At 45.1% G+C, this 144,179-nt stretch overlaps 3 protein-coding genes across 4 annotated transcripts in view; 2 read left to right on the forward strand and 1 right to left on the reverse strand.

The window, feature by feature from the left end:
* The first annotated feature begins 14,606 nt into the window (after nt 1–14,606).
* PSMD11 (proteasome 26S subunit, non-ATPase 11) lies at nt 14,607–65,109 on the forward strand. The gene is made up of 14 exons (XM_069751365.1): nt 14,607–14,746; nt 19,028–19,129; nt 21,096–21,220; nt 22,753–22,824; nt 23,013–23,070; nt 25,007–25,201; nt 26,197–26,341; nt 26,523–26,583; nt 31,848–31,910; nt 32,774–32,899; nt 33,920–33,955; nt 43,113–43,164; nt 54,194–54,336; nt 64,413–65,109. Exons 1-13 carry the CDS (start codon nt 14,656–14,658, stop codon nt 54,334–54,336), a joined length of 1,269 nt encoding a protein of 422 aa, XP_069607466.1. The 5' UTR covers nt 14,607–14,655; the 3' UTR covers nt 64,413–65,109.
* Nucleotides 65,110–75,817: 10,708 nt separating this feature from the next.
* On the forward strand, nt 75,818–92,011 carry CDK5R1 (cyclin dependent kinase 5 regulatory subunit 1). The gene is made up of 2 exons (XM_069751366.1): nt 75,818–76,197; nt 87,503–92,011. Exon 2 carries the CDS (start codon nt 87,607–87,609, stop codon nt 88,483–88,485), a length of 879 nt encoding a protein of 292 aa, XP_069607467.1. The 5' UTR covers nt 75,818–76,197; nt 87,503–87,606; the 3' UTR covers nt 88,486–92,011.
* A 2,741-nt stretch (nt 92,012–94,752) lies between these two features.
* Nucleotides 94,753–144,179, reverse strand: part of MYO1D (myosin ID) — a 121,349-nt gene continuing 71,922 nt past the window's right edge. Inside the window, exons 12-22 of one of the 2 annotated variants that reach the window (XM_069751367.1) lie at nt 140,701–140,771; nt 140,513–140,587; nt 139,272–139,404; nt 137,819–137,985; nt 137,442–137,649; nt 137,130–137,353; nt 136,902–137,046; nt 135,748–135,852; nt 132,509–132,622; nt 112,452–112,609; nt 94,753–95,374 (exon numbers count right to left, since the gene is read on the reverse strand). In XM_069751367.1, coding sequence (XP_069607468.1) covers nt 95,218–95,374; nt 112,452–112,609; nt 132,509–132,622; nt 135,748–135,852; nt 136,902–137,046; nt 137,130–137,353; nt 137,442–137,649; nt 137,819–137,985; nt 139,272–139,404; nt 140,513–140,587; nt 140,701–140,771 — 1,557 coding nt within the window. In that variant the 3' untranslated portion in view covers nt 94,753–95,217. Of the gene's footprint in view, nt 95,375–101,481; nt 101,616–112,451; nt 112,610–132,508; nt 132,623–135,747; nt 135,853–136,901; nt 137,047–137,129; nt 137,354–137,441; nt 137,650–137,818; nt 137,986–139,271; nt 139,405–140,512; nt 140,588–140,700; nt 140,772–144,179 lie in introns of those variants that run through there. The other variant, XM_069751369.1, reaches the window with a different exon arrangement.

Genomic DNA, 144,179 nt, shown 5'->3' on the forward strand with positions numbered 1-144,179 from the left:
TGCTACACCCTTGGCCAAGGATAAACCTCAGTACTGGACACAGATGACTATGTACATGGCTCCTGCACATCAGGAAGATTGCCGTTTTCTGGTGTTGCATAACCTGCATGATGTTGTTGTGCTGGGATTTCCATGGTTACAGGAACATAATCCGGTGCTGGATTGGAAAACTATGTCTGTGACTAGTTGGGGTTGTCATGGGGTACATAGTGACGTTCCTTTGATGTCAATTTCCTCTTCCCCCGCTTCTGAGGTCCCTGAGTTTTTGTCGGATTTCCAGGATGTATTTGATGAGCCCAAGTCCAGTTCCCTTCCTCCACATAGGGACTGTGATTGTGCTATTAACTTGATTCCTGGTTGTAAGTTCCCTAAGGGCCGACTTTTCAATCTGTCTGTGCCAGAGCATGCCGCCATGCGGAGCTATGTTAAGGAATCTTTGGAGAAAGGGCATATTCGGCCCTCTTCGTCACCATTGGGAGCGGGTTTCTTTTTTGTTGCTAAGAAGGATGGCTCCTTGAGACCCTGTATTGATTATCGTCTTCTTAATAAGATCACGGTCAAATTCCAATACCCCTTGCCTTTGCTTACTGATTTGTTTGCTCAGATTAAGGGGGCTAGTTGGTTTACTAAGATTGACCTCCGAGGGGCATATAATCTTGTTCGTATTAAACAGGGTGACGAATGGAAAACTGCATTTAATACACCCGAAGGCCATTTTGAATACCTTGTGATGCCATTTGGGCTCTCTAATGCTCCATTTGTGTTCCAGTCTTTCATGCATGATATTTTCCGCAATTATCTTGATAAATTCATGGTCGTATATTTGGATGATATTTTGATTTTTTCCAATGATTGGGAGTCTCATGTGAAGCAGGTCAGGATGGTGTTCCAGATCCTTCGTGATAATGCTTTATTTGTGAAGGGGTCTAAGTGCCTATTCGGAGTTCAGAAGGTCTCTTTTTTGGGTTTTGTTTTTTCTCCCTCATCTATAGAAATGGATCCTGTTAAGGTCCAAGCTATTCATGACTGGATCCAACCCACATCTGTGAAGGGTCTTCAAAAATTTTTGGGCTTTGCTAATTTCTATCGCCGTTTCATTGCCAACTTTTCCAGTGTGGTTAAGCCCCTTACTGATTTGACGAAGAAAGGCGCTGATGTGACGAATTGGTCTTCTGAGGCTGTTGAGGCCTTTCAGGAGCTTAAACGCCGATTTACTTCTGCCCCTGTGTTGCGTCAACCGGATGTTTCTCTTCCTTTTCAGGTTGAGGTCGACGCTTCTGAGATTGGGGCAGGGGCCGTCTTGTCTCAGAGGGAGTCTGATGGTTCTTTGATGAAACCGTGTGCTTTTTTTTCCAGAAAGTTTTCGCCTGCGGAACGCAATTATGATGTCGGCAATCGGGAGTTGTTGGCTATGAAGTGGGCGTTTGAGGAGTGGCGACATTGGCTTGAGGGAGCTAAACACTGTGTTGTGGTCCTGACCGATCATAAGAATCTGATTTACCTCGAGTCGGCCAAGCGGCTGAATCCTAGACAGGCTCGATGGTCCCTGTTTTTCTCCCGTTTTGATTTTGTGGTCTCGTATCTTCCGGGATCTAAGAATGTTAAGGCTGATGCTCTCTCTAGGAGTTTTTTGCCTGATTCTCCTGGAGTCCTTGAGCCGGTTGGCATTCTTAAGGAGGGGGTGATTCTTTCTGCTATCTCCCCTGATTTGCGCCGGGTGCTTCAGGAATTTCAGGCTGATAGGCCTGACCGCTGTCCAGTGGGGAAGCTGTTCCTGATAGATGGACAAGTAAGGTAATTTCTGAGGTTCATTGTTCAGTGTTGGCTGGTCATCCTGGGATTTTTGGTACCAGAGATTTGGTTGCTAGGTCCTTTTGGTGGCCTTCCTTGTCTCGCGATGTGCGTGCTTTTGTGCAGTCCTGTAGGACTTGCGCCCGGGCCAAGCCTTGCTGTTCCCGCGCTAGTGGGTTGCTTTTGCCTTTGCCGGTCCCTGAGAGGCCCTGGACGCATATTTCCATGGATTTTATTTCGGATCTTCCTGTTTCCCAGAAGATGTCTGTTATCTGGGTTATTTGTGACCGGTTCTCTAAAATGGTCCATTTGGTACCTTTGCCTAAGTTGCCTTCCTCCTCAGATCTGGTTCCATTGTTTTTTTCAGCATGTGGTTCGTTTGCATGGCATTCCGGAGAATATTGTGTCTGACAGAGGTTCTCAGTTTGTCTCTAGATTTTGGCGGGCCTTTTGTGCTAGGATGGGCATTGATTTGTCTTTTTCTTCGGCGTTTCATCCTCAGACTAATGGCCAAACTGAGCGAACTAATCAGACCTTGGAGACCTATTTGAGATGCTTTGTGTCTGCTGATCAGGATGATTGGGTGTCTTTCTTGCTGTTGGCCGATTTTGCCCTTAATAATCGGGCTAGTTCGGCTACTTTGGTTTCACCTTTCTTTTGTAATTTTGGTTTTCATCCTCGTTTTTCTTCTGGGCAGGTTGAGCCTTCTGATTGTCCTGGTGTTGATTCTGTGGTGGACAGGCTGCAGCAGATTTGGACTCATGTGGTGGACAATTTGACGTTGTCTCAGGAAAGGGCTCAACGTTTTGCTAACCGCCGTCGGCGTGTTGGTCCCCGGCTTCGTGTGGGGGATTTGGTTTGGTTGTCTTCTCATCATGTTCCTATGAAGGTTTCTTCTCCTAAGTTTAAGCCTCGGTTTATTGGTCCTTATAAAATTTCTGAAATTATTAATCCGGTCTCTTTTCGTTTGGCTCTTCCAGCCGCTTTTGCCATTCATAATGTTTTCCATAGATCTTTGTTGCGGAGATATGTGGTGCCCGTTGTTCCCTCGGTTGACCCTCCTGCCCCGGTGTTGGTTGAGGGAGAGTTGGAATATGAGGTTGAGAAGATTTTGGATTCTCGTTTTTCGAGGCGGAGGCTCCAGTATCTTGTCAAGTGGAAGGGTTATGGCCAGGAGGATAATTCTTGGGTTGTTGCCTCCGATGTCCATGCTACCAATTTGGTTCGTGCTTTTCACTTGGCTCGTCCTGATCGGCCTGGGGGCTCTGGTGAGGGTTCGGTGACCCCTCCTCAAGGGGGGGATACTGTTGTGAAATCCGTTCTTGGGCTCCCTCCGGTGGTTGCAAATGGCACTTTTGTGAATTCTGCCCTTGGGCTCCCTCTGGTGGTTTTGAGTGGAACTGCTGCTCCTTGGGTTTAGCTTTGCAGCTGCTTTCACTAATCGTCTCTCCTGGCTCTGCTATTTAACCTGGCTCTAGTCTTCAGCCTATGCCACTTGTCAATGTTCTCTGGCTGGATTCACATCTCTGCTTGGATTCTCCTGGTTTCCTGATCAGTTCTGCAAAGATAAGTTCTGGCTTTGCTCATTTCAGTCCACATGTTGTGGACTTATTGTTCTGTGCATTCTATTTTTGTCCAGCTTGTCATTATGAATTTTTTCTGTTAGCTGGAAGCTCTGGGAAGCAGATTTACCCTCCACACCTTTAGTCAGGTGTGGAGATTTTGTAAACTCTGTGTGGATTGTTTTGTAGTTTTTATACTGACCGCACAGTATCCTTTCCTGTCCTATCTATCAAGCTAGACTGGCCTCCTATGCTAAAATCTGATTTCATCTCTGCGTGTTATTTTCCCCTCCTCTCACCGTCAATATTTGTGGGGGGCTATCTTTCCTTTGGGGATTTTCTCTGAGGCAAGATAGGTTTCCTGTTTCCATCTGTAGGGGAAGTTAGATCTTAGGCTGTGCCGAGGGGTCTAGGCAGCGTCAGGTACCCCCCCCCCCCCCGGCTATTTCTAGTTGCGCTGCTAGGTTCAGGGTTTGCGGTCAGTACAGATACCACCTCCTTCAGAGCTTGTCTCATGTTGTTCCTAAACCACCAGATCATAACAGGCTCCCATGTAGGATAGGGACCATGTATATCGGTCCTGCGAGCACCCCGAGCCACAGAGTGTACACGGAGGGATTCAATCTCTTGGTCAGAGAACCATGGATTGCGGTCAGTGACGAAGTCCACGGAGGGGACTAGGTACTCTGGGATAAGCTGGGGTCGGCGGCGGAGGGCTCCTCGGATTGAACATGTGCCCTTAAGACCAGGGAATACTAATCATGCGCCTTTAAGACCAGGGAATACTGGTCATTCGCCTTTAAGACTAAGGAATACTGGTCATGCGCCTTTAAGACCAGGGAATACTGGTCATGCGCCTTTAACCCCTTTCTGTCATTGGACGTACTATTCCGTCCATGTGGGGTGGGCCTAAATTCCCAAGGACGGAATAGTACGTCCAGGGCGATCGGACGCGCTCACGGGGGGAGCGCGGCCGATCGCGGCTGGGTGTCAGCTGCCTATTGCAGCTGACATCCGGCGCTATGTGCCAGGAGCGGTCATGGACCGCCCCCGGCACATTAACCCCTGGCACACCGCGATCAAACATGATCGCGGTGTGCCGGCGGTGCAGGGAAGCATCGCGCAGGGAGGGGGCTCCCTGAGACCCCCGCAGCAACGCGATGTGATCGCGTTGCTGCGAGGGTCTCCTTACCTCCCTCCCTGTAGCAGGCCCGGATCCAAGATAGCCGCGGCATCCGGGTCCAGCAGGGAGGGAGGTGGCTTACCAAGTGCCTGCTCAGAGCAGGGGCTTGCTAAGACTGCAGTGCTCTCAGACAGATCGGTGATCTGTAAGAGTGCTGTGCAAACTGTCAGATCAGCGATCTGTGATGTCCCCCCCTGGGACAAAGTAAAAAAGTTAAAAAAAAAATTTTCACATGTGTAAAAAAAAAAAAAAAATTCCTAAATAAAGAAAAAAAAAATTATTCCCATAAATACATTTCTTTATGTAAATAAAAAAAAAAACAATAAAAGTACACATATTTAGTATCGCCGCGTCCGTAACGACCCAACCTATAAAACTGTCCCACTAGTTAACCCCTTCATTAAACACCGTAAGGAAAAAAAAACGAGGCAAAAACAACGCTTTATTATCATACCACCGAACAAAAAGTGGAATAACACGCGATCAAAAAGACAGATATAAATAACCATGGTACCGCTGAAAGTGTCATCTTGTCCCGCAAAAACGAGCCGCCATACAGCATCATTAGCAAAAAAATTAAAAAGTTATAGTCCTCAGAATAAAGCGATGCAAAAATAATTATTTTTTCTATAAAATAGTTTTTATTGTATAAAAGCGCCAAAACATAAAAAAATGATATAAATGAGGCATCGCTGTAATCGTACTGACCCGAATAATAAAACTGCTTTATCAATTTTACCAAACGCGGAACGGTATAAACGCCTCCCCAAAAGAAATTCATGAATAGCTGGTTTTTGGTTATTCTGCCTCACAAAAATCGGAATAAAAAGCGATCAAAAAATGTCACGTGCCCGAAAATGTTACCAATAAAAACGTCAACTCATCCCGCAAAAAACAAGACCTCACATGACTCTGTGGACTCAAATATGGAAAAATTATAGCTCTCAAAATGTGGTAACGCAAAAAATATTTTTTGCAATAAAAAGCGTCTTTCAGTGTGTGATGGCTGCCAATCATAAAAATCAGCTTAAAAAACCCGCTATAAAAGTAAATCAAACCCCCCTTCATCACCCCCTTAGTTAGCGAAAAATTTAAAAATGAAAAAAATGTATTTATTTCCTTTTTCCCATTAGGGTTAGGGTTAGGGCTAGGGTTAGGGATGAGGCTAGGGTTAAGGCTACAGTTAGGGTTGGGGCTAAAGTTAGGGTTTGGATTACATTTACGGTTGGGAATAGGGTTGGGATTAGGGTTAGGGGTGTGTCTGGGTTAGAAGTGTGGTTAGGGTTACCATTGGGATTAGGGTTAGGGGTGTGTTTGGATTAGGGTTTCAGTTATAATTGGGGTGTTTCCACTGTTTAGGCACATCAGGGGCTCTCCAAATGCGACATGGTGTCCGATCTCAATTCCAGCCAATTCTGCGTTGAAAAGTAAACAGTGCTCCTTCCCTTCCAAGCTCTCCCATGTGCTCAAACAGGAGTTTACCCCAACATATGGGGTATCAGTGTACTCAGGACAAATTGTACAACAACTTTTGGGGTCCAATTTCTCCTGTTACCCTTGGTAAAATACAAAACTGGGGGCTAAAAAATAATTTTTGTGGGAATTTTTTATTTTCACTGCTCTGCGTTATAAACTGTAGTGAAACACTTGGGGGTTCAAATTTCTCACAACACATCTAGATAAGTTCCTTGGGGGGTCTAGTTTCCAATATGGGGTCACTTGTGGGGGGTTTCTACTGTTTATGTACATTAGGGGCTCTGCAAACGCAATGTGACGCCTGCAGACCATTCCATCTAAGTCTGCATTCCAAATGGCGCTCCTTCCCTTCCGAGCCCTCCCATGCGCGCAAACGGTGGTTCCCCCCACATATGGGGTATCAGCGCACTCAGGACAAATTGGACAACAACTTTTGGGGTCCAATTTCTCCTGTTACCCTCGGGAAAATAGAAAACTGGGGGCTAAAAAATAATTTTGGGGGGAAATTTTTTTTTTATTTTCACGGCTCTGCGTTATAAACTGTAGTGAAACACTTGGGGGCTCAAAGTTCTCACAACACATCTAGATAAGTTCCTTGGGGGGTCTAGCTTCCAATATGGGGTAACTTGTGGGGGGTTTCTACTGTTTAGGTACATTAGGGGCTCTGCAAACACAATGTGACGCCTGCAGACCATTCCATCTAAGTCTGCATTCCAAATGGTGCTCCTTCCCTTCCGAGCTCTCCTATGCGCCCAAACAGTGGTTCCTTCCCACATATGGAGTATCAGCGCACTCAGGACAAATAGGACAACAACTTTTGGGGTCCAATTTCTCCTGTTACCCTCTGGAAAATACAAAACTGGGGGCTAAAAAATAATTTTTGTGGGAAAAAATTTTTGTTTTATTTTTACGGCTCTGCATTATAAACTTCTGTGAAGCCCTTGGTGGGTCAAAGTGCTCACCACACATCTAGATAAGTTCCTTAGGGGGTCTACTTTCCAAAATGGTGTCACTTGTGGGGGGTTTCAATGTTTAGGCACATCAGTGGCTCTCCAAACGCAACATGGCGTCCCATCTCAATTCCTGTCAATTTTGCATTGAAAAGTCAAACGGCGCTCCTTCCCTTCCGAGCTCTCCCATGTGCCCAAACAGTGGTTTACTCCCGCATATGGGGTATCAGCATACTCAGGACAAATTGTACAACAACTTTTGTGGTCCAATTTCTTCTCTTACCATTGGGAAAGTAAAAAATTGGGGGCGAAAATATAATTTTTTGAAAAAAAAATGATTTTTTATTTTTACGGTTCTGCATTATAAACTTCTGTAAAGCACTTGGTGGGTCAAAGTGCTCACCACACCTCTAGATAAGTTCCTTAGGGGGTCTACTTTCCAAAATGGTGTCACTTGTGGGGGGTTTCAATGTTTAGGCACATCAGTGGCTCTCCAAACGCAACATGGCGTCCCATCTCAATTCCAGTCAATTTTGCATTGAAAAGTCAAATGGCGCTCCTTCCCTTCCAGCTCTGTTATGCACCCAAACAGAGGTTTACCTCCACATATGGGGTATCGGCGTACTCAGCACAAATTGTACAACAACGTTTGGGGTCCATTTTCTCCTGTTACCCTTGGTAAAATAAAACAAATTGGAGCTGAAGTAAATTTTTTGTGAAAAAAAGTTAAATGTTAATTTTTATTTAAACATTCCAAAAATTCCTGTGAAACACCTGAAGGGTTAATAAACTTCTTGAATGTGGTTTTGAGCACCTTGAGGGGTGCAGTTTTTAGAATGGTGTCACACTTGGGTATTTTCTATCATATAGACCCCTCAAAATGACTTCAAATGAGATGTGGTCCCTAAAATAAAATGGTGTTGGAAAAATGAGAAATTGCTGGTCAACTTTTAACCCTTATAACTCCCTAATGAAAAAAAAAAATTTGTTCCAAAATTGTGCTGATGTAAAGTAGACATGTGGGAAATGTTACGTATTAAGTATTTTGTGTGACATATCTCTGTGATTTAATTGCCTAAAAATTCAAATTTGGAAAATTGCGAAATTTTTGCCAAATTTTCGTTTTTTTCACAAATAAACACAGGTAATATCAAAGAAATTTTACCACTATCATGAAGTACAATATGTCACGAGAAAACAATGTCAGAATCACTGGGATCCGTTGAAGCGTTCCAGAGTTATAACCTCATAAAGGGACAGTGGCCAGAATTGTAAAAATTGGCCCATAACGTGCAAACCACCCTTGGGGGTTAAGAACAGAGAATACTGGTCATGCGCCTTTAAGACCAGGGAATACTGGTCATGCACCTTTAAGAACAGAGACTACTGGTCATGCGCCTTGAAGACCAGGGAATACTGGTCATGCCTCTTTAAGACAGTGTAGGCGTGTACTACGGAGGACATAGAATGAACTTCAATCCAATATTGCGGCCAGCATGCAGCCAGCGGGTAAGGAAAGGGTGAATCAAACACCCGAAAACTCCGCCCATATGACCGAAAACCGGTTCCGCCAAATTCAGGTGACAGGTTCCCTTTAAGACCAAGGAATACTGGTCATACGCCTTTAAGACCAGAGAATACTGGTCATGCGCCTTTAAGACCAGAGAATACTGGACATGCACCTTTAAGACCAAGGCCTTTATACTTGTCGAGGGACTGGTCAGGTACTGATGTAGAGTCGATGTGCCCCTTTAATGCAGAAACTGTCGTCCCAGCATGGGCTGGCCGGGTGGACCAAGATGGCCACCGGGAGTTGCAGAGTTGATAAAAATCTCGCAGAGAGCGAGAAGCGCCAATTCGGGTGCGGAGCCACGGACACGATGTTCAATAGGCCCAAGCCGGGGCCTAAATTTCTGTAGCCGGCAGGCGACACCAGCGGTAGAAGTGGCCCCTCACTTCTCCAGGCGAGAAGCGCCAGAAAAGCGGGCAAGGCCGCCATAGTGTAGGCAAGGCTTCCGGGATGCGACCTACACATCGGCCGAAGCCGGGGGCTAAATTTTTGCAGCCGGCCGCAGCGTTACCTCAGAGAGGTGGGTCACAGGGAAGTGGCTGAGGCTGCCTGTCAGAATGTGAATATCCCACTGAAGATGGATCCACTCCACGGTGCGTGTCCCGGCATGGAGCCGCCGCAGATGTGGGTTTCAGCGCTGTTCTGTGGAGCGTGGACGGTGCAGGGATAAACCTCAATCCATCAATCCCTTTGTTAGGGAAGTGGAGAGGAACCATCCGCCTCCTTGTGCCGTCCGCTTTCATAGTGGTGGGACAGCAGGGGCTGCTCGGACGCCATAGAGAGGGGCCACTGTACAACCACGGAGTTCAGTCCGGGTGGACAGGGCCAGTTGCCCGGCACTAGGCCTGGCTCCAGGAGAGGATACATGGGGGCAAAACTCCATGAGGTCGCCTGCTGTTGGTGTGGGGAGATCGGGACCATGAAAGGAACCGTCGCCCCTGGAAGTGAGCTCAGGCATGGCTTCCCACGTCGCAGGAAAGGGTACGGGGAGGTATACTTGCCGTGCTCGCCTGTTGATGGTTCGGGGGAGATCGGAACCTTGAAAGGATCCGTCGCCCCCTTCACTCCGTTAATTAAAAAAATAAAAATTTACAGAAAAGTAAAAAGCACACGTTCAGGTTTTTACGCGGTAAAAACGCTATAAAAACTAATTAAAAACGCATACATTATGCATCCTATCATTTAGAATGCATTCTGCATGTTTTGTGCACATGATGTGTTTTATTCTACGAAAAAAACACATCACGGTAAAAAAAAGCAGCATGTTCATTAATTTTGCAGATTTTCTGCGTTTTTCCCGCTATTCTATGCATTTGGGAAAAAACGCACTAAAAAAGGCGTCAAAAACGCATGAAAAAACGCGAAAAAAACGCATGCGGATTTCTGGCAGAAATGTCCGGTTTTTGTCAGGAAAATTTCTGCAAGAAATCCTGACGTGTGCACATACCCTAAGGCTGTGTGTCCACGTTCAGGAAACGCTGCGTGTTTGATGCTGTAGAGACGCAGCGTCAAACACGCAGCGTCCAGATGTTACAGCATAGTGGAGGTGATTGAATGAAATCCCGTCTCCACTATGCGTGGTAACACGCACCCGGCGGCCCTGCGACTCCGGACATGCGGCGCGTCTTTTAAGATCGCAGCATGTCCGTATACCTTGCGGCGACGCTGTGCCGCCGCAAGGTATAACAAAGGGCCCTACGGTGGGGTGCGATAATCCCGGATGTGTGCTATGAACACATCCGGCATCATCATGTCACAGAACACCCACGGTCTGTGTCCCCCGATGAGGCAAAGGAGAAAAGATTAGCCCTGAGAAGAGGTATTGGTATGAGTTGCAGGCTGCAGCATAAAGGTCGTACAATTCACCCTATCCTGTCCTACATGTTTCCTTCAGCACAACCTCTAAGGCCGGCTTCACACTCAGCGTATGAAAATACGGTCCGTATATTACGGCCGTAATACGCTGAAATGTCCCGAAAATAGTGGTCCGTAGCTCCTCCGTAGGCAGGGTGTGTCAGCGTTTTTTGCGCATGGCATCCTCCGTATGTAATCCGTATGGCATCCGTACTGCGTGGTTTTCTCGCAGGCTTGCCAAACCGACATACCGCTATAGAAATGATCCATGTGTCCCAAAAAGAAAAAAATATATATATATACTGTCTATATATATATATATATATATATGTCATTAGACACATATATGTATATATATTAATATTTTTTCCAGCGCTATACAGCTTGAAAGCCGGTAATTCAATTACCGGCTTTTTCTTTCTCCTTCCTAAAACCCGACATGATTTGAGACATGGTTTACATACAGTAAACCATGTCTCCTCTCAATTTTTTTTGCAGATTTCACACTACTAATGTCAGTAGAGTGTATCTGCAAAATTTGGCCATTCTAGCTCTTAAAATAAAGGGTTAAATGGCGGAAAAAATTGGCGTGGGCTCCCGCGCAATTTTCTCCGCCAGAGTAGTAAAGCCAGTGACTGAGGGCAGATATTAATAGCCTGGAGAGGGTCCATGGTTATTGGCCCCCCCCTGGCTACAAATATCTGCCCCCAGCCACCCCAGAAAAGGCACATCTGGAAGATGCGCCTATTCTGGCACTTGGCCACTCTCTTCCCATTCCCGTGTAGCGGTGGGATATGGGGTAATGAAGGGTTAATGCCACCTTGCTATTGTAAGGTGACATTAAGCCTAATTAATAATGGAGAGGCGTCAATTATGACACCTATCCATTATTAATCCAATTGTAGTAAAGGGTTAAATAAAACACAAACACATTATTTAAAATTATTTTAATGAAATAAAAACAATGGTTGTTGGAGTATTTTATTCTACGCCCAATCCAGTCACTGAAGACCCTCGTTCTGTGAAAGAAAAAACATAATAAACCAACAATATACTTACCTTCCGCAGATCTGTAACGTCCAACGATGTAAATCCTTCTGAAGGGGTTAAAACATTTTGCAGCAAGGAGCTTTGCTAATGCAATGCTACTCCTCGCTGCCTGGGAGCTTTCTAGGTAAGTTCCCACAATCTATGAACAGCCAGGGAGCTTTCTAGGTAAGTTCCCACGATCTATGAACAGCCAGCAGAGGGCGCCTCACCGCAAATGAAGCTAAATATAGCTCATTGATCTATATTTAGACTCATTCCCCGGGGTTTGGCAGCGAGGAGCAGCCTGCATTAGCAAAGCTCCTTGCTGCAAAATGTTTTAACCCCTTCAGAAGGATTTACATCGTTGGACGTTACAGATCTGCGGAGGGTAAGTATATTGTTGGTTTATTATGTTTTTTCTTTCACAGAACGAGGGTCTTCAGTGACTGGATTGGGCGTAGAATAAAATACTCCAACAACCATTGTTTTTATTTCATTAAAATAATTTTAAATAATGTGTTTGTGTTTTATTTAACCCTTTACTACAATTGAAATAATATATATGAATGATAAAACAATTTCCCTTTTTCTTCCCCCTATGTGGTAAGGGGGTAACTTGCTGCTGTTTATGCTGCACCACCAGCGCTGCTACACTATTATATATACTACTTTACTACAATTGGATTAATAATGGATAGGTGTCATAATTGACGCCTCTCCATTATTAATTAGGCTTAATGTCACCTTACAATAGCAAGGTGGCATTAACCCTTCATTACTCCATATCCCACCGCTACACGGGAATGGGAAGAGAGTGGCCAAGTGCCAGAATAGGCGCATCTTCCAGATGTGCCTTTTCTGGGGTGGCTGGGGGCAGATATTTGTAGCCAGGGGGGGGCCAATAACCATGGACCCTCTCCAGGCTATTAATATCTGCCCTCAGTCACTGGCTTTACTACTCTGGCGGAGAAAATTGCGCGGGAGCCCACGCCAATTTTTTCCGCCATTTAACCCTTTATTTTAAGAGCTAGAATGGCCAAATTTTGCAGATACACACTACTGACATTAGTAGTGTGGAATCTGAAAAAAAAATGGAGAGAAGACATGGTTTACTGTATGTAAACCATGTCTCAAATCATGTCGGGTTTTAGGAAGGAGAAAGAAAAAGCCGGTAATTGAATTACCGGCTTTCAAGCTGTATAGCGCTGGAATAAATATATATACATATATGTGTCTCACTGACATATATATATATATATACCTATTCTATGTGTACACATTTATTCTACCTATTCTACTGTAAGCTGTCAGTGTGATTTTACTGTACACCGCACTGAATTACCGGCTTTTCTCTCTAACAGCGCTGCGTATTTCTCGCAAGTCACACTGCTTGTCCGTGTGTAATCCGTATTTTTCACGCTTCCATAGACTTTCATTGGCGTATTTCTTGCGCAGTACGGTGACAAACGCAGCATGCTGCGATTTTGTACGGCCGTAGAAAGTCGTATAATACTGATCAATAAAATACGGCAGATAGGAGCAGGGGCATAGAGAATAATTGTGCCGTATTTTTTGCGAGTTTTACGGACGTAGTTTCTGCGCTCTTACGTCCGTAAAACTCGCAAGTGTGAAGCCGGCCTAAGGCTACGTTCACACTAGCGTTGCGTCGGGCGCAGCCGCGGCGACGCATGCATCATGCGCCCCTATATTTAACATGGGGGCGCATGGACATGCGTTGCACTTGCGTTTTGTGACGCATGCGTCACTGTGGCGCATGCGTCAGGGCGCAGAGGACGCTGCATGATGCAGTTTTTTCTGCGCCAAAAACCATGGAAAAGTGGACGCATGCGTCACAAAACACTGCGTTGTGCATGCATTTACATTTGCGTTGTGCGTTGCGTCGCCGACGCTGCACCGCACAACGCAAATGTGAACGTAGCTTAAGTGCTGCTAACAGCCTTATTACTATTATCATTGGCTCTAGGAAGGGCTGCTGTACTTCACAGTAATATAAATGTGGTTGTATCCCTGGCTAATATGCAATTCCAATTCTGTCCCTCTCTCACCAGCACCTCTCCCTACGCTGCCTGTGCCTCGGGTACAGTGTGCCGAGCACGGCGGCACTGGTCTTATATAGCCCTGATGATGCTATGCGGCCAGCCAATCACAGTAATGCCACAAGCAAGATGGCGACGGCATTACAGTGACTGTCAGGCAATCCCCACATGTTCATTGGCTGTCTACTAAGCACCAAACATGCAGGGCGGGGGACTCGAGCTCCCACTCAAACATTTAAAAAAATACTCGTCGAGTAAGGCTGTGTGCACACGTTGCGTTTTTTTCCGATAAAAACGCTATAAAACCGCAAACAAACGCATACAATAAGCATCCCATCATTTAGAATGAATTCCGCATGTTTTGTGCACATGATGCGTTTTTTTCCGCGAAAAAAACGCATTGCGGTAAAAACCGCAGCATGTTCATTAATTTTGCTGGTTTTTTTGCGGATTTCCCACTACAAAATGCATTGGGAAATGTCCGGAAAAAAACGCGGCTAAAACGCATGCGGATTTCTTGCAGAAAATGTCCGTTTTTTCTCAGGAATTTTCTGTGAAAAATCCTGAACGTGTGCACATAGCCTAACGAGCATCCCGAGCACACTGATGTTCGAGCGAGTGACGAGATGTGACAAGTACGCTCGCTCATCACTAGTGAAGATACGAAAATCTGAAAATGACGCCAAGCATCTTCTTCTGGGCTCATTTTCACCTCACCATTCACTTCTCTCATAAAGTGTGAGGCGGCTTCGCAGTGGAAAGTGCCACAAGAAAAGAATAGACGTCACTTATTCTAACCACTTGGCGTTTCTAGAAATCTGAAAAAGTTATACAAGATGTGTGAAACGCTGAAGAGAAATGACTAGGAGGATTTTTCCAAGCACTTTTTCAGAACTCAAAACCAGATAACTAAAACGTGTGAACAAACCCCAACTAGTCTGCCCCCTCCTGTACAACCAGTGATCACTATTTCCCGGCAGCCCCTGCACTGCTCTGCGGCCTGCACTGACCCCGAGCCTCGTGGAGCCTCCACTCCCTCACAGGCCTTCACTTTTACTGAAAACTACACTTCCCAGAAGGCCCTGCGGAGTCCCCCGGAACTACTCTCTCGGAGGGGGGTGAACTTCCGGTACCGCTACTTCCGGCCCGGAAGAGCTGTGTCAGGGTGCAGGAATAGGGCAAGATGGCGACAGCGGCTGTGATCGAGTTCCAGAGAGCCCAAGAAATGCTGGTGTCGGACCGGGCGGCGAGTATAGACATCCTGCAGTCTATAGGTGAGCGGGGCCGGCCGCCGGTGCCGGCTGTGTGTGTGGGGAGCATGGTGCCCACAGTGCTGACAGTCTGCCATTGTTATAGATGGGGGCAGCTCGTGTATGGGAAGGAGAGGAGCCGGGGCACAGGGCGTCACTGGGGCACTGCACGTGTACATGTGGTGGGCTGGGCAGTGGTTATGTGTGTATATACACCTCTGTGTCTGTGTGTATATATATATATATATATATATATATATATATATATGTGTGTATATATATACTGGTCCCAGGGTCTAGTGGTATCCGTCCCCAGGAGAGCTGGGTGACCCCTATCCCTATATGTGTGTGTCACTAGGGAGATTAGCTGGGTGACAGCCCACCAGGGCACTGCATGTGTACATGTGGTGGGCTGGGCAGTGGTTATGTGTGTATATACACCTCTGTGTCTGTATATATATATATATATATGTGTGTGTGTATACACTGGTCCCAGGGTCTAGTGGTATCTGTCCCCAGGAGAGCTGGGTGACCCCTATCCCTATATGTGTGTGTCACTAGGGAGATTAGCTGGGTGACAGCCTACCAGGGCACTGCATGTGTACATGTGGTGGGCTGGGCAGTGGTTACGTGTATATATACACCTCTGTGTCTGTATATATGTGTATATATATATATATATACATACTGGTCCCAGGGTCTAGTGGTATCCGTCCCCAGGAGAGCTGGGTGACCCCTATCCCTATATGTGTGTGTCACTAGGGAGATCGGCCCACCCGGGCGCTGTAATAGTGGTTGTCATCAGCTGTAGCTGAGCAGTGTGAATGGATGCCTCTACACCAGTGTGAGTTCCTGTAATCACTGTGTAATCAGGAATTGTCTTCATTTTGTGTTTCAGTTCCATGCCAAGATCTCTGCTTGCTGTCAGGAAATAATTACTTTCCTGTTTACATCCAGAGGTTAAAAAACTGCTCCAGGGTGAATAAGTCTCATAGTTACAAGGGTTTCCTGGGCACGGGATCCTGAGGCCCTCTCATCAGTAGGTCCTGGATTTCAGATCGGTGCGGTCCGGCACCCTCAGTATTAGCTGTTCGCTCCTCCCGCAGCGCGGTGTAAACATTGAGGCGGAACACATCACTCCTTATAGAGCAGCCCTCCTGTGAACATTTTTTTCTTAAATGTGTGTATATGTGCATGTAATGTAGTGTGAGTGGTGTGTTAATATACTCACCTACTGCCGCGCCTCTTGGTGACCTCACTCATCCGGATCACTCTATGCCTGAGCCATGAGTCTCGTTTACAATGTAAGTCCATAGGGCCCCATTCTGATGCTCCATAGATTTCCATTGTAAAGCCACTTCCAGGTTAAACAGCTTCACCCGGAGAGTCAGCAGAGCAGTGAGGTCACTCAGACACCGGAGAGAGCGGCCCTAGGGGAGTATATTAACACACTCTACAGTGCCGGCAAAACAAAATAGTTCCAAGTTCAGCGAAACCACAAAATCTTAACATACAAGTGTTTTACTGTGGTTATTTTGTTACAATTACTATTGAGAAGTGATGGATGAGTGGTTGCTATGGGCAACTAAGCCGGTTTTGCTATTAGACAGTTTTTCTTATCTTCCCCCATTGTGTGCACTTTTAAGAACTGAAATCATGACATGGATTTTACATGTAAAGATTTTTTTTTGTCGACACTGTACATTACATGTAAACAGTTCATAGAAAAAAAAATAAAAATCTTCACAGGAGTGTTTCTTTAAGGTCGGTGGTTTCAGAGGAGCGTATACAAAATCAACTAATTTTCATCCAGAAAAACCAGGTGATTATTTTTCCTCGGGAGGTCTCTATTTCTGTATTGTACATCAGTACAACACCCCAACCAATTTAATTAATAAATAATAGAAGTCCAAATGCAGATTTCTTAATAATTGTAATGGATCCATGAAAAACACATGACATATGGCTGTTAACCTTTTATGTGATCGTTTTTCCCGAACCCTTTGTCTTACATTGGGGGAGTCTGATCTGAAATGCCAAGCAAGGTAGTGCATACTGCAATATTTTTCGCATAGACAACCGCTCCATGTGTTACAGCATTCATATTGACTTGCATTGGTCCAGCACACAGCCTGATTGTTCGCCAGTCTGAATGCTGTGTAGTGGCAGCTGCCAGGTACCGCAGACAATGGGATAGGAGCCGTTCTCTGCAGTGTTATCATCCAGCCAGAGCTAATGGCGGCAGAAAACCGCCTGAGAGACCCTGGAACAGCATGGGGGTAGGAGTATAAGCTTTATTATTCTTTTGGGGCCAAACATTTTGATAGTGGACAACCCCCCCCTGTAACTAAAGCTCCTGTTGTCTGTCACTTTACTGGAAAATAACTTTCTGGTTTTCTCCAAATATTTTTTTTTTCTCTGCAACAAATATAATTGTGACTGTGGCCCAAAAAAGTTTTCCATCTGTGCTGGTTTTCTGCCTCTAAATAAGCGATAATGTTTCATTTTATTGACGGCAAGCAGAGTTCTTAGCAATGACAAGCAACTGAAAGATTCATTTATAAATCACATATATCTCGGTGCCGTGTTAGCCAGTAGATAATAGCTACTCTCAATTCTAAATATTTTTATAAATCACATAACTTTTATTATATTCTGGGTTAACATAAAACATTTTAATGCAATAATTATATTAATATGAGAATCTACTTAGTTTTTTTTTTCTTTTACTACATATAAAGAGTGATCCTGGCCTCATAACCACAGGTATCACAATCTGGACCCTGTTATAGGGACAATCCCCAAGGAAGAAGCCTGCCTGTTACCTATAGCAACCAATCACTTCCTCTGTTATTGAAATGTATCATTGTTGTTGCTTTGGGTGATAAGTGTCACATTCTCTTGGCTTTGGTTCTGAAAACTTTCACCCAGAGCAACCTATCAGCTGCAGACCATTTTTTTTTTTTGCAGTCGTGTCATTGGTTGTTATCTGCATAAAGGATCCAGTTGGTCGTTACTATGTTGTCTACCTTGTGAGCTCATGTTGGAGATGATAGCAGGGGTCGCTGGTTTGGGACCCTCTGTGAGGCCCCATTTACTTGTCCGTAAACACAACAAATCCTGGACCAGGTTAAGTGTTGTCCAAGTGCATATAGTTATTTTACGATTGAAAATTTGTTGAACTTACTAATACACTTTGATTCTGAAATCGGCAGTGAGATCACAAGTTTATACCTCCTTTTGCGGTTCGGGCAGTCCCTGTTGCATGTTTGATCCATTGCACTTCCATGTTAGTGATGTCTGGGTCTGGCTTTCAGGCTCACTTCATTATCGAAAGCTCTGTCATGGCTGCTGCAGATACAAAGAAGGGGGCTGGAGGTCAGGTTCAAGTTCCTTAATGAAGCCGAACCCTACCCTGTATCCACAGCAGCCATGACAGACAAGGGAGCTAACTTGGATAATATACTGTGCCTTATGGGAAGGAGGCTGGCTGACCTAGGACTTTAGCTGAGCCAGCCCCCTTCTGCCATATCTGATGCTGAGTATTATAGCTTAGGGTACGTTCACACTAGCGTTGCGCCGCCCTGCGTCGGCGACGCAACGCACGACGCATCGAAAAACGCGCGCAAACGCGCGCAAAAACGCGCGCGTTTTGCGACGCGTGCGTCGTTTTTGACCAAAATCGGACGCACAGAAAATGCAACTTGTAGCGTTTTCGTGCGTCCGACGCCAGCGTCGGAAACGACGCACGTGGCGAAAAACGCAACCAAAAAGACGCACGCGTCCCCTATGTTAAACATAGGGGCGCGTCGCCGCTGCGTCGCCGCTGCGTCGCCGACGCAACAGCGGCGCAACGCTAATGTGAACTTAGACTTAGCTAATTAACTGAGCCTGACAGCCAGACCCCTTCCAGCAGATTACTGTTGGAAATAGCCCCTTTGTGTGTCAGAGCTGAAGCTTCCGGGACCATTAGCGGACATCAGGACCCTAGTGCAGATTTAATTATTGCAATACAATAAAACGTTCTATTATTTCTGTCTGAACAAGATCCAGATTTATGATGTTTGACTACCTATTTAATTTGCAGCGACTCCTCTTCCGCACATGCTGAATTGTGGGGGGATAGATGGTGAATGGAAAATTGAAGCTTCCAACCAATCAAATTACAGCATTCATTTAAGAAAAGGCCTAAAAAAGTCAGAAGCTGTCTGTCTGTTTTGGTTTCCTTGCCCCAGTTATCTGTATCCCCATGTATCACTAGTCATGTGCATGACGCTGAGTCCTTCACACTGTCTTTGTTTGCAGTGAAGCGTGACATTCAGGAAAGCGATGAGGAAGCCGTACGCGTCAAGGAGCAGAGCATCTTGGAGTTGGGTGGGCTCCTGGCCAAGACCGGACAGGCGGCAGGTGAGTTCAGATGAAGGCGATGCGGTCGCTTTCTAGCATTTCTTGCATATATTCTCATTTGCAGACCCCTGATGCTCTCCATGTTTAGAATTTTAGGGGCTCATTTATGGAATCAGTCTCAAATAAACACTTTGTTGCCCATATGAACCAATTACAGCACGGCTTTCATTTCACCAAAGTGGTTTTATACAAGAAAGCTGGGCTCTGGTTGCTGTGAGTAACAAAGACAATTGTTGGATGAGGACTAATGTGTTCTTGGAGGACATGGCCACTGCCCCTCTACTCTACAACATGGAAGTCCAGAAGGAAATTAAGGGGGTTATGCCTGGTTTCACCTAACCAAAGATCTAAATCACAGTAACGGCAGTCTTATGAATGGATTGATAGTGTGTGTGCATCACCACTTCTATGGGGCTGTGGAGGGTAGTGCACATGTGGGACTGTGGCTGAACGCACACTAGCCCTCCACTCACACGGGAGACACAGGACCTCTGCCAGTCATACATTTACCTATTCTGGGGGTCAGTGACTGATTTTGTTATTGGCATACGTCTTTAAGGAAAGGCTGAGTCCACACGGACATGCTTTCAGACCAATGGTGGCCTATGTGCTGCTGCATACAGGCTATTTTTCATACATGGAAGACAGTCACATGATACACCAGATTTTTGGCACACCATAGTGCAGGTAAACAGTTGGCATCTCAACAATGGGGTGCAGGGCAGTGACAGAGGGATGGTGATGGCTAGACTTGTTGATGATTTCTTAGGCTCTGTAACTTCTATGATGTTATGGGTACAAACTCATCCTCTCTAGTGTCATTATTCCCATCATCCACATATAAATAGCAGTGGGTGGTGGTTCTCCTGGCTCCTCCAGAGATGGCTTCACAGCCTGGCAGTCTTCTGCATGGAATCACAAAGCGAGTCATTGTCATGCCTGTCAGTGTAGATCTCATGAGGCTGTCCTGAAGTGAATGGAAAGACAGGGACCTGCTGCCGGATTGTGAAATGCTCTGGATTATTGGACATTCCTAACACAACATAGAATGAAGTACGTGTCACATTAGTGGCTCATATAATAAACCTCAGACATTCATGGCATAGTGGGTTTATGTGAATCCCATGGAAGTGACTGGAGAGCGTTGCACATGTCCAGACACCTCTGCCGTGACAGCAGTAACAGAACCAGCCTGGACGCTCCTCCGTTCTGGAAGTAGGGTATGCATAAATGTTTTGTGATGAGACCACCTCTTCTTAAAGGTGTGTTCTCCTATTATAAAGTAATGCGTCATATGTTATATTAGCCATCACTTTACTATAATAATAATAATTTTTATTTATATAGCGCCAACATATTCCGCAGCACTTTACAATTAAGCGGGGACATGTCCAGACATTGCTGGTGTCCAGCCTCTGGGACCCTCCTGATTCTGATAATGTTGGGAACATAGTGCAGGTTTCCCTTTTTTTTTTTTTTTTTCCTTTCACTGCAGCGCTCCCTTCAGTTGGCCCTATTTATGTAAATGGGGGCTATGCTGGGCATCACTGTGCAGGGAATGCAGCATTACATAGGTAGCTCCTTATTCTCAGAATCAGTGGGGGTCCTATGATATGCTGTTTCTTTGGAATCCCATGTTGCTATAATTTAGGCAGGATGGATGGAGCACAGAGCTCCGGAGACATAGCTTAGTTATTGCTGCCTGGACTTCCATGTAACCCTGAATCCAGTGTCTGTTGATAGCTTTCTTAGCATACAGTGCGTTATTGGAAAGTTGTCAGTCAGTTTGGACCTGTGAGAACTGGGGATGTTACATCTTGTTTATTGTATTAAATCACAGGAAACCTTTTGTCCTTCCGAGCTTCCACAAAACTCGAGAGGCTCAGATGCCTGACACTATACAACTGTCTGTAAGAAGGATGGATAAAACCCATCTTCTAACCTTCATTGTCTCATTTTGTTTCAGAGCTCGGTGGTCTTCTGAAATACGTGCGCCCCTTCCTGAACTCCATTAGTAAGGCCAAAGCAGCCCGTCTTGTGAGATCCCTCCTGGACCTGTTCTTGGACATGGAAGCTGCAACTGGACAGGAGGTGAGGGCGCAGGGTGATTTAGGATTTCCTGAAAACGTTATAGCAAGCTGTGGGCATATAATGTTGCATGTGATGGCCAAATGTACTAGTTCAATGCCACAGAGACCAGATCTAAGCGGCCACCAAGTACAACAGGATCTGCCTAATTCTCTGTTGAAAAAAGGCTCATGCATGTTAGATTTTAGGCGGACATTCTGCCACCATACTTCTCATAACCAGTCTTGATCATAAAGAACAAGTCCAGTTCCAAAAACTCCCTACACCAAGAGCAAAAGCCTGCTGGCTATATGTCTGTTTCTGTAAGAGAAAATTAGTATCACATGTTTGCCATCAAAAGAAGTGACCACCATCATTTAGGGTATGTTCACACGTTCAGGATTTCCATCCTTTTTTTTTCCTGACTGTTTTTTAAAAAACTGCAGCTCTTGGCAGAAAACGCAGGTCCTTTTTTTGGTCCTTTTTTGGTCCGTTTTTGATGCGTTTTTTGATGCGTTTTTTGATGCGTTTTTTTGATGCAGTTTTCTAGCCAGAGTCTGTGTGTTTTCTAGGAATTTTTTTAGGGTTAAAATGGCTGAAAATACCCTAACCCTACCCCTAACCCTAACCCTACCCCTAACCCTAACCCTACCCCTACCCCTATTCTAACCTTAGTGAAAAAAAAAAAAAAAAAAAAATTCTTTATTTTTTTATTGTCCCTACCTATGGGGGTGACAAAGGGGGGGGGGTGTCATTTACTATTTTTTTATTTTGATCACTGAGATAGGTTATATCTCAGTGATCAAAATGCACTTTGGAACGAATCTGCCGGCCGGCAGATTCGGCGGGCGCACTGCGCATGCGCCCGCCATATCTGCCGGCCGGCAGATTCGGCGGGCGCACTGCGCATGCGCCCGCCATTTTGCAAGATGGCGGCGCCCAGGGAGAAGACGGCCGGACGGACACCGGGACGCCGGGTGAGTATAAGGGGGGGAGATTAGGGCACGGGGGGGGCATCAGAGCACTGGGGGGGGGCATCGGAGCACTGGGGGGGGGCATCGGAGCACGGGGGGGCGGGATCGGAGCACGGGGGGGGCAGCCACACTCCGCCCACGCACTTCCGCCCGCTCCCCGCACTTCCTGCTGCAGCGGTTCTGCACATCAAACCGCAGTAAAACCCGCAGATATATTTTTGATCTGCGGGTTTTACTGCGGTTTGGACCTCACAATGGAGGTCTATGGGTGCAGAACCGCTGCGGCTCCGGAAAAAGAATTGACATGCTCCTTCTTTTTTCCGGGAGCTATTCAGCGCGTCTTTTTTTTTACAATTTCCGGACCATGTGCACAGTGTGTCCTGTTTTCCATAGGGTACAGTGTACTGTACCCTGCATGGAAAACAGCCGCGGAACCGCAGCGGCAAAACCGCCGCGGTTCCGCGGTAAAAAACGCACTGTGTGAACATGGCCTTATTCTACTATCATATGCTGGCGATAGATTGTAATGGGAACCATGACCCTCGTTCTTCTAGCTTTTCATCTGGTTGTCATGTCCTTCAGGTGGAGCTGTGCTTGGAATGCATTGAGTGGGCCAAGGCTGAGAAAAGAACTTTTCTGCGCCAGGCACTGGAGGTAAGTGGAAAATGGGTCTGATCCCTTTATATGGTATGTGACTATATAAATGTAGATGTGCTTAGTCTACAAACCTGAAGTGTCTGCAGCTTATCACCAATTCTCACATTGGGCTCACTCAGTATCTTGAATAATACCACCCTCTTCCATTCTTGCGATCACTCACTATGTCTGGTGTTTTCTCCTAGGCTCGGCTCGTGTCCCTCTACTTTGACACTAAACGTTACCAAGAGGCATTGCAATTGGGTACGTTCGCCAGCAGGTGGCAGCATTTCTCCTCTTATTGGGTTACAATGCGTTTTTCAGGCTCTGAAGCCTTCAGTGAATGTGGTTAGAAATGAGGATGCAATGGGACATTTACATTGTGTGTGTAAATGACAATTTTGTCTGTTAGTCATTTTATCAAAATAATTCTAATGTGCCATGGCTTTGGAGTGAAGTTCCAGGATTTTGGCAATTGCCTGCGCCAGATATTTGATTTCTTTTCCACCATAGAAAATACTATAAATGTCTGATACCTGCATGTCCTTCCTAGGTACATGATGGGCTCTGTTCTTAAGATGTGTTTGGGACCTACATGTATGCATCCTTTATGGAATATCCTGAGATAGGAAAACTCCTTTATATAAATCTTCAGTTTTTACGTACAGTAGCCTGGAGGATTTGATAGGTTGTCACTTACGCAACAAATCTTACTCCAGTCTCTGACCAGAGTAAGATTTCTGATGAGATGCATATGGAGGAGCACTCCACTTTGCACCTTGCCTGATCATTTAAGAGGCGTGCATTTCTCTCCACCCCACCCCCTCATCATGATTGGCATGATGAACCAGGCCCTGTGGGTTCTGTATTATTACACATCCCTAATGATCACCTATTAGTTGTTTTTTTTTTTCGTTTTTTTTTAAATTCTTTATAATTTTAACAAGAAACATATAACACTCATCACAACATGTCTGAACAAATGTTTGAGAGAACGTAATAGCAACAATGGAGTTAAATATATATAAAATAATATAATAAATGATAAAAGGTATGTATAAGAAACTATTCACCAGTTGCTCATAAGTAAAAAGGTAGGTGGCTGACCACCCGGATTTGGTATAAAAATTTCAAAAAACTAACAAAAGGACTCCCAATACTAGTAAACAAAATATATATGTATATACATAAAACAAGACCAAAAAAAAATAATAAAATATATATATATATATATATATATATATATATATATATATATATATATATATATATATATATATATATATATCCACAAAAGGATAAATAAGATAATATGCTTTTATTTATAATAGTATGGCAACATTAGCACAAAAGTGCGTGTGCTTGGGGGATAAATACACACAGGTGTACAGGTAAAATATACGATAAAAATATATATATAGAAACAGTCCCACAATCTGATTATAAGCGCATGTATATAAAAAAATGCATATACATTTTTTTTATTATTATGTGCATACAAGGGAGATAGTGTTGCACGTGCAAAAAAGTGCTGAATCTTAGTATAATAAAAAATAAATAAATAAATGATGTGCAAATGTGTCCTCAATAAAACAGTGTACAAGTAAGTGTAACCATAAGTTTATGTGCAAAATTGCGTATGAAAAGAGACAAAGTCTAATATGTGCCGTATGTCCTCCGCTGCACAATAATAACAAACACATGCGCGCCAATATCCGCTATAAGATATGTGGGAATAGAAAATATGCTAAACGTATATATACCTGTCAGTCCTGCGGGCCCAAGCACAGAGCACCCCGACGCGCGTTTCGATGATTTCTTCGTCAGAACCTGGACCCGTGGAAGCACATTTGTGCGAAACGGCCGTCGTTTGTTCTCGTGTCCCCGCACCCCTCACTTTTACCTGCCACCTCTCCACAGATGTCTAATGCCGCATAAAGCGAATTAAAGGACATTGTTTTTCAGCAATCTTGGGGGGAGTGCCACATCTTTTATGCTTACATAGTGTGTAACTCTATTGTTCTGCTATATGTAGAGCACCGCCCATGGATGCATCAATTGTTGTGTTTTTATGTCTGATGGAAAGCCGGTCCCATATATTCTATAGCCTGTGAAGATTACTAGTTACCTGGTGCTGCTCAGTTCGGAATCTTGTTTGTTTGGTGTAATCATAACTTAATCCAACTTTCTTTTCTGGTAGGTTCACAGCTTCTACGAGAACTGAAAAAGATGGATGACAAAGCCCTACTGGTGGAGGTTCAACTCCTGGAGAGCAAAACCTACCATGCCCTTAGCAACTTACCCAAAGCCAGAGCCGCCCTTACGTCTGCCCGAACTACAGCCAATGCCATCTATTGCCCACCCAAGCTCCAAGCTGCACTGGACATGCAGTCAGGTATGTCATTACTTTTTATTAAAGGGAATCTTGTCAGAATTCTGTAATGCTGTAGATAAGCCCCCAATGTAATCTGAAAGATAAGAAAAACAAGGTACCTTCACACTCAGCAACTTTACAACGAGAACAACAACGATCCGTGACGTTGCAGTGTCCTGGATAGCGATCTCGTTGTGTTTGACACGTCCTGGATCCCGCTGTGCCATCGCTGGTCGGAGCTAGAAGTCCAGAACTTAATTTCGTCGTCAGGTCGGCGTGTATCGTCATGTTTGACAGCAAAAGCAACGATGCCAGCAATGTTTTACATGGAGCTAACAACCAGCTACAACGATAAGTGAGTCGCCGTTACGTCACAGGATCGCTCCTGCATCGTTCTGGAGCTGCTGTTTGACGTCTCTACAGCGACCTAAACAGCGACGCTGCACCGATCGGCTCGTTGTCTATATCGCTGCAGCGTCGCTGAGTGTGACGGTACCTTTTAGATTACACTCACGCAGGGGCGGTCCGGTCCGATGGGCGTCGTGGTCCGGGTCCAGCGCCTCCCATCTTCATACGTTGTCGTCCTCTTCTTGTCTTCTTGCCGCGGCTCTGGCACAGGTTTACTTTGTCTGCCCTGTTGAGGCAGAGCAAAGTACTGCTGTGCACAGGTGCTGGGAAAGGTCAGAGAGGCCCAGCGCCTGCGCACTGGAGTACTTTGCTCTGCCCTCAACAGGGCAAATAAAGTGCGGCCGAGCCGCAGCGTGAAGGCAAGAAGAGGACGTCATCGTAATAGGATGGGAGGCCCCTGACCGCGACACCCATTGGACCGGACCCAGTTTATAGGCCCAAAATTAGATGACAGATTCCCTTTAACAGTAGTGATTTTGGTGCTATGTACAAATTTTCTTATACTTTACCTACTAGCAGACATTTAGAAGCATTGACACGACTAATACTAAAGCCTATTACTCTTGTGTACTTAACAAACAGTTTACTGCACCTTGCATCAATTTCAGGTATAATCCATGCAGCGGAGGAGAAGGACTGGAAAACGGCCTACTCCTATTTCTATGAGGCATTTGAGGGCTATGATTCCATTGACAGTCCCAGAGCTATTACAGCCCTGAAGTACATGCTGCTCTGCAAAATCATGTTAAACACGTAAGTATCACTTAAAAAAACCAAACTTCGATTTGGAGATCATTCCCGTAATATTTATCATAATTTGGGGATGATTAGGTAATTATCCATTTGAAATTATTAGTGCAGTATGCGTTAGAAATCATGTTTTTCTGCCTAGAAAGTGTTATTAGATTTTTTATTTTCTTTCTTCTGCTTACAGACCAGAAGACGTGCAGGCTTTGGTTAGCGGGAAGCTGGCACTCCGTTACGCTGGTCGACAGGTTAGTAATCTGACACTTTACCATGTGTTTGTACTGTGGAGGACCCTTCAATCATTCACTGTTATTGATGATGTGACCACTCCACACAACCACGGTCCAAATCCGTGCTCCCCGGCCATGGACAGAAGCTGCACAAATTTCCTTAACCATAGGGATTCCAGTCTAATAATGTGGATGAGCGAGTGAGACTTCACTTGTTTGCCGCACAGATAATATCTCTTCAGGCTGACGAATCATATGCTGCTCCAGGGAATCCAGAAGCAATGGAAATTCATGGCCAGAGAGTAGCGATGAGCAAACGTGTGCTAACATAGTGGCTTTGGCGTGCTTGAGAAGTATCTTTGATTCCTTGCAGCTGCATGTCTCACGGCTGCACGACAGCTACAACAAATGTAAGGATTTCCTGTTTGTTAGGCAATCCCCACGTGTGTTGTGGCTGTTGAACAGCAGCGGGACATGCAGGCTTGGGGACTCGAACATATTATTCGATCACGCCAAAGACCCTGTCAGCACCTGACCATGCTCAGATAACACCTTATCCAAGCACGTTTGCTCGTCACTACCAGAGCACACGGACCGTGGACCAGAAGCAATCCACTCATCTCTATTACTCTAAGGCAGTGCTCCCCAACTCCGGCCCTCAAGAGCCACCAACAGGTCATGTTTTCAGGATTTCCTTGGTATTGCACAGGTGATGGAATTATTGTCTGTGCACTTACTGCAAATATCACCTGGGCCATACTAAAGAAATCCTGAAAACATGACCTGTTGGTGGCTCTTGAGGACCGGAGTTGGGGAACACTGCTCTAAGGGGTAATATGAAGCATTTGTGTTTGAGTGTCCAGATTGGTAGTATAGACAGTGGTGATAACACATTCACGCTATCCATTCACGCAAGGAACTTTGGGGCAGAGTGATCAGTAAGGGTCTCCACAGTCAGACCTCCAAGCCCCCCCCCCGTGATCATACATTTATCCTCTATTCTGTAGATGTTGTGCTTGAGGTAACACTTAAACCAATATAAGCTAATAACACTTACAAAAGTTACAATTTCATGCTACACCCTCTGTATTAACTACAGTCTACCTAATGCACAGCATTATGTTGTGTTTCTTGGACCACTGAAACAATAGTGGCACATTAATTTCAATAGCTCCCTATAGTGCAAGGAAATTTATACTTGGAGGATCCCTGAAACTGAGAGCTGAATGTGAATGCTCCCTGCAGAATAAGCATCTTGTGCTTAAGAGACCGTATGAAACGGGGCCCTTCAAACTAAACCCCATAAAGAGCTAGTCAGATGAATGACGTTGCATGGGCACTACTGGTCCCGCTCTACACTCACATTAGGGGGATCCCATGCTGGAGAACATCCTTAATGATGTCCCATCGCCCTAGTAAGGCAGGTGTTGACCTGGTAGGATACCTCCTCTAAAGGTACCATCACACATAACGATTTCTTTAACGATATCGTTGCTTTTTGTGACGTAGCAACGATATCGTTAACGAAATCGTTATGTGTGACAGCGACCAAAGATCAGGCCCTCTGCTGGGAGATCGTTGGTCGCTGGGAGTGATCAGGACCTTTTTTTTTGGTCGCTGATCACCCGCTGTCATCGCTGAATCGGCGTGTGTGACGCCGATCCAGCGATGTGTTCACTGGTAACCAGGGTAAATATCGGGTTACTGACTGTGAGCGCCGGCCGTAAAGCACAGCGGTGATATCACCGCTGTGCTCTGCTTTACGGCCGGCCGGCGCTCAGTCAGTGCGGGAAGCTGACGGCGAGGGACGTGACAGACACCGGAATGTGAGTATGTAGTGTTTTGTTTTGTTTTTTACATTTACAATGGTAACCAGGGTAAATATCGGGTTACTAAGCGCTGCCCTGCGCTTAGTAACCCGATGTTTACCCGGGGACTTTGGCATCGTTGGTCGCTGGAAGGCTGTCTGTGTGACAGCTCCCCAGCGTCCACACAACGACTTTCCAACGATCACGGCCAGGTCGTATCGCTGGTCGTGATCGTTGGTAAATCGTTTAGTGTAACGGTACCTTTACTCTGCTTTAACACTAGAAGTCCCAGAAATTTCGAGCTCCAAAGGTAGAAATGTTAAATGACCCCTCTGGGGTGTTAAAGAATAGCAGATCTATGGGATATCTCCCCATCCATTATATATTTGACTCATCAAAGACTATGCCATAGTGTGCACCTTTAGGGACACAACCTGCTGTACTACCAATCTGCTCGAGTCTCAATAGTAATATCACAATGTACATGGCAAAAATGACATCTGTCATCTACAACCCCTGGCAAAAATTATGGAATCACCGGCCTTGGAGGATGTTCATTCAGTTGTTTAATTTTGTAGAAAAAAAGCAGATCACAGACATGGTACAAAACTAAAGTCATTTTAAATGGCAACTTTCTGGCGTTAAGAAACACTAAAAGAAATCAAGAACAAAAAATGTGGTAGTCAGTAATGGTTACTTTTTTTCACCAAGCATAGGGAAAAATTATGGAGTCACTCAATTCTGAGGAACAAATTATGGAATCATTAAAAACAAACAAATAATAAAAAAAACACTCCAAAACATCACTAGTATTTTGCTGCACCACCTCTGTTTTTTTTATAGCAGCTTGCAGTCTCTGAGGCATGGCCTTAATGAGTGTCAGACAGTGCTCTTCATCAATCTGGCTCCAACTTTCTCTGATTGCTGTTGCCAGATCAGCTTTGCAGGTTGGAGCCTTGTCATGGACCATTTTCTTCAACTTCCACCAAAGATTTTCAATTGGATTGAGATCCGGACTATTTGCAGGCCATGACATTGACCTTATGTGTCTTTTTTTCAAGGAATGTTTTCAGAGTTTTTGCTCCATGGCAGGATGCATTATCATCTTGAAAAATGATTTCATCATCCCCAAACATCCTTTCAAATGATGGGATAAGAAAAGTGTCCAAAATATCAACATAAACTTGTGCATTTATTGAAGATGTATGATTATAGAGAAACCAAGCGCACCACTATATACAAAGATGCCAGAGGAAAAGGAAAACTAGGGGTGCAAGCTCAGTGGTAAACAATAATGGCCAAAAAAGAGAAAGCACCACTGCAATAAATGCACACCACAAAATTGTACAGAAAATTATTTTACAGTATATTTTATTTCCACGCCACACAAAATATTAAAACATAATTAAAACCAGACAAGAATCAATCCACTCAGAAAAAAAAGTACATGTTATAGTGCCCAATATACACACATGCATATAAACCAATCTCAGACCTACTGGCTTATGGGGCTATGTGGTGCAACTCTACAAACCTAACGTGGGCAATAACATGCCCATCAAGGAAAAGGACCCCCCCAAGGTAGGGAAGGATCCTGAGTGGAATGAAGACAGCGGCCCCACGCGTATCGCCCTAGTGGAAAGGGCTTTGTCAGGGGTTTATTGAAGATGTAATGACAGCCATCTCCCCAGTGCCTTTACCTGACATGCAGCCCCATATCATCAATGACTGTGGAAATTTGCATGTTCTCTTCAGGCAGTCATCTTTATAAATCTCATTGGAACAGCACCAAACAAAAGTTCCAGCATCATCACCTTGCCCAATGCAAATTCATGATTCATCACTGATTATGACTTTCATCCAGTCATCCACAGTCCACAATTGTTTTTCCTTAGCCCATTGTAACCTTGTTTTTTTTTTGTTTAGGTGTTAATGATGGTTTTCGTTTAGCTTTTCTGTATGTAAATCCCATTTCCTTTAGGCAGTTTCTTACAGTTCGGTCACAGACGTTGACTCCAGTTTCCACCTATTCGTTCCTCATTTGTTTTGTTGTGCATTCCCTGTTTTGGAGACATTGCTTTAAAGGTACCTTCACACATAACGATATAATTAACGATATCGTTGCTTTTTGTGACGTAGCAATGATATCGTTAAGGAAATCGTTATGTGTGACAGCAACCAATGATCAGGCCCCTGCTGGGAGATCGTTGGTCGCTGAGGAAAGTTCAGAACTTTATTTTGTCGCTGGATCTCCCGCTGACATCGCTGAATCGGCGTGTGTGACGCCGATCCAGCGATGTCTTTACTGGTAACCAGGGTAAACATCGGGTTACTAAGCGCAGGGCCGCGCTTAGTAACTCGATGTTTACCCTGGTTACCAGCGTAAACGTTAAAAAAACAAACACTACATACTTACCTTCAGCTGTCTGTCCCCGGCGCTCTGCTTCTCTGCACTCCTCCTGCATCCTGTGTCAGCTCCGGCCAGCCGGAAAGCACATCGGTGACGTCACCGCTGTGCTTTCCGGCTGACCGGCGCTGACAGTGCAGACGAAAGCAGAGCGCTGGAGGACAGACAGCGGAAGGTAAGTATGTAATGTTCGTTTTTTTAACGTTTACGCTGGTAACCATGGTAAACATCGGGTTACTAAGCGCGGCGCTGCGCTTAGTAACCCGATGTTTACCCTGGTTACCGGGGACCTCGGGATCGTTGGTCGCTGGAGAGCTGTCTGTGTGACAGCTCTCCAGCGACCAAACAGCGACGCTGCAGCGATCGGCATCGTTGTCGGTATCGCTGCAGCGTCGCAGAGTGTGAACGTACCTTAAGTTTTCCGGTCTTGACGCTTTGATGTCTTCTTGGTATGTTTGCCTTTAACAACCTTCTCATATTGTTTGTATTTGGTCCAGATTTTAGACACAGCTGACTGTGAACAACCAACATCTTTTGCAACGTTGCGTGATTTGCCCTCTTTTAAGAGTTTAATAATCCTCTCCTTTGTTTCAATTGACATCTCCCATGTTGGAGCCATGATTCATATCAGTCCATTTGGTGCAACAGCTCTCCCCAAGGTGTGATCACTTTTTTTTAGATGCAGACTAACGAGCAGATCTAATTTGATGCAGGTGTTAGTTTGGGGTATGAAAATTTACTGGGTGATTCCATAATTTTTTCCTCAGAATTGAGTGATTCTATAATTTTTCCCCTATGCTTGGTTAAAAAAGTAACCATTAATGACTACCACATTTTTTGTTCTTGATTTCTTTTAGTGTTTCTTAAGGCCAGAAAGTTGCCATTTGAAATGACTTTAGTTTTGTGCTATGTCTGTAATCTGCTTTTTTTATTTCTACAAAATTAAACATCTGAATGAACATTCTCAAAGGCCGTTGATTACATAATTTTTGCCAGGGTTTGTATATACCACTATGCTCCATCGCTGTCTTGAAACTAAGGAATAATGATATGTATTTGCTTTTCAGACAGAAGCACTGAAGTGTGTGGCGCAGGCCAGCAAGAACCGCTCCCTTGCCAATTTTGAGAAGGTAAAAGCAGCTATTGTGTGTAGAGCCGGGTTTAAGATTGTGTCATCTGTAATGTTCTCTCTAAAGGTACCGTCACACTTAGCGACGCTGCAGCGATACCAACAACGATCCGGATCGCTGCAGCGTCGCTGTTTGGTTGCTGGAGAGCTGTCACACAGACAGCTCTCCAGCGACCAACGATGCTGGTAACCAGGGTAAACATCGGGTAACTAAGCGCAGGGCCGCGCTTAGTAACCCGATGTTTACCCTGGTTACCATCCTAAAAGTAAAAAAAAACAAACACTACATACTTACCTACAGCCGTCTGTCCTCCAGCGCTGTGCTCTGCACTCCTCCTGTACTGGCTGTGAGCACAGCGGCCGGAAAGCAGAGCGGTGACGTCACCGCTCTGCTTTCCGGCTGACCGACTCTCACAGCCAGAGCAGGAGGAGTGCAGAGCACAGCGCTGGAGGACAGACAGCGGTAGGTAAGTATGTAGTGTTTGTTTTTTTTTACTTTTAGGATGGTAACCAGGGTAAACATCGGGTTACTAAGCGCGGCCCTGCGCTTAGTAACCTGATGTTTACCCTGGTTACCAGTGAAGACATCGCTGAATCGGTGTCACACACGCCAATTCAGCGATGTCTGCGGGGGAGTCCAGCGACGAAATAAAGTTCTGGACTTTCTTCCCCGACCAGCAACAGCACAGCAGGGGCCTGATCGCTGCTGCCTGTCACACTGGACGATATCGCTAGCGAGGACGCTGCAACGTCACGGATCGCTAGCGATATCGTCTAGTGTGACGGTACCTTAAGATCTCCTTTCTCTGTGACAATAGTGACTGCAGAATTCCGATAATCAGATACATGTTATAAATCCTACAGGCACTGACAGACTACAAGGCAGAGTTGCGGGAGGACCCCATTATTACCACTCACCTGGCTAAACTCTATGACAACCTGTTGGAACAGAACCTTATTCGAGTCATTGAGCCTTTCTCTAGGGTACAGGTAAGTTCTGGGACGGTAAAGTTGCATATGTTTACCGAAGTAGTCTTCCATGATATTGGAGTGAACATATATGTGCATCATACAAATGGAATTAACATCCGTATTATGGACACAAGACCCAGACCACACGTGGTTTACTCAGTTGACACCGTATACTTCTATAGAGATGTTGCTTCAGTTCTGGGTTCTGCAATAGTAATGTGTGTATAACAGGGGGTCTAAAGCCAGCCATATTATGCCTTCTGTTTAGACTTCTAGTATATGGACATTTTGCATGTATCAGTTACTTTTTAACTTGCGGGTTATACTGTGACTATTTTCTTGCTACTTAGCATCATTAGTGATGAGCGAGTATACTCGTTGCTCGGGTTTTCCTGAGCACGCTCGGGTGACCACCGAGTATTTATGACTGCTCGGAGATTTAGTTTACATCGCAGCAGCTGAATCATTTACAGCTATTAGCCAGGCTGAGTACATGTGCGGGTTGCCTGGTTGCTAAGGAATCCCCACATGTACGCAGTCTGGCTAGTAGCTGTAAATCATTCAGCTGCCGCGATGAAAACTAAATCTCCGAGCAGTCATAAATACTCGGTGGTCACCCGAGCGTGCTCAGGAAAACCCGAGCAACGAGTACACTCGCTCATCACTAAGCATCATTATCACTATTTGTCCCTTCTTTAACCAAGTGCCCATAGCCAGGTGTGATGGCGTGGGCACAGTGCCCATAGCCGGTTCTGATGGCGCGGGCACAGTGCCCATAGCCGGGTCTGATGGCGCGGGCACTGTTCCCATAGCCGGGTCTGATGGTGCGTGGCAATTTACACACAAGTTCAAAATAAAGATAAAAAAAAAAAGTCACTGCACCAGCACGGCGATCACGGAAGGGGCATCTCATGCAATCGGCTTATTTTCAGGTTGCCCTTCTAACAAAAAGGGATGGTTTCTTCATAGAGCAACACTATATGATTTGTTGCTACCTTAGCTATTCGATGTAATTTTTTTCTCTACTTTTCCTTGCAGATTGATCACATATCCAGTCTCATCAAACTGTCAAAGGTAAGAAATATTTGCAGAATCCTTATCCACTGCTTGTCTCCTCTATCTCTTGATCATCCTGCCCAAACAAGAAGACATGTGTAATCTAGACCATCTCCTTCATTAAGGTACCATCACACATAACGATATCGTTAACGATATCGTTGCTTTTTGTGACGTAGCAACGATATTGTTAAGGAAATCGTTGTGTGACAGCGACCAACGATCAGGCCCCTGCTGGGAGATCGTTGGTCGCTGAGGAAAGTTCAGAACTTTATTTCGTCGCTGGATCTCCCGCTGACATCGCTGGATCGGCGTGTGTGACGCCGAGCCAGCGATGTCTTCACTGGTAACCAGGGTAAACATCGGATTACTAAGCGCAGGGCTGATCTTAGTAACCCGATGTTTACCCTGGTTACCAGCGTAAACGTTAAAAAAACAAACACTACATACTTACCTTCAGCTGTCTGTCCCCGGCGCTCTGCTTCTCTGCACTCCTCCTGCATCCTGTGTCAGCTCCGGACAGCCGGAAAGCACAGCGGTGACGTCACCGCTCTGCTTTCCGGCTGACCGGCGCTGATGGTGCAGAGGAAAGCAGAGCGCCGGGGGACAGACAGCTGAAGGTAAGTATGTAGTGTTTGTTTTTTTAACGTTTACGCTGGTAACCATGGTAAACATCGGGTTACTAAGCGCGGCCCTGCGCTTAGTAACCCGATGTTTACCCTGGTTACCGGGGACCTCGGGATCCTTGGTCGCTGGAGAGCTGTCTGTGTGAGAGCTCTCCAGCGACCAAACAGTGACGCTGCAGCGATCGACATCGTTGTCGGTATCGCTGCAGCGTCGCTGAGTGTGAAGGTACCTTTACCGAAGGCTATAAACGACCCAGGCACAGGAGGAGAAGCGTTCTTCAGCTATCTTGGCTTGATTGACAGGTTTTTCCCTATTTTCGCCAAGTAGCATGGGGACAATCCGAATGGTGACGCTTATCGGACTCCTTTTCCTTTTGTCTAGCTCATTATGCCCCACAGTGTCTGAGTAAAAGCTTGCTTTATGTAGTGACAGAGCCTGACTGTATTCATGCTGCCCAGGCATGCAACATTTGACAGATTTTAATGTAATTTGTTGGGCAAGTGCGATGGCTAGTCATCGGCTAGAAACCAGCAGCTTCACAGTCCATAAACTGTAATGGGAGATTACATTTGCCCGTGCCTCCTTATAGATGCATCCAGATGCCGTATCAATGGGAGTCCAAAGGATCCAGTTCACTCTGAGAGCAGATTTGTGATAAGTAGTGAGCAGGACATGCAGAGAACTGGTGGATGCCCCTTTGTTTCTCCCATACACAGTAATGGAAGCGGAATAGGTTCTGTTCAGATGGAGGTGAGGGCAGCGTATGATGCCTCCGTGCAGGAGGTGAAATACCACAGAAGTGGCCAAAATTCAGGCTTCAACTAAGGCTTCTTTCACACTTCCGCCGGTAGTCGCCCGTCACAAAGCGTCGGCACGACGTACCAACGGCAGTGTTTCCTTTCACATTTCCGTCTGCGCTGCCGGGCAGGAAAGAGTCAGAGACATTTCCTGTTGGGCATGTGCAGAACGGAAAACTGGATGCGACGTACAGAAAAACGTTCCCTTGAACGTTTTTCCGATACGACGAGCCGCCAAAACTCGATGCATCCAGTGCACGACGGACACAACGTGTGGCCATACGTCGTGATCCGTCAGCAGTACAAGTCTATGGGAAAAAAACCGCATCCTGCGGGCAAATTTGCAGGATGCTTTTTTTCTCCTTCGCCTCATTGGGGGACACAGACCGTGGGGTGTATGCTGCTGCCAATAGGAGGCTGACACTAAGTGATACAAAAAAAGTTAGCTCCTCCCCTGCAGTATATACCCTCCTGCTGGCTCTCAGCTAACCAGTTCTTGCTTAGTGTCTGTAGGAGGCACATGGGTCTGTTTCAGACCCCAACGTTTTTATTTTATTGTTTACTTTTCTGTAAATTTTTATTTTTTAATTAACGGAGTGAAGGGGGCGACGGTTCCTTTCAAGGTTCCGATCTCCCCCGAACCATCAACAGGCGAGCACGGCGAGTATACCTCCCCGTACCCTCTCCTGCGACGTGGGAAGCCATGCCTGAGCTCACTTCAGGGGCGACTGGTCCTTCACGGTTCCGATCTCCCCACACCAGCAGCAGGCGACCACATGGAGTGTCGCCTCCATGTATCCTCTCCTGGAGCCAGGCCTAATGCCGGACAACTGGCCCTGTCCACCCGGACTGAACTCCGTGGATGTACAGAGGCCCCTCTCTATGGTGTCCGAGCAGCCCCCACTGTCCCACCACTGTGAAAGCGGATGGCACAAGGAGGCGGACGGTTCCTCTCCACCTCCCTAACAAACGGATGATAGATTGAGGCTTATCCCTGCACCGTCCACGCTGCACAGAACAGCGCTGAAACCCACATCCGTGGTGGCTCCATGCCGGGACGCGCATCAATGGTGAGTGATCCATCTTCAGTGGGATATCCACATGCTGACAGGCATCCTCAGCCACTTCCCTGTGGCCCACCTCTCTGAGGTAACGCTCTGGATGGCTGCAAAAATTTAGTCCCCGGCTTCGGCCGATTAGTAGGCCGCATCCTGGAAGTCATGCCTGGAACGCCCCGCTGGTGTCGCCCGCCGGCTACAGAAATTTAGGCCCCGGCTTGGGCCTATTCAACATCGTGTCTGTGGCTCCACCCCCCAAATTGGCGCTTCTTTCTCTCTGCGAGATTTTATCAACTCTGCAGCTCCCGGTGGCCATCTTGGTCCACCCGGCCAGCTCACACTGGGGTGACAGTATTTTTGCATTAAAGGGGCACATCGACTCCACATCAGTACCCGGGTAAGGAAGTACCTGGTCTTAAAGGCATAAAAACAAAAGATGCAGCGGCGCTAGTGAAAAAAGCATAAAAAAGCAGCGGGTACAGCCCTTAACCACACAGGGCAAAGATAAGACTCAATGAATGGCATTAATTAATATATACCTGCGCTAAAAAATGCATAGAAGTAGATAACCATTTACCTGAAGCGAAGGATGGTACTGGGAATAATATTCATATATGCATAGAGCAATAATAATCGGACTAAAGAGAGAAAAAGAAGAAAATAAAAAATAAATCTATATACAATATAATCCTCAGAAAAAACAAAACATGAATAGTGTTGTATGCTCAACACATAGCCAAGCAGATAAATATACCGTAGATAGTATTAGAGAAATATATATGCGTAATATAAAAGAGCAATCAATGATATAAAGGAGCAATCAATGATATGAAAGCTCACATACTAATAACTTCCTTCAAGCAGCATACAATGGTAATCGAGGAGCAATTATACGTACTATCCACTGCAGCGGCACATAGGTCCGGAGGATATCAGCAGGAGCAACACACGTGGAGCGATGAAACAAACCTTGAAACTTGATATTTACTTCCCTTAGGTCCTTGTAGTGGAGTTTAGAGGTAATAATCCCTCGGCGTGCTGTCCCGGCCGGTGACAGCCGCCCTTACAGCAGGAAGTAGATCGGCTAAGCGCTTCAGTTCGTTGCAGCTGACAGGACCTGTGGAGACTTCGGGTCACGTGTCCTGTATCTCACGTGGTGCCCCTGTTGAAAGTACGGAGCACCGTGGGAGCCAAGGTTATTCTTGGCTCCCACGGTGCTCCGTACTTTCAACAGGGGCACCACGTGACATACAGGACACGTGACCCGAAGTCTCCGCAGGTCCTGTCAGCTGCAACGAACTGAAGCGCTTAGCCGATCTACTTCCTGCTGTAAGGGCGGCTGTCACCGGCCGGGACAGCACGCCGAGGGATTATTACCTCTAAACTCCACTACAAGGACCTAAGGGAAGTAAATATCAAGTTTCAAGGTTTGTTTCATCGCTCCACGTGTGTTGCTCCTGCTGATATCCTCCGGACCTATGTGCCGCTGCAGTGGATAGTACGTATAATTGCTCCTCGATTTACCATTGTATGCTGCTTGAAGGAAGTTATTAGTGTGTGAGCTTTCATATCATTGATTGCTCCTTTATATCATTGATTGCTCTTTTATATTACGCATATATATTTCTCTAATACTATCTATATTTATCTGCTTGGCTATGTGTTGAGCATACAACACTATTCATGTTTTGTTTTTTCTGAGGATTATATTGTATATAGATTTATTTTTTATTTTCTTCTTTTTCTCTCTTTAGTCCGATTATTATTGCTCTATGCATATATGAATATTATTCCCAGTACCATCCTTTGCTTCAGGTAAATGGTTATCTACTTCTATGCATTTTTTAGCGCAGGTATATATTAATTATTGGTCTTAAAGGCACATGTCCAGTATTCCCAGTCTTAAAGGCGCATGACCAGTATTCTCTGGTCTTAAAGGCGCATGACCAGTATTCCCTGGTCTTAAAGGTGCACAACCAGTATTCTCTGGTCTTAATAGTGCACGACCAGTATTCTCTGGTCTTAAAGGTGCATGACCAGTATTCTCTGGTCTTAAAGGTGCATGACCAGTATTCTCTGGTCTTAAAGGTGCATGACCAGTATTTCCTGGTCTTGAAGGCGCATGACCAGTATTCTCTGTTCTTAAAGGCGCATGACCAGTATTCCCTGGTCTTAAAGGCGTATGACCAATATTTCCTGGTCTTAAAGGCGCTTGATCAGTCCGAGGAGCCCTCCGCCGCCGACCCCAGCTTTATCCTCTAGTTCCCCTCAGTGGACTTCTTCACTGACCAATCCATGGTTCTCTGACCAAGAGATTGAATCCCTCTGTGTACCCTCTGTGTTTGGAGTGCTCGCAGGACCAATATACATGGTCCCTATCCTACATGGGAGCCGTCGGCTAGCAGGGGCCGCAAGTATTCTAGAAACGTGCAGGCGTCTAGAAACATACAGGCATCTAGAAAACGGAAGTTTTTCGTTTCCTGCTCCCTCACCAATGATTTGATGACAACAAGGCTCTGAATATGGATTGGATATTGCCTGAGCTTGCCAGAGCTTCAGAGACTAAACTCCCTCGAGAGCATTTGCCATTCAATTCGGATAAGCGATTCACTGGACAGAAGCCTCTACGTGGGATGCCATGCCTGGCCTGTTTTTTAAGGGCGATGGGTCCTTTAAAGGGCACCGATCTCCCCACACCATCAACAGACGAGCACATGGAGTGTCGTCTCCATGTTTCCTCTTCTGCATCCAGGCCTAACGCCAGACAACCTGTCCTGTCCACCTGGAGACCTGTACTCTGTGGACATATAGAGGCACCCTTTTTGGCGTACGAGCTCCCCCCTCTGCATCACCACTATTTAGTGGATGATGCAAGAAGGCGGACAATTCCTCTCCACTTCCCTGTTAAGAGGTTGATGGATCGAGGGTTCCTAATTTTTATCTCTGCACCGTGAAAAGAGGAGATGGCAAGAGACTATGAACTGCTGGATGCAGCCGCACATTCTGCCATGGGGCAGATTAACCGGGTAGAATCTCCTGTGGTATTCCTACCAATATCCCTACCTGATGGGTCATCAATTAAAAATACCACGGACTGTCAGATAGCAAATCTGGTTCGTTGCGGCTTCGAGTCCAGCGCTCTATCCTCCCTAGCGGCCGCATGGATTGCTAGAGCAATGGTCTCCTGGCTGGAGACCTTAACTACCTTGATTCACACCAGCAACAACTGGCCATTCAAATCCTTTTGAGCGAGAGTCTGACAAAGGATTGTATAAGGATTGTCCAGCACAGTCTAGATCTAAGGGATCTTGGTTCCAAACAGGGGAACGAAAAGGAAGATCGACCCTGGACCTCAAACTTCTAACAACCTTTGACATGGTCCTCCTTCTTTGGATGGAGTTCCTCCGCTCAGCCATTACTTAAACAGAAAAAGGTGCAGTTTCTGGCATCCATCGACATTCGGGTTGCTTGCCCTCTGCAAAAATTCCTTCGCCTTTCCATTCGTCAACAGCATTTTCATGTCACAACCTTGTCCTTTGGCCTTGCTTCCGCACCCAGTGTGTTCGCTCGGGTCATGGCGGATGTCATGTTTCTCTTGCACTCTAGAGGCGTACTCGTCCTGCCCTGTTTGGTCTGTCTAGCCGCCCTTCCAGGACTAGGCTGAGTCGTCTATATCTCTTGCGATACCTTCTCTCCTGGGCTGGCAGCTACACTTAGACAAGTTCTCCTCATCTCCAGCCCAGCAGATATCCTTTTTGAGGATGATCCTGCACACTTCTAGAAGGATGGTAATTCTTCCTCGAGACAAGGTCATGGCCCTTCAACAGGAGAGTTCTGAGGACTTGATTACTCACCCCTCATTTCATTCGATTTGCTAAGAGAGTTCTGAGGAAAAATGGTGACGATAATGGAAGCGGTTTCCTTCGCTCCGCTCGTTTTCAGCAAGTCAAATAGACTTTCAGACAATAGTCTCTGAGCTCCTTCTTCATCCAGGGCCTTTCTCCCGGTTCAATGGTTATTAGTAACTACCAATGCCAGTCTTCTTCTCCCCATCATTGTTCTGGCGATCCGAACGGTAGTCTTGCATCAGGTCCACTGCCTTCTGGCGGGTCACCCTATCCGAATTCAATTGGATAATGCCACGGCGGTGCCTTACGTCAGTCATCTAGCAGGTACCCACGATCAGGCGCCATGACCGAGGTACCTCACTTTCTCTGATGGGCCAAAGTCTATTATTCGGTGATCTCGGCAGTATATATCCCAGAAGTAGAACTCTGAACGGCAAACAAATTCAGCCGTCAGGGTTCCGCCTCAAGTCAGTGGGAACTTCACCCCGAAGTCTTCCATCAGATCTGTCCTTACTGGAGCTCTCCAGTTGTAGGTGGGATGACATCCAGACTGAAGGCCAATGTACTCGAGTTCGTGGTTCGGCCTCGAGATCCAAGAGCCATCGCTCTCCATGCTCTGGTTCTGCCGTGGTACCAGTTTCCATAACTCCCCTTCCACTGCTTTCGAAAGCCTTTCGGAAGCAGAAAGGGGCCCCAGTGATCCTCAGAGATCCGCTCTGACCACGTCCGTTTTTTGTTTGTGGAGCTAGTGTCTTCACGCCTTATCGCAGCACAACTGCAAGTAGGGACTTTCTCACAGGGAGTTTTCACACGTAGTTCTTCCCTATCGCATACTGTTAGATCATTGGGACCTTATTATTCCTAGGAGCCTTACAGTAGGCTCCATTTTCATCCGGGCAGACTTTACTATCAGGGAAAGTCGTCCCGTTCTCCTCTGCGATATTCTCACTCTGACGAGTCTTCGGAGCTAGCTTCTCTGCTCTTTCAGACTTTTTTTCCCTTACCTTCGAGGCAAGGTTGTCCTCAGGCCATCTCCATCCCTTGTTACCAAGGTGGTACTGTATTACCACTGTTAGGGCATAGTTCTTCCCTCATCTCTTTTGGCTCCAGTCCACAAAATGGAATAAGATCCCCCATATTCTGGACGAAGTGAGTGCTCTGAGTAGGTACGTCTTGAGGACAGCGTCCTTCTGAAGGTTGGACATTTTATTTGGGCTTCCTGACGGTAGAGGAAGGCTTCCTGACATTTTCAGGAAGGGTTTAGCCGTTTCATCGACCATGATAACATGGTGAATTCTTTTCACCATCCAGGAGTCCTTCCGTGCTAGATGTCAGCCTATCTCCCTGTCTATCAAGGGTTCTAGGCACCAGGCGTCAGCAAGGCATGCCTGCAAGCTTGCGGATTCGTCCAGTCCGCATGCATTCTTGAAGCACTATAATTCCCACACTTCCACAGATGTGAGTCTGGGCAGGCGGACTCTGCAGGCCACGGTGTCGCACTTGTAAGTAGTGGTTACACAGGGCCTGATCTGATGTTGTCCCCACCCAGGGACTGCTTTGGGACGTCCCACGGTCTGTGTCCCCCAATGAGGCGAAGGAGAAATAGGGATTTTTGTGTACTCACCGTAAAATCCTTTTCTCCGAGCCATTCATTGGGGGACACAGCTCCCACCCTGTTATTAGCTTATGCTTGTTTTTTTAGAATATGACATGCTATACGCTCATATATTGTTATTGATCTCCTACTGCTTTTGCACCGAACTGGTTAGCTGAGAGCCAGCAGGAGGGTATATACTGCAGGGGAGGAGCTAACTTTTTTTTTGTATTACTTAGTGTCAGCTTCCTATTGGCAGCAGCATACACCCCACGGTCTGTGTCCCCCGATGAATGGCTCGGAGAAAAGGATTTTACGGTGAGTACACAAAAATCCCTATTTTTCCCAAAAGGACGCGTTGTGACGGATATAAATAAACGGAAGTGTGAAAGGTAGCCTTAATCCGTCATGAGAATTTACACTATAAAAAAACCAGCAAAGTTCATTAATAGTAGTTGTAGATATGAAGTATGAGGCTTTTTCTGGTTGCAAAATTGATGACCTCTCCCTGCCACCTCCTATGGAATGTAGCTGTAAAAGGGCAGTGCTCCTCTCCTGTGACCCGGCCTTCCAGCCAGAATTTGCCCCTAACATCCCCTAAAGTATGTCATTCAATAGGAAAACATGGAGAGTTGAGGACGCTGTTTAGTGCATGCACACAATAGTACACTGAACACGCAGGGATGGGATATGATCTGTAGTGTGCAGGGGCCGGCGGTGCATTGGGTGAGCGTAGGTGCCATTCCCATGTAAAGTGCCGGACTCCTCTAATGATACATGTCCAGTGGACTCCTCTGTACTAAGATACATGATAAGATGTTTGGGGACAGCTTGGAAGGGTACAGTGTCTCCTTTTCACACAATATGGGACTGGGGCACATGATTTTTTTTCCAGATTTTAAGACTAAATACTCTTTAGTAGCTGAAAGCATGCCCCCGTGTGTGCACTTCCAGTTGCTCCATAACCAGGAACTCGTAGGTCACCCTGAAATCTTGGATTCACAGATCTAAATCCAAATCTGTCATTTACCTATATATATATATATATATATATATATATATATATATATATATATATATATATATATATATATATATATATATATATATATATATATATATATATATATATATATACATATACATACAGGTTCACTCTTTATTTAGGAGCCCATCCTAGGTTATTCACCCTCCTCTTTGTCAAAACGTCACAGGTCACACCTGTAAACCCCTTCTCTTTTCTCCCTGTAGCCGGAGGTAGAACGAAAACTCTCCCAGATGATCCTAGACAAGAAATTTCACGGTGAGCCTCCGCTATACGCCCAGAATCCTTGTACATGACTTCCAGCTGTACGTATGACTTTCACTTGTTTTCCCGAGTACCAGGCCGTGCCTGCCAAGGGAAGAGTTTAATATGTTGGTACATTTAGTCTAAATAAGATGTTCACAGCCATCTGGGCAGAATTTATTAGCACATCCGTGGGGAGGATTAGTGGAGGCTGAGTGCAGCCTGCAGTCTACAGATAAGGGATCAAGGAGATGAGCGCTCTCTGGAGGCCATATAAATACGTGTTATGTAAGGAGCTTAGCCATTTCCTAATTGTTGGGTTACTCTTCTGGTAAAGAAGAAAAAGTAGTTTAACTGCAGTATATTTTACAGTGTCAGAGTGGAATTTACAGCATGTCTGTGGTTATCTGATCCTCAGTCATCAAAACTCACATGACTTGAGCAATGTCACTTATGTCCTTATTGTATACACTGTGTGCAGAATTATTAGGCAAGTTGTATTTTGATCACATGATACTTTTTATACATGTTGTCCTACTCCAAGCTGTTCAGGCTTGAGAGCCAACTACCAATTATGTAAATCAGGTGATGTGCATCTCTGTAATGAGGAGGGGTGTTGTCTAATGACATCAAACCCCTATATAAGGTGTGCTTAATTATTAGGCAACTTCCTTTCTTTTGGCAAAATGGGTCAGAAGAGAGATTTGACGGGCTCTGAAAAGTCCAAAATTGTGAGATGTCTTGCAGAGGGATGCAGTAGTCTGAAATTGCCAAAGTTTTGAAGCGTGATCACCGAACAATCAAGCATTTCATGGCAAATAGCCAACAGGGTCGCAAGAAGCGTGTTGGGCAAAAAAGGCACAAAATAACTGCCCATGAATTGAGGAAAATCAAGTGTGAAGCTGCCAAGATGCCATTTGCCACCAGTTTTGCCAAATTTCAGAGCTGCAACGTTACTGGAGTAACAAAAAGCACAAGGTGTGCGATACTCACGGACACGGTCAAGGTAAGGAAGGCTGAAAAACGACCACCTTTGAACAAGAAGCATAAGATAAAACGTCAAGACTGGGCCAAGAAATATCATAAGACTGACTTTTCAAAGGTTTTATGGACTGATGAAATGAGAGTGACTCTTGATGGGCCAGATGGATGGGCCAAAGGCTGGATCAGTAAAGGGCAGAGAGCTCCACTCCGACTCAGACGCCAGCAAGGTGGAGGTGGGGTACTGGTATGGGCTGGTATCATCAAAGATAAACTTGTGGGACCTTTTCGGGTTGAGGATGGAGTGAAGCTCAACTCCCAGACCTACTGCCAGTTTCTGAAAGACAACTTCTTCAAGCAGTGGTACAGGAAGAAGTCAATATCGTTCAAGAAAAACATGATTTTCATGTAGGACAATGCTCCATCACATGCCTCCACAACGTGGCTGGCCAGTAAAGGTCTCAAAGAAGAAAAAATTACATGGCCCCCTTGTTCACTTGATCTGATCCCCATAGAGAACCTGTGGTTGCTCATAAAATGTGAGATCTACAGGGAGGGAAAACAGTACACCTCTCGGAACAGTGTCTCTGAGACTGTGGTGGCTGCTGCACGCAATGTTGATCGTAAACAGATCAAGCAACTGACAGAATCAATGGATGGAAGGCTGTTGAGTGTCATCATAAAGAAAGGTGACTATATTGGTCACTAATTTTGGTGGGGTTTTGTTTTTGCATGTCAGAAATGTTTATTACTAAATTTCTCCTTCGTCACATTGGGGGACACAGGACCATGGGTGTTATGCTGCTGTCACTAGGAGGCTGACACTAAGTTGAGACAAAGAGTTAGCTCCTCCCCTGCAGTATACACCCTCATGCTGGCTTCCAGAGACCCAGTTCAAGCTTAGTGTCCGTAGGAGGAACACTGGATTTAAACCTTTTCTGGACGACCAATTTTGAACTGCATTTAGCCTACTTTTTTATTTTAGGCCTACTCAGTCTGTCTGAGCCACTTATTACAGTTGTCCTCCACTGAACAAAGCAATGCCGCCTGTGTACTCCTCTTACCAATTTTAAACTGCATTTAGCCTACTTACTTATTTGGGCCTAGTAACTGTCAGCCTCTCATAAGTTGTCCTCCTCCGCTGAACAAAGCTATGCCACCTGTGTACTCCTCTTACCAATTTTGAACTGCATTTAGCCTACCGTATATACTCGAGTATAAGCCGACCCCCCCCCCCCCCCCCCCCCTTTCCACAAAAAACTGGGAAAACACGTTAGTGGGGACTTTTTTTTTTTTAATTAAGTTGAAGCTTTTGTCAGGAACATTTTACATAATGTTTTAGATCACATTTAACCGGCACTCTATGCTGACCACTTACCCGTATATACTCGAGTATAAGCCGACCCCCCTAATTTTGCAACAAAAAACTGGGAAAACTAATTGACTCAAGTATAAGCCTAGGGTGGGAAATGCAGCAGCTACCGGTAAATGTCAAAAGTAAAAATAGATACCAATAAAAGTAAAATTAATTGAGACATCAGTAGGTTGTGTTTTTGAATATCCCTATTGAATCAGGAGCCCCATATAATGCTCCATAAAGGTTATGATGGCCCCATAAGATTCTCCATATTAAAATATGCCCCATATAATCCTGCATAAAGGTTAATAAAGGACCCATAAGATGCTCCATAGACACATTTGCCCCATATAATGCTGCACAAATGCTGATTATGGCCCCATAAGATGCTCTATAAAGATATTTGCCCCATATAGTGCTGCACAAACCTTGATTATGGCCCTATAAGATGCTCCATACAGACACTTGCCCCATATACCGTAATGCTCCACAAACGTTAATCATGGCCCCATACTGACACTTGCCCCATATAGTGCTGCACAAACGTTATGGCCCCATATAGTGCTGCACAAACGTTATGGCCCCATAGATGCTCCATACAAAACAGTTGCCCCATATAGTGCTGCACAAACATTATGGCCCCATATAGTGCTGCACAAACATTATGGCCCCATATAGTGCTGCACAAACATTATGGCCCCATACAGTGCTGCACAAGCATTATGGCCCCATACAGTGCTGCACAAGCATTATGGCCCCATACAGTGCTGCACAAGCATTATGGCCCCATACAGTGCTGCACAAGCATTATGGCCCCATACAGTGCTGCACAAGCATTATGGCCCCATACAGTGCTGCACAAGCATTATGGCCCCATACAGTGCTGCACAAGCATTATGGCCCCATACAGTGCTGCACAAGCATTATGGCCCCATACAGTGCTGCACAAGCATTATGGCCCCATATAGTGCTGCACAAGCATTATGGCCCCATATAGTGCTGCACAAGCATTATGGCCCCATATAGTGCTGCACAAGCATTATGGCCCCATATAGTGCTGCACAAGCATTATGGCCCCATATAGTGCTGCACAAGCATTATGGCCCCATATAGTGCTGCACAAGCATTATGGCCCCATATAGTGCTGCACAAGCATTATGGCCCCATATAGTGCTGCACAAGCATTATGGCCCCATATAGTGCTGCACAAGCATTATGGCCCCATATAGTGCTGCACAAGCATTATGGCCCCATATAGTGCTGCACAAGCATTATGGCCCCATATAGTGCTGCACAAGCATTATGGCCCCATATAGTGCTGCACAAGCATTATGGCCCCATATAGTGCTGCACAAGCATTATGGCCCCATATAGTGCTGCACAAGCATTATGGCCCCATATAGTGCTGCACAAGCATTATGGCCCCATATAGTGCTGCACAAGCATTATGGCCCCATATAGTGCTGCACAAGCATTATGGCCCCATATAGTGCTGCACAAGCATTATGGCCCCATATAGTGCTGCACAAGCATTATGGCCCCATATAGTGCTGCACAAGCATTATGGCCCCATATAGTGCTGCACAAGCATTATGGCCCCATATAGTGCTGCACAAGCATTATGGCCCCATATAGTGCTGCACAAGCATTATGGCCCCATATAGTGCTGCACAAGCATTATGGCCCCATATAGTGCTGCACAAGCATTATGGCCCCATATAGTGCTGCACAAGCATTATGGCCCCATATAGTGCTGCACAAGCATTATGGCCCCATATAGTGCTGCACAAGCATTATGGCCCCATATAGTGCTGCACAAGCATTATGGCCCCATATAGTGCTGCACAAGCATTATGGCCCCATATAGTGCTGCACAAGCATTATGGCCCCATAGATGCTCCATACAGACACTTGCCCCATTTGCTGTTGCTGCGATAAAAAAAATAAATCACATACTCACCTATCCGTCGCTCAGGCCCCCAGCACTTTCAATATTCACGTGCTGATCGTTCTGGCGCCACTCCATGTTCAGCACTGACTTTCAGCAAAGGGCGGGCACTAACCACGTCACCGCGCCCTCTGAACTGAGCGTCACTGCAGAAGACAAAGCGGTTCCCGGAACGAGGAAAGGTGACTATCACGCAGCGCTGCGCTCCCCTCCCCGTTATACTCACCTGGTCCTGGCGCTGTGCAGTCCCTGCTTCCCCGATGCCGCTGCTTCATCCTGTACTGAGCGGTCACCGTTACCGCTCATTACAGTAATGAATATGCGGCTCCACCCCCATGGGAGGTGGAGCCGCATATTCATTACTGTAATGAGCAGTACTGTGTGACCGCTCAGTACAGGAAGAAGCTGCTGCTGGCAGCGCCGGGGAAGCCAGGGACCTGCAGGGACCGTGCCTGGAGTAGGTGAGTATTATTAGACAGCCCCCTCCCCTGCCGACCCCTGGGTATGACTGGAGTATAAGCCGAGAGGGGGACTTTCAGCCCAAAAAAGTGGGCTGAAAATATCGGCTTATACTCGAGTATATACGGTACTTTTTTATTTTAGGCCTACTAAGTCTGTGTGAGCCTCTCATTACAGTTGTCCTCCGCTGAACAAAGCTTTCATGTTCCGATCTCCCCGAACCAACAACTGGCGAGCACGGGAGTTTTACCTCTCCGTATCCTCTCCTGCGACGTGGGATGCCACTGCCTGAGCTGGCACCAATCTCCCCCCTGTTTTATAGACCAGCACTGGAGTGTCACCTCCAGTATCCTCTTCTGCAGCCAGGCCTTATTGCTGGACATCTGCCCTGCCCACGAGGTCTCACCCTCGGCTGTTCAGAGGCACTCTTCCCCTGTGGCGCTCGTGCAGCCTCCCACTGCATCACCACTGAAAAAGCGGATGATGGAAGGAGGCGGGCGGTTCCTCTCCACCCCCCTTTTAACGGGATGGTGGATGGAGGCTCCCCTAACCCTGCACCGTCCTATCTACCTTGAATCCTACATCAGGCTGATACAGGAGATCCGAGGTTTTCAGGCCCCACCCTCCATAGGGGTAAGTGCAGGTAAGGGGTCGTGCTTTCCGGCGTTTTGAGAGGGCTCCATGGCGGTAAGGTCTCCGCGGTGTCTTTCTGGCGGTCCGCGGGTGCGCACCGGCCGAAGCCGGAAATTTAGTGCAGGCCGCATCCCGGTAAGCCCCGCCCACGCTAGCGACATTCTTGCGGCTCCGCCTCCGGTCCTGGCGCTTCTCGCTCCTTGCGCGACTACCCCACAAACTCTCGGCAGCTATCTTCCCTCTGCACAGCAGCGCCAGCCGGCTTCTTCCACACGCCAGCAGCTCTGGAGGTGCTTTTCCACGCCACCTATCCGACTTGCGGGGCACAGGACCTGGGTAAGGAGACGGCACTAAGTGCTTCCCTGCAGCGTTACCCCTCTACTTCCACTAGCAGCCTCTTTTTTTTTTTTTTTCTCATATTGGGGTACAACATGTCGCAGTCAAGGGTGAAAAACACCACTAAGGTACATACCACCTTTTTTACTGCGTGTACCACCTGCCAGGCTCCTCTCCCTCGGCCTCAAAGCTCCCCTCTCTGCCCTGCCTGTGATGCCCAATGTGCCCAAGAGCCCTCCGCCGCTACCGACCCCAGTGTATCTAGCCCCCCTTAGTGGGCCACGTCACTGTCACAATCCATGGCTTCGCTAGCCAAAGCGCTTGAATCCCTTCATGACCCCTCTGGGGAGCAGGGCGTTCGTTTTCCTGGGTTAAGAGACCCCTCTACGGGAATCATCGGCCAGCAGGGGCCGCTCTCACCCGAAAGAGGTACGACCATCCAAAATATGGATCCGCACTACCTCTCCTGAGCATTCACCATGCCGTTCAGCCTCTGGTAGCTCCACTTCTCGCTCACCCTCTCCAGGGGCTCGAAGCGATCATGACTCTGAGTATGAGTCTGAGGCGTCCCTGGACCCGGATTCTCCGGAGTTCCGATCAACTGTTGACTCCCTCATTGAGGCTGTCAATCATGCGCTAAAGGTTAATGATGACCCTAATTCAGCTCCGGATCACGCAGTTTCCTTTACGAGAACCAAGCGATCCCATAAGGTGTTCACCTCCCATCCAGACTTCTTAGAGAGAGTTCGGTGGCACAGGGAGCGACTGGATAAACGCTTTACGGGTAAAAAGGCCCTGGAATCAAAGTATTCCTTTTCCGCAGATCTGGTCAAAGATTGGACGGAACCACCGCTGGTTGATCCACCGGTATCGCGTTTGGCTACCAAAATGCCTTTATCAGTACCTGACGGTGCTTCAATCAAAAATCCCACAGAACGCCAGTTAGATTCTCTGGCGCGCTCAGTGTATGAAGCCTCGGGTTCCTCCCTATCTCCCTCCTTCGCTGCGGCATGGGTCGCCAAAGCAATGGTTTTCTGGCCAGATGCCCTTGCCAAATCCATTCAGGACCTCGCCAAACAAATTGCTATGACTGCAGATTATGTGATGTACGCGTCATTAGACGCAGCGGACTGTGCAGCAACCGCAGCTTCAAACGCCATCACCATCAGGAGAGCTATTTGGCTTAGAGAGTGGCGTGCGGTTTCCTCCTCAAAAAAAAGTCTCTGATTTCCCTTTCAGAGCGGACGTCTGTTTGGAGAAAAATTGGACCAGCTTATTTCCGATACTACAGGAGGGAAAAGCAAGTTCCTCCCTCCCTCAACAACATTTTCGTTTTCACCCCTTTCGCAGTAGCCCTTTCTGGTCCAACTCCACAGCATCGTCAAGATCTGATCGATCTACACAACTCTCGGCCTTCTTACAGACCGAATCAGTCCTGGCGAGGAAAACCTAGACAACCCAGAACCAGAGGTTCCAGACTTTCCAGATTTCCTTCACAATGACTCGGGGGGGCATTCCAGTCGACATCACCGAGGTAGGCGGATGCCTGCTTCTTTTTCGACACGTCTGGCTTTCCGTCATCCACGACGAATGGGTCAGAGACCTGGTGTCTTCTGGTTACAAAATAGAATTCTCCGCCTCCCCTCCAGCACGGTTTTTTCCCTCTAGCCTCCCAGGTTCGGGAGCTCAGTTTGGCGCTCTTCACTGCGCCATCGAATTCCTCCGCCAAAACGGGGTCATCGTTCCGGTTCCGGAACACGAGAGATTCAGAGGTTTTTACTCAAACCTCTTCGTCGTGCCAAAAAAGGACGGGACGGTGTGCGCCATTTTGGACCTGAAGCTCCTAAACAAGTACGTAAAAGTACGGCACTTCAGGATGGAATCCCTCCGGTCGGTCATCTCCTCGATGGAGAGAGGCGAGTTCCTAGCATCAATAGACATCAAAGATGCTTATCTTCATATCCCAATCTTTCCGCCACATCAAATGTTCCTCCGTTTCGCCATCCTAGAGGACCATTTTCAATTCACGGTCTTGCCACTGCGCCCAGGGTATTCACAAAGGTCATGGCGGCTGTCATGGCCATTCTACACTCCCGGGGAGTGGTTGTGTTGCCATACTTAGACGACCTCCTGATCACAGGTCCGTCTTATGCCTGCGAAGCAAACGTCCGCATTACGTTGGATTCCCTTTCGCGCCTGGGCTGGTTAATCAACTTGGACAAGTCCTCATCTGTTCCAGCTCAACGGATCTCTTTCCTAGGCATGATCCTGGACACGTCAAAGGGGCTGGTTTTACTTCCTCGGTCCAAGGCCCAAGCGCTTCAGCAGGGAGCCCGGACACTGTGGCCCTTGTCCGCAGTCCATTCGGTTTGCCATGAAGATCCTGGGGAAGATGGTGGCCGCAATGGAAGCGGTCCCCATCGCTCAACTGCATCTCCATCCCCTCCAACAGGCCCTGCTAGACAATTGGGACAGGAGACCCCTCACTCTCGACCGGCCATGTCCTCTGCCCCCGCGGATCAGTCAAGCGCTCAAATGGTGGACTTTGGAATCCTCTCTCAACCAGGGGAGGTCTTTTCTCCCGATCCATTGGCTGGTGGTGACTACCGATGCCAGTCTCCTCAGTTGGGGAGCGGTGTTTCGCCACCACACTACCCAGGGGCGTTGGACGATTCTGGAGTCGAAACTTCCCATAAACATCTTGGAGTTCCGAGCTATCAGATTTGCCCTGAGACTCCTTCATTTCCTGCTCATGGGTCACCCAATCCAAATTCAATCGGACAACGTCACAGCGGTGGCATACATAAACCATCAGGGGGGTACCCGCAGCAAGGCGGCGATGCAGGAAGTCTCCCACATTCTCCGTTGGGCCGAGACCAACCACTCCACCATTTCTGCAGTGCACATTCCAGGCGTCGAACTGGGCGGCAGACTTTCTCAGCCGTCAGGGTCTCGCCTCAAGGGAGTGGGAACTCCATCCAGAGGTTTTTCAACAAATCTGCCTTCGCTGGGGAACTCCGGACGTGGACCTGATGGAGTCCAGACTGAACGCCAAGGTCCCCAACTTAATAGGACGTTCTCGGGATCCCCGGGCCGTTGGGGTGGATGCACTGATATCACCATCGTACCAGTTTCAATTCCTGTATGTTCCCTCCACTTCCTTTGTTGCTGAAAGTGATCCGAAAAATCAAGATGGGGGGGTTCCGTTGATTCTTATCGCCCCGGATTGGCCACGTCGCGCAAGGTATGCGGAGCTCGTTCATCTCGTATCCGACGTCCCCTGGCGGTTACTAGACCTCCCAGATCTGCTTCACCAAGAACCGATCTACCACCAGAGCTCAGGGGCCCTACGTTTAACGGCGTGGCTGTTTAAACCTGGATTCTAACTCGAGCAGGTTTCTCCTAGCAGGTCATCGCCACCATGATCAGCGCTCGTCTTCCGCTCGCATCTATCACCGCACCTGGAAAGCCTTCTTTTCATGGTGCAGGCTCCGCGGTCGCCCTCCTCTTGTTTTCTCCATTACCTCCATTCTGGAATTTCTCCAGTCTGGCTTGGATTCCGGCCTGGCGCTCAGTTCCCTCAAGGGTCAGATCTCGGCGTTATCGGTGTTGTCCCAGCGTAAGATTGCTGCTAACTTGCAAGTCAGGACCTTTATTCAAGGGGTTTCCCATGTGGTACCCCCCTACAGAATGCTGTTAGAGACCTGGGATCTCAATTTGGTCCTGAGCGTCCTTCAGGAATCTCCGTTTGAACCTCTGCAGGATGTCTCGCTGACCATCTTCTCCTGGAAGGTTGCCTTCCTTGTGGCAGTAACATCTATCAGGCGCGTCTCGGAGTTGGCCGCACTATCCTGCCGGGCGCCCTTCCTTTCCTTCCACCAGGACAAAGTAGTCCTACACCCATCTCCGGCTTTTCTCCCTAAGGTGGTTTCATCCTTCCTCCTTAATAAAGATATCATTCTTCCCTCCTTCTGCCCACAGCCGAGACATAGGGTTGAAAAGGCCCTTCACACCTTGGACGTGGTACGGGCCCTCAGGAGGTACGTTTCTAGGACTGCTCCCTTCCGCAAGTCGGACTCCCTCTTTGTCCTCCCGGAGGGTCACAGAAAGGGTTCAGCCGCGTGTAAGGCCACGATAGCCAGATGGATGCGATCGGCTATCCAAGAATCTTATCGGGTCAGGGGCAGACCTATCCCGGCGGGGGTTAGGGCACACTCTACTCGGTCGATGGGTGCTTCCTTGGCCATTCGGCACCAGGCAACGGCAGAGCAGGTTTGCAAGGCGGCAACATGGTCTAGCCTGCATACTTTCACAAAGCACTACAATGTCCACACTCAATCTTCCGCGGATGCGGCTCTTGGCAGACGTATTCGGCAGGCGGCTGTTGTGCATTTATAGTTAGATGGTACACAGAGTTATTTGGTTGTATTGTTCCCCACCCAGGGACTGCTCTTTTTGTCTCAACTTAGTGTCAGCCTCCTAGTGACAGCAGCATAACACCCATGGTCCTGTGTCCCCCAATGAGTGGCTCGGAGAAAAGGATTTTACGGTGAGTATACGAAAACCCCTATTTTGTGCAGTTATATTGGTTTACCTGGTGAAAATAAACAAGTGAGATGGGAATATATTTGATTTTTATTAAGTTGCCTAATAATTCTGCACAGTAATAGTTACCTGCACAAACGGATATCCTCCTAAGATATCCAAATCTTTAAAAAAAAAAAAAAAAAAAAAAAAAAAAAAATCACTCCAACTTCCAAAAATATTAGGCTTTGATATTTGAGTCTTTTGGGTTGATTGAGAACATGGTTGTTGATCAATAATAAAAATAATCCTCTAAAATACAACTTGCCTAATAAATCTGCACACAGTGTAGTAAAATATCCTCTGGACAGGTAGATCAGTCATCAATGGCTATGACAGGAGTGGTAGAATCACACAAGATGCCCTTAAATGGGGTGCACAGGTATAGAAAAACATGGCTGCTTCCTTCCATGAACATCACCACACCTGTCTTGGTATTGCAACGCTGTAAAACTGAAGTGGCTGATCTGCAATATCACAAGCAACCTGTGTTCTGGTATGGCACTGTTCCTGGAAGTAAGCAGCCATGTCTAATCCTGTACAATCCTTGTACAGGTTTTTCTAAATCCTGGTAAGACCATGTGGTGTCCGTAGCTGAGCTCAAGAAGGCCATGGAGCAGAAAGTCAAAAGCTCTATTGAGCTTCGGTACAAATGAAGCAAACTCCCAGCGGTGAAAAGTAATTGGTCAATTTACCTAGATGGAGGTGTAATCTTTTTTTTTTTTTCTCTTTTTTTTCCTGCACAGGTATCCTAGATCAGGGAGAGGGAGTCTTGATCATATTCGATGAACCGCCTGTAGATAAGACGTACGAAGCTGCTCTGGAAACCATTCAGAATATGAGCAAAGTGGTGGATTCTCTGTATAACAAGGCCAAGAAGCTCACATAGGTGAGTAGTAGTGGTGGCAAGTGATGGCTGTCTCTGAGATCTGACCACAAGGTGGGAGAGATGACGACAAAGGGCAGAGAAAACTGTAGGATCAGCAGAGCAGCGACCTACTACATGGCTCTTGGTCCTACCCCTTTGCAGACTTAATGAGGTCACTTTGGTACTAAGCAAAGCTGAATTGGAGAATAAATGACCAATGCGCACAGAAGTCAGTGTCTTGTTGGTAATCATTTGCCCTTTATCACCCTTTCAATGCCATTCTGTCCAGTTATTTAGTTCTCAATTGCCATGATAGGGTAACTGCCTGTGTATACATGCATCAGGCACTCTGATTGATGTCAGCCATGTATGTTTGACTCTAAAACACTGCGACGTTCCAGAGGAAGATATGCTTTCCCTATCGCCTCTCATTGGGTACACAGGAACCATGGGTGTATGCTGTTGCCACTAGGAGGCTGACACTATGCGCAAAAAAAGTTAGCTCCTCCTCTGCAGTGTACACCACACCGACTGCCATTATGAACCTCAGTTTAGCTTAGTGTCAGTAGGAGGTGGACACGGGTCTTTAATTAGACCCTTATCTACCTCAATGTGCGTCGTTTTTTTTCTACAGGTTTTCCGGAGGGATACAGGGTGAACAGCCACACCTGTAGTCCCACAATACGGACTATGAGTACGGCATGTACTGCCACCCCGTATCCTCATAGATCCGACAGCAGGACCATGACCCTAGCACACATGCGTGTTTTAGAAGTTCGGTCCTAGCTCCGTCCCCCACCCACTCGCCCACCAGAGCCTGTCAGTTGGAGGAGATGAGGACGTCCATCACAGCTCCCTGGACGTCTGATACCTTCCCCAGTATGAGGTTAGTAATTGACGGCGTGGGATGTTTAGGTCAGTATCCCACTTTCCCCTTACCTCGTCATGGGGGGTCACTAGGATCTCCTTTAATATCATTTTCAACTGGCGGGGAAATATGGTGCGAGTGTCTTCTCTTCGTTCGGGCCCTTGTGGGCGTCCACGTTGCTTTCCCTGGCGGCCTTATTGTTCCAGGCGGCCGCACTGTTCCAGGCAGCCACGCACTGCCTTTCTCGTGGCCGCACCTTGCTCTGAGCGGCGTGGCAGCCCTACAGGTAGCCACGCTGTTTTTGCTGCGGCCGCATTTTTCTCTACCATTTCCCGTCGCCCCACCCTTCCGGTACCGCAGCCCTCTTCGGCGGTCACCGGCTTCTAATTTAGGCCCCGGCTTCTCCCGGGGCCTACTTCCGGCGATGCAACTCCGCCCACTTCCTGTTTCCATTGGGCGGGCTTTTCTCCCGCCCTTCTTCCACTGTGCACTGCTGAGTTGCATTTCAGCGCCACGCTCGCCCCCTTCTCAAAGCACAGGTCGGGCGTCCTTCTGCCTTCCGGATGACATCTTGACTGTATCGCTGCAGGAATCTTCCCTGGGGGATCATCTACAAGCTGGGCAGCTTATTCCGTCTGGAACCACTTCATCTGCCGTGAGTAGCTCTGCTCTGCAGACTGACACTCTCCCCTGCCCTCCTGTCCCCCAACCTTCTGGCATTACTCAGGGTTTCGTTCACCATGTCTAATCCTAAGGGAGGTCGCTCTCACCCTCTTACTTCTTCCTCTACTTCCTCTGCCTTAGGCCGGGATCACACATAGCGAGATACGGCCGAGTCTCGCAAGTTAAAACCAAGCTCTGGCCCCGGCACTCCAGAGCGGAGCGTGCGGCCGCACAGCAATACATGGAGCTGCACGCTCGCTCCAGAGTGCTGGTGCCAGAGCTTGGTTTTAACTTGCGAGACTCGGCCGTATCTCGCTGTAGTGTGACTCCGGCCTTAGTCAAACACTTCGCGTGTTCATCTTGTAACTGCAAACTTCCCTCAGGTCAGTCCTCCCCCCTCTGTCAGGCATGCAGCAACCCCTTTATGCCCACTGGCCAGGTTCCCCCTATTGCTCCGCTTGAGAGCAAAGCCTCCACCCCAGGCTGGGTTTCCTCGTTGTCACAATCGGTAGCGGATTTAACACGGGTGTCCCAGACCCGTGTGCCCGTACTTGATAGGTTGCCCCTGCAGACCCCCGCAGTAGCCAGCGGGTCGCAGGAACCTCCGTCTGAGCCTCCCATTATAAGCCGCAAACGATCCAGACAGGAACAACGGTCTGAGTCCTCTTCTCGCTCCATCTCGCCACACGGTCCTTCTCTGCGGTCGACTTCCTCCCGGTCCTCCTCACCTGAGTCAGGCGAAGCTCTCTGATGCGCCTTCAGAGGATAATTTGGAGCTGGATTCGAACCAAAGTGTTACCATGAGGGATATGGTTCAGTCTCATTGGAGCAATCAACCAGACTTGTGGCATCAAAGATCCCTCTACGGAACCCGCAGATTAGGCGGTTTCGTTTAGACGGTCAAAAGCACCTTCCAAGGTTTTCGCTCCTCATCCTGAGTTCGATCAGCTTCTGACCAGAGAAAGGGAGAACCCGACCAGACGTTTTCAAAGAGGAAAGCGTCTTGGCGTCTTATATCCGTTTTCCCCAGATCTCATCGACAACTGGACTTCTTCTCCCTCGGTAGATCCGCCAGTTTCCAGACTTTACACCAACACAGTCCTTCCCCTGTCTGGCGGAGCGTCTCTGAAAGATTCCAACGATAAATTCATAGTCCTTTGCTAAGTTGGCCTTCAAAGCAGCCACGTCTGCCCTATGCCCGGCCTTTGCGTCCACCTGGGTTTCCAAGTCTATATCCAAATGGGCCAAACAAGTACGTCGGGGCATTCTGGCCGGAGCTCCTCCAGAACAGCTGACGGAACTTGCCACCCAGCTTTCTCACTCTGGGGAATACTTTGTCTCTGCTTCCCTGGACGCCGCGTCTTGTGCCGCTCAGGCGTCTAGTAATGTTGTTGCCATCCGTCGTACCGTTTGGCTCAAGGCCTGGCAGACGGATTTGTCATCAAAGTCGTCCCTTACCAGTCTGCCTTTTCAGGGATCTCGTCTCTTCGGTTCCAAGCTGGACCAAATTATTAAGGACGCTACCGGGGGCACAAGCTCCCTTCTTCCCCAGTCCAAACCTCGCCGGCCTCCTCCTAGGTGGCAATTTCTGTCCTTTCGGCCTTTTCTTTGCTTTGCGTCGTCAAACTCATTTTCCCAACAGCAATAGAGGCCGCAGGGTCGCAAACAGAAGAAGACTGTATCCTTTCGACCTGCTCCTTTCTGGCGTTCCCGCTACTCCCAAGGTAGATCTTCAAGGTCTAGGACTAGAAGATCCACCTCGGCATGACTTTCGGCTAGGCCCCAGCGCACTTCCCAATCTGGGCGGCCGTCTCCTCTTTTTCAGGGACGTCTGGATCTTCTCAGTGGAAGACGCATGGGTCAGGGAAGTGGTATCCTCCGGATACAAAATAGAGTTAATTTTTCAGCCCCGGGATCGTTTCTTCGAATCCCGCCCTCCAAGGGACCCCGCTCTAGTCCCGGGTTACTTTGCAGCCATCGCTTCCCTCCTCAAATCCGGGGTAATCGTTCCCGTTCCAGAAAAAGAAACGGTTCACAGGGTTCTATTCGAATCTTTTCGTGGTACCGAAAAAAGACGGCAAGGTTCGTCCCATTCTGGATCTCAAATTGCTGGACAAGAGGGTTTGCCTGAGACACTTCAGTATGGAATCCCTTCGTTCAGTAATTGCTTCCATGGAGGTTCAGGAATCCCTGTGCTCCATAGACATCCAGGACGCCTACCTCCATGTCCCAATCTTCCCGGGACATCACAGATTCCTGCGATTTGCAGTACATCAGGAGCATTTTCAGTTTGTCGCCCTGCCGTTCGGCCTTGCAACCGCCCCCAGCGTTTTCACAAAGATCATGGCGGCGCTCATAGCCATCTTGAGGGTCAGAGGCCTTGTTCTCTTTCCGTACCTCGACGACATCCTCATCAAGGCCCCGTCTTTTTCTCAGGCTCACGAAAGTCTGTCCATCGTCCTCGACACCCTAGCCCGTTTCGGGTGGCTTGTCAACTGGAAGAAGTCCTGCCTTATTCCTTCTCAGCGCCTCATTTTTCTGGGCATGCTCTTCGACACTCGTCAGACCAGGGTCTTCCTTCCCGAAGACAAGAGATCCATCCTTCGGGAAGTTCACTTGCTCCAGGGCCCTCGGCTTTCCCTCCTTCCGATCGGCCATGAAGGTTCTGGGAAGGATGGTTGCCACATTAGAAGCGATTCCCTTTGCCCAATTCAACTCAAGACTTCTTCAGCAGGCCATTCTGTCACAGTGGGACAGGTCTGTCTTCTCCCTGGATCGTCTGATCTGACTTTCTCCTCGGTTCAAGCGGTCCCTCAACTGGTGGCTGACGTCACCTCTCATCTCCCAGGGCAGGTCCTTCCTTCCAGTTCACTGGCAGGTGGTGACAACAGATGCCAGCCTGCTCGGCTGGGGTGTTGTTTCGCCACCTGACTGTTCAGAGTCGTTGGTTGGCGCAGGAGTCAACTCTGCCGATCAATGTCCTCAAGATTCGGGCCATCTTTGTGTCCCTTCGTCACTGGGAAAGGATTCTCAGGGGTCTACCAATCTGAATCCAGACGGACAATGCCACGGCAGTGGCATGTCAACCATCAGGGGGGGACCCGGAGTTCTCTGGCCTTAGCCGAAGTATCCAAGATCCTCCTCTGGGCAGAGGCAACGGTTCTGGTGATATCCGCGGTGCATATCCCCGGTGTGGACAATTGGGCCGCCAACTTCCTCAGCCGCGGGGGCCTCGCGGCAGGGGAATGGTCCTTGCATCTGGAGGTCTTCCATCAGATTTGTCTTCGATGGGGGACTCTGAACGTGGGCGTCACGAATGAACAGGATGGTCCCTCGGTTCGTATCCAGGTCGCGTGACCCTCTCGCAGTGGGCGTCGACGCTTTGGCCATTCCTTGGTCACAGTTTGTGCTTCCCTATCTGTTTCCACCCCTTTCCTTGCTCTCCAAGCTGTTGAAAAAGATCAAGGTGGAAGGGGTGCCGGTCATTCTGATCGCTCCGGATTGGCCCAGGAGATCTTGGTTTGTGGACATCGTCAATCTTCTCGCGGACGCCCCCTGGCGCCTTCCAGACAGACCCGATCTGCTGTCCCAGGGTCCGATCTGCCACCCGAATTCTCGGTCGCTCAGTTTGACGGCGTGGCTGTTGAGACCGCAGTTCTAAGAGTGTCCGGCCTTTCGGACCGGGTGATTCATACTATGATCCAGGCTAGGAAGCCTTCGTCTTCCAGGATCTACTATCGTACCTGGAAGGCTTACTTCCGTTGGTGCGAGTCTAGCTGCGTTTCACCCAAGTCCTTTTCTCTGCCTTCCATTCTGGCCTTCCTTCAGGCAGGGCTGGACTCGGGCCTGGCTCTTGGTTCCCTAAAGGGCCAGGTTTCTGCGCTCTTCATCCTTTTTCAGAAGACGTTGACTTCTTGGCCACAAGTTAAGACCTTCCTTCAAGGAGTAGCCCACGCTGTCCCTCCTTACAGGGCCCCTGTGGATTCATGGGATTTAAATCTTGTGCTGGGCGTTCTGAGGGGTTCGTCCTTTGAGCCTCTAAGGGAAGTTTCCCTGTCGGTTCCATCTCGGAAGGTGGCCTTTCTTGTGGCAATCACTTCGATCCGCCGCGTTTCCGAGTTGGCGGCTCTTTCTTGCCGACCTCCGTTCTTGGTTATTCACCAAGACAAAGTGGTCCTCAGGCCTCCGCCTTCCTTCCTTCCTTCCTTCCTAAGGTGGTTTCTACCTTCCACCTCAACGAGGACATCGTTCTACCTTCCTTTTGTCCAGCTCCGACTTAAACCTCTGGAGCGATCGTTGAACAAGCTGGACCTTGTCAGGGCAGTGAGGATCTACCTGGCTAGAACGGCCGCTTTCCGGAAGACAGATTCTCTTTTCGTCATTCCTGATGGCACGCGTAGAGGCCTGCCGGCTTCCAAGGCGACTATTGCTCGCTGGATCAGATCAGGATTAAGGCTCACTCTACCCTAGCAGTCGGTGCCTCCTGGGCGGTGCACCACAGGGCTTCCGCCCTACAGCTTTGCAAAGCGGAAACCTGGTCTTCCATCCACACGTTCACCAAATTTTACAAGGTCCATACCTATGCTTCGGTGGACGCCAGCCTAGGCAGAAGGATCTTGCAGGCAGCAGTGGTGAGTCCTCTGACCTGATGGATGTCTATTTTTCCCACCCCAGGGACTGCTTTGGGACGTCCCATGGTTCCTGTGTCCCCCAATGAGAGGCGATAGAGAAAACAGGATTTTTGGTTGCTTACCGTAAAATCTGTTTCTCGGAGCCTTCTTTGGGGGACACAGCACCCTCCCATGTTGTTCAGTTTCTGTTGTTCTCATGTTTACAGTTCTCATGTTTGTGGTTACGGTTTAACCTTATTGTTTTGTCTCCTACTGCTTTCTCACTAACTGAGGTTCTTAATGCCAGTCGGTGGGGTGTACACTGCAGGAGGAGGAGCTAACTTTTTTTTGTGCATAGTGTCAACCTCCTAGTGGCAGCAGCATACACCCATGGTTCCTGTGTCCCCCAATGAAGGCTCCGAGAAACAGATTTTATGGTAAGCAACCAAAAATCCTGTTTTAAAAGCCACCAGGTAACAAGCCACATGGGAGACTAGTTGAACAGGTGGATCCCCAGCGGCTGCTCCCGGCCCACTCCTCTTGGGTGGCGGGTCTTTCATTGTGTGCATGTATAGGAGGAGACCTGTCAGTCACTGGCAGTGGGTGGGGTAAGCTGGCCAGGGACCCACCCCTTGGAATAGTCCAATTTTAAAGTATATTTTCTTCTGAAACACCACAGCGCATCAGGGTCAAACATTTATGGCTGAAATCATACAGTGGCTTTGGATTAGGCCACAGGTATCCGCTGTCAGGTTCTTTTTTAACTGTATTTGTGTCTTTCTTGGATAGAATGTGCTAAAGAAGCAATGCATGGAAAATAGGCTTGCAGTATGCCCTGAACAAAAAAAGCTCTAAAGTGCCATTGAATGGCCAATGGGTACTAAGGAGGCTCTTAATGCTGTGTCTATTTGCCATTTATTCTATTATTGTCCTTCTGGCACAAGTTCTGCCCAGTTGTCTCTTTAGTGCACTTTTTTGATAGACAAGTGCAAAATAAGCACCAAAATGGAGATGGTGAAGGCATTAACCCTTGAAGCTTGGTAAAGCTCCGTCACTTTTCTACATAATCAAAATGAACATATATCCTGCTGTAAGTAAAAGCAATAGTACATATAAATAACATAGATTACTTGGTAAACACGGTCTTTGATTAAAAAAGTAAAAGCCATCCCACCAGCGTCAAGGTGTACCCAAATTGTGATGCACCTTAGGACCATCCTGATTTGGGTACACCTTGACGCTGGTGGGATGGCTTTTACTTTTTTTTTTAATCAAAAACAGTGTTTACCAAGTACTCCATTTCCTTTATATGTACTGTTGCTTTTAGTTATTTACTTACAGCAGGATACATGTTCATTTTGTGTTAAGTTTTGTCTGTTTAATGGCCAGTGTGACCATGCTGCAATTTTGCATGCATACCAACTTGTACACCAGTTTATTTTTGGGGGGCTTATTTTTCTACATAGAAAAAAATGGAACTTTTTTGCAAGTCAGCCATGCACACTTTTATTAAAAAAATAAATAAATTGAAAATAAAAAAAATATTTGGTAAGGGTTCACCAATCTTGACAAACACTACTATGTGAAATCACCATTCATTGCTGGATCGCAGAGTAGAAGACAAGCGGTGTAGGTGAGAGCAGCGCACAGTACGGGCCGCGGCCGGACTCTGCTGCTATTTAGAGGCTGAAGTCCTATAGCAGCCGTTCCTACCCCCCTCTTATCATACATGCATCAGCATTACTAGTTGCCCAGCAGATGTTCAGAACAAGATCCGGATTCTGAGGTTAGAACCACATCCATGTCTAGGACACAAAGATCTTTGGTAATTGGGCATTGCACAATATCAGCTATGGAGATGACTGCTCCTCCTGATAATGACACATTACAATGGGCACGAACAGCCTCTGTGCCATCTGTGAAACAATGTAGCCAGCTGCTTCTGCTTTCCACACATGCAGACAGGATGTGCTCGGTTATTTCATTACTACGGGGTTTGCACAACTGCTGTTTGTTCTTCTGGTGCTGCAGCCTGGATAAGGTCGTCATTCTCAGAGCTCTGTGTACTGCCCCATATAGGAACGATTTCTAGTCATGGATTTCATACATTTTATTTAAGCTGTCTGACTGCAGAGATTTTAATGGGGGACATAAGATTACAATACTATGGCTGCTTTCTTCCTAAAATGGCTCCATTCTTATCTATTGAATGTGGTGTTGAAGCTTAGCCTTATGGCATTGATTCTAGAAGTAAGCAGACCTCTCTTTATACTACTCAGTGGAGATGATTAAAAAGATTCACAGGATTCTGGTCCAGCGGCCACATTAATAGTCCGTGGCCACCAGATCAGAGCCTGCTGGAATTCCTGGCATCTCTCCTTATTCGTAGGCCTGGAGCACTTATAAAATTACTGTGGGCCTACTGAAGAGAAGGGCCAGGGATTCCAGCAAGTAAGAGGAGGTTCGCAGGCACAGACTATCATCGTGGCCATTGGACCTGGGTACTGGGAATCTTTTTGCCATTCCTAGCATTTAGCATTTTTTTATTTTATTAATTTAATTAGACTAGTCATATCAAGTCTGGCCTTGACTATGGTGATGGAGCTCGTTTCACACTTCCCATATTCATGGTCCAGGTAAGGATTGATGCCCTGACTAGCTAAAGGTTTCTTGACCCAAACTCACCACCCACCATATCCGGGCCTTGAATATCTGATGTGTGAAACCGTCCTAAGGACAAATTCACACATCTGTGTTTTCGCAGACCTAGTACAGACTGATGGACCAGCCGCACAAACCACACATCCTCATATAGTGCAGGGCAGGAGACCCGTGGACAGTACAGATTATGAAACACGGACATGTGAATGGGGTCTTAGGCCACATTTTATGAGTCAAAGTTTGTTACAATGAGGGTGGACATGTATGTATGGTTTATTGTAAGATTAACAAAACGTGAATGAAATATGTCAGCAGGTTTGGTGCTGTAATCTGAAGGCAGCATGCGGTAGGAGTTAAAGCACAGATTTCAGCTCGAGCTCTGTTGTTTACTTGTAATGATTGTTTTTCACCAGGAGCTTAATCATTGCTGGACTAGCGCAACCTGGTAGTCCGACTCCACCCCCTCGTGTGATGAGCAGCTCCCTGTCTATGGACATTGTACATGCAGAGCCTGGTGTGGCCGGGGTTAGCTTTCTCAGCTCTGCTTCATTGCTAAATCTAAAAATTCTAGTGTGAGAACGGCTGCACCCAGTAATCTTAAGTGATACATCGTTGGATTCAGGTTCTCTTTGCCTAAATCAGGCTGCTCTCAGATGAGGTAGCAAAAAACTGCTGACAGATTCCCTTTAAGAACACCCAAAACTTTATTTCCTAAAAGGGCTTTAGCAGTTATTTGTCTTCTTTAAAAAAAAAAAAAAAAATCCATAATACTAGTATAACAGTATAACATATATTGTAATATATCTTGTAATAATCTCCCTTCAAAGGGGTTGTTCAGGCTTAAAAAGAAAGGAAAAGAAAAATCTGGTAATCATATAAATACAAAAAAAATGTAACCATTAATTCCCTTGCTGCTCAGGTTGTCCCTGCTGCGATGAAGTGCCCTACATGTGCCCACTGCAGCCAGTCACTGGCCTCTGTCACGTGCCGTACAGGCAGCCATCACCCGAGGCCTGTGCCTGGTCGCAGTGAGCACTTTTATGCACGGCATTGTCATCAAGACTTGGATGGACCACAGAGAGGCAGCAGCAGAACAAGCTATTTTTAATTTCACCGCTCTCCCTGCATTATTTTTATCATTATTTTTTATTAGTATGGTATGTCAGTCAATTTTGTTGTAGTTTTGATTTTATTTTTAAATCCTGAACAACCCCTTTTAAGGCCATGTTCACACATTTGCAATTTTTGATGTATATGTCTTTCCTGATCTTAATGTGTTTCATATTCACTTTCAGACCATTGAAATCATCAGCCATTGAGAAATCAGAGCGGCAGGAGCAGCGGACACCTCTCCTCCTCGTGTGGGATGGTGGAAAAGGGGCAGGGGGTGCTGAAGGGAATTCTTTTTTTTTTTTTTTTTTTTTCCATCTTTCCCAGGAACATCTATTGTTTTGAATGGTCATTTTTAAAATCTCAATGAATGGGCGCATCCTTGGCACAGGCCTCTTAGGTTCTGGGTTAAATCCATGCTCTGACTATGTCCACTCTTCCATCCCACGTCCGGGGTTAGAACACTTGCTTGTTTTATAGGTTTTTCTGTGTCCTTACCTGAAGCAGTGCTTGTTTGCGGGGGTCTCTTTGAGCTTACCCATGGTCCCCAGAGCCTTAGTTCCATGATTGCACACACGACCTATACTGTATGTGCCACAGAGGCTTGCTAGGGAAAAGACTCATTTGGGCTCACGGTTCAGCTCTGGCAGGGAACCCTCACTTTTCATAAATTAAACGGGTTTGCTGCTTGCAGGGATTTAACGAAACAAAAAATTGCCCTTGCCGCTCCTGTTACCACTCCTTTAAGACATGCCCCCTCGTCCCTGCTGATGTCCTTTGGGTTTCGATATCCCATAAGAGGTGCACAATTTCCACCCAGCTGAAACCAGAGTATATCTGATGTTCAGATGTGTTCCAATAAAGATCTTTTTTTTTTTTTTTTTTTTTCTTTTCTGGTCTTTGGTGTGTAAAAGCTTTCTGTAGAGTTGAGGAGACAAATGCTCTCCAGGTTAACATAGATGATGTTTTTTTTTTTTAATCTCTTATTTGATTATTTTACTCTGTTTGGTCATCTTAAAGGATCCATCAACCCTCCTAATGTCTGTTTTAGTAAACTTTTATACAGCATTTTCCTGTTGAGTGAACATGCTCGGATAAGGTGTTATCTGAGCATGCTCTGGTGCTATCCGACTATCTGTTATATGTCCGAGTCCCTGCGGCTGCCTGTCTCGTGGCTGTTGCGCAGTCCCTGCATGTGTTATGGTTGTCGAACATCCACGAGACATGCAGTTGCATGGACTCTAACATATTATCTGAGCACGCCCAAGATATTTGAATAACACCCAAGCATGCTCGGATAACACTTCATCTGAGCATGTTTGCTCATCACTACTTTTCTGGCATTTTCAAACTCTCTTGTGACATTCCTCCGTTATCCCTCCTGGAAAACTGAATTGACAACTGGGTGCCACCATTTTACTCACCGGAAGGGAGTTCCTCTGAAGCCTGAACTATAGTACAACACTATGGAAGGACACACACCAACTGGTAACAGCACAACCCAGAATTATACTATGCTCCAGAGTTGTTATAGTGAAGTAGACATGTCATGAGTAATAGTGCAAAACATTCATGGGGGTTTATTCTGCTTGATTCTGATTTCAAACCTTTTTTTTCCCACCTCTCAGATTCCATAGTATGGCACTGTTTGGTCCTATCACCCCATAGGCACTTCATGTAGCGTGGTTCCAAAAAGCTGGAGCCATAATGTTGTGCTGTAGCGCTACAGGTTATAGATAAGCAACTCGCTCTGCCCCGGTCCGTTCCCCCGCGGTAGCCCATCTTCACGTTTCTGCACTTCCTAGGCTCCTTAATATACGTCACGTGGCTCCTAATAAGTGGCAGAGGCGGTGGCTACAAAAGTGGTGACCTGCCGCTATGGTGGACCAGGCTGGACACCACACAAGAGTAATGCAAATTGAATTGGTCATTTCTAGTACAGCTCCGCTATAGCTTCTTACTGATATTTCCACAATTGTGTGTCTTCCATTGGACGTTCCTCCATGTGCCGAACAACAGCCTCTTCCACACCGTTAGCAGTACACCCAGCAGAGAACTCCAGTCCCTAAAGTTATTACCGTCCTTCATGCTCCTTATCTACCTGTAAACTGCTTGTACTTCCTCTCATTGACCATTATGTCCGATAACGAAGCGTCAGAGGGCAGCAGGCGTATGCAAATTCTCATTCTTTACACAGGTGCACACAAATGGGTGCAGGTGTCAGGTGTGCACTAGCCAGCCTCTCCCAGTTTGTCAATTAGGTGAATAATGCCTAGTAAAATAGGGAATCTGTATTCCACATGCCGTCATCAGTAGTGATGAGCGAATGTGCTCGGATAAGGTGTTATTTGAGCACACTTGTGTGTCTATTAGGTAACCCCTGCATGTATTGCGGCTGGCGAACAGCCGTGGGGACTCAAACATATTATTCAAGCATGCCGAAGATACTAGTTAGGCACCTGAGCATGCTCAGATAACACCTTATCCAAGCACGGTCACTCATCACTAGTCATCAGCGGTGCCCTAGCATGTTATAATACTGTGATCTAATCTGTTGTGGGAAGAAGTGTTGAGTGACTATGGAGCCACCAAACCTCACACATGGGCTGATGCTGAACACAAGGGTGAAGAACATCTCCAGCAGAAATCTGGCCTTGTCACATCCTTAGGGAATGTATTGTGCTCTCTTTGGGAAAGCTGGGTGACAACCGATTTGACGTCTCCAGGTTTTTGCCATTGGGTGATATATTGACATTTGGTACTGTAGGAAAATTATGTAAAAGGCTTTGGTGCAGTTCCCCTTTAGCTTTCCTAGGAACAGATGTAACAAAACAGGTACCGGACTAGTAAGTGAAGCCACATGTGCCAGTAGTGTACTTTTTTTTTTTTTTTTGACCTGTGTATATGATGTTTTCGGCCAATGAAAAAGTGACTGCTCGTTTGTCAACTGATTGCTGCCATTTTTTTTTGTTTCATTCAGATGCATGTTGTTTGTTCCCACCCCCATGTATGAGAAGAAGAAAAAAAGAACCTATTTTTGTAAGAGCGTAAAGAGAAAAAAAATCTGTGATTTTCTTATACAAAAAAAACATGGTTTTCACAAGGAAGGCACTCGTGTTATTTTCATGAATCCATAGACTTGTGTGGCTGATTTTACCCCCTGACTCGGATCAAGCATGGACATGTGAACTGCTGCATGGAACACATACCCATTATAATCTATCTGTGAGAAACGTGGCTCGGTGATTCAAATAAGCGCTCTTAGGCCGGGATCACACGACGAGATACAGCTGAGTCTCACAGGTTAAAACCAAGCTCTGGCCCCGGCACTCCAGAGCGGAGCGTGCGGCTGCATAGCAATACATGGAGCTGCACGCTCCGCTCCTGAGTGCCGGTGCCAGAGCTTGTTTTTAACCTGCGAGACTCGGCTGTATCTCGCTGTAGTGTGACTCCGGCCTTATGAACATACTAGATGGTGGCCCGATTCTAACGTATCTGGTATTCTAGAATATGTAGGTAGTATATAGCACAGGCTATGTACTGTACTATATTGCACAGTGACGTAGTATATAACAGTATAACAGAGCTACGTAGTATATAACAGAGCTACGTAGTATATAACATAGCCACGTAGTGTATAGCACTGCTACGTAGTGTATTGCACAGGCACGTAGTATATTGGTCAGCCATGTAGTATATAACATAGCCACGTCGTATATCGTAGTATATTGCACTGCCACGTAGTATATAACAGCCACGTAGTATATTGCACAGTCGACATAGTATATAACAGAACCGACACAGCCACGTAGTATATTGCACAGGTACGTAGTATATAGCACAGAGCATGTAGTATATAACATAGCCACGTAGTGTATAGCACTGCTACGTAGTGTATTGCACAGGCACGTAGTATATTGGTCAGCCATGTAGTATATAACATAGCCACGTCGTATATCGTAGTATATTGCACTGCCACGTAGTATATAACAGCCACGTAGTATATTGCACAGTCGACGTAGTATATAACAGAACCGACACAGCCACATAGTATATTGCACAGGTACGTAGTATATAGCACAGAGCATGTAGTATATTGGACAGTCATGTTGTATATTGCCCAGTGACATAGTATATAGCATAGAGATGCGGTATATAACAGAGCCCACGCAGTATGTAACAGCCCACGTAGTATATAGCAATGTGGGCACTATATGCGTGGTTAAAAAAGACTTAAAATAAACATATACTCACCTTCCGAGGGCCCCTTGAAGTCCTGGCGCCTGTGTGTGGTGCACGCGGCAACTTCTGGTCCCAGGGTAGGTATGAGCGCAGGACCTGTGATGACGTCGTGGTCACCTGACCGTGACGTCATGGCAGGTCCTTCTCGCATAGCATCCTTGGCACCGGAACCTGCCGCTTGCACCGCCGAGTACAGCGCGCCACGTCAGAGGGTGAGAATAACCTTTTTTTTAATTTTTTTTTATATTATTTTTAACATTAGATCGTTTTACTATTGATGCTGCATATGCAGCATCAATAGTAAAAAGTTGGTCACACTGGGTGGTTAGCACTGCAGCCTTGCAGCGCTGGGTTCTAATCCCACCCAGGACAACATCTGCAAAGAGTTTGTATGTTCTCTCTGTTTTTGTGTGGGTTTCCTCCGGGTTCTCCGGTTTCCTCCCACACTCCAAAGACATACTGATAGGGAATCTAGATTGTGAGCCCCATCGGGGACAGATGAAAATGTGTGCAAACTGTAAAGCGCTGCTGAATATGTTAGCACTATATAAAAATAAAGATTATTATTATTCTTAATAGCAGCGTTAACGGAGTGCATTACACCGCGGTCCGTTAACTCTGGCATTAACCCTGTGTGACCGCTCAGCGCTGACTGCAGGGCAGTAAAGCAGCGGCTATTTCGCTGCCAGACTCTGGCCATCGCTGATTGGTCGTGGGCATTTTGCCACGACCAATCAGCGACTTGGATTTCCATGACAGACCGAGGCCGCGACCAATGAATATCCGTGACGGACAGACAGACGGAAGTGACCCTTAGGGTATGTGCACACGTTGCGGATTCTCTTAGGATCCGCAGTGTTTTTTGCAGTGCAGAAATGCTGCAGATCCGCAATTGATTTACAGTACAATGTAAATCAATGAGAAAAAAAAATGCTGTGCACACTTTGCGGAAAATCCGCTGCGGAAACGCGGTTTAAAAGAAGTAGCATGTCACTTCTTTTTTGTGAATCTGCAGCGTTTTTGTACCCATTCCATTATAGAAAACAGCAGGGGTAAAAAAAACGCAGCAAAAACGTACAAAAAACGCTGCAGAACCGCACAAAAAACGCAACAAATCCACAGGTGCGTTTTCTGCCAGGAGAGGCAGAATCCGCACCAGAAATTCCTAAGCCTAATCCGCAACGTGTGCACATAGCCTTAAACAATTATATAGTAGATTCAGCCTCAGAAAAAGGTTATGAAGCTACTATCGGACATCTTTGGCAATTTATCTGAAAGCCACCATACCCCTTGCTGCATATGGTTGGCTTCAGGCTGTGTTCACTTGTTGCAGTCGTGTTTTTGTTGTGGGAAAAACGCAATGTGTAGCGTTTGATCAAAGTGCTACTGCTCCGCATTCATCTGTGCTGTTTCTGGATTCTTATACTCCATTATATATATTTTTATAGGGCTTACTCCCACTTGTGATTAAATCTGCCGATTGCAATCTGAATCAAAATCAGATTGCATTCGTACTAATTAAATCCTATGCGTGTGTTCTCAATGGCATTTTTTTTTCTCCGATTGGATTGCGATCGGACAGGAAAACAGCAGAGCATTCTGCGATTGCATGCCAAATTCGCATCGCACGCACCCATATAAGTATTCGTCTTTTTTGCTACTTCGCACTACACTTGGATATCCCCCTAGTGCAGTGCGATCCCCGCCGACTACCGCAACAGAGGAGATGGAGAAATTAATTTCACAGGCTTCTCCACAGTTGTGCCGCTTTACTCTCATAGGAGCGGATCCGAGCATTGGCACTGATCACGCTCCCAGCAGGAGCGAGGGTCATTACCATATCACATCGGATGTGATGCGCCAGTGCAGCCTCTGCCTAAGAGCTGTCAGGGATCGAGCTGCACAGGAGACTGGACAGGCTGCCCGCCTACTACCCTGGACTGACAATTCTTTGCTTACATGCGTATAGGCCAGGGTTTCCCAATCCCCTTCCTCACCGCCCCCCAATTCATGTCTTTGGGATTTTCTTAGTGTTGCACAGGTGAGAACATATGGCAGGTTCTGATGCCTTAATGCTGTGCAATACCAAGAAAATCCTCCTGAAAACAGGACGGGGGCTGTGAGGACTGGAGTTAGGGGAACCCTGGTATAGGCAGAGACCAGTCACTCAAGGGCACTGGTTGAGGATAAAGTGCCTGGCACCCACCTGGCCGACTAGTCTCCAGCACAACTTAGGCTACTTTCACACTAGCGTCGGTACGGGGGCGGAGTTCCGGTCGCGCATGCGCGGTCGGAAATGGTGGACACGACACACAAAAAAAATGTTACATGCAACTTTTTTTGTGCTGACGGTCTGCCAAAACACGACGCATCCGTCGCACGTGTGGCCATACGTTGCAATGCGTCGCTAATGCAAGTCTATGGCATTGCACTCGGACCAATGTTAACATATGGGGCCGCTCCCAGCAGCCGACTTTTTGTCGGCCGTTTTCCTCGGTCCGAGACACCCGCAGCATGCTGCGATTGTCTCGGACCGAGGAAAAATCTCACCTCACTCGCAACGATATAAGGCTATGGGTGCGAGTGAGACATCCGAGTGATGTGCGCTATGAGCGGACCCCAGCAATGGAGAAGATGGAGAGATTCATTTCTCCGCCTCCTCCGCAGCTGTGCTCCGATCCTCCCTGGGCGAGAGAATCGGAGCACAGACGCATGACACTCGGCTCCTGCTCTGCTGCGAGCAGGAGCCGAGTGTCATTAGCATATCGCATCCGATGCTCTCGCATCGGATGCAATACGCTAGTGTGACGCCGGCCTAAGGGAAAAAAACGCATCCTGCGGGCAACTTTGCAGGATGCGTTTTTTCTCCAAAACGATGCATTGCGACGTACGTCACACAACGCTAGTGTGAAAATTTTAGGCCCCAATGACCTTTAAAGTACCTTTTTTTTTTTTTTTTTTTTCTAAAGCGCCACAGCATTTCAGAGTCAAATGCACCAGGCTGAGATCATACAGCCGGTGCCTGATACATGCTGCCCATTTTTTATTTTGGCGCAGGTAAAGACTAAGGTACAACTTGTCATAAGATAAGAGAAGTAACTTTAAACAAAAATGATGAATCAAGCCCAAAGTGTATACCTTTAACTTCTAGTTATGCCATGTATTAAGACTCTTTCGTCTTTTCAGATCCGTTGAAATGTGTCGTTTTGGGAAAAAAATGGATCCTTCAAATGTGCCCGCAGGATCAGTTTTTTTCCCCATAGACTTTTATTAGTGACGGATGTCCACACGTCGCATCCGTCGTGCAACGGATCTGTCGTGTTTTGGCGGACCGTCGTCTGGAAAAAATGTTCAATGTAACGTTTTTTTGTCTGCGTTGGGAAAACGTGTCGCGACGGATCCTGCAGCATACGTCATTGACTGGAATGGAAGCCTATGGACGCAGGATCCGTCGTGACACGTCGTATGACGGAATCCAGCACTGGAATCTGTTTTTTTACACTGAGCATGCTCAGAATCAGGAATTTGTAGCCAATTGGCCAGACAGGCCCCAAATCTATATAAACCTGGCCTGGGGCGTTCCCCCCAAATGTGCCAGCAAGACTCCTGCCAGCCTGAAGACAGCATCCAGCCAGTCAATATATTGGTTTTCCTATTTTCCAGTAGCCAATCACATTTGGGAGACTCCCATTTTTAGGCATGCAAAACGGATCCGTCAAAAAAACGGATGCAACGGATCCAGTTTTTCGACAGTACCGTCTAGCGGATCCGTTGAAATACTGGATGCGTTGCATGCGTTTTTCACTTTTTTACGCATCCGTCGATACGTCGTGCCGACGCATTGTGACGGATTTAAAAAAATGGAAGTGTGAAAGTAGCCTTAGGCACTGCCATCCCTCTATATGGGCTTTAAAGGGACATGTCGGCACAGAATAATTGTTCAAAGCAAGTCCCGCCGTTCCCTTCCCCCACTTATTTGATTGACTGCTCTGGCTTCATAGGGAAGGGAGGCCATAAATGAAAACCAAGCAAGTGGGAAGGCGTACATAAATGATTGGCCCCCCCGCAGTGAAGCACCAAATGCCTGTACTTGGTTTGAACAGTCATTCTGTACTGACGGTGTCCCTTTAAATGGGGAGCAAAAGACAGCACATGTTCTTCAAACGGTCATAGAAATCTGGAAGGAAAAAGCTAGGTGCACTCCTGCGACTGTTAAGGGGGAACAAGCGAGCTTCTTGGTTTCCGCTGCAGGCACACGGTGGTGGGTTTGGCAGACGCTGTATTCTGGCCACATTCTCACTTTCGTGATGTGGCCACCTGATGGTGGGTCTAATGCCCTGAATGAACAGCATTCTAGATGCCTAGGATGTTATGAGTTCTGGGCAGAAGAACAGTGGTTGGGCCAGGACGGGTAGCCATATTGTGGTTGGCAAAATGAAGCGTGCATGATGGAGGTGATGTCACTCACAAGGTGTTTGTCCAGTATGGGGTGAGAGGGGTTTGTTTTTGTTTTGTCCCGTGTGTCTGAAGTTCATGAGCCAATGTGGTGTCTCCTGAAAGAGAATCTGGTCCGGCCAGTTCTGAGTAACCCTGTTTTCCTGTACTTTCTAGGGAAATTTGCTGTTTCTCGCTTCCTTGTCTGGTTGCCCCGGGCCGCTTCATGTGATACAGGCTCTGCCGCACACTTGCTATTAGTATACAAATCCCACTACTATGTCATTGTCTGTTTTGTAAATCACCTTAGTTTACAGGAATTTATATTTTCTTCCTGGTCCTGGATGACACCTGATATGCAATCTGCCCATCATTGGGGAATTTTTCTGTAACCGATCAAATCTCATTGCCATTTTGGCTCATCATTTTACAGTGAAATTATTGTTTATGCATATTGCCCAAAAACTGCAGCATAAATCATTCTGGGTCATTGATCCATTGACTCCAAGACATTGTTTGGGCAGCTTTATTGAAGATCCAAGGAGTGCAAGTCCCCCTGCCTTTCACGGGAATTTAGATCGCCATATTATGTCTGAAAATCTGTAGCTGCAATGCAAATCTGAGCATGTTATATACAAATCATACTGGAGGTACGGCCTGGGGCCTGTAGATTATATTATCGGCCCATAATACAGCTCTGTGAATGAGTCTTAAGAAATTGGTGTACAAGGCATATTATGGTTCTGACCAACCTTTTTGTTTGCCAAAACTATGAATGTATCCGTAACGAAGGTCACCAAATTGACAAGTATTTATACCAAAATATATGGACTTCCGTGTGGGCAATTTGTGACCCCATTGTAAATTTTGTGTAAAATGTCTATGGCAAGAGATTATTTTTGGGGATATCAATGAAGCATGTCTCAATTTTTATTTTTTTCCCTATATGGATGGATGGAAGGGGAGGGGTGTTGGATCCCAACAATCTGATATTGATTATCCCAAGAATAGGTCATCAACATCATTAGGCCTTTTACGTGCTGCTAAAAAAAAAATAGATGCTGTCTATTGTAGGTGCTTCACATAGACCAATGCATTATTATTTCCTTGACCCTATAAAGTATTATAAAATGATCACATTTGCTAAACCTAAAGGGGTATCTCCAAGATCCTATCCCAGTTTGTAGTTGGTGTAATAAAAATAATATTTTCAAATGCCTGCAATTAGAAATGTAGTATAATGTTTCTGATTCACTTTGTCTCTTTCATCATGTGCAGGCATTGAGGGACCTTAGGTATCCATGGCTATGACTACTAGCTAACACAATATTAATGATCGTAAGCATAGATACCTAAGGTCCTGCAATGCCTGCACATGATGAAAGAGACCTAGAGAATCAGAAGAACTATACTACATTGCTAATTTGAAATGAGTTAGAAGAGGACCAGAGCAGAGCCTGGAACCTCAGAAAGACGGCTATCGGTAACTATTTTATTGCACTTACACTACATTATATACTTAGTTAGGGTTTTGGTCTATCAGACCACACTATATGGATTGGCCGCAAGTCTCCCGAGAAATATATGAAGCTGTCACACTTGGGTCGAGAGTGCGCCGGCCAATCCGTGCATTTGCAGTCTGCGCTCGGACCAATTGGCAGTGATGTCTGAATGGGCACAAAGGAGGAGGACCACCACAAAATTCCAACTTGAGTCAGAACATTCGACAAAGGTCAGGGATCGATGGTCTTGTTTCACCAAAGCTTAGTCCTTGTGATGACTTGGACTGGATTAGGAGTGTGCATGTTAGGGCTCATTCAGATGGTTTTCACAGAATTCATACGGATTATAGTTTATGCAGCTGGTCACGTCTTTGTTTCCATTCTGTTGACTGAGTGGATCGCCCCAAATCACGGCGACCTGGCCAATGTTGTTCTGAGTCTCGGATCAAAGTCACCAATACAAGTCTGTGAAAGAATCAAACGGCACTCGGACGCCATCAATGTACTGTCTATTTGCGAAGAGAAGATTGAGAAACCTGTATATTAACTGATGAAACTCAAGATAAAAACCTGACACAGTGCCCAAACTCTGATCGAAAACAATGATGAAAATCAAGACATGAGAGTAATCACTGGCCTGAATGGTGGTTTATTATTGCCGTATGCTAAATAAGAACGCTTTACCTCGTGTCCATGTCTTACTTTTCATATTGTACTAAGGCGGCCATACACAAATGGCTGTCATACCATCTGATGACGGCCATCTTGGCCAAGCACTCCTTTGGTTTGTGTGAAGAAGCCACCGACTTGACAAGTTAGCCGGTGCTTTATACAATGCAATCGGCTGTCTGAAATCGGACGTGCGCAATCGACATCTTCCTCGACCAGCAATCGTCTGGCCAAACCTGTCGATAACCGCGAGCACGGACGACATTAGCCCAATGTGTAGGCGATAGCAATGAGCGAATAGCATTGTTGCTCAGGTGGTCTCCTGAGTATTTGTTAGTGCTTGTGTTGCCTCAGCTGCATGATTTACGGCTGCTAGACAGCTTCAACACGTGAGGAATGCCGGTTTGATAGGGAATTCCCGCATGTATTCAGGCTGTCCAGCAGCCGTAAATAATGCAGCTGAGGTAACGATAACTAAATGTCCGAGCACGCCAAAATCCTCAGAGACCACCATAGCAACAATGCTGTTCGCTCATCACTTTAACATCATTAAGTATATGATTAAATTGCACATTGTCACTAGTGCTTGTTATTTCACCCTTGTAGCTTTGCACTTTCCCACATTCCCCTATGTGCACGATTTCCAGAGGGATGAATGAGTGAGCCTGCAATGGGCTGTGCTGCTGGGAAGTGCAGCTGTTTCCTGGGAGGAGCAGAAGCCTGGGCTGAATCTGTCAGTCACTCGCAGATGCTGGCTGCAGTCAGGGCTGCTGAGAAGAGCCCAGCCTGAAAACACTACTGTCAGTGCCATTCACCACCATGCAATAACATGGGCACTGGGCCTCTGCGGCAGGGCATGCACCGTGCAAGTCACACGAAAGGGCCAGTAATCAAGGCTGCTCACAAGGGCTGGAGATCTGGGCCACTGGATAGCGCCTGAGGTCTCAGCTGGGGCACAGAACAAGCTGCAGGAATCTACACATTCAGGGGTTAAAGAAGCAGAAGATTCCTGCTGCAATCCCTGATTACAGGCCAACAGATCCCACTGTTCTCCAGGATCCCATCCATAGGACAGAAGATCCGAATACGGGTAATCTGGTTGATCCCTTAGGTACACTCAGAGGTAGGTGTTTGTAATTCATTGTGCTCTCCAAGAAAGCTGTAGTGATTCCCTGGGGGCTTTTTACAGGAGTCCCCATCCCCCTCTCCATATAATTAACTGTAACCTGCCATAGAACCGCTGCAAATAGGAGGGAGGAACAATGGAGATCCCATAATAATGAGGTGACTGTGATTGCCATGGCTTTACGTGTGCTGAACAATGGCCGTCAGTAGGTAAGAGCTCCGGATAAAGCCTTCACGTGTTTCTAGGACCCAGAACAAGTCTACGAAGATTAAGATCCACAGACGGGCGGGTTTCTGTCCATTTCTATACATAATCGTCAATGAGAGGATGAAGACCCACTTTTCCATCCTTATTTTTCCATGATTTAATGTTCCCTTTGGCTCGATTGGGAAATGCCTAAATATTGCATGGAGCAAAACAATTTTCCTCTGTAGATGCTCTGATTATCTCCTCTGTCTTATGTATGGCTTCCTTTATATTAACCTCTTTGTGTCATATGATTGCTTGGAAATTGGTTTGTTATAGCTGTTTACAGATTGAGGCATCCATTAGTTTCGTCCCCTATCAATGACAGTGACCATCTATATAATCCACATCCTATAACTTACGTGCCATGGCACCCCTGCCCCCTCCTCACTTAGAGATCATCAATATATTTGTCCTGACATCTCCTCCTCATCTGTATGTGCTCAGCAAACCACAACATCTTCTCCTTTTTACTGCAATCTGCAACTTTCCATCCCCCACACCATAATATTTGTCATTTTGTGATGTGCTCCTGGCAGGGACCTCTCATGGCAGCTGGTGCCCCTCACTTGGCAGGTCTGTGCGTGAACTCTATATATACGATCTACCGTATATTGAGTGCATCTCATTGGCATCTTTGAAACCTTCAGTACTGAGCAATATAATGGTGGCTTCCTTGATTCCCATTGTTTGGATTCTCTCATGGATGTACCACCAGATAGGCTTTGTTTACCTCATAAGGACTATCTGGGATACATGGCTACACATGAGGCTATGTTCACATTGCATTTGGGCCACGTATCCGTGCATATGACTGAAGCCCTGAAAAACGAGATTCTGATATTAACCGCAACTGACATTCACTTTAATGAGGCAAATCGTCACTTTGTGCTGTGTCTGGCGTCCATTTTGGCAGTGTCAGATTTTGGAGCCTGGCACTAAGGCAGCGTCAATCATGCTTTTGTGCCCACCTCAAAAAGGTGCACACTACCGAAGCTAAACAGAGCACATAGTGACTGTTCACCTTATTAAAGTGAATGGGTTCCACCTTTTTGTTCTAGGGCTTTAGAAAGAAGCCCTGAAGGAGCCACTGACATGTGGACCAAACGCAGTGTGAACATAGCCTTAAGGTACCGTCACACTCAGCAACTTTGCAAAGAGAACGACAACAATCCGTGACGTTGCAGCGTCCTGGATAGCGATCTCGTTGTGTTTGACACGCAGCAGCGATCTGGATCCCGCTGTGCCATCGCTGGTCAGAGCTAGAAGTCCAGAACTCTATTTCGTCGCCAGGTCGGCGTGTATCGTCATGTTTGACATCAAAAGCAACGACGCCAGCAACGAGCATAGGGCCCCTAGATGTGTGTCGGATCGGTACACTCCGGCTGTTTGACATGGAGCTAACAACCAGCGAGAACGAGAAGTGAGTCGCCGTTACGTCACAGGATCGCTCCTGCATCGTTCTGGAGTTGCTGTGTTTGACGTCTCTACAGCGACCTAAACAGCGACGCTCCAGCGATCTAGTTTAGGTCGGCTCGTTGTCTATATCGCTGCAGCGCCGCTGAGTGTGACGGTACCTTAAGTCTAAAGTTAATCAAGATGTAAAATTTAAGCCAAAATGATCATTCGTTGGGTGAAACCTGTCATGTCTGGAAGGAAGTTGGCGGAGTGTAACATTTTTACTCAATAGCAGTAGTAGCATAGAGCAAAAAAGTGCTGCTATCCAGTCTGGTTGTCGGTGGCAGCCAGACTAGGCAGTCTTCAGTCCTGCGGCTGCCATCCTTAGCGCCTCATGCACTTACTAGGCCCGTAATGTATGTCATGACTTTGCAGGGCCTAGGAAGATCAAGAGGAGCCCAGAATGCCAGGCTCTAGCAGACTCTGGTTACCCATACTATGGTCAGTCGGCTTTTACACAGTTATTTCCTTAAAAAAAAAACCTTCCTCACTGAACATTTAAGGCCAGGATGAATGTTTTTGTTTACTCGGTATGGATAAAGATATGTATGGCACCACTGACCTAACATTCTTCATTCAACCATCAGCCAGATTTTATAAAAGGCTATATGGAGACAATACATCCCAGCTTATGCACAACACACAGTGATTCTTATTTATTCCTTGTCTTCAAAGGGATTGCCCAAGATTTCTTCTAGAAACCATGCCATACCTGTCCATTGGTTGTGCCTGTCAATTCAATTTAGCGTCTTTTAAAGTAGACGGGACTGAGCTGCAGCATCAGACACAACCTGTGGAGAGGTGAGGAGCTGTTTCTGGGGGACAAAAAACTGCCGTCTATTGAATTCTGGGCAACCCTTCTAATCTTTTAACCCCTCTGTGACCTTAGACGTACTATCCCGTCGAGGTGCCCTGGGCTTATCTGACCCTGGACGGGATAGTACGTCATAGCCGATCGGCCGCGCTCACGGGGGGAGCGCGGCCGATCGCGGCCGGGTGTCAGCTGCTTATCGCAGCTGACATCCGGCACTATGTGCCAGGAGCGGTCACGGACCGCCCCCGGCACATTAACCCCTGGCACACCGCGATCAAAGATGATCGCGATGTGCCGGCGGTACAGGGAAGCACCGCGCAGGGAGGGGGCTCCCTGCGGGCTTCCCTGAGCCCCCCGCAGCAACGCGATGTGATCGCGTTGCTGCGAGGGTCTCCTCACCTCCCTCCCTGCTCGAGCCCCGGATCCAAGATGGCCGCGGATCCGGGTCCTGCAGGGAGGGAGGTGGCTTCACAGAGCCTGCTTAGAGCAGGCACTGTGAAGCAGCCTGCACTCCTATCAGATCAGTGATCTGACAGAGTGCTGTGCAAACTGTCAGATCACTGATCTGTGATGTCCCCCCCTGGGACAAAGTAAAAAAGTAAAAAAAAAAATTTCCAAATGTGTAAAAAAAATAAAAAAAAATATTCCAAAATAATGAAAAAAAAAAAAAAATATTATTCCCATAAATACATTTCTTCATCTAAATAAAAAAAAAAAACCAATAAAAGTACACATATTTAGTATCGCCGCGTCCGTAACGGCCCGACCTATAAAACTGGCCCACTAGTTAACCCCTTCAGTAAACACCGTAAGAAAAAAAAAAAAAAAACGAGGCAAAAAACAACGCTTTATTATCATACCGCCGAACAAAAAGTGGAATAACACGCGATCAAAAGGACAGATATAAATAACCATGGTACCGCTGAAAGCGTCATATTGTCCCGCAAAAAAAGAGCCGCCATACAGCATCATCAGCAAAAAAATAAAAAAGTTATAGTCCTGAGAATAAAGCGATGCAAAAATAATTATTTTTTCTGTAAAATAGTTTTTATCGTATAAAAGCACCAAACCATAAAAAAATGATATAAATGAGGTATCGCTGTAATCGTACTGACCCGAAGAATAAAACTGATTTATCAATTTTACCAAACGCGGAACGGTATAAACGCCTCCCCCAATAGAAATTCATGAATAGCTGGCTTTTGGTCATTCTTCCTCACAAAAATCGGAATAAAAAGCGATAAAAAAATGTCACGTGCCCAAAAATGTTTTCAATAAAAACGTCAACTCGTCCCGCAAAAAACAAGACCTCACATGACTCTGTGGACCAAAATATGGAAAAATTATAGCTCTCAAAATGTGGTATTGCAAAAAATATTTTTTGCAATAAAAAGGGTCTTTCAGTGTGTGACGGCTGCCAATCATAAAAATCCGCTAAAAAACTCGCTATAAAAGTAAATCAAACCCCCCTTCATCACCCCCTTAGTTAGGGAAAAATAAAAAAAAATGTATTTATTTCCATTTTCCCATTAGGGCTAGGGTTAGGGCTAGGGTTAGGGCTAGGGCTAGGGTTAGGGCTAGGGTTAGGGCTAGGGTTAGGGCTAGGGTTAGGGCTAGGGTTAGGGCTAGGGTTAGGGCTAGGGTTAGGGCTAGGGTTAGGGCTAGGGTTAGGGCTAGGGTTAGGGCTAGGATTAGGGCTAGGGTTAGGGTTAGGGCTAGGGTTAGGGTTGGGGCTACAGTTTGGGTTGGGGCTAAAGTTAGGGTTAGGGTTTAGATTACATTTACAGTTGGGAATAGGGTTGGGATTAGGGTTAGGGGTGTGTCAGGGTTAGAGGTGTGGTTAGGGTTACCGTTGGAATTAGGGTTAGGGGTGTGTTTAGATTAGGGTTTCAGTTATAATTGGGGGGTTTCCACTGTTTCGGCACATCAGGGGCTCTCCAAACACGACATGGCGTCCGATCTCAATTCCAGCCAATTCTGCGTTGAAAAAGTAAAACAGTGCTCCTTCCCTTCCGAGCTCTCCTGTGTGCCCAAACAGGGGTTTACCCCAACATATGGGGTATCAGCGTACTCAGGACAAATTGGACAACAACTTTTGTGGACCAATTTCTCCTGTTACCCTTGGGAAAATACAAAACTGGGGGCTAAAAAATAATTTTTGTGGGAAAACAAAAAGATTTTTTATTTTCACGGCTCTGCGTTATAAACTGTAGTGAAACACTTGGGGGTTCAAAGTTCTCACAACACATCTAGATAAGTTCATTGAGGGGTCTAGTTTCCAATATGGGGTCACTTGTGGGGGGTTTCTACTGTTTAGGTACATTAGGGGCTCTGCAAACGCAATGTGACGCCTGCAGACCAATCCATCTAAGTCTGCATTCCAAATGATGCTCCTTCCCTTCCGAGCCCTCCCATGCGCCCAAACGGTGGTTCCCCCCCACATATCGGGTATCAGCGTACTCAGGACAAATTGGACAACAACTTTTGTGGACCAATTTCTCCTGTTACCCTTGGGAAAATACAAAACTGGGGGCTAAAATATAATTTTTGTGGAAAAAAAAATATTTTTTATTTGCATGGCTCTGCGTTATAAACTGTAGTGAAATACTTGGGGGTTCAAAGCTCTCACAACACATCAAGATGAGTTCCTTAGGGGGTCTACTTTCCAAAATGGTGTCACTTGTGGGGGGTTTCTACTGTTTAGGTACATTAGGGGCTCTGCAAACGCAATGTGACGCCTGCAGACCATTCCATCTAAGTCTGCATTCCAAATGGCGCTCCTTCCCTTCCGAACCCTCCCATGCGCCCAAACGGTGGTTCCCCCCCACATATGGGGTATCAGCGTACTCAGGACAAATTGGACAACAACTTTTGTGGTCCAATTTCTCCTCTTACCCTAGAGAAAATACAAAACTGGGGGCTAAAAAATAATTTTTGTGGGAAAAAAATTTTGTTTTATTTTTATGGCTCTGCATTATAAACTTCTGTGAAGCCCTTGGTGGGTCAAAGTGCTCACCACACATCCAGATAAGTTCCTTAGGGGGTCTACTTTCCAAAATGGTGTCACTTGTGGGGGGTTTCAATGTTTAGGCACATCAGTGGCTCTCCAAACGCAACATGGCGTCCCATCTCAATTCCTGTCAATTTTGCATTGAAAAGTCAAACGGCGCTCCTTCCCTTCCGAGCTCTCCCATGCGCCCAAACAGTGGTTTACTGCCACATATGGGGTATCAGCGTACTCGGGACAAATTGGACAACAACTTTTGAGGTCCAATTTCTTCTCTTACCCTTGGAAAAATAAAAAATTGGGGGCAAAAATATAATTTTTGTGAAAAAATATGATTTTTTATTTTTACGGTTCTGCATTATAAACTTCTGTGAAGCACTTGGTGGGTCAAAGTGCTCACCACACCTCTAGATAAGTTCCTTAGGGGGTCTACTTTCCAAAATGGTGTCACTTGTGGGGGGTTTCAATGTTTAGGCACATCAGTGGCTCTCCAAACGCAACATGGCGTCCCATCTCAATTTCTGTCAATTTTGCATTGAAAAGTCAAACTGCGCTCCTTCCCTTCCGAGCTCTCCCATGCGCCCAAACAGTGGTTTACTGCCACATATGGGGTATCAGCGTACTCAGGACAAATTGGACAACAACTTTTGAGGTCCAATTTCTTCTCTTACCCTTGGAAAAATAAAAAATTGGGGGCAAAAATATAATTTTTGTGAAAAAATATGATTTTTTATTTTTACGGTTCTGCATTATAAACTTCTGTGAAGCACTTGGTGGGTCAAAGTGCTCACCACACATCCAGATAAGTTCCTTAGGGGGTCTACTTTCCAAAATGGTGTCACTTGTGGGGGGTTTCAATGTTTAGGCACATCAGTGGCTCTCCAAACGCAACATGGCGTCCCATCTCAATTCCTGTCAAGTTTGCATTGAAAAGTCAAATAGCGCTCCTTCCCTTCCGAGCTCTCCCATGCGCCCAAACAGTGGTTTACTGCCACATATGGGGTATCAGCGTACTCAGGACAAATTGGACAACAACTTTTTGGGTCCAATTTCTCCTGTTACCCTTGGTAAAATAAAACAAATTGGAGCTGAAGTAAATTTTTTGTGTAAAAAAGTTAAATGTTCATTTTTATTTAAACATTCCAAAAATTCCTATTAAACACCTGAAGGGTTAATAAACTTCTTGAATGTGGTTTTGAGCACCTTGAGGGGTGCAGTTTTTAGAATGGTGTCACACTTGGGCATTTTCTATCATATAGACCCCTCAAAATGACTTCAAATGAGACGTGGTCCCTAAAAAAAAATGGTGTTGTAAAAATGAGAAATTGCTGGTCAACTTTTAACCCTTATAACTCCCTAACAAAAAAAAAAATTGGTTCCAAAATTATGCTGATGTAAAGGAGACATGTGGGAAATGTTACTTATTAAGTATTTTGTGTGACATATCTCTGTGATTTAATTGCATAAAAATTCAAAGTTTGAAAATTGCAAAATTTTCAAAATTTTCGCCAAATTTCCGTTTTTTTCACAAATAAACGCAGGTACTATCAAAGAAATTTTACCACTATCATGAAGTACAATATGTCACGAGAAAACAATGTCAGAATCACCAGGATCCGTTGAAGCGTTTCGGAGTTATAACCTCATAAAGGGACAGTGGTCAGAATTGTAAAAATTGGCCTGGTCATTAACGTGCAAACCACCCTTGGGGGTAAAGGGGTTAATAATAATCTTTTATTTTTATATAGCGCTAACATATTCTGCAGCGCTTTACAGACATTATCATCACTGTCCCCGATGGGGCTCACAATCTAAATTCCCTATCAGTATGTCTTTGGAATGTGGGAGGAAACCAGAGTGCCCGGAGGAAACCCACGCAAACACGGAGAGAACATACAAACTCTTTGCAGATGTTGTCCTTGGTGGGATTCAAACCCAGGACTCCAGTGCTTCAAGGCTGCAGTGCTAACCACTAAGCCACGTTCTGGTTAACCCTCCAGTTTGAGGATATTTGTATTCACTGTATCATAATTACTATACCATAATACTTAGCAATCCATGATTACTATATATTATGATTTGTGCCAGGTAATTAACCTGTGAAACGTCAGCACTATTGCAGGAGAGTTCCTGGAACAATTAGACTGGTGGGGCTAGTTACCTAGAAGGTGCTTATAATATGAACCTAGTTGGAAACTGTTCAATGGAGTCCGGGGTCCATGGATTTTATTCTGAGAAGGGCATGTCTTCAGGAGGTGGAAATTGTTCCGACACACCAATAACGTGTTTTTTTATAACATGCTAGTATATATGTGATGGCGGGGATTAGGCTGTGAGCCCCAAGTGTGATAGGTTAAAGGCCCCTTCACATTAAGCGACGCTGCAGCGATACCGACAACGATCCGGATCGCTGCAGCGTCGCTGTTTGGTCGCTGGAGAGCTGTCACACAGACCGCTCTCCAGCGACCAACGATGCCGGTAACTAAGCGCAGGGCCGCGCTTAGTAACCCGATGTTTACCCTGGATACCATGCTAAAAGTTAAAAAAAACAAACACTACATACTTACCTACCGCTGTCTGTCCTCCAGCGCTGCGCTCTGCTTCTCTGCTCTCCTCCTGTACTGTCTGTGAGCCGGAAAGCAGAGCGGTGACGTCACCGCTCTGCTTTCCGGCTCACAGCCAGTACAGGAGGAGTGCAGAGCGCAGCGCTGGAGGACAGACAGCGGTAGGTAAGTATCTAGTGTTTGTTTTTTTTTTACTTTTAGCATGGTAACCAGGGTAAACATCGGGTTACTAAGCGCGGCCCTGCGCTTAGTTACCCGATGTTTACCCTGGTTACCAGTGAAGACATCGCTGGATCGGTGTCACACACGCCGATCCAGCGATGTCTCCAGGGAGTCCAGCGACGAAATAAAGTTCTGGACTTTATTCAGCGACCAACGATCTCCCAGCAGGGGCCTGATCGTTGGTCGCTGTCACACAGAACGATTTCATTAACGATATCGTTGCTACGTCACAAATAGCAACGATATCGTTAACAATATCGTTATGTGTGAAGGTACCTTAACTGTTCTGGATGGGCCCTTCGAGGGGGAGGGGGATAAGGCTCTAATACAATAAATGACCCAAAGGTCCATCAGAAGACAACCCTATCTGGATCCAGTCAATTTATTTTATTCACAAATATCTAGAAGGTTTAATAGATTATTTAATGTGTGTATAACTAGTTGTGCATGTCCCGTATAGATGGAGGAGGTTCCTCAGTCATATCCTCTGGTGGGCCCAAGGGTCCTCAGTCCAATAATAGTTTAGGGTGACCTGCATACCAGACTACATGTTGTCATAAGCAACGCAAAAATTGACACCTGCGGTTTCCCCATATAATAGAAAAAAAAGGTCATTTGGTTTAGTGATTGATGGAAAAGGTTGTGGGGGAGGGATAGCAATATATTCTCCTGTCCTTCACATGACGGCTAACACTGAGAAGATAAACTGGTTTGAAAAGCTAATATTGGTTGAATTTACAAGGAAGTGGAGAAAAACACAGGCAACTCTGCTAACCAGGACAAAACCACCTTTTTTTTTTTTTCAGACTGTGCTTTGTTATATTTAGGACAGCAAGTCAACAAATATAGACGTCATGAAAAAGTCCAGGTGGTGATCCATAGTAGAATGTATTCCACAGAGAATGGCCATGCTCTTCTAGTTCTGGACAATCTCTGTAATTTTAATTTCAAATTTTATCCAATTTTCAGTTTAAGAACAATTGCAAAGGGTTTTGATGGCTCCATAAAACCATTTCTGAAAATCCATTGTGGTCCAAAATCTGTCTTCACCAATATGATCATCTCGGGTGGATCGGACTGGATTTCCATGTCGCAAAATAATTTGGTTCCTGACCTTGAGTTGCTTCTTGGACATGATGTTGAATTTTATTCTGCAAATTACTACCACAACTTTTTGAGAGGCTCAGAGTAAGGCTGCCGTCACACTAGCAGTATTTGGTCAGTATTTTACATCAGTATTTGTAAGCCAAAACCAGGAGTGGGTGATAAATACAGAAGTGGTGCATATGTTTCTGTTATACTTTTCCTCTGATTGTTCCACTCCTGGTTTTGGCTTACAAATACTGAGGTAAAATACTGACCAAACACTGCTAGTGTGACAGCAGCCTAAGGCAGGGGTCACACTTGTGAGTGCAACGCAAGAAAGTTGCGCATCAATACCCTGCCGGCACTCGGGACCGGAGCGATCTGCTGCATAGAAATACATAGAGCCGCACGCTCCGGTCCCGAGTGCCTGCGGTAGTGCCGGGCATTGATGCGAGAGACTCACACAAGTTTCTCGCATTGCAATCGCAAGTGTGACCCCCGGCCTAAGGCTGGATTAACACACCTGTATTTCATGGTCCATGCATGGTCCGGATGTGGGTCTCCTGACCTGAAATCGACAGCCTTATATATGCCTAAAAGGCTTTCCAGTTTGGATCAGGAGACCCATGTCCGGCCCATGGATCACAGTCCATACTCTAACCACGAAACATGGATGTGTAAATCCAGTCTAAAGAGATCACCCCCATTATTACTGTTATCCCTTCTCTTGACCACATTGTATAATATTTAACCCTAAGTCGCCAACAGTTGTGATTACGGTAATTTTCCAGCATTGGATGTAACCTCACAGTGCATGAAACTTTATGCAAATTATAAACTTAATTATTAAATTATTACTTTAATTGCCTTGGTAGTAATTTCCCTATATTAAGATCAGTGTGCTCACATAGCTGTGTATTGTTAGGAGCAGGGTTTTCCTTAGTTGCCAATTAATATTTATACGACGGATAATATGCATTGTCCATCCAACTTCTGGCAGCTATAAAGTCATCTGCTGCACCCAGATCAGATGCAGTTGGGCTACAAACTGGTGGATGGGACAATACAGACAACAGTAATTTGCAAATGACTCATTGTTGTTTTCACTTACAAGACCGGAGCAAGTCAGATGTCATTGATGCACACACACATAGGAATGCAGACATCTCTCGGCATAGATACTAATGCTCTACAAAGTTTATATTTAGGTTTGTAGACTTTTTATATTATATAGTATATACAGCATGGTTCAGTGGCTAGCACCATGCCTTGCAAATTCAACCAAGGGCAATTTTTACTTTGCATTAGTATGTCTTAATATTTGTGAATTTATTCCGATTTCTTCCGTTTTTTTTTTCCCCCACACTCCGAACAGTAGCACTAGAATAATTATTATAAAATTGGTTTAATCAGGTGAAAAAGATTGGAAAATTAGACATTGGCCACAATGGGGACAATTTCGATATACTGATATGGAATATTTTGGTGCAATGTCTGCAATGAGAAATAAATATACACCCATTGTGGCAGTTCACATTGATATCAAGGGCTTCCGAATCATCTGGTGATAGATGATTGGATTTTTATCTTGTACATTATGCATACTAGTTTTTTTTTGTTTTGGGACATAATATAAGCTCTGCTTCTTGTGTTAAGCCACTAGGACAATACGATTCCAATTACCGGTAATAAACTTATGCTCACTCTTTGAGCTGGACTTAATTTGTGTTCCTAAGGGCTGTTGACCCTAACTCAAGCCTCAGCATGGGGAGTGTCATATGTTAGTTATGATGTGATCTTTCATCCAACCCTACAGGGCATCCTCAAATACTGGAGTAGAGAAGTTCTAAGTCTCCTATATATTTTAGGTCACTCAGAAGTAAATGTTTTTGTCTTCTTTTCCAGGCATCTTAATTTCACGAGAACAGCAATGAAATGATTTCCAAAAATTTCTGAATATCCAATTGCATCATCTATAATAAGAACAAAACCACCAAGTGTGAACAATCATGGGGACTGTCCTCTCTGTGTCCCCAAGCTACCGCAAGGCAGGACTCTTTGAAGGGAGCTCCTCAAGTGTGGCCCATTATACTGCCGTCCAAAACAGCAAGAATGGAAAATCTCTGAAGAGACATTCCTTCATCTCTGTCTTGCCATGGAAAAGACTGGTGGCTGTTTCATCCAAGAAGAGACAGCCGAAGAAGGGCCAAACCAATGGCAGTTACCAGAATAATGTTACTAATCTCAACAGTGAAAATTTAAAGAAGTCTTTGTCTCCTTCAAATCTATCAAGCTTCACTCAAGACTCTAAAGATTTCATTATTAAAGACTCTGTTTCGTCTGTTAACAAGTCTGTTCAGCAGCAAGTACACTCTTCTCCAAAACGGGTGGTGGTGCAGGCATCCACCAGTGAGCTGCTACGATGTTTAGGGGAGTTCCTATGTCGAAGGTGTTACAAACTCAAGCATCTTTCTCCTACAGAACCTGTACTGTGGCTAAGAAGTGTTGACAGATCTCTTCTGCTCCAAGGGTGGCAGGATCAAGGCTTCATCACCCCGGCCAATGTAGTCTTCCTTTACATGCTCTGTCGAGACATCATATCTTCTGAGCTTAACAGTGAGCAAGAACTTCAGGCATCTTTGTTAACTTGTGTATATCTGTCATATTCCTATATGGGCAATGAGATCTCCTACCCACTCAAGCCTTTCCTTGTGGAGAGCTCAAAGGAAGCCTTTTGGGACCGTTGCCTTTCTGTTATTGGACTAATGAGTCCGAAGATGCTACGCATCAACGCAGACCCTCAGTATTTCACTCAGATCTTTGCTGATCTAAAAGCAGAAGGTGGACAAGAAGAAAAGAACCGACTGTTCATTGGACTGGATCGGTGAACCAACTGCAAGAACTGGTGGAGTGGGAAAACAGACTGTGTTGGGGTCATATTCAAAAGGCCAATTAGCTTAGTTTTATATTTCAAAGGAGAGACAGAAAAGGGCATTGCCATGTGGATGATGGTGCAAGGTTGAAATGTTTTGATTTTATTTATTTTTTGTGGCCCCTACTGGTTAGTCTCTTGTATTGTATTATCGCTTGACAGGTCTCAAGCAGGAATAGGTCTACACATTGCAATGTTTTACTCTATTGTAATGCTCTGCAGGTCTTCAACATGTAACCTGGATTAGCACTGCTGGTAGATTAGAAGTATAACAAGTCTTGTCACAGATAGTCATTGTGTCTGTGTCCTCGTATCCACTAGGTTTGCTTCAGGTTGCTTTTAGATTTCTTAAGTCTTCAGATATCACCTTTAATGAACCTCAAATCTTATTCACTGGCGTGAAAACTCCAGACCAGTTGTTTTGCAGTGCAGGCCGGATTAGCATGAACTCTGGAGTTATTTAGGTCACATATGGAACTGTAAAATGTCTGCACTCACGAGAGTAAAAAACGGCTTAGAACTTTTATACTCCAACCCCCCCATCAAGTTCTGTAGGTACATCCATATGCTATGGTAAGCCAGTATAGGAAATCAGGAAAATAGAGGTGCCCAATTATGACCAACAACTAATGAGCTGGGCTGGCACAAATCAGTACCTTCTATGAAAATTAGGAGAAATTTGAATTGTTAAGGTGAGATAAATGCAGTTATGAATGTGATAAATGTGAAAGACTGGTGTAAGGAGAGTTGGGACTGGTTTACTGATTACACGCGGTTTCTTGGCCTGCATTTATTCCCGGGTTGGTCCCCTAGCTATGGTTTCCAAACTCCATGCTGGAAGTTTTACTTTTGTAACCACTCAGAAACCACAGATTGGAAATCACTGGTTGATACGAACTAAACATAGTAGTAAAACTAACTCTAGTTACGTATTTGACCACTATAACTTTGATTGAACCAATATTCAACTGGGGAAACATGGACACTGGTGATGCAATAGGCATTTTGTGATGTCACTATTGCCTTGTAAATTTTTAAAGGGGGTTTCTTAATCTGTTGACTGCATAAGATTGCTGCTTTTATTTGGTGCATGCATGAGATAGATAGTAGATCAATATAGCCTTAGATGTTGTGTAAAGAGTTTGGGTGGGATATGCCGTCACTAGGCTTGAGTGACCGGTTCTAAATATAATAGACTCACTAAAACGCTCTATATCCCAGGAATGTGAACTGACCTAATTTTAAGATGTTAAAATAGAATTTTATTACCGTGAAATGGCATGGTTTGGGTGGCAGAGAAACTTTCCTTTGCCATCTTTTTAAGAGGTAGCCTTTGACTTGCGTAAACACTGCCTCTACTACGCGCAGGTATGACCTTGCCTATCTTGACTTGTGTAACTACTTGAGTGAAGCCTAAAATTTGTAGCTCATTACTTGTAAGCAGAGGCCAGGACCAAAATTATAGGATCAGGTTGGTGCGAAATCACTAAGCCCACAATAACTTGGATACTTGACAAATCTCTTTATCAGTAATCTGTTGAAGGTTTGCTCCACCTTCGTATTCACTGGGAAACTTTAAAAGACTGACTCTCTTGGTATAAAAGGAGGATAAAGCTGGTACCATGCAGAGGAACAGTCAACCAGATTTGTATCTGCACTGAGGGATGTTAACCATTAAAGGAATTGTACTAAACAATTTCCATAAACAGTGCCACTCGAGGCCCCAGGCTGTGTCTGGTATTGCAGTTGAATCCCCATTCAGTTGACTATCAGATACTTGGATGGTGCTTTTTGTCTTGTACAACCCCTTTAATTGTGGTAACTTTCCATAAACTTGCCTAGATCCCGCATGATGTGAAAAATAATGCTCTTTTGTAATGTGCATCACGGCTTGATCGTGTTGAAAAATTGATCTCTACTTCAGAAATGTGCCATTATATCCTCGTTTGAGAAAACGGGGCGGATTCCCCAGTTAATGTTACTAGTACAGGGTTAGAGAAAAGTTGTGCTCACTTGTATTGTCATGTATTTTTCTTTGGTGGTAGGATGCAGGTTCCTGATCCTGGTTCATACACTGGGGTCGTACAGCTACACTATAGTCATATGGGACACATGCAAACTGTATCTGCCTGAGTAATGCATTGACTGGTCAATGGTGACCAGCTCATATTGACGCTTATGATTAAGTGTAGGATATGTGGGATCCATGTATGCAGCCCTTATTGGCAGCAATGTCAGGCCAGATGTCGGTCAGTACTGCTGATTCACACATGTGGCTTGGTGGTTGATTTTACCATATGTGAATGCATGCTACCAAACCTGCCAGCTCAAAACCAGTAGAGGCCATAATGGCACGCATAATATTCAGCAGAGGACCCTTTAAAGTTGGCAGTAGTGCAGGTCACTTTCTGATTAGAAATGCAAAATAATTGCATTTTTCCCAAAGAGTGGACCCTCTGTAGTGCCCACTTTCTGGGTGCTTAGTCAACCAAGTTACAGATGGCCTTCTGCCTACTTCACCCCTGGCTTAGTGAGTGTGTGAGCACAAAATGACTGTTCAATCCAAAGCACAGGCACTTGCTGCACCCTTGTTGTGGCCAAACAGTGCAGTGCACCTTTCCACCTACGTGTTTTCCAACTATCTCCTGGTTCTTTAAAAGCCTGTTTAGGATGAGGAAGCCAAAGACTCATGGACATCATGGAAGGTGCACTGAGCTGTTTGGCCACTCCAAGAGTGCACAGAGTTCCTGTGCTTGGTTTGAACCGTCATTTTATACTGACAGTCTCCCATTAACCAGCATAAAGCATGATCATACAAAACTAAGTGGGCCAACATAAGTCCCTTGGGATTTACACGTACCTTCAAAATAATGTCCTCTCTCGTTGGCCAAGTTACGCTAATAGATTTGCCACATATATGCAATGGTATTGAAACTTGACCATACTAGGGTCCACTCATGGCCATCATGTATACAGTGAATGATGGCACTTCATGGATGTAATTTCTACCAATTTATGATATCACTGACCTACGGGGGTCAGCTCATCCCTACTGCTTGACTGCTGTACCTCATGTGGTCACAATCTGCTGAATTACTGCTTCTACGTGTCTGCAACATGGTGACCTCTGGTGGGTAGATCTGGCTTAGGTGGGCAGCGTGAATTGGCATGTTACCCAACATCGGCCTGTATTATATAAGTATATACGGTTTGCGTGACTGAGTGCATGACGGCCGATCCCACCCCACACGTGTACGCAGGGTACGCATGTTTCCCGTACGGGAGTTTAGGCATGAACATGGCAGAGTACACGTGTGGGAAGATCTCACTTGTAGCAGCTCGCGGTTTACATGAAGTCGTTCTGTGGATTGTGTATGAATGACACTAATGATAGGTGTGGAGGTCACAACTTCCACCTCTTGTCTAACTTGTGTTTTTATTTATTTTTGTACAGTGAGGATGAAATAAAGACTCACAATCTGTGTCGTGTGTGATCATTTCTGGAGCGATGGTGCAACCGTCACTTACCGGGACACTCAGCAGTAACAGCAGACTATTACACTATACATATTGCTATCGGTATATTGGATGCTTCTATATATATATATATATATATATATATATATATATATATATATATATATATATATATATATATATATTATTGTATTTTATTTATGAATTTATTAAACTGTATAGAGCCAAACTTGCCTCTGTAAGCAGTCTGCAAGCAGAAGGCAAGTGACAGCAGCACTGCTGCAGCAGTCAGGTGGCTAGAAGAGTGCGCCATCTGAGAAACATTCAATGACCCACTCTTCTACTCGCTTAACCTCACATATATATTTGTCAATCTATGCCAAAAAAATACTGTAGAACAACACTTTTAAAGGGAATGTTGCCAGCAGTATTTCACACCCCAATTTATTTATATATGCATGTAACTTTTTTTTTTTAAGAGGAGACCAGGAATACCTTTCCATAGCCAGTCTATTCCTGGTACTGAGAAATCAGCATTTGAATTGATATGCAAATGAGGCTCAAGAGCTATTGTAGATCTGAATCCTCTGTCACTCCAGCTCTATTCCACACCCAGCTCCACTGACTTCAGGCTTACTGTCCTGCTGTTTGGTTATCATGCTTGTCCACCTCGTGACATGAGGCAAATGGGGAAGGGCAGGGCAACAAATGGAAGACATTAGATGAGTCAGACACATGGGTCGATAGCAAGAACCATCTGTATATAAAAAAAATGGCCCTGAATTACTACAGTGCATGAATTGCTGAAAGGGCCCACACTGCTGAGCAAGGACTGTTTGCCGGCTTACCAGGTCGAGATGAGTGACAGCCTTATATGTTTCTTTAGCCATGCACACATTATTATTTAAGGGGAAGGTTTGTTGGTGTCAGCTGGAAATATCATCAGAAAACGACAAAGATACAGAATGGATTGTACAAATGTCATACCATGCTGTTTTTAGGCTACTGACCATCTTGCAGTGCTCCACCCTTTTTGGTCTATGATGATGGAGGAGTTGCACCTGGAACTACTGTATTATCTAGAATTTCACCTCTGTTCTGAAAGTATCAAACAGCAAAAGATCCATGGTCTGCAGAGGTGGAAGCTGCAATGCTCTGCACGGTCAGATGGGGAAGGTGGCTGAGCCCCGTCACTGAGGTTCCCACTGTAACAAATTACCATGTCCTTCTAATCCACAAGATTTGCCTCGTGTTCCTCTCATGTCTGCACCTGTCTTGGTAAATATCCAGGTATCTGTTTAAATAACCTGATAGTCTGGAAATTTCTCACCAGCGGCAGCTGAATATTTTACTAAAAATTCTAAATGCATAACTCAGTATTTTTACGAGCATTAACTAGTGATGAGTGAACGTGCTGGGATCAGGTGTTATCTGAGCATGCTCAGGTGTTAACACTGTCTTCGGCGTGCTCAAATAATATGTTTGAGTCCCCGTGGCTGCATGTCTCGCAACACATAGGATTTCCTAACAAACGGACAATCCCTGCATATGTTGTGGCTGTCAAACAGCTGCGAGACACGCAGGAGAAGGACTCGAACATATTATTCGATCACGCCGAAGTCACTCGATTAGCGCCTGAGCATGCTCAGATAACACCTTATCCGAGCACGTTCACGCATCACTAGTATTAACCATTTGTGCTAGATGCTATTGAAGTGGTCATCCTCACAGTCCCAGTTTATGGATAGTTTTCTGACAACTTTTCAAGAAAATTCTGGAAGGTAGTATCATTGTTTCAATTCAAGCCAGCCAATGGTATAGTACCCCTGCAGTAGATGCTAGTGAAGTGTAATAGTACAGGATCCCTACCCACGTGTAATAGAGGAACAGGCCACGTAGACCAAAGCAAAGTCCAAGGTGACTGGCTGAGCTTCCAATACTTTAGTACATTCGTTTCGTGAATTAATGTCACACAACTAGTTGCGATACTAAAAAAATAAGCTGTATGCAAAGCACATTGTGGTCTATTGTGGAAAAGTCATGGGACTTGAAAGGAATCTGGAAGCAGGTTTTTGCTGTGTAATCTGAGGATCACATAATGTAGAGGTTAAAACATTGAATTCAGCAATGTGTCATTTATTAGGCTGTGTGCTGTGACCACACAATTAAGGTTTTATCATCAGGAGATTATCACTACCTGGACTACAGGTAGTGTGAGCCTTGGTCTGACTACGCCCCCTACTCTGATAAGCTGCTCACTGGTAACAGACAAGGTTGTGCTGGAGCAGAATTTTGAGCTCTGCTTCATGCTACATCTAAGAACTCTATCACAACTGCTGCATCCAGTAATATAAGTGACACATCGCTGGAATCAGGGTCTCTTTTCCTACATTATGCTGCTCTGAGATGAGGTAGCAAAAACCTGGGGGCAGATTTCCTTTAACACGAGCAATCCAGTTGTGATTGTGTCATGTGCTGCAATACAACTTAGTGACCAACATTTACTTCAATGTTTTCAAAAGTTGCTCACAGTTCTGGCTCATAGACTGGGCTGCAAGTGGGATCTGTGATGTTCATATGCTCAACGTGGCCTATGGAAAGCGGTTTTCCTGGAGGAAATACCCCTCCGTCATGTGCTGAACATATGAGAGTTCTGTCTACAAACACAAGATGATGGTATCAATAATTTATTATACTAGATTTTTTTTTTTTGCAGGATATTAATAATTTATCACAGAGATTCATACATTCTTAAATAATTTACATTTATTGGAGAGAGATGCCATCCTGACAGCATTATACGTCATTTCTTTTTGCATTGATAAACATCAGTACCTTTATTAAAAAAAAAAAGTGAAAATAACGGAAGGCTTAATACATTGACAAGCAATGCAAGTCTATAGAAGTCACTTGGCTTTGGAAACCATGGACCAGCGCAAGTCTAAGAAATTACATATACACTGACCATCAAGAAAAAATTACCAGAATTTTAGAAACCTACATATTTATTATTAATATTCTCCGGTCAGCACATCATTATATAGATAATTCTAAAAAGATACAGCTCCAGGCTGAAGAACCTGGGTTAAAATTGCAATTGAGTTACATGGGGGAACCAGTCCCCCAACCCCATTGTATACCTGGGTGGTTGGCATTTTAAGGCACGGAGCAGAGATACTTGGTATCACTATATGGTGACGGCGCACGTCACTTAATTGGCAGGCACACTTAAGGTGAAGCCGGAGCGGCTCTTGCTGAAGTGAGGTTGTGCTTGGTTTATCTTGGTTTCCACAGTTATGGAGCAGGACTTGCCGCGCTGGCTACACTGGACTGGGTGCGACACTGTGACCTGGAGACGCCTCTTCTCACTGCCAGGATAGAAGAATGACAGACACTTAATGAGACATTCAGGAAAAGATCTCCTCACATTGTCCTCTACTCATAGATAGAAATGATTGGCGTACGTAGTCTGATTTGCACCCCCTGGAGACGACTGGTGTCATGTAAATTCTGTATTGGAGACTATTGAATGTAGTATTGTAGCAGGTTGTGCCAAAATTTACTTACTCGTATACTACAGTAGGTCACACATTATCATTATAGCGCCATTTATTCCATGGGGTTTTACATGTGAGGAGGGGTGTACATAATAAAAACAGGTACAATAATCTTAAACAATACAAGTCACAACTGGTACAGGAGGAGCGAGGACCCTGCCCGCGAGGGATCACAATCTACAAGGGATGGGTGAGAATACAGTAGGCGAGGGCAGAGCTGGTCGTGCAGCGGTTTGGTGTATAGAGGAGAGTTTCCCATAGGGATCACACCCATAATACAGAGTAAAGACTCCCATATACATTGGATTATGGTGGTGAGCTCAACTTCTCCCCATCGTAAAGGTCCTCATACACAGAGAAAAGTTGAGACCATCACCATAATCCATAGTAAAAGGTCCCCATACACATTCGATAAAAGTTGAGACCAGAAACAAACCTACACATTAGGGAAAGTTTGGACCACCGTAATTTACAGTGAAGTTCGCTGAAAATCTTTTAGTCCAACTGTTATCTGTCTCGATTTCGCCATACACAGAAGTGCTCGGCTGACAGTGCCTTATTTCTCTGCTGGATAATCGAATGATAACCACCCATCCTTATGTTCATTGTGTGAGGACAGTTGGAAGGCCCCATAGACATTAGACGGTCTGCCAATCCGGATAAAGATGGCGGATTCTGCTGACATTTATCTCATGTGAATAAAGGCCTTTAGAGCTGCCTAATAGTGGCTTTCTCCCCTCACACCATTGAGTGGATCCAGATGGCAGTGGGCCATCCAAGGAATAGGGCAGGGGTCGGGAACCTATGGCTCGCGAGCCAGATATGGCTCTTTTGATGGCCGTATCTGGCTCGCAGACAGGGGGCCCGGGGCCGGCAAGTCAGACGCCCCTGGTCACCGCACTATGTCCGCCTCCTGCTCCCGCACACTTCCGTCACTTACTTCCAGGGACGGATTATCAGAGGGTCAATATGGGCGGTAGCCCAGGGCCCAGTGGTCTGGGGGGGCCCTGGGCTACCGCAGATTAACCCTCTGATAATCATTTGTGAATGCCGGCCGCCGCCGCCGGCGTTTATGTGCCCCCCGGACCCGGTGGGCGGAGAGAGGGGGCCGCATCGGGCCCCTTCTCATCTGCTCACCGGGCCCCTTGCAGCGCTGCGGCGGTTTCCTATTGATGTGCGGGCGCGCGCCCGCACATCAATAGTTAACAACAACAGCCGCCAGCCAATTGGAGGCTGGCGGCTGATGTCGGCCGCAGCGCACACGTCGCCGGCGTCTGACGTCATTGTCAGTCGCCGGCGAGTGTGCGCTGCTGCAGGGAGCTCACCGCCTGGAGCGCGGACAGGTGAGGAGACTGCTTGTTTTTTTTTTTGTTTTTTTTTGGATCAGTTATCGGTGGACACACTGGGGGAGTGGGGGGCAATGCTGGAGGACACACTGGGGGGCAATGCTGGAGACACTGGGGCAGATTGGAGGACACACTGGGGGCAATGATGGAGACAGTGAGGCAGATTGGAGGACACACTGGGGGGGCAATGCTGGAGGACACAGTGGGGCAGATTGCTGGAGACAGTGGGGCAGATTGCTGGAGACAGTGGGGCAGATTGGAGGACACACTGGGGGGGGGCAATGCTGGAGACACTGGGGCAGATTGGAGGACACACTGGGGGCAGTGCTGGAGACAGTGGGGCAGACTGGAGGACACACTGGGGGGCAAAGCTGGAAACACTGGGGCAGATTGGAGGACACACTGGGGGCAATGATGGAGACAGTGAGGCAGATTGGAGGACACACTGGGGGGGCAATGCTGGAGGACACAGTGGGGCAGATTGCTGGAGACAGTGGGGCAGATTGCTGGAGACAGTGAGGCAGATTGGAGGACACACTGGGGGGGGGCAATGCTGGAGACACTGGGGCAGATTGGAGGACACACTGGGGGCAGTGCTGGAGACAGTGGGGCAGACTGGAGGACACACTGGGGGGCAAAGCTGGAAACACTGGGGCAGATTGGAGGACACACTGGGGGCAATGCTGGAGACAGTGGGGCAGATTGCTGGAGACACTGGGGCAGATTGCTGGAGACACTGGGGCAGATTGCTGGAGACACTGGGGCAGATGATTGCTGGACACACTGGGGCAATGCTGGATACACTGGGGCAATGCTGGAGACACTGGGCCAGATTGCTGGACACACTGGTGGTAATATGCTGGACACACTGGGGCAGATTGCTGGACACACTGTCTGGGGGCAATATGCTGGACATACTGGGGCAGATTGCTGGACACACTGGGGGTAATATGCTGGATACACTGGGGGTAATATGCTGGACACACTGGGGGCAGGACTGGAGGCATGGGCAGAATGTAGACACGGGGCATGATTGGAGACATGGGGCAGGATGGATACAATAATAAAATAGACAATTGACATAACTGACAATGCGTTGTGTGACATGTCCAACATTCCAGCTTCTTTCTTCTGCGAATGCCTCAAAGCTGGCATTCTCTCAACATCAGGTGGGAAGAATGCCAGCTTCCAGTCATGCGCAGGAAAAAGAAGAAGCCAGACTGCTGGACTGATGTCATGCATCGCAAGCTCACAATGTAAGTTATTTATTTAATTTTTTACTGCTAATTACCATTGTTTCAGTCCAGTTGTGGCTTTATACAGCAGGGAGGAGCATTCCTTGCTGTACTAAGTGAACATTGGAGCGATTGATCTGTCAATGGCCCTTTAAACATATTGTACGGCTCTCGCGGAATTATATTTCAAAATATGTGGCGTTTACGGCTCTCTTAGCCAAAAAGGTTCCTGACCCCTGGAATAGGGGCACCTTAAGAGCTCATCAAACAGACCAGCCCTTCCAGCTATAACATGGCGGCCATTTATTTGAATGACTGGCTTGTGATATTGTATTGCCCCTGGGACAGCCGTTGTATATGGCTGGCCTGTACTTCCTCCAGTGTTCACAGCTGATTAGTGCCTGGTTAAAACAGAAAATAAATGCTTTATTGATACATCTCCCCACAGCTTCTCTTTTCACCACAACTATAGCAGACATAGCAGCTACCGTGGAGCCCAGACATTGAGGCGGCCCACTCAGGTGTAGGACCATGGTGAATGTTTTAGGGAATGACAAGTTGGTGGCCTTCTGATATCTGGGTAATTAATATGTATGCTCCCTGATATATGACACCATCAAGTACTGCTAGTTATGCGTCAGATTTCATTTCCTACAATTATAGATGAGGGCCCATCTCATTTTCTTAAGGGAATGATTTTTCCTATTAATTCTCCGTCACCTCAGCTGTATATACGGCTACGTGTAAAGTAAGGGTAGTCACAAAGACAGTCAAAGTGGTTGCCAGGCAACACACCCCACGTAATATACAATAGGGGCTGCGGTCTCATTAATAACTTTATCTGTATGACGTTTCTGGGGTAGAAATAGATTTGAAAGACTGTTTCTGCCTAAAAATCACAGTATTATTACTCCTTAAAGGGGCTGTCCAGTGAACACAAGTTAGCGGCTAAGGAGGATAGGTGATAACTGCTGATCAGCTTGTGTCCCACCACTGGGAACTTATCGGCAGATCAGCGATTTTTTTTTTTTTGTCCCTGACTGAGGAACTTTTATCCTTGTTACCACATGGCATGGCAAATCGGATGCCCAATAAACCTGACATCCATTCTCTATGTGACTGCTAGTAAAAACCGAGTGCAGCGCTTGGCAGCCACATAGAGAATGAATATAGTACACTGATACTCCATTCTCATGGGGATAAAAGCTGCACTGACAATCGGTGCAGGTCCCGGTGGTCAGACCCCCACCAATCAACAAGTTATCGCCCATCCTATGGACAGGTAATAACTTGTTTTAACCGGACAGCCCCTCTAAAAGCATTCTCATATGATGTCAACTCCTATAGGACTAAAACATAACTTTTACTAAACCAATTAAAATAGGTACAAAAAGTGCAAGGTGCAGACTAACAGACAAACAAACACATGTAAGCTGCGCTACAGATATAACTCATAGAGTCTCAATACAACACCAAACGCAGCATACACCAATATCCTCTACCATACTCCAGAAAGCCCTCAGGCACGGATTAGAGGACACAATAGGTATAAAACACGGGTATATGACACCCCTCTCTACGTCCGCACTTTATAGGGTGAAAAGAACCGGATACACTGATAACCCATATACAGAGTGCTATGGACGGGGGTTGCGAACAGTAAACACTCTATAACACAACTTACTTGGCATTTCAGCCCACCACTCGCGTGTTACCCTAATTAGAGTGCCTGTCCAATGATAGTAAGACTGGTAATAGAAAATACAGAACAGTCTCACCCGCCCGGAACCGTATATTAACTCCTTGTTCGGTACTCTATCTGGCGGTGGACACTATCCCCTCCTCTCCCGACGCGTTTCGGTAAATCCTCATCAGGGGGTGATTACGGGGTTCCTTGCATGTACATCATCCAGCCGACGCCAACATCCGTGTGCGGACATATACGGTTCCGGGCGGGTGAGACCGTTCTGTATTTTCTATTACCAGTCTTACTATCATTGGACAGGCACTCTAATTAGGGTAACACGCGAGTGGTGGGCTGAAATGCCAAGTAAGTTGTGTTATAGAGTGTTTACTGTTCGCAACCCCCGTCCATAGCACTCTGTATATGGGTTATCAGTGTATCCGGTTCTTTTCACCCTATAAAGTGCGGACATAGAGAGGGGTGTCATATACCCGTGTTTTATACCTATTGTGTCCTCTAATCCGTGCCTGAGGGCTTTCTGGAGTATGGTAGAGGATATTGGTGTATGCTGCGTTTGGTGTTGTATTGAGACTCTATGAGTTATATCTGTAGCGCAGCTTACATGTGTTTGTTTGTCTGTTAGTCTGCACCTTGCACTTTTTGTACCTATTTTAATTGGTTTAGTAAAAGTTATGTTTTAGTCCTATAGGAGTTGACATTTTTTTGGGAGGACTATACCACGGCTGAATTTATCATTCTCATATGATAAACGAAACTGAATAGTGAGACTATCAGCTCCAGGTTTAGATCAGCCAGTCTAGGAGATGTTACCCTTATTCACCCAATGTGGACTCCTGAAACTTTCAGCCTGCAAGATACCACTTCTAACGAACAGAAAATGGTTTCCCTTCACATTAATGTACTATATATGTCTTGCCTGTACCGCTTGATCCCCGAACATGAGTAATTAGGGCAACAAGTGATTCACAATGTTTTCATTACAACTGAATGCAATTAGTGGATCCGTATCACGTCTGTGACCTACAAACTGTAAGTCTCTACCCATGACATGCACCGATATGACACCCCGGACGTCTTGCCTAGGTGTCCCAACATCCTCTTACATCAGTGCAGGCTCAGAGGCATATAGGAACAGATCACATCTGCCACAAACAAGCACTATATCAGAGTTTGCAAAACAACCATTGTCAGCAACTTGTGTAACAACCCAACCCTGTGACTGTATGACAAGGGCCATACATGAAGAAACCGTCCTCAGCAGAAGTGTTTTTTCCTTTTTCTTTAGCATAAAGATCCAAACACCCCAGGACAACAGACATGTATAAATCAAATTTCCTGTTATTACTCATTCCTGCAGCATTTCTACAAACTGGTTAGTAACTTCTCCGGTTTCCACAGTAGTTAAAAGATTAGATTTAGGCTGGGTTCAGAAGGGTGTATTTCATGGTTTGTATACGGACCGGAATGTCCAGACTGACCGCCGGTCTCCCGAACCAAACTTAGGGCTCATTTAGATGTCAGTATTCTATATGAGAAGAACTACCGGTAAGTAATTATTCTGATCAGACTGTGATCTGAGTGCGGTCCAAGTTTCATTAGTTTTTCTAATACGAGGAGAAAAAAAAGGTTTCTTCACCTTCCCCTTTCTGATAGTCCGTGAAAATCGGGCGGCAGCTGGATGTCATCAGAGTGTGGTCGAATTTTCACCAACCCACAGACTTGCATTGCCGATTTTGATCTCTGATATCTTCCGCGGACCACTTGATCTGAGAAAAAAACATCGGAAATGCGCAACGCCCCATAAAATATCATAGGTATGTGTGCTCTCGGTGAAAACCACGAATAATACTCTTACGAGAAACTCGGATGTGAGAACGAGCCCTTATATCCTCATTTGTTGAGTCCGAGAATAAAAGTTCAGGTCAGGAGACAAGCGACCAGTCCGGACATTACAGTCCGTACACGGACAGAGAAATACGCACGTTTGAACATAGTCTTAGTCACTTTTATCTGAAAGTACATACAGTTATATGAAAAAGTTTGGGCACCCCTATTAATCTTAAGCTTAATGTTTTATAAAAAGTTTTTTTTGCAACAGCTATTTCAGTTTCATATATCTAATAACTGTTGGACACAGTAATGTTTCTGCCATGAAATGAGGTTTATTGTACTAACAGAAAATGTGCAATCTGCATTCAAACAAAATTTGACAGGTGCATAAGTATGGGCAGCCCACCAGAAAAGTGACATTAATATTTAGTAGATCCTCCTTTTGCAAAAATAACAGCCTCTAGTCGCTTTCTGTAGCTTTTAATGAGTTCCTGGATCCTGGATGAAGGTATTTTTGACCATTCCTCCTTACAAAACAATTCCAGTTCAGTTACCGTAAGTTTGATGGTCGCCGAGCAGCCCTCTTCAAATGATCCCACAGATGTTCAATGATATTCAGGTCTGGGGACTGGGATGGCCATTCCAGAACAGTGTAATTGTTCCTCTGCATGAATGCCTGAGTAGATTTGGAGCGGTGTTTTGGATCATTGTCTTGCTGAAAGATCCATCCCCTGCGTAACTTCAACTTTGCCACTGATTCATGAACATTATTGTCAAGAATCTGCTGATACTGAGAGGAATCCATGTGTCCCTCAACTTTAACCCCTTTCTGACATTGGACGTACTATTCCGTCCATGTAGGGTGGGCCCTAATTCCCAAGGACGGAATAGTACATCCAGCACGATCGGCCGCACTCACGGGGGGAGCGCGGCCCGAGTATCAGCTGACTATCGCAGCTGACATCCGGCACTATGTGCCAGGAGCGATCACAGACCGCCCCCGGCACATTAACCCCCCGCCACACCGTGGTGATCGCGGTGTTCCAGCGGTATAGGGAAGCATCGCGCAGGGAGGGGGCTCCCTGCGTGCTTCCCTGAGATCCTCGGAGCAACGCGATGTAATCGTGTTGCTCCAAGGGTTTCTTACCTCCTCCTCCTCCCTGCAGCAGGCCCGGATCCAAGATGGCCGCAGCATCCGGGTCCTGCAGGGAGGGAGGTGGCTTCACTGCGCCTGCTCAGAGAGGCGCCGGCAAGCCTGGAGAAGTGCACGTCAGATCGCTGATCTGACACAGTGCACAGCAAAGTGTCAGATCAGTGATCTTACACTATAACATGATGCCGCTACCAAACCCCTCCCCCCCCCCCCCTCCCCCTCAGGGTAATGTTATAGTGTAAAAAAAAAAATATTCACAAGTGTAAAAAAAAAAAAAAAAAAAAAAAGCCGGTGCCAGAGCTTGGATTTCACATGCAAGACACGGACGTGTTTCTCGCATGTGTGATCCCGGTCTAAGTCAGTAAAAAGTAGGTAGGAGTATTCAAAACAAGAAAATGATAAGGGTGCCCATACTTATGCACCTGTCAAATTTTGTTTGAATGCAGATTGCACATTTTCTGTTAGTACAATGTGAATATTTTTCTGCCCAATGATGACAGAAGTATTCTAGGAGTGATACCTTTATTGGCTAACCAGAATACTTCTGTCATCATTGGGCAGAAAAGTATTCACATCGATTTTTCTGGCTAACACAGTACCACAATACAATTTGTTATTGAACATCTCATAATAAACAATAAACCTCATTTCAAGGCAGAAACATTACTGTGTCCAACAGTTATTAGATATATGAAACTGAAATAACTGTTGCAAAAAAAAACAAAACAATTTTTTATAAAATATTAAGCTTAAAGATTAATAGGGGTGCCCAAACTTTTTCATATAACTGTATTGTTAGGTAGGAGTCCAGACTATAGGAGGAATTAATCAAGGCTTTTCCACCAGGTTGTCATGCAAGTTTTTTGTGCAACCTTTTTGGAATTTCATGCTTCTCTTAAAAGTGGGTATATTTAAACTGGCAAATATATCTAAGCCAGAGATTTATGAATTGCAACTTTCCAAACAAAAAGTCACACACACATTCAATTCTCACTATAGTAATGAGAGTTGGTGGCATAAAAAGCTGGAAAAAAAACCTCTGCACAGCATTGTGGTGTTTAAAGATATCCCAAAGTCATCAAACATGGAACACTGGTAATTTTGGCGCAAATAACGACAATGCCATGAGCAAAACAGGCTTCAAAAATTCCCCTCATGATCAATTCCGCACACTGAGTATTTCTGCATTTGCAAATTTTTAAACAAGATTATTTCTTTGCAAATTTGCCTCATTTTTACAAAATAATATTTTTTTTATTTGGTAGATACAGCCAGTACAAAAACATGGAAACTGGTAGTAAAACTGCATGCGCTGTTTTTCAGGTGACATGTGAGTATATCAAAACTCCTGTGAAGTGTCGGTGACATGTACTGACAAGTCATTACCACCTGCTTTATTTAAGTGTGTGTTCTACAGGAATTTCAGGTATGCCAAATTATTTTCTTGTGAGAGGCCTGAGATAAAGCTTTGGACCATGCCAGCATCTACCATCCCTCACGGTTACAGGCTTGGACTGGCCGACAGGAGAACAGGGGAATCCTCCGGTGGGCCACTGTTGTGAATTCCGCTCTTGGGCTCCCTCCGGTGGTTGTAAGTGGCACTTTTGTGAGTTCTGCTCTTGGGCTCCCTCTTGTGGTTTCTAGTGGTATGGCTGCTCCTTGGAGTTAGCTGTCATCAGCTGCCTCCACTTATCGTCTCTTCTGCTCGGCTATTTAAGTCTGGCTCTATCTTCAGCCAGTGCCACTTGTAAATGGTTCCTGGTTGGATTCACATCTCTTTGAAGTTCACTGTTTTCCTGACCAGTTCAGCTAAGCTAAGTTTTTGCTTGCCCTTTTCTGTCCATAGATTGTGGACTTATCCATTCTGTGCTTTCTATGTTTGTCCAGCTTATCAGTGTGAATTAATTCTGTCTTGCTGGAAGCTCTGGGAGGCAGATTTGCCCTCCACACCTTTAGTCAGGCGTGGAGATTTTTTGTAAACTGTTTTTTGCTTTGAAACCCCGTTCTTCTGGTGATCCCATTCAGCAAGTAAAAATCATCATATCCTTGCTGCGTGGTGACCCTCAAGACTGGGCTTTTTCTCTTGAAACAGGGGATCCGGCATTATTGAATGTAGATGCATTTTTTCAAGCGCTCGGATTATTGTATGACGAACCTAATTCTGTGGATCATGCAGAAAAAATCCTGTTGGCCTTGTGTCAAGGTCAGGAAGCGGCAGAGTTATACTGCCAGAAATTTAGAAAATGGTCTGTGCTCACTAAATGGAATGAAGAGGCTCTGGCTGCTATTTTCAGAAAAGGTCTTTCTGAAACCCTTAAAGATGTTATGGTGGGCTTTCCTACGCCTGCCGGTTTGAGCAAATCTATGTCTCTAGCCATTCAGATTGATCGGCGTCTGCGCGAGCGCAAAGCTGTGCACCATATAGCAGTATCCTCTGAGCAAAGTCCTGAACCTATGCAATGTGATAGGATTTTGACTAGAATAGAACGGCAGGAATTCAGACGTCAGAATAGGCTGTGTTTTTTCTGTGGTGATTCGGCTCATGTTATCTCTGATTGCCCTAAGCGTACTAAGACAGTCGCTAGGTCTGTTACCATTAGTACTATACAGCCTAAATTTCTCTTATCTGTGACCCTGATTTGCTCATTGTCGTCCTTTTCTGTCATGGCATTTGTGGATTCAGGCGCTGCCCTGAACTTAATGGACTTAGAATTCGCCAGGCGCTGTGGTTTTTCCTTGCAGCTTTTGCAGAGCCCTATTCCTTTGAGAGGTATTGATGCTACACCCTTGGCCAAGGATAAACCTCAGTACTGGACACAGATGACTATGTACATGGCTCCTGCACATCAGGAAGATTGCCGTTTTCTGGTGTTGCATAACCTGCATGATGTTGTTGTACTGGGATTTCCATGGTTACAGGAACATAATCCGGTGCTGGATTGGAAAACTATGTTGGTGACTAGTTGGGGTTGTCGAGGAGTACATAGTGACGTTCCTTTGATGTCAATTTCCTCTTCCCCCTCTTCTGAGGTCCCTGAGTTTTTGTCGGATTTCCAGGATGTATTTGATGAGCCCAAGTCCAGTTCCCTTCCTCCGCACAGGGACTGTGATTGTGCTATTAACTTGATTCCTGGTTGTAAGTTCCTTAAGGGCCGACTTTTCAATCTGTCTGTGCCAGAGCATGCCGCCATGCGGAGCTATGTTAAGGAATCTTTGGAGAAAGGGCATATTCAGCCCTCTTCGTCACCATTGGGAGCGGGTTTCTTTTTTGTTGCTAAGAAGGATGGCTCCTTGAGACCCTGTATTGATTATCGTCTTCTTAATAAGATCACGGTCAAATTCCAATACCCCTTGCCTTTGCTTACTGATTTGTTTGCTCAGATTAAGGGGGCTAGTTGGTTTACTAGATTGACCTCCGAGGGGCATATAATCTTGTTCGTATTAAACAGGGTGACGAATGGAAAACTGCATTGTGATGCCATTTGGGCTCTCTAATGCTCCATCTGTGTTCCAGTCTTTCATGCATGATATTTTCCGCAATTATCTTGATAAATTCATGGTCGTATATTTGGATGATATTTTGATTTTTTCCGATGATTGGGAGTCTCATGTGAAGCAGGTCAGGATGGTTTTCCAGATCCTTCGTGATAATGCTTTATTTGTGAAGGAGTCTAAAGGTACCGTCACACTAGACGATATCGATAGCGATCCGTGACGTTGCAGTGTCCTCGCTAGCGATATCGTCCAGTGTGACAGGCAGCAGCGATCAGGCCCCTGCTGTGCTGTCGCTGGTCGGGGAAGAAAGTCCAGAACTTTATTTGGTCGCTGGACTCCCCGTAGACATCGCTGAATCGGCGTGTGTGACACCGATTCAGCGATGTCTTCCCTGGTAACCAGGGTAAACATCGGGTAACTAAGCGCAGGGCCGCGCTTAGTAACCCGATGTTTACCCTGGTTACCATCCTAAAAGTAAAAAAAACAAACGCTACATACTTACCTACCGCTGTCTGTCCTCCAGCGCTGTGCTCTGCTCTCCTCCTGTACTGGCTGTGAGCGTCGGTCAGCCGGAAAGCAGAGCGGTGACGTCACCGCTCTGCTTTCCGGCCGCTGTGCTCACACAGCCAGTACAGGAGGAGTGCAAAGCCCAGCGCTGGAGGACAGACTGCTGTAGGTAAGTATGTAGTGTTTGTTTTTTTTTACTTTTAGGATGGTAACCAGGGTAAACATCGGGTTACTAAGCGCGGCCCTGTGCTTAGTTACCCGATGTTTACCCTGGTTACCGGCATCGTTGGTCGCTGGAGAGCGGTCTGTGTGACAGCTCTCCAGCGACCAAACGGCGACGCTGCAGTGATCCGGATCGTTGTCGGTATCGCTGCAGCGTCGCTAAGTGTGACGGTACCTTAAGTGCCTATTCGGAGTTCAGAAGGTCTCTTTTTTGGGTTTTATTTTTTCTCCCTCGTCTATAGAAATGGATCCTGTTAAGGTCCAAGCTATTCATGACTGGATCCAACCCACTTCTGTGAAGGGTCTGCAAAAATTTTTGGGTTTTGCTAATTTCTATCGCCGTTTCATTGCCAACTTTTCCAGTGTGGTTAAGCCTCTTACTGATTTGACGAAGAAAGGCGCTGATGTGACGAATTGGTCCTCTGAGGCTGTTGAGGCCTTTCAGGAGCTTAAACGCCGATTTACTTCTGCCCCTGTGTTGCGTCAACCGGATGTTTCTCTTCCTTTTCAGGTTGAAGTCGACGCTTCTGAGATTGGGGCAGGGGCCGTTTTGTCTCAGAGGGAGTCTGATGGTTCTTTGATGAAACTGTGTGCTTTTTTTTCCAGAAAGTTTTCGCCTGCGGAACGCAATTATGATGTCGGAAATCGGGAGTTGTTGGCTATGAAGTGGGCGTTTGAGGAGTGGCGACATTGGCTTGAGGGAGCTAAACACCGGGTTGTGGTCCTGACCGATCATAAGAATCTGATTTACCTAGAGTCGGCCAAGCGGCTGAATCCTAGACAGGCTCGATGGTCCCTGTTTTTCTCCCGTTTTGATTTTGTGGTCTCGTATCTTCCAGGATCTAAGAATGTTAAGGCTGATGCCCTCTCTAGGAGTTTTTCGCCTGATTCTCCTGTAGTCCTTGAGCCGGTTGGCATTCTTAAGGAGGGGGTGATTCTTTCTGCTATCTCCCCTGATTTGCGGCGGGTGCTTCAGGAATTTCAGGCTGATAGGCCTGACCGCTGTCCAGTGGGGAAGCTGTTTGTTCCTGATAGATGGACAAGTAAGGTAATTTCTGAGGTTCATTGTTCAGTGTTGGCTGGCCATCCTGGGATTTTTGGTACCAGAGATTTGGTTGCTAGGTCCTTTTGGTGGCCTTCCTTGTCGCGCGATGTGCGTGCTTTTGTGCAGTCCTGTGGGACTTGCGCCCGGGCCAAGCCTTGCTGTTCCCGCGCTAGTGGGTTGCTTTTTCCTTTGCCGGTCCCTGAGAGGCCCTGGACGCATATTTCCATGGATTTTATTTCGGATCTTCCTGTTTCCCAGAAGATGTCTGTTATCTGGGTTATTTGTGACCGGTTCTCTAAAATGGTCCATCTGGTACCTTTGCCTAAGTTGCCTTCCTCCTCAGATCTGGTTCCATTATTTTTTCAGCATGTGGTTCATTTGCATGGCATTCCGGAGAATATTGTGTCTGACAGAGGTTCTCAGTTTGTCTCTAGATTTTGGCGGGCCTTTTGTGCTAGGATGAGCATTGATTTGTCTTTTTCTTCGGCGTTTCATCCTCAGACTAATGGCCAAACTGAGCGAACTAATCAGACCTTGGAGACCTATTTGAGATGCTTTGTGTCTGCTGATCAGGATGATTGGGTGTCTTTCTTGCCGTTGGCAGAGTTTGCCCTTAATAATCGGGCTAGTTCGGCTACTTTGGTTTCACCTTTCTTTTGTAATTTTGATTTTCATCCTCGTTTTTCTTCTGGGCAGGTTGAGCCTTCTGATTGTCCTGGTGTTGATTCTGTGGTGGACAGGCTGCAGCAGATTTGGACTCATGTGGTGGACAATTTGACGTTGTCTCAGGAAAGGGCTCAAAGTTTTGCCAACCGCCATCGGTGTGTTGGTCCCCGGCTTTGTGTGGGGGATTTGGTTTGGTTGTCTTCTCGTCATGTTCCTATGAAGGTTTCTTCTCCTAAGTTTAAGCCTCGGTTTATTGGTCCTTATAAAATTTCTGAAATTATTAATCCGGTGTCTTTTCGTTTGGCTCTTTGCCATTCATAATGTTTTCCATAGATCTTTGTTGCCGAGATATGTGGTGCCCATTGTTCCCTCGGTTGACCCTCCTGCCCCGGTGTTGGTTGAGGGAGAGTTGGAATATGAGGTTGAGAAGATTTTGGATTCTCGTTTTTCGAGGCGGAGGCTTCAGTATCTTGTCAAGTGGAAGGGTTATGGCCAGGAGGATAATTATTGGGTTGTTGCCTCCGATGTCCATGCCACCGATTTGGTTCGTGCTTTTCACTTGGCTCGTCCTGATCAGCCTGGGGGCTCTGGTGAGGGTTCGGTGACCCCTCCTCAAGGGGGGGGTACTGTTGTGAGTTCTGCTCTTGGGCTCCCTCTTGTGGTTTCTAGTGGTATGGCTGCTCCTTAGAGTTAGCTGTCATCAGCTGCCTCCACTTATCGTCTCTTCTGCTCGGCTATTTAAGTCTGGCTCTATCTTCAGCCAGTGCCACTTGTAAATGGTTCCTGGTTGGATTCACATCTCTTTGGAGTTCCCTGTTTTCCTGACCAGTTCAGCTAAGCCAAGTTTTTGCTTGCCCTTTTCTGTCCATAGATTGTGGACTTATCCATTCTGTGCTTTCTATGTTTGTCCAGCTTATCAGTGTGAATTAATTCTGTCTTGCTGGAAGCTCTGGGAGGCAGATTTGCCCTCCACACCTTTAGTCAGGTGTGGAGATTTTTTGTAAACTCTGCGTGGATTTTTGTAGTGTTTTATACTGACCGCACAGTATTCCATCCTGTCCTATCTATTTAGTTAGACTGGCCTCCTGTGCTCATCCTGGTTTCATTCTATGTATGTCTTTTCCCTATCCACTCACAGTCATTATTTGTGGGAGGCTAATCTATCCTTTGGGGATTTTCTCTGAGGCAAGATAGCTTTCCTGCTTCTATCTTTAGGGGTAGATAGCTCTTAGGCTGTGACGACTGCGGTCGGTACAGTTACCACTTCCTTCAGAGCTCGTTCCATGTTGCTCCTAGACCACCGTATCATAACAGGCCACCACCTTCTTATATGAGCAGTACTTGGCACTATATACTTTATTCAACATGTACAAAAAAAAGGCTGAATTTTATTCACATTTACCAGTCTACCCAGTTCATTATTATATAAATTTGTGATTGAGGATAATGTCACATTTGCATGTAGTTGAAAAGTGGGGCCCTAGAGTTGGATACTGAAGGGCCCTTGGCATCCCAGTCCGACACTGATCATGATGACAGATAAATATGAGCGTGATTAATAACATGTAGTCACGCTGCTAATGATATAGGCCAAGATCTAGCTGGTCACTTATGGATGGACAAGACAGACGTTCATATATATATTACTGCAAGAAGAAAATATGTAATGCGTTTTAGCAGAAGATATTGTGCTGTAAGTAAGAGCCACGTCTGGACCTGAGAGACTAGCATATTAAGAGAAAATCTATAATTGCCGAAGTGATTCTGGGAAATCCTTTCCTGAGTGCCTCATGTGTCCTCGCTGCAGCAGTCTCATGAGAGGAAGAAGGAGAGTGTGAGGAGAAGGAGGAGGCCCAGGATGAAAGGAGGAGGAGAGGAGGGGGTGCACAAGAGACAGAATGGGGCAGGGACGCTGATGGCTACAAAGAGCTTGGACGGCTGCCTGGTGCTGACCAGGGTTTTTAGTGGAGCTCATTAAGCGCTCCATCCTCTCCATAGATCTATTCAGAGACTGATGCAGCTGCCATGGAAACAATCAGACCCTTCTCCTAAGAATCGCCCCCTTTTCCTAAAGGTTAAAAAAAGGAAGGTCGAAAATCAAATAAAGGAAGGGGGTCACGCGACGCCATAGCACACGTTGTCCGTGAGATGTTGTAACAGAAGCCTCAAAAGAAGATGGGAGGGGAATGAAGATGGAGAAGAGGAGCGGGTAGCTTTGCAAGGAGGGCAGGGAGGAAGTGTGAGGGTGATGCAAAAGGTAATGAAGACAGCTGAAAGCGAAGCATGGAAGTGACAGGAACAAGCATGGACTCCCCCAGCTGTATGTGTCACTCTCAATATTACTGAGGTGGGTGATGGAGGAGAGAACCTAGAAATGTGGACATTTCTCTTCTACACCCTTCTAATCAGGGCATCTCCACAGCTGTATATGTGGTCAGGTTATATAAAGGGTGACCCTAACGTAGGTATAGGAATGCTGCAACCTTGATGGAAGACAACAGTGTGAAAAAAAATGTAAGTGTAATATACCAACTATGTAACAAAATGCAAATCTTCTTTTCTGGGGCGTCTACCTATAAAATCTGTTGGGACAAAATTACATTGGTTCATCCATATTGGCTTGGTCACACATTGCATTTTAGCCATAAAAAATGCAGCCACTTACAGTACCAGCAAAATGAATTTCTGAAATCTCACACTCGTGCAGTTTTTTTCCTTTTTTGAACCTTCAAATCGTTTTTTTTGTTTTCCCCAAACCTGCAGAGTGTCAATTCTTTCAGAGAAATGGAAAAACCAAAATATATAAAAATGCACTAATTTAACGCACCGTTTTTCCTGCCAACAATCTGCTTTTTGCAGCAGAAATATCCGCAACAAATACTAAAATCTGCACATCGCCTATAGCTACTTTTCGTCCATTCTGTATATTGACATCTGGGACTTCAGCACCTCAGGGTCTATTAATCCATTAAAAGCCACGGATATCACTGACGCGAAAGGCGATCTATGGTGAACACATGAGAAGGACGTTTGCAGGCCAAATCAATAGATATGAGCACTCAACACTGACCATTGACGTTCCCAGTGAATTTATGGGATGTAATTGTGAGTAATGCTCCAGCGCACAAATTGGCTCGGGTGGGGTGGGGGGGGGTCTCCATATCTCCTCCAAGGTCATAGTAAATGTACAGGCTCTACTCTCCCGAATATTGAGAGAACGTGACAAATTTCCATCTAAGGGCCTCCATACACATTAGACGAAAGTCAACTGAACCTGACGAGAGTGACGGGTTTGGCCGAAGGTCTAATGTGTATGGGGGGCACCAACTGACTGATGTAGGTCTCGCGTGTCCGATTTCGGACTGCCAATCGCATTGTTCTCCTCGAGACTAGCCGCTGGTTGACGAATCAGCCTGAGGCCTTCTCATAGAGAACACAGCGAGCGCTCCTGTGTGTGGGAGAGTCGGATGATGGCTGGAGCATCTTTCGGCCAACAGCCATCTAAAGTATATGGCCAGACAATCAAGAGGTGAACGGTCACACCAGAGAAAACAAAAGCAATTTACCAATAATCAAAAAGATTTTCAGAATGTCTGAGGGATATTTCTGGAAGAAGATAAATCTTTATATAAAGAATAGACATTTTCTATAGTTTATTACGAGTCTGTACTGCAGCACACTTACTTCTTAAAATGGTTGGCCAGGACTCCAACAACTTCCCCCACACGACTGTCTTGAGGGGATTGTCCAGGAAAACGCAGACATACAATAAGGTCTTTGCGGTCCGTCGTGTGGAAAACCACCAGCTGGTCCTTTCCGTCAGTTACACTGATACCAGATACCTAATGGAAGGAAGGATAGATCGATCTGTGGTTTACAACGGGCAGAGGTCAGTTAGATAAGTCCACGAAAAAAGCTACAGAAAGAAGCGGAGAAGAAGGAGGATACAGAGCAAGCTTGGCATCTTCGATATGGCCACCTTTCGCCACTACATTGTGGCGGCTTCTGAAGGAATTTCAAGGGATTGTTCATCTCTGGACACAATTTTTATTCTTTTTTTTTTAACAAAATTATTTTTTACAATTGTTTTTCTTTTTTACATCCTTTGGTTTTGTTTCCCTGCACTTTCAATTTTGAGGCAGTCTGTGATTATACATCAGTTGGGAGGAGCTCAGAAAAAGATGGATAAGGGCTCACTCACACGAGCGTATAACACGGCCAAGTGCTACGTGATGTTTTATTGGATAGCACCCGGCCCAATGTTATACCATGGGGCAGCTCAGATCAGCGATTATTTTCTCATGCCGATTCGGCAGTATGCTGCGGGTGCATCCGATAATCAGATCACGCACAACCAGACGAGTCTATGGGTGCGCGTGAAACATCGGACTGCACTTGGATGTCATCCCAGTGCAGTGTGATTCCCGCGGACACAGAAAATGGAGAAGACAGAGAAATTAAGTTCTCAATATTCTCCGCACCTGTTCTGCGATTCTCTCATGCGAGAGAATTGGAGAACAATCAGGTGACACTTGGATCAAACTCTGAGTGTCTGATCTGAGTGTCATTAGAATAATCGGCCAGATCCTCTCGAAAGAAAGAATCGACGCTAGTGTGAGTGTACCCTGAAGGAAGTACAAACTACAGGTCAGACATAGCGGGCTGACTGACGGATTCTCAGTTAACTCATTCTGCAGCCAACAATAGACAGTGCAGCACAGGGGCTATAGAAGGAAGAAAATGCTAAAGTTTTAATGAAACCAAAATTGCAAAAATTATTTATAGCCCCAAATTCATGTACTTAAATAAAAACAATGTCCCTAAAGGTGGAAAATCTCTTCAAGATGGTTAGGAAAAAAAGTTTTTTTTTCTTTTTAAATGCGCCATTTTAGTCTATGAGCGGTGTCTGTCATTTCAATTCAGTTCAAATAAATAGTCAATACCAGACCATAGACAAGAGTGCCACCATTTTGCTTTTCTGATATTCTACAGCCGGTTATGAAGAGTTTATATAGATTTCGATTCATTTCCTGGGAACTGCAGGACCCGTTACATGACGGACACTCATGTTTCCCACTAGAGCCAATTAACTATAATAAGATCTGTCAGGTTTCCATCATGGTGTCCATCCTTTTATCAAACAAAATAGCAAGGCAAGGGCTGAACTTGATTTTTCGGTTTTTTTTCATACACACGTCTGCCATATCTAGCATTGCTTTGGAATAATTAGTGTCAGCCATGCTCATCTATACTAATTAAATTCTGAGTCAGCCGTCAATAAAAACACAAATAGAACGGCTATTACCATGCCCCAACCCTTTAGCCTCATAAATATCTCATAAATATGATAAGCCAAAATTTCCAATTCCACAAAACACAGAGGAATGAAACGGGACTTTCACATTTAGGGTGGTGTTGTACAGGGTGGAGCGCGGTAATTTGCTTTTTTGCACTGCATGCTGTGGCGGCACTGTCGGTCGAAGAGAGGGGAGAGTGGGTGTGGCTTACAGTGGCTGATGGGAGATTTGTATTCCTCTGCCTTTCAGTTGCCATCATGCAGTGGACACGTGAGGAGAGGTCATTTTGTGTTGAAGCGTATTTTTCAAATGCCCACTCGATCATTGCAGTGCAGCGTGCTTTTCGTTTACAATTCGCTGTTCCTCCACGCGGACGTGTTCCTGGACGGCAATCAATTGTAAATTGGGTGAATGCATTCAGAACAGCAGGGAATGTGTCATGTGTACGAAGGGGACCTGAGAGAAGGATTACAACACCACAAAACATCGAGAGAGTTAGAGCAGCAGTACTGCAATCTCCAAAACGCTCTGCTCGGAAGCAATCATTTGCTCTTGGCATTTCAAGACGTTCTCTCCACCGGATTCTTCATGATGAACTGAATTTTCACCCGTATAAAATGTGCGTGGTCCAACATTTGCCAGCATGGGACTATTTTTCAGCCGGCTCTTGAGGCAATGGAACTAGAGGATACATGGTTCCAACAGGATGGTGCCACTGCACACACAGCGAGGGTTACCATGAATTGTTTGAGGCAAATGTTTCCTGGACGGCTTATCTCTTTGAGGGGAGATGTGAACTGGCCAGCACGCTCACCAGATTTAGCCCCATGCGATTTTTTCCTTTGGGGTTACCTGAAGTCTAAGGTGTATATCAACCGTCCCAACACCTTGGAAGACCTAAGGAACAATATTGAAGCTGAAATTGGCAGAATACCAGTGGACATGCTTGTTAGAGTTCATGAAAACTTCAGAAAACGTATGCAGCAGTGTGTGGATAGCGAAGGTCGACATTTGCCAGATACACTATTTAAAACCATGTAATTTAAAAATTCCATTACTGTTCAGTATAATTAAAATATAAAATAAATTTTTCTAATGATCATAATTTTTTTATTTCATTCCCAAATCAGCAAATTACCGCGCTCCACCCTGTACAATAACAAAAGAGTGCTGGCTACAGTTTCTGGTTCTGTTTTTAAAGGGGATCGGTGAGCAGTTTTTTTCTATGTAATCTGAGGACAGCATGAGATAGGGGTTAAATCATTGAGTTCAACGATGCGTCACTTATTAGGCAGTTTACTTACAATGAAGGTTTTATCAGCAGGAGATCATCATTTGTAGGACTTGTGTCAAGTCGTCCGGCCACGCCTCCTCTTTGATAAGCAGCTTGCCATCTATAGACCATGTACATAGAGAGCTGTAGTGTGGGTGGGGTTAGCTTTCTCGCCTCGGCTGCTTCCTACATCTAAAAACTATGTGTCATAACTGCTGCACTCAGTAATCTAAGTGACACATCGTTGGAATCAGGGTCTCTTTTCCTACATCAGGCTGCTTTCACATGAGCAAAAAACTGGGGACAGATTCCCTTTACAGTGTATATCCAATTTGTGGGAGCAATGGATGAACAATACGTTAGGGCTAAGAGATCATGATGTCACATGCAACAATGCCCCTATAGACGTCAGACAGCGATTTACACCAGACGTGTGAACGATTTGTCTGTATTTTTTTTTTTTTTTAGAGAATTTGAAGGTCTATAGAGAAGTGTGAAATAGATTAAAAAAAAATTCAGACAAGAGGAAATTTACCCAGAAAATAATGATAACAAGTAGTAGGAGAAACAGCTGTGCAGGCCGAGATGAATGAAGGCAGCACTGGACCAGACATCGGCTGCGCCAATCTCCATGGAGATCTCCATGGTAACCCCATCCCCCAGCACTGGCTGCTTCTGGATGCAGGATTCCTTGCATGTTCCTATGTGGATGCTCGCAGCATTTTTCTCCTGTTTTGTGTTGTATTCCAATAAGCTCCTTTATTCTCCTTCTCCCTGTAGATACCACCATGTCTCCTCTCATATCTTTTGTCTTTTTGACGATGGGTATTATTGTGCCAATCTAATCCATACATTCAGGCCATAGGACAGGCACATTTTACAGTCCACATTCGGCTACATGCCTCAAACCGACCATGGATGTTATGACGTGAACTCACAGTATTTTGGGATCTACGATCCTACTAGTTTGGGTCAGCCAGAGAGACCTGTGGAAATAACACAGAGGCCAAAACGATCCTGCAGTGTGACCATCTGAATGAGGACTAACATAAGGGATGATGATACAATGCCGTTCTTCTCAGCCCTCCATGATGAATATGCATTATGTATGGTTCTGACAGCGCACAATGTACAGACTCTGAATTATTGCAGTAAATGACATGAGGGATGACATAGCAATAGCTGAATTTAATGTACCGACCAATCTATAGTTCTGTGTAATAGTTAGGGTCTAAGGGATAACGTTTCTCCAGGGTCTAAGGGATAACGTTTCTCTTTGTGGAGAGGGACATGCCAGTGTAAGGAGACTTATAGGCCATGCAGTGCTGGGAAATTAGATTGCCTATTCAGAGAGAAAGAGGACAGAAACTCTAGTGTCACCTATTATTTAGCAATCCTAAAAGTCAATATCGACCCTGTCACAAAGCTTGCCCTATGACTTAGGATAAAAGCCATAGCAGAATTTTAATTTTGCAGACACGGTGTTTCGGGGTGTTGCTCCTCCTCAGTGCAGAGCGTGAGATTTGATTTCGCTGTATGATAGGCCTCTGAATGAAGTTCAAGGAGAAACTTTTCTTCTTGTGGGGAGTGACATGCCAGTGTAAGGAGGCTATACATACACATATATACACATATATACAGTACAGACCAAAAGTTTGGACACAGCTTCTCATTTAAAGATTTTTCTGTATTTTTAGGACTATGAAAATTGTACATTCACACTGAAGACATCAAAACTATGAATTAACATATGTGGAATTATATACTTAACAAAAAAGTGTGAAACAACTGAAAACATGTCTTATACTCCAGGTTCTTCATAGTAGCCACCTTTTGCTTTGATGATTGCTTTGCACACTCTTGGCATTCTCTTGATGAGCTTCAAGAGGTAGTCACCGGGAATGGTCTTCCAACAATCTTGAAGGAGATCCCAGAGATGCTTAGCACTTGTTGGCCCTTTTGCCTTCACTCTGCGGTCCAGCTCACCCCAAACCATCTTGATTGTGTTCAGGTCTAGTGACTGTGGAGGCCAGGTCATCTGGTGTAGCACCCCATCACTCTCCTTCTTGGTCAAATAGCCCTTATACAGCCTGGAGGTGTGTTTGGGGTCATTGTCCTGTTGAAAAATATATGATGGTCCAACGAAATGCAAATCAGATGGAATAGCATGTCGCTGCAAGATGCTGTGGTAGCCATGCTGGTTCAGTATGCCTTCAATTTTGAATAAATCCCCAACAGTGTCACCAGCAAAGCACCTCCACACCATCACACCTCCTCCTCCATGCTTCACGGTGGGAACCAGGCATGTAGAGTCCATCTGTTCATCTTTTCTGCGTCGCACAAAGACACGGTGGTTGGAACCAAAGATCTCAAATTTGGACTCATCAGACCAAAACACAGATTTCCACTGGTCTAATGTCCATTTCTTGTGTTCTTTAGCCCAAACAAGTATCTTCTGCTTGTTGCCTGTCCTTAGCAGTGGTTTCCTAGCAGCTATTTTACCACGAAGGCCTGTTGCACAAAGTCTTCTCTTAACAGTTGTTCTAGAGATGTGTCTGCTGCTAGAACTCTGTGTGGCATTGACCTGGTCTCCATTCTGAGCTGCTGTTAACCTGCGATTTCTGAGGCTGGTGACTCGGATAAACTTATCCTCAGCAGCAGAGGTGACTCTTGGTCTTCCTTTCCTGGGGCGGTCCTCATGTGAGCCAGTTTCTTTGTAGCGCTTGATAGTTTTTGCAACTGCACTTGGAGACACTTTCAAGGTTTTCCCAATTTTTCAGACTGACTGACCTTAATTTCTTAAAGTAATGATGGCCACTCATTTTTCTTTACTTAGCTGCTTTTTTCTTGCCATAATACAAATTCTAACAGTCTATTCAGTAGGACTATCAGCTGTGTATCCACCAAACTTCTGCTCAACACAACTGATAGTCCTAACCCCATTTATAAGGCAAGAAATCCCACTTATTAAACTGACAGGGCACACCTGTGAAGTGAAAACCATTTTCGGTGACCTCTTGAAGCCCATCAAGAGAATGCCAAGAGTGTGCAAAGCAGTCATCAAAGCAAAAGGTGGCTACTTTGAAGAACCTAGAATATAAGACATATTTTCAGTTGTTTCACACTTTTTTTGTTAAGTATATAATTCCACATGTGTTAATTCATAATTTTGATGCCTTCAGTGTGAATTTGCAATTTTCATAGTCATGATAATACAGAAAAATCTTTAAATGAGAAGGTGTGTCCAAACTTTTGGTCTGTACTGTATATATACATACACATACATATATACACACACAGCAAATTAACATCACAATCCGTCATAATTAACCCCTTTCTGACAGACGTACTATCCCGTCGAGGTGGGGTGGGCCCCTATGACCACCGGCGGGATAGTATGTCATACGCGATCGGCCGCGCTCACGGGGGGAGCGCGACCGATCGCGGCCGGGTGTCAGCTGCCTATCGCAGCTGACATCCGGCACTATGTGCCAGGAGCGGTCACGGACCGCTCTCGGCACATTAACCCCCGGCACACCGCAATCAAACATGATCGCGATGTGCCGGCGGTACAGGGAAGCATCGCGCAGGGAGGGGGCTCCCTGCGGGCTTCCCTGAGCCCCCCGCAGCAACACGATGTGATCGCGTTGCTGTGAGGGTCTCCTACCTCCCTTCCTGCTCCAGGCCCGGATCCAAGATGGCCGCGGCATCCGGGTCCTGCAGGGAGGGAGGTGGCTTCACAGAGCCTGCTCAGAGCAGGCACTGTGAAGCCTGCAGTGCTCTCAGACAGATCAGTGATCCGACAGAGTGCTGTGCAACCTGTCAGATCACCGATCTGTGATGTCCCCCCCTGGGGCAAAGTAAAAAAGTAAAAAAAAATTTTTCCAAATGTGTAAAAATAAAAAATAAAAAAAAAAATTCCTAAATAATGAAAAAAAAAATATTATTCCCATAAATACATTTCTTTATCTAAATTTTAAAAAAAAACAATAAAAGTACACATTTAGTATCGCCGCGTCCGTAACGGCCCGACCTATAAAACTGGCCCACTAGTTAACCCCTTCAGTAAACACCGTAAGAAAAAAAAAAAAACGAGGCAAAAAACAACGCTTTATTATCATACCGCCGAACAAAAAGTGGAATAACACGCGATCAAAAAGACAGATATAAATAACCATGGTACCGCTGAAAACGTCATCCTGTCCCGCAAAAAACGAGCCACCATACAGCATGATCACCAAATAAATAAAAAAGTTATAGTCCTGAGAATAAAGTGATGCAAAAATAATTATTTTTTCTAAAAAATAGTTTTTATCGTATAAAAGCGCCAAAACATAAAAAAATGATATAAATGAGGTATCGCTGTAAACGTACTGACCCGAAGAATAAAACTGGTTTATCAATTTTACCAAACGCAGAACGGTATAAACGCCTCCCCCAAAAAAAATTCATGAATAGCTGGTTTTTGGTCATTCTGCCTCACAAAAATTGGAATAAAAAGCGATCAAAAAATGCCACGTGCCCGAAAATGTTACCAATAAAAACGTCAACTCGTCCCGCAAAAAACAAGACCTCACATGACTCTCTGGACCAAAATATGGAAAAATTATAGCTCTTAAAATGTGGTAACGCAAAAAATATTTTTTGCAATAAAAAGCGTCTTTCAGTGTGTGACGGCTGCCAATCATAAAAATCCACTAAAAAACCCGCTATAAAAGTAAATCAAACCCCCCTTCATCACCCCCTTAATTAGGGAAAAATTAAAAAAATGTATTTATTTCCATTTTCCCATTAGGGCTAGGGCTAGGGCTAGGGTTAGGGCTAGGGCTAGGGTTAGGGCTAGGGTTAAGGCTACAGTTAGGGTTGGGGCTAAAGTTAGGGTTAGGGTTGGGGCTAAAGTTACGGTTAGGGTTTAGATTACATTTACAGTTGGAAATAGGGTTGGGATTAAGGTACCGTCACACTAAGCGACGCTGCAGCGATACCGACAACGATCCGAATCGCTGTAGCGTCGCTGTTTGGTCGCTGGAGAGCTGTCACACAGACAGCTCTCCAGCGACCAACGATGCCGGTAACCAGGGTAAACATCGGGTTACTAAGCGCAGGGCCGCGCTTAGTAACCCGATGTTTACCCTGGTTACCATCGTTAAAGTAAAAAAAACAACCACTACATACTTACATCTGTCTGTCCTCGGCGCTCTGCTTCTCTGCTCTGGCTGTGAGCGCCGGGCAGCTGGAAAGCAGAGCGGTGACGTCACTGCTCTGCTTTCTGGCCGCTGTGCTCACAGCCAGAGCAGAGAAGCACAGCGCCGGGGACAGACAGCGGTAGGTAAGTATGTAGTGGTTGTTTTTTTTACTTTAACGATGGTAACCAGGGTAAACATCGGGTTACTAAGCGTGGCCCTGCGCTTAGTAACCCGATGTTTACCCTGGTTACCAGCCAAGACGTCGCTGAATCGGCGTCACACATGCCGATTCAGCGATGTCAGCGGGAGATCCAGCGACGAAACAAAGTTCTGGACTTTCTTCCCCGACCAGCGATATCACAGCAGGGGCCTGATCGCTGCTGCCTGTCACACTGGACGATATCGCTAGCCAGGACGCTGCAACGTCACGGATCGCTAGTGATATCGTCTAGTGTGACGGTACCTTTAGGGTTAGGGGTGTGTCAGGGTTAGAGGTGTGGTTAGGGTTACTGTTGGGATTAGGGTTAGGGGTGTGTTTGGATTAGGGTTTCAGTTATAATTGGGGGGTTTCCACTGTCTAGGCACATCAGGGGCTCTCCAAACGCAACATGGCGTCCGATCTCAATTCCAGCCAATTCTGCGTTGAAAAAGTAAAACAGTGCTCCTTCCCTTCCGAGCTCTCCCGTGTGCCCAAACAGGGGTTTACCCCAACATATGGGGTATCAGCGTACTCAGGACAAATTGGGCAACAAATTTTGGGGTCCAATTTCTCCTGTTACCCTTGGTAAAATAAAACAAATTGGAGCTGAAGTAAATTTTTTGTGAAAAAAAGTTAAATGTTCATTTTTATTTAAACATTCCAAAAATTCCTGTGAAGCACCAGAAGGGTTAATAAACTTCTTGAATATGGTTTTGAGCACCTTGAGGGGTGCAGTTTTTAGAATGGTGTCACACTTGGTTATTTTCTATCATATAAACCCCTCAAAATGACTTCAAATGAGATGTGGTCCCTAAAAAAAAATGGTGTTGTAAAAATAAGAAATTGCTGGTCAACTTTTAACCCTTATAACTCCCTAACAAAAAAAAATTTTGGTTCCAAAATTGTGCTGATGTAAAGTAGACATGTGGGAAATGTTACTTATTAAGTATTTTGTGTGACACATCTCTGTGATTTAATTGCATAAAAATTCAAAGTTGGAAAATTGCGAAATTTTCATAATTTTTGCCAAATTTCCGTTTTTTTTCACAAATAAACGCAGGTAATATCAAATAAATTTTACCACTATCATGAAGTACAATATGTCACGAGAAAACAATGTCAGAATCACTGGGATCCGTTGAAGCGTTCCAGAGTTATAACCTCACAAAGGGACAGTGGTCAGAATTGTAAAAATTGGCCCGGTCATTAACGTGCAAACAACCCTTGGGGGTAAAGGGGTTAAAGGAGACTTTTTTTTTTTTTTTTTTTTTTTTACAGCCAGCTGTGCATTGCACACAAGAAGAATCCTATAAAGAAAAAATTGTAGATCATGCTCACTTGGCTACAAGGCTAGATTCATATACTGTACATGAAAAAGTAGGCCATATTTTCCGGAACGGAGAGGCACAGGAACGAAGGAAAACAACACCAGATTCTGGAAAATAGCAGCGTTTACATTGGACAATAAAATATAAATAAAATATTTATGGCAAATGACACGCCCTTTTTTAAAGGGAACCTGTCACCCCGTTTTTTCAGTATGAGATAAAAATACCGTTAAATAGGGCCTGAGCTGTGCTTTACAATAGGGTATTTTTTGTCCCCTGATTCCCCACCTATGCTGCCGAAATACCTTACAAAAGACGCCGTTTTCGCCTGTCAATCAGGCTGGTCTGGTCCAAAGGGCCAGCGCTGTTTCTCCCCCACATCTTGCTTATCTTCCCCTTGGTGGCGTAGTGCTTCTCGCATGCGCAAGTGCCGAATGCACTGCGCAGCTGTAGAAAAAGAGCGCGCTCTCCACTATTCAGCGGTTTCTCGGTGGGCGCGGCCATCTTCCTGAGGCCGCGCGTGCGCAGATGGAGTGTTTATGAGGTAATAACTCAGGAACGCTTCAACGGATCCTAGCGGTTCGGAGAATGTTTTTTTCGTGACATATTGGTCTTCATGTTAGTGGTAAATTTAGGTCGATAATTTTTGCGTTTATTTGTGAAAAAAATGGAAATTTGGCGAAAATTTAGAAAATTTCACAATTTTCAAATTTTGAATTTTTTTTCTGTTAAACAAGAGAGTTATGTGACACAAAATAGTTAATAAATAACATTACCCACATGTCTACTTTACATCAGCACAATTTTGGAAACAAATTTTTTTTGCTAGGAAGTTATAAGGGTTAAAATTTGACGAGTGATTTCTCATTTTTACAATGAAATTTACAAAACCATTTTTTTTTTAGGCACCACCTCATATTTGAAGTCAGTTTGAGGGGTCTATATGGCTGAAAATACCCAAAAGTGACACCATTCTAAAAACTGCACCCCTCAAGGTGCTCAAAACCACATTCAAAAAGTTTATTAACCCTTTCAGGTGCTTCACAGCAGCAGAAGCAACATGGAAGGAAAAAATGCACATTTAAATTTTTAGTCACAAAAATGATCTTTTAGCAACATTTTTTTTTAATTTTCCCAAGGGTTAAAACAGAAACTGGACCCCAAAAGTTATTGTACAATTTGTCCTGAGTACGCCGATACCCCATATGTGGGGGGAACCACTCTTTGGGCGCACGACCGGGCTCGGAAGGGAAGGAGCGCCATTTGACTTTTTCAATGAAAAATTGGCTCCAATCTTTAGCGGACACCATGTCGCGTTTGGAGAGCCCCTGTGTGCCTAAACATTGGAGCTCCCCCACAAGTGACCCTATTTTGGAAACTAGACCCCCCAATGACCTTATCTAGATGCATAGTGAGCACTTTGAACAAATTAATCCGTAAAAATTAAAAAGTACTTTTTTTTTTTTCACAAAAAATTTCTTTTAGCCTCAATTTTTTAATTTTGACATGGGCAACAGGATAAAATGGATACTAAAATGTGTTGCTCAATTTCTCCTGAGTACACAGATACCTCATATGTGGTCACAAACCACTGTTTGTGCACACGGCAAGGCTCGGAAGGGAAGGAGCGCCATTTGACTTTTGAATGAAAAATTAGCTCCAATCGTTAGCGGACACCATGTCGCTTTTGGAGAGCCCCTGTGTGCCTAAACATCGGAGCTCCCCCACATATGACCCCATTTTGGAAACTACACCTCCCATGGAACTTATCTAGATGTGCGGTGACCACTTTGAACCCCCAAGTGCTTCACAGAAGTTTATAACGCAGAGCAGGGAAAATAAAAAATCATTTTTCTTTCCTCAAAAATTATGTTTTAGCCTGCAATTTTTTATTTTCACAAGGCTAACAGGAGAAGTGGAACCCAATATTTGTTGCCCAGTTTGTCCCGAGTACGCTGATATCCCATATGTGGGGGTAAACCACTGTTTGGGCACATGTCGGGGCTCGGAAGGGAAGTAGTGACGTTTTGAAATGCAGACTTGGTCTGCGGGAGTCACGTTGCATTTGCAGAGCCCCTGATGTGCCTAAACAGTAGAAACCCCACACAAGTAACCCCATTTTGGAAACTAGACCCCCCAAGGAACTTATCTAGATATGTGGTGAGCACTTTCAACCCCCAAGTGCTTCACAGAAGTTTATAACGCAGAGCCGTGAAAATAAAAAATCATTTTTCTTTCCTCAAAAATTATGTTTTAGCAAGCAATTTTTTATTTTCGCAAGGGTAACAGGAGAAATTGGACCCAATAGTTGTTGCCCAGTTTGTCCTGAGTTCGCTGATACCCCATATGTGGGGGTAAACCACTGTTTGGGCGCAAGTCAGGGCTCGGAAGGGAGGGAGCACCATTTGAATTTTTGAACGCAAGATTGGCTGGAATCAATGGTGGCGCCATGTTGCGTTTGGAGACCCCTGATGTGCCTAAACAGTGGAAACCCCTCAATTCTAACTTCAACACTATCCCCAATACACCGCTAACCCTAATCCCAACTGTAGCCATAACCCTAATCACAACCCTAACCCCAACATACCCCTAACCACAAACCTAACCCCAACACACCCGTAACCCCAATCCCAACCCTAACCCTAATCCTAACCCTAATCCCAACCCTAACCACAACTTTAACCCCAACACACCCCTAACCTTAACCATAACCCTAACCACAAGCCTAATCTTAACCCTATTTCCAACCCTAGCCCTAATTCCAACCCTAACCCTAAGGCTATGTGCCCACGTTGCGGATTCCTGTGAGATTTTTCCGCACGATTTTTGAAAAATCCGCAGGTATAAGGCACTGCGTTTTACCTGCGGATTTACAGCGGATTTCCAGTGTTTTTTTGTGCGGATTTCACCTGCTGATTCCTATTGAGGAACAGGTGTAAAATGCTGCGGAATCCGCACAAAGAATTGACATGCTGCGGAAAATACAACGCAGCGTTACCACGTGGTATTTTCCGCACCATGGGCACAGCGGATTTGGTTTTCCATAGGTTTACATTGTACTGTAAACCTGATGGAAAACTGCTACGAATCCGAAGGGCCAATCCACTGTGGATCCGCGGCCAATCCGCTGCAGATCCGCAGCCAAATCCGCACCGTGTGCACATAGCCTAATTCTAACCCTAACCCTAGTTCTAACCCTAGCCCGGACCCTAACCCTAGTTCTAACCCCAACCCTAGTTCTAACCCTAACCCTAGTGGAAAAAAATATATATATGGGGGTGATAAGGAGGGGGGGTCATTTACTATTTTTTTATTTTGATCACTGTGATATATTTTGATCACTGTGATAAAACCTACCTGGAACGAACCTGCCGGCCGGCAGATTCGGCGGGCACACTGTGCATGCGCCCGCCATTTTGGAAGATGGCGGCGCCCATGGAGAAGACGGACGGACACCGGGAGGCTCGGTATGTGTGAGGGAAAGGGGAGATCGGAGCACAAGGGGGATCGGAGCATGGTGGAGCGGACAGGAGGACGGGGGAGCAGACAGGACGACGGAGAGAAGCGGAGCACAGGACGGACTGGGGAGGAGATCGGTGGGGGGGGGGGGGGGGGCAGATCAGGGTTTCCAGCCATGGCCGATGATATTGCTGCATCGGCCATGGCTGGATTGTAATATTTCACCAGTTTTCATAGGTGAAATATTACAAATCGCTCTGATTGGCAGTTTCACTTTCAACAGCCAATCAGAGCGATCGTAGCCACGGGGGGGGGGGGGGGGGGGGAGTGGGGTATGAAGCACCACTCCCCTGTCCCTGCAGATCGGGTGAAATTGGAAATTGGAGTTAACCCTCTCACCCGATCTGCAGGGACGCGATCCCTCCATGACGCCACATAGGCGTCACAGGTCGGATTGGCACAGACTTTCGTGACGCCTACGTGGCGTCACAGATCAGGAAGGGGTTAACGAAGGAAAGTATAAAAAAACACTACTGTGATGTTCACAATCCTCTTCCAATAGGACAAGCTGGATGGCAAAACAAGTGCTAGTAATATCCCAAAAGTAAAAGGAATGAAGAAATAACTTTTAACCATGCCAAAGGAGTTGAAAAGAAAAGTCTTGAGTGAAGAAAAGAAGGGCTCAATTCTGGCTTTGCTAGCAGAGGGACATAGTGAGCGTCATGTTGCCTACATCCTTAAAATTTCTAAGACGGCAGTCCATTACAACAAGGTCAAGCAGCAGATATTGGGGACAACAAAGCTACAGACCGGCAGAGGGCGAAAACGACTCTCCACTGACTGGGATGACCGTCATCTTATTCGAATGTCACTCAGCAACCGCAGGATGACATCAAGTGACCTACAAACGGAATGGCAAATGGCAGCTGGGGTGAAGTGCACGGCAAGAACAGTTCAAAAAATGCTCCTAGAGGCAGAACTCAAGTCATGTAAGGCTAGAAAAAAGCCTTTCATCTGTAAGAAGCAAAGGAGAACCAGGCTGAAGTTTGCCAAATACCATAAAGACTGGACCATAAAGGACTGGAGTAAAGCAATCTACTCTGATGAGTCTAATTTTCAGCTTTGCCCAACACCTGGTCGTCTAATGTTTAGATGGAGACCTGGAGAGGCGTACAAGCCACAGTGTCTTGCACCCACTGTGAAATTTGGTGGAGGATCGGTGATGATCTGAGGATGCTTCTTCAAGGCTGGAATTGGGCAGGTTAATCTTTGCGAAGGATGTATGAATCAAGCTGCATACAAGGTTATCCTGGAAAAACAGTTGATTCCTTCTGCTCAGGCAATGTTCGCCAACTCTGAGGACTGGTTGTTCCAGCAGGACAATGCGCCATGCCACACAGCTAGGTCAATCAATGGGTGGATGAAGGACCACCACATCAAATTCCTGTCATGGGCAGCCCAATCTCCAGACCTGAACCCCCAATGAAAACCTCTGGAATGTAATCAAATAGAAGATGGGTATTCACAAGCCGTCAAACAAAGAAGAACTGCTTACATTTTTGTACTAGGAGTAGCAAAAGGTCACCCAAAAACAGTGTGAAAGACTGGTGGAAAGCATGCCAAGATGCATGAAAGCTGAGATGAAAAATCATGGTTATTCCACAAAATGTTGATTTCTGAACTCTACCTTAGTTACTGTTGTTACTTATTGTTGTTTCTAAATGATTATGAACTTGTTTTTTTTTGCATTATTTGAGGTCTGCAAGCAATGCATTTTTTTGCTATTTTGCCCATTTCTCATTATTGCTTGGAACTTCGGAGACATGTTGTCAGCAGTTCATAGAATAAAACAACAATTTACAGTTTACTAAAAAAATATACCTATAAAGAGAAAAATCAGACAAACTGAAAATTTTGCAGTGGTCTCTTAATTTTTGCCAGAGCTCTATGTGAGGACACAGACCATTGATAAGAGAACCTAAACTTTTATATTTGAATATTGTTGCATGTAATACAAAAAAAGTATCCTTTCATTTACACCCGTCAATTATCATGGCATGTGCATTATGTAATTTACAGCCCGATCTTTATGAAGGAGGAAGCTGACAGCTTTTAGCCTAATTACATGGCACTGTGATCATCATACAGTGACCAGCAGTAACAGTAAAGCATACATGATCAATATCTATAAGTGCAAATAATGAAAACCTTGTGCCAAAACATTATTATTTATTACTATAGCACTATTTATTCCACAGCTCTTTACATGTGAAACAGAAATTTAGATTTGTGTGAATGAATCAGAGTTAATTCTGAGAAATTGTAGTTAACAATGCTAAAGCATGGGCTTAGGACAGTACACATAATATTATGCAGGCCACAGAGGATTGTCATCCGATAAGGTAAGGGTTGTATCAACTTTCACTATAGACATAATCAGACTTGTGGTCGCGGACCCCCGACAGCTGGGACAAAGCTGTCAGCTGTCATTAAGGTAATTCAGATGGCAGAGGAGATATTCTATACAGGGAGAGATGGAAATGTTGCCTTAAAAGACTTGTATCATACAGAGCTTGCTTTCTATTCGTTCAACATAGCCAATTTTGACTTCCGGCTGTAAGTTAGAAGGGCTATGCTGCTATACCGGACACAGCCTATGTACAAAGGTGGCACTGTTTTAGGTTTAAAAAAAAAAACAGACTGACAGGCCTATTTTCCAATCTTGTTCAACCTCAACAAGCGATATTAAAAATAGGTTTCATACAAATTTACTTAATTATTTATATTAACATGGGTTCTTAAAAGGGAATATGTCAGTAGGATCAACCCTCCTAAGTGTCTATATAGGCATGTAGGTAATATAAAATTGTATAAAATGATACCTTGATATCTGCGATCTAATGTCTTATTCCCGAGAAACACATATATTTCTTGATATGTAAATGAGGTGCTAGGATCTATGGGCTGGAAAAAGATATCCCTGAGAATCAGCCTCCAGGGCTTATTTTAAATGAAAGAGAGCATTACCAGTGTGAGACATGTCATGACAGGTAGTCTGCTCTCCTGATCTACATGTCTCATACTGGCAACGCCCAGTTTCATTTAAAATAATCTCTGGAGGCAGATTCTCATGGAGATCAGTGTCCCCCCATAGGTCTTAACAGCTCATATACATATTAAGAAAAAGGTGGATTTTTCTGGAATAGGACATTGGATCGCAGATATCAAGGTACCATTTTATTCAGCTCCATATGACTACATACCCATATAGATGGCTTAGGAGCAGTAGCGTAGCTACTGGGGGCAGAGGGGGCGGTTGTGAGTATTTATTTGTTTTTATGGGATGGGGTGCATTATACTATAGAGGGCAGTTTACTATAGAGTGTGCCTATGGGGGGTGCATTATACTATAGAGTCTGTCTATGGGGGTGCATTATACTATAGAGTGTTCCTTTGCAAGGTGCATTATACCATAGAGTCTGCCTATGGAGGTGTGCATTATCCTATAGAGGCTGGCTGAGGGGAGTGCATTATACTATAGAGTCTGTCTATGGGGGTGCATTATACTATAGAGTATTCCTTTGCAAGGTGCATTATACCATAGAGTCGGCCTATGGGGGGTGCATTACACTATAGAGTCTGCCTGTGGGGTGGTGCATTATACTATAGAGTCTGCCTACGGGGAGTGCAGTATACTAGAGAGTCTGCCTATGGGATGTGCAGTATACTATAGAGTCTGCCTATGGGGGGTGCATTATGCTAAAGAGTCTGCCTATGGGGGGTGCATTATACTATAGAGTCTGTCTGTGGGGGGTGCATTGTACTAGAGAGTCTGAATGTGGGGAGTGCAGAATACTATAGAGTTTGCTTATGGGGGTGCATTATACTATAGTCTGCCTATGGGGAGTGCAGTATACTATAGAGTCTGCCTATGGGGAGTGCAGCAGTATACTACAGAGTCTGCCTACGGGGGGGGGTGCATTATACTATAGAGTCTGCGTATGGAGAAGTACATTATACTAAATAAAGTATGGCCATGGGGAATGCATTATACTATAGAGGCCTATGCAGAGTTCTTTATACTATATGGAGGCCTATGGGGAGTGTATTATACTATATTGAGAACTATCTGGTGCATTATACTATATGGAGGCTATCTAGGGGGCCATCATCCAATGTGGAGATTACAGTGAGGGGGCCATCGTACAATGTTGGAGCCATTAAACAGTTTGGGGGCTACAAAGCGGTCAGTGTACTGTGTGGGTGGTACTATACAGCGTGGGGTCATTATACTGTGTATAGGGATGAGGGGTTTGTGCAGGTTGGGAATAGATGATGACTGTGCTGAAAATATGAGATGTGAAATGTGTCTTTATTGTAATCTCTACAGCCGAGTCCTGGCTGGAGAAGTTGTCATGTCGGTCTGGGCCAGATGGAAAAGACGGGAAAAGTGAATGATTCCGTCAGAAAGAACGTCAGCAGTAAGTCATTATCTGTAACTGTGCTGTGATCTTATATGTTCTGTAGGACTGGTATCTACCACTGACCATATGGCAGTAATATCAATGCTGGCCATTGTATAGAGATTATTTTCAGCAACATCGCGGTCATCTGCTGAGGTTCTCCTACATCCACTGTTAGGGGGCGCCACCCAGTTGCAGTCAGGGTTACCTGGTTAGGGGCCCACTCAGAAGCTTCGCCCTCCTCCCCCCGAACCAAAACCCTAGCTACGCCTCTGTTTAGGAGGTTGAGCCCACTGACAGATACCCTTTTAAGGACAATCCAAAACGCTACTAACTCCCAGTCAATTCCACTGATTCGCCACTTTTTCCATAAAAATATAATTTTGAATACATCACATCTCATACATTTCACCGATTGCAATTTTAATGTAAAAGGATGAAAAATCTATCCATAGAATGTATAACGTATACAGCCATCAAGTATATGTGTGAAGTAAACAGTACAGTAAATAACTACCTGCTGTATATGAAAAAAGTGCCAATTATAAAATGTTGCTGACTGTAATTATGGGCACTTATCATATAAAACATACTGTTCGGTTTGGACTCATTGTAAAATTATATCCTCAATATGGCCACAAGGGGCGCTGCTGGGTTAGGTCTGGGATGTCACTTAATAAATGTATGAGTCTTATTGCTAAGATTTCGCATGGATCTTATTATTACCATAAGATCAGCACATACGCACAGAAACCGCAACCATCAATTCACCAGGAGAATTTAGGATTCTTCTACATAAAAGTTGGAAAGGTAAAATAAATCTTGTCATTGAAACACTACAGTTTTTCTATGAATTATTAATAAAGAGGTCATACATTCAATAATCTAACATGCCAAACACTTATGTTAGTATGAGAACCTCATTAATGGGATTATCTCATCATTATAAATGGGTAAAGTTGAAAAGTACTTGTAAAAACAAGCAGCTTTGCAATTATTAAAAATCCTCTCTGTTCTCAAAATTACGGTGTATGATTTGTTGTCTAGGGTTTTGGCCACCTGTGCAGTGTGACAGAAGTGGCCCGGTTTCCTAGGCATGGAGCTTGTAAGCGCTGCTGCGAAGTTAGCCGATTGCTGGTTCTGGATAGCTTCAGTGCCCCTGTTCGAAGCAACAATGCTGATGGTCAAAAAGGGTCAATCAGGAGCACACAGCCCCCTTCAAATTCCTCCTTCTATTCTCTTTTCATAAGACACACACTTATAGATTGATTGAAAGGGGTTGTGCAGTTTCAGTCAAAATTGGGGCCAACGTTGGAAATGATCTAAAATAACAAAAGAAGCATTACCTGTTGAAGCCCCTGCCTCAGGTCTGTGAGGATGCTGTAATTTCAGACACCCATTGAAAACCCTCTTCCATGACTTCTCTGTTGCATTACATAAGTGCCCACCCTATCGATACTAAAAGATCTCTTCAATTCAGCCAATTCCTAAGACTCAGAAAAATTAATAATAGCAGACCTAAAGAAATAGGTTTATTAAGAGGGGCTATCTGGAGCCACTCTTGAATACGGCTCTGGACAGAGCAGGTTCTTTCACCCAAAATGATCTATTAAATGGTAATCAGCGGCTGGAATGCAAGAGAATAAAGAGATTAATATTCAGCATTAAATATAGCCCAATGGACAGGCAGATTTGCGCAGCCATTAACATTGGCACAGCCTAGAGTGACATTGCTGAGGTGGTAGCATGTAAACCTTTGGTCTCATATAGGAGAAGCACTGACCTCAAGCCTGGTCCATAACCAACTAAAGGTGGAACCTAAAAATTGGTTGAGCAGGTCAAGACCACCAGGTAATTACAAATGCGGTAATTTCTTGTTTTTATTTTTAATCTTTTTGATGCATATATGATAAATGGATAGTGTTGGAGTAATTGTTGGGGAGGAGCTAGGATTTAAGATGGCTCCTTGTCACTTTTGCCCCATTCTAGGACCCGTTGAAGTACAGGAAGGTGTGAAAAAGTTGTCATCCATTATGTGTTCATAACTCTCCTTCATCCACGATTTCATTTTTGCTGAATAAAGGATCTTTCGGAGGATGGTGAGTGCCACCGTTCTTTTTTGCACATTTTTGGATTGTGGTGTTGCAACTGAGATCCCTACTGTCTGGTGGAATAATACGTCCATAAATAACATGACACTGAGGCAGATTTTTTTTATACACTGTGCCGGTTTCTTTGCTTTTTTCCCCTACATCAGCATCATTACTATGGTCAATGATTGGCTGCAGTGGTCATGTGTTGTAGATGGGACATTAACTGCTGCAACCTTACAAATAATACTGGTAGGGAGCAGAAGAGAGGACCTGCTGCACCGACAGGGGCTTCAACAGATAAGTAGTGCTTAGTTACTTATCTTTAATTATCAGAAGCCATGGTCCCAATTTTGTCCGGTGTCGGACAAGCCCTTTAAGCTGTTGAGTAACCATTGTAAAATAACCAAGTAACTTTCCCCAATCAGACAGCATTAAGCACTTACATTATAAAGAGGAGTGCTGCTCATGACTTTATACTGCTTTTTGGGATCCAGTTTATACAGGTGTCTATCAGTTATAAAGATGGCTCGATCTTCTACTTTATTAAATCTGTTGACCTGTGTGAAGAAAAGAAGGAGACAATCAGATAAGAGAACTTACTACGGTAGTTCCTCATTACTATCCGCTGCACACAGTCATCCCATGCTATTGAGAACTGCGATACTCATGCTTTTCCATTTACTTTCCCAACACTACTGACAAAAGTGACCCTCTAAAACACCAATGGATTATTTTCATATTGTTAAATTCAGTGCTAAAAATACAAAGCATAAAAAGTCCCACTCCCAATATAAAGTGTCAAATACACGGCGCTACAAAGGCACAGTATAAAAAGTTCTACAATGCTTCTTGATTAAATAATCTCTACAAAACATACATAGCTGTCTAAGTATTTTCCTTTTATAGCTACTATACTGTGGGTACGGAAAGTATTCACATCCCTTTAAAATTTTTCACTCTGTTTCATTGCAGCCATTTGGTTAATTAAAAAAAAGTTCAATTTGTTTTCTCATTAATGTTTACTCTGCACCCCATCTTGACTGAAAAACACAGAAATGTAGACATTTTTGCATATTTATTAAAAAAGAAAAACTAAAACATCACATGGTCATAAGTATTCAGACCCTTTGCTCAGACACTAATATTTAAGTCACATGCTGTCCATTTCCTTGTGATCCTCCTTGAGATGGTTCTACTCCTTCATTAGAGGCCAGCTGTGTTTAATTAAACTGACAGGACTTGATCTGGAAAGGCACACACCTGTCTATATAAGACCTCACAGCTCACAGTGCATGTCAGACCAAATGAGAATCATGAGGTCAAAGGAGTTGGCCAAGGAGCTCAGAGACAGAATTGTGTCAAGGCACAGATCTGGCCAAGGTTACAACAGAATTTCTGTGGCCTCCAAAATCCTTACATGGAAGAAGTGTGGGACTACCGAAAGTCTTCCTAGACTTGGCCGTCCAGCAAAACTGAGCAATCGTGGGAGAAGAGCCTTGCTGAGAGAGGTAAAGAAGAACCCCAAGATCACTGTGGCTGAGCTCCAGAGACGCAGTAGCGAGATGGGAAAAAGTTCCACAAGGTCAACTATCACTGCAGCCCTCCACCAGTCGGGCCTTTATGGCAAAGTGGCCCGACGGAACCCTCTCTTCAGTGCAAGACATATGAAAGCCTGCATAAAGTTTGCTAAAAACAAATGAAGGACTCCCAGACTACGAGAAATAAGATTCTCTTTTTGGTGATAATTCTAAGCGGTATGTGTGGAGAAAACTAGGCACCATCATCATCTGCCCAATACAATCCCAACAGTGAAACATGGTGGTAGCAGCATCATGCTATGGGGGTGTTTTTTCAGCTGCAGGGACAGGACAACTGGTTTTCATTGAAGGAAACATGAATGCGGCCAAGTACAGAGATATCCTGGATGAAAACCTCTTCCAGAGTGCTCTGGACCTCAGACTTGGCCGAAGGTTCACCTTCCAACAAGACAATGACCCTAAGCACACAGCTAAAATAACAAAGGAGTGGCTTCAGAACAACTCTAACCATTCTTGACTGGCCCAGCCAGAGCCCTGACCTAAACCCAATTGAGCATCTCTGGAGAGACCTGAAAATGGCCGTCCACCAATGTTCACCATCCATCCTGACGGAACTGGAGAGGATCTGCAAGGAAGAATGGCAGAGGATCCCCAAATCCAGGTGTGAAAAACTTGTTGCATCATTCCCAAGAAGACTCATGGCTGTACTAGCTCAAAAGGGTGCTTCTACTCAATACTGAGCAATGGGTCTGAATACTTATGACCATGTGATATTTCAGTTGTTCTTTTTAAATAAATTTGCAAACATTTCTACATTTGTTTTTTTCAGTCAAGATGGAGTGCAGAGTGTACATTAAGGAGAAAAAAATGAACTTTTTTTGAATTTACCAAATGGCTGCAATGAAACAGAGAGTGAAAAATTTAAAAGGGTCTGAATACTTTCCGTATCCACTGTATGTTCACACAGAGTTTTTGAGGATTTTTTCAAAAGTGGATCATCTCCAAAATGCTCCAGAAAAACGATTTGAAAAATTCCTAGGGTTTCTGAACACGGAGTCTTTTTGTGGCATTTTTAATGCAGAAACTGAAAGTTTTTGAGGACTTTTGTGTCTTTGAGAAAGATTTAGAGAGTATCCGCTCAGTTTTTGCTCCCAAAAGACTCAGTGTGAATACACCCTTACAATTCATTTCTCTGGGAAATCCACTTTGTTTTTCATATGAAGAGTGTTTGTGCTTTTTTTTTGTTCATTGATGAGGTTTTGAAAAAATGCCTGGTGGAAAAAAACTGACTGTCACTTCTTTGTAAAAGATCCTAAGGCTGAAGTCACACTACAGCGAGATACGGCCGAGTCTCGCTGGTTAAAAACAAGCTCTGGCTCCGGCACTCCGGAGCGGAGCGTGCGGCTCCATGTATTGCTATGCGGCCGCACGCTCCGCTCCGGAGTGCCGGAGCCAGAGCTTGTTTTTAACCAGCGAGACTCGGCTGTATCTCGCTGTGTGTGATCCCGGCCTAAAGGTATCCTCTCTAATTTAGGTACTGTCCTTTCACAATGCTGCAAAGAATGCTTCAAGAAAATCAAAAGCTCTTCAAAACCTCTTTGAAAACCGCCCCGGGAAAAATAATCAGAAGAGTTTATTGAAGCAGTTTCTGCTTGAAAAACGTATGATTTTTGAAGTCATAAAAAGCTCTGTGTGCACATGTCCTAAAGGTTAATCAAGGGACTGTAATCAAAAGAAAAACATCAAGTAACATTGCCAACAAGCCAGTTTGTTTGGGCCCGAGTACTTGGGAGCAGTATATTGAACCTTTTGCCCTGAATGAAGGAAATCCTAGTTATAGCTCTGCTTTGTGCCGTGTAAAGGAAACTAGGTGTGTGCTAATTGCAAGGCTCGTTATAGGGTTGATACTGACTTTTAGGATTGTTGCTTCCAATAGGTGGTACTAGAGTTCTAGTCCTCTTCCTCACTGAAGAGAAAATTTGCATATTTAATTTTCCAGAGATGCGTGCATGGCTTTTAAGTCTCCTCACACAGACATGCCAGGTTTGGCTTGTCACTCTCCACAATACGAACCGGTACCCATAAGACACCTGATCAGCTTCCCAAATTCTTGATCCCACAGATATCCAGATGTATGTATATACCTTGCGCACATTACAGGAGAAGAGAGGTTGCATGAACTTGTCTTTCCTCTGTAGCTCACTTGCTCGAGATACAAAGAACCCGGAATCTTGACTGTTTTCTTGTTTCTGTAAGAGGAAAGAAATATGACTTTCTAACCTTCAAGAAATGCTGGGAGAATGCAGCTCTGAAGCCTGGATAATTATAAGCGCAGCTTTGGAGTGGAATATAAGCAGTATCTTGGGAATGGAATAGAATAAATAAGGAATTAAAGGGTTATGCTCACCCTCTGAGGGCTCATTCAGACGTATGATTTTCAAGTACGAGTGCTATCCATGCATTTCACAGATGGCACTCGTACCTGTGATGGTTTAGAACACCATTCTCATTTTCCAATTCCAAAGTGTTGGATCAACATCCGCAATGCAAGTCAATGGGTTCATGAAAAAAAAAAAAAAATCGGATCACACTCAGATGACATACAAGTGCGGTCCGATTTTCACGGACTATCAAAAAGAGTTGGAGAAACTTCTTTTTAATTTCTCCATGTACGAGAAATGCCGATGACATTCGGACTACTCTCTTATCAAACTCTGATCAGTGTCTTATAAAAATAATCGATCAGTTTTTCTTGTATGTGAGAAAACTGATGCCTAAATGAGCCCTTGGACAGAGGTAACTTTGTAATTTACCAGTTATTAAAGTTTTGTCCCCTTTCTTCCCAAATCTTTATTTTTATTTTATTATTTACTGCTCACTGGCAAGGGATCGGCCACCATTAATGAACATCAATGGTTGATGAACTTGTGCAGTGATTACAAACGGTTTCATAGTGAGCTTGTAAGTGCTGCGCTGAGGCTGGCTTGTGATTTTTGGCAGGCACTGTTAGCTCTGGATCTCAGCCACCTACATTTGCACTGCACTTCCAATGATGCAGAGCTAACACCTATAACAGCATAGGGAGCACACACTTTTCGTCAACAGTGTGACAATGCTGCTAGTCTGAACGGTCCATCAATCAGGACTCCACGACCTTCCAGCAACCAAGAAGTTGGGAGGTTGGGAAGAGGTGCACTCTTGAAAAAAGGCAGATGAAAAAAGGCAGATGGAAAAACCCTTAAAACAAGTTACTGGAAAGTGATGTTCAGAGACAGACGTGTTTATCGTTAGCACTTACCGAAGACAAGTAGTTCCCTTCCCAGCTCCTCTGAAGGCCCATATCGGCTCTATGCCCCTTAAGATTTTCAAAAGCGGCAACTTTGGCCTTGATTTTCGGTATGTCAGCGGGAGGTATGCCCTTTATTAGCTGATATGCTCTCCATCTGAAATAAAGAGATTGCACGCACTGCTAATTTGGTGACATCATCTTGACAATTTGGTAAATTCATTGGGACGTCCCAAGTACCTGTTGAAAATGATCTGCATACATTCCTGGAATCGTCGGAGCACCTTTGGAGGTGTTGGCCATTTTACATTCCTCCCATAGTCTCTGCTGTTCCGTACACCGTTGAACCTCCGGACCACCTCAAGAATGTAGGACTTCACTTTGTAGCGTCTATAGTAGCGCATTATTGTGTGGGCGGCCTTCATTCTCTTATATTTCCAGCGGGCCAGTGTTCCTCTCCATATCTGCAGGAATAACAAAAATGAACTTAGACTCCAAATATAGGATATATACCAAAGAAATCGTCACTGCTTCAGGTAGACTTCATCATACCTTCTGGAGGAAGAGGATGATTCTTATCAACATCTCGCTCCGTTTCTCTTCTAGGGAAAACAGGGTACGTGGGGTGCGAATAAACACTTTGGTTCTTCCGTAGGCCGCATCCTGGTGGAAGCCAAACTCCGTCAAGAGTTTTTGTACAGCAATTTGGTCTGAAGGCAAGTCGTGGTTTGGCCACGTCAACTGGGAAATCATCTTGTACCTGGAGAGGTGGACATAGAAGATCGATGATGAATGGTACAGAATGTAAAGACTACAAGGATGTATCGGACATGTCCTCACCAAGTATCACCCAACAATCCCATTCCATGTGATGGAAACCGGTTATGTCATAATGTATGTAGAAGGAAAGTAAAAAGAATTATACTTACCTGTGAAGAAACCTCTCATACACTTGACGATATGCAAAACCAGCTCGTCGGACACGGACATTCTCCAGTAAGCCCAAATACCCCACTTGGTGTTTGCATCGCTCCTCATCAAACAGAGATGGAGACTTTTTGTCATTTGGTTTAATGCATCTGACATAATATGGCTCCTGAGACATCACCAAAGAACACAGGGTCAGGTACAGAGAACAGATTTTTTTTTCTTTTATAGTACAAAAGCCTTTTCTATATTAAATGATGAAACAATCCATGATATAAATTCTACATATTCCATAATGTAAATCACTGTAGTAAATGCAATATAGATTTTGAGTTTGATTTCAGATTTCAGGTCTGAAGACTGCAAAAATGTGAGTGCCGCTCCGGATTATAATACACTCTGTAAGTGAAGATCACAACAAGAAAAGTAATGCAATACTCTCCTTCAAACCACATATCCAAGCCTTCTCCATCTCCTGCCGCCTTCAATTAAAAAATATTTCACAAATCCGTACATTCCTAAACCAAGAATCTGCAAAACACCTAGTCCATGCCCTCATCATCGCTCACCTTGACTACTGCAACCTCCTGCTCTGTGGCCTCCCCTTGAACACTCTCGCACCCCTCCAATCTATTCTAAACTCTGCTGCCCAACTAATCCACCTGTTCCCCTGCTATTCCCCAGCTTCTCCCCTCTGTCAGTCCCTTCACTGGCTCCCCATTGCCCAGACACTCCAGTACAAAACCCTAACCATGACATACAAAGCCATCCACAACCTGTCTCCTCCATACATCTGTGACCTCGTCTCCCGGTACTTACCTGCACGCAACCTCCGATCCTCACAAGATCTCCTTCTTTACTCCCCTCTTATCTCCTCTTCTCACAATCACATACAAGATTTCTCCCGCGCATACCCCATGCTCTGGAACTCTCTACCACAACATATCAGACTCTCACCTACCATCGAAACCTTCAAAAAGAGCCTGAAGACCCACCTCTTCCGACAAGCCTACAGCCTGCTGTAACCACCGATCGACCAAACCGCTGCACGACCAGCTCTATCCTCACCTACTGTATCCTCACCCATCCCTTGTAGATTGTGAGCCTCGTGGGCAGGGTCCTCTCTCCTCCTGTACCAGTTGTGACGTGTATTTGTTAAGATTATTGTACTTGTTTTTATTATGTATACCCCTCCTCACATGTAAAGAGCCATAATAATAATAAATAATAATAATAATAATAATAATAATAATAATAATAATATTATAAATACAAAATTAATCCTGAAATAAAAAAAACTGATAGGAACACTTTGAAAGAAAGTATAAAATAACTCAAAGTTCACACATTGGGGTTCAACTTTTTTAGAGTTAGAGTCAAACATTGAAGTCTAGGCATTACTACTGTACACAGAGCTCACGTGGCAGTAAAACATGGCATTTGTCTTTCTTATACCTTTGATGCTAGGTTGTCCACCAGGGCAATCATGGAGTTTTTGAATAATGTGGCTGCAGTCAGTGGACGCTTTGTGACCTCGGTGATGCTCAGCTTCCCTTCTGGCCACATATTCTTCAGCACAGGATTAGCACTAAAAAATGGAATATAAAGCAAACACAACATCAAATAAAGTTTATATAGGGGTCTCACAAAGATAACACACAGTTTATTGTGTATTTTATTTTCTATAGGACTGATGCATAAAGTGAGGCCTATGTATACGTCATGGTTGAAAGTGTTGGCACCCTTGAAATTGTTCCAGAAAACAAAACTCAAGTGTCCTGCAGTCTCAGGGTGCATCAGAGTGAACTATATGTCAACATTTGAATGAAAAGAAATGCTAAGGTAGGAGACCCAGGAGGAACCCACTGCTAGCACGAACATAAAAAAGCTAGACTCCAGTGTGCCAAAATGTATATGAGTAAGCTAAAATCATTTTGGAAAAGCATCTTGTGGACAGATGAGACCAAGATAGAGCTTTTTGGCAAAGCAAAACAGTCTACTGTTTACAAAAAAACGGAATGAGGCCTACAAAGAAAATAACACTGTACCTACAGTCAAATATGGTGGAGGTTCAAATATGTTATGGGCATAAGAAGCTTTTTGAGTGTTACAGAAAGTGATTGATTGCAGTTATTTATTCCAAAGGATGTGCAACCAAATATCACGTGGATGGTGCAAACAATTCTATCCGGCCCACTTTTGTGGTTTTATGTGAAATTATGTCCAATTTGCCTTTTTTCCCTCTGTTTTTTTGTGTTGTTCAAATACATAAAAAGAAAATAAGCAGGTGTATAAGAAAACATGTGCAATTGCAATAATTTTCATTTTCTGGAACAATTGCAAGGATGCCAACACTTTTGAACATGACTGTATATCCTGATCCATGAGTGGGCACAGATGGATATATGGGCCCGTTGCAGTCCAACAGCTCATGATAATGCACAATTCCATCTGCTTTGGAGGTGGCTGTTGGCTCCTTTACCTTTGGGGTCCCTGGGCGGCTGCACAGGTTGCACCAATGGTATGTCTGCCCCTGTCCTGGTCCATCAATAATGGTGTGAGCTGCCATATCAGAATCCACTTATCTGAGATAATCAGGACCATTGAGAGCTAGCATAGCAGTACCACGTAACAGGACCATCTGTTCTACTGTGTGATGACCACAATGGGCTTCTTTATAGTCCGCTTCTTCTCACCTGTTGTACATGAGTCTCTTGAAGTCCTGAAATAAAGTGTCCTTGTTCTTATCAATGAATCCCACCACAGAGTAACTGGAATGAAAACACAAGGACATCACTAAACATCTACGTAAAGGTCTCCACAACCAAATGTTTGGGCAGATGGCCGAGTTCACATGATGCTACTGTGGCTCCCCAATACTCACACGACATCTCCAGCATAGTGTCGAACTCGGAAATCTCTGTCGAATTCCAGAGCTTTATCTGTTGCACATACCTTAAAAGACAAAGATTTAACATGCAACCGATAATAGAAAATAGTCTAGACTTCATGCGCATATTCTACTCATCCTGTCATTTCCATATTCAACAACTTTTCTTTCTTGGTGTTCAATTTCATTGCTGAAACCTAATTAATGATAACCTTCATAACCCGGGTTGAAGGTTCAAAACAATAGGGCATTTGACATATGTAGTATGGACCTGTGAACCGACTCTTGGCAATCTTGGCCTGACACTTGGCATAACGCAAACCTCGAGGCAGTCACGCCCTGGTGCAACTAAACCTTCTGCACCACCTATAACTATGTACCTGAGGTTGTTCCATATATTAGACCATAATGCACACACACTTCTACCTTCGGGGTTTACGCTATGCCAAGTGTCAAGCCAAGATGCCCAAGGGTCAGTTCATTGGATCATAAAATAATACATTTGTTAGATGCCCTGCCATTTCAAACCCTCAACCCTGGTTATAATGTTTTTATCAATCAGTTCTGCACATATACATAAAAATCTTGTAACGTTTGTGCTGAAGAAGTTCTTAAATGGCAAGAACTGACTAGCAGGTCCTCAGTGTGGTGGGTAATATCAAATAGTTGGGAAATTCTGAAGGAAAACAGTCTCTTTATGGAAAATACTTAGCCCATTCTCTGTTTTGTTGACATTTAACACACAAAAAAAATCCCAAAATTCCACAGTAAAGTGTTAGAGCCGGACACTTCGAAGTCTGGAATACCAATAGGCCTGTAAATCAGGCGACAGGGGAGTACAATGTCCATTGGCTAGACATGATATCATCTCTCACAGACTGATCCCTGCACAACCCCAGCAAGCCAATCAGCAGGGATCCAGGTGCCCTCTGCTGGAACGCTTCAGAACATCATCTTTTTGGTTTTGGCTTCTATCCCAAGTCATGTGACAAGGCTCATTAGAGCTCATTTTTCAGAAGAGGCAATTTGCATAAGGCTCATTAGAGAATCGATAGTGACTTGTAGGTTTGCTACTTCCTATAGGTGGCACTAGAGTTCTAGTCCTCTTCCTCTCTGGAGAGACAATTTGTTTGCTTTTCTTACATTATTATAATATACTTGGATAAAATTCTTCTTGTTATGGAGGCATCACCCTCTGAGGAACTGCACACTATATATAATTAGTATATTTCCTTATAGCTATATATTCCCACCATATTACACTGCAATTTATAAGGATTGCCCATTATCTGAATATCTAATTATTTTTAGAATGAACTGCAGGATTTTTTTTTCCCCCTAAAAATCGCTCTCTCTGCTCTCCTCCTTCCTACTTTTAGTGTTAGAGATAACAGCAGGTAGGGGAGGGGGATCTATACAAATCTCAATGCCAAGGACAGGTGTGAAAGTATTTACAGTCTCGGGGAGGGCAGAGAAAACAATAGAAAAGGAGGAAAGCACATGAAAAGTAAATAAATGCAGGATAGTAGCTTTGCTGATATATTAAGTCATGAAGACAGCAACACTCAATATGCATAAACCTCATATCCAGCCTATATTCCCGGGAGGGACACTCCCACAAGAAAACGTAGATCAAGCTAAAAAAATGCATATCAGGGATTCTAAAAATGAATGATGGAATGAATATCGCAGACTGATAATTAGTGCAATTTTATTAACCAAGGGTAACCACTAGCATACATAAAAGTCATTTTTTTCCATGTCAATAGCCTTTAAATAGCATGTTAGAGGCAAAAGCACTGACGTGCAGTATTAATACATAGATGCAAATGCTATGTATCCTAGCACATTGTTCCAGGAGGGAAACACAAGTGCAGATATCATTGTGTAGTTACTGATAAATGTCACCGATACAAGCAATATGAAGTGGTTTTCTTTTATTTGGATATCAGGGTGGTCAGAATGTAGACCTGCTACAAGTGCACTGGATCCACCTCCAGCAGCTATTTATTTTACTCATCAGACCCCCTAGACTAGTGCCTCCAGTAAGCTGGTACTGAAATTAAAGCAATGATAACTTTCATACAAGTGGCTACCTTTAGTGGCTAAGTATTGAACTTGAAATTATGCTTGTCTGGAGAAATAAAAGAGTTTACTGACTTCCAATTATTTATTAATGGGACATTACATGCTGTATAAAAAATTCAGCAAAGAGCAGGAAAAAGGTTAAAAAATAATAAATAAAGAAAAAAAAAATTAACGCTGCTCGCCTATTCATTATGCTACCACTGCAGTGATCTCGGCTGGTCTTTGCTAACTTCATGCAGTGACCACTGACCTCAATGACGATTGTATGTGATCGCTACAAGTAAGCAAAGGCTAATGAGGACTGCTGTGACAGCGGGAATTAAAAAGGTGAATATATTTTTTAAAAATTATTTTAATTTAACCTATTTCTTGCTGTTGGCTATTTTATTATAAATTCAGAAAACTCCCTTTTATAATGAACCTGTTAGAACGTTTTTACATACAGAAGTAATGATATGTCTATCTAGGCGCTTATTCTCCTCTGATAATGATATCTTTTTGTAGAGATATGATGTGCAGGATTTGAGAAATCTAAAGTACATGTGGCTGGCAAATTAGGCTGGAAGTGCATTGGGGGTGTGTCACCTGCTTCTTTCAAGTGCTCTGACACTCCCCTAGTGCACTTCCTGCTTAATTTATACATGGCTTCCATATTAGATTTCTCATAACTGGCACATTGGTTCTCTACAAAAAAAAGCTTTTATATTGCAGGATATTCACCTATGCAGCTATTCAACTGCTTCCATAAATAAAAATGTGCTGACGTACGATGTAGACATCATCTTTACTTGAAATAAATTGTGATATTGTTTATGCCTCCTCATTTTTAGAGTCCTAGCAGTTTTTACAGTCATGCACATACATTAGATTCGGTTACATTGGCCTTTTGGTGGCTCACAATGGAGTTTACCTCTCTTACAAATTGGAGCTAGTTTCTTAGATGGTTAACACGTAAGTTTTTTTTAGATGGAAAACCTAAAGTATCAGACGAATCCATGAAGAACATAAAAAGAATCCATGCTGATGCTGCCTCGTGCGTCAGACTATGTATTTGTTGACTTAGTAGAAGACACTGGTGTAGTAGAGGGGGTCTCCTGTCTACGGCTGTAATTAGGCCTTTTGCTTTTGAGAATTTGGCATGAACATGTTACAAATGTAATTGTGAACTTCCATGCAGAATGGTGCTAATGGCTTCTATTGGCAAGAACAGCTGATCACTAGAGGTGGCAGCAACCAGATGTTTATGTAGTAACACCACTCTATCCAGAACCCCACTAAGGGTACTTTCACACTAGCGTCGGACTCGGCCCGTCGCAGTGCGTCGGGTCGACGTACCGACGCTAGCAGTGAATGCGCCGCACAACGGGGGCAGCGGATGCATTTTT

This window comes from Ranitomeya imitator, chromosome 2, assembly GCF_032444005.1.
Source record: "Ranitomeya imitator isolate aRanImi1 chromosome 2, aRanImi1.pri, whole genome shotgun sequence".
NCBI lineage: Eukaryota > Metazoa > Chordata > Amphibia > Anura > Dendrobatidae > Ranitomeya > Ranitomeya imitator.

What these genes read in the sequence shown, in the direction of transcription:
- CDK5R1 (XM_069751366.1), top strand. Translation starts at nt 87,607, where the DNA reads ATGGGGACTGTCCTCTCTGTGTCCCCAAGCTACCGCAAGGCAGGACTC.
- PSMD11 (XM_069751365.1), top strand. Translation starts at nt 14,656, where the DNA reads ATGGCGACAGCGGCTGTGATCGAGTTCCAGAGAGCCCAAGAAATGCTG. An exon ending in AAGCTGCAACTGGACAGGAG is followed by an intron (nt 21,221 to 22,752) that starts GTGAGGGCGCAG and finishes CATGTCCTTCAG; the next exon opens with GTGGAGCTGTGCTTGGAATG. An exon ending in CCTAGACAAGAAATTTCACG is followed by an intron (nt 43,165 to 54,193) that starts GTGAGCCTCCGC and finishes TTTCCTGCACAG; the next exon opens with GTATCCTAGATCAGGGAGAG.